Source organism: Dromiciops gliroides, chromosome 2 (genome assembly GCF_019393635.1).
Source record: "Dromiciops gliroides isolate mDroGli1 chromosome 2, mDroGli1.pri, whole genome shotgun sequence".
Taxonomy (NCBI): Eukaryota; Metazoa; Chordata; class Mammalia; order Microbiotheria; family Microbiotheriidae; genus Dromiciops; species Dromiciops gliroides.
In genome coordinates, this window is record NC_057862.1 from 268307906 (window position 1) to 268452084 (window position 144179).

The 144179-nt window shown below is 36.7% G+C and overlaps 3 protein-coding genes across 5 annotated transcripts in view; 2 read left to right on the forward strand and 1 right to left on the reverse strand.

Annotated features, from left to right (window-relative positions):
- Nucleotides 1-3239: 3239 nt before the first annotated feature.
- On the reverse strand, nucleotides 3240-41220 carry LOC122740772. Its single transcript, XM_043983455.1, is given in 9 exon segments — nucleotides 3240-8499; nucleotides 10883-10973; nucleotides 21168-21274; nucleotides 22823-22884; nucleotides 22887-22932; nucleotides 26636-26757; nucleotides 34020-34158; nucleotides 37121-37242; nucleotides 40979-41220. Coding segments are annotated over 9 exon segments (903 nt in total). The 5' UTR covers nucleotides 41076-41220; the 3' UTR covers nucleotides 3240-8382.
- Nucleotides 41221-41290: 70 nt separating this feature from the next.
- Nucleotides 41291-91925, forward strand: SRP54 (signal recognition particle 54). Of its 3 annotated transcripts, none has more exons than XM_043983452.1 (16): nucleotides 41291-41430; nucleotides 52659-52770; nucleotides 59374-59465; nucleotides 60703-60787; nucleotides 69629-69733; nucleotides 72093-72159; nucleotides 72241-72298; nucleotides 78300-78450; nucleotides 79715-79863; nucleotides 80983-81083; nucleotides 81413-81499; nucleotides 87284-87357; nucleotides 87588-87696; nucleotides 88671-88841; nucleotides 89812-89907; nucleotides 90583-91925. In XM_043983452.1, exons 2-16 carry the CDS (start codon nucleotides 52693-52695, stop codon nucleotides 90672-90674), a joined length of 1515 nt encoding a protein of 504 aa, XP_043839387.1. In that variant the 5' UTR covers nucleotides 41291-41430; nucleotides 52659-52692; the 3' UTR covers nucleotides 90675-91925. The 3 variants fall into 3 exon arrangements, with proteins under 3 accessions (XP_043839387.1, XP_043839386.1, XP_043839388.1); XM_043983451.1 differs by lacking the exon at nucleotides 41291-41430 and adding an exon at nucleotides 41563-41778; XM_043983453.1 differs by lacking the exon at nucleotides 41291-41430 and adding an exon at nucleotides 41785-41964.
- Nucleotides 91926-96415: 4490 nt separating this feature from the next.
- Nucleotides 96416-144179, forward strand: part of FAM177A1 (family with sequence similarity 177 member A1) — a 57996-nt gene continuing 10232 nt past the window's right edge. The window contains 5 exon segments of the mRNA XM_043980652.1: nucleotides 96416-96533; nucleotides 96536-96729; nucleotides 112080-112259; nucleotides 130792-130858; nucleotides 135321-135418. Of these exon segments, the coding sequence (XP_043836587.1) occupies nucleotides 96416-96533; nucleotides 96536-96729; nucleotides 112080-112259; nucleotides 130792-130858; nucleotides 135321-135418 (657 nt within the window).

Below are 144179 nucleotides of genomic sequence, written 5' to 3' on the forward strand. Positions count from 1 at the left end.
CGTTCTTATGAATGCCCTATTTAGTTTTCTGGCTGAGTGCTGATAAGGCAGCATGCTATTGCCCCAGGCACAGTATAGTTCTGCTTGGGAAAGAGGGGTTGTGTTATGGGACCAGGGTACCCCAGAAGTTTTCTTGCGAGATCAAGGAACCTTCTCCTTGAAATTAAACCAAAGGACAGATACACCTAGAGAGATATCCAACATTGGATCTGGACTGAGATAACTCCAGGACCACCACCCTTCATTCCAATCTCCTCCACCCCTCCATAAAGTAATCCTGTTAGGCATGGCTGTACCTGGGGAGAGAGAACCGCCCCTCACCAGACTGCTTCCAACCCACCACCCAGTAAGGGACATTTCACTCTCATTCGGATGGTCACACCATCTAGGCCCTATAAAAGGGCACTCCCCAGTCTGGTAGGGAAGGAAAGAGTTTTAAACTTTCCTTCCTGCCAGTATCTCTTGTGACAAATAAAACTTCTTTTATTTCTAACTAGGACCTGCGCCGGAGAGTGTAATTTTTTACAGTGGAATCCTAAGGACCCATGTGGTTTCCCCATAACAGGTGGTTAGAGTTGGGGCCTGCTTGCTTGTTATCAAAGAATGGGGGTACAGCAATGGCAGGCAGGGGCAGAAGTAGTGCTAGCCAACACAGTAGCAGCAACAAGGAAACTGATGTGTGGATCCCAGAACCAAACCTAATGCTTTGGGTTGTGTGACCTGCAAGAGCATGGGGGTTGGTGGCAGAGGAAAAGAGTGAGCATATTGACCATTAAGGGATTAACCTTCTTTGATATTCATTCATTCTTTTTTTAAAAATTTTTTTAAATGAATAGAATTTTATTTTCCAAATATATGTAAAAAACAAATTTTAGCATCAATTTTTAAAAAACTTTGTGTTCCAACTTTTCTTCCCCCCTCCATTCCCACCCCCACCACAAGAACTCAAGCAATTCATAATATGTTATGCATGACTACTCATGTATAACATTCATTCTATTTGTTGGTTTTTTTTTGGGGGGGGGGAAGGACAATGAGTGTTAAGTTGATGTAGGAGGCAAAAAAAGGGTTAATAGAAAAACACCAAGGACCCAAGCTCTAATTCAGATATTAGCTCTAAAGGGAGTCAGATCCCAGTTAATGGATAATTTATGTTAGGTTTTCATACCATAGTGATCAACATCCATAACGGACCAGAACGGGTCAGGTCAAAATACAATAAAGGAAAAAGACAACCTATAGAAATTCTAATGAAAAATGATTCTATTTTGAAACTAGCCATGGGAATCAGAAAAGAGACATGCACAGAAAAGGCCAAATTTTGTCCCCAGATTCACCTTATGACATGTAAACCCCAAACACACCTCCATTGAAAAAGCCTTGTGGGTTTGGCTTAGGACCCCAGGAACTCCAAATTAGGATAGGCCCTCCCTGAAACACCCAAGGTGGAGAATATTATAATGAGACTGATAATCAATTTATCCATACTATAAATATAACTGTCTTTCCTTATTTGAGAGATACCTTTCCACCATTCTGGTTCTCTCCCTGTGGTTACCCACAGTATTGCAATAAAACTTGGGAAATTGAGTTACTGAGTCTTGTAATTCTTCCTTCCCAAATTGACTAACAATCAATTTGACCCCAGATTCCATCCCACATCAAAATGACTTGTCCAGGGTCACACAGCTAATACGTGTCAAGTGTCTGAGGCTGGATTTGAACTCAGGTCCTCCTGAATCCAGGGCCCAGCGCTTATCCACTGCCCTACCTAGCTGCCCCCTTTGCTATTAATTCATTAGGCTGTTACCTTGTTAAACTTTTTGTTATCTTGGCTGGGAAGAAAAAACTGCAATTCCTTTATGTGAGGAAATAGGGGTTGGGCTCCTCTCAATCTGGACTTATTTAAAGGTCTGCCTCTCCTCCTCCCCCTGCAAACAAAACACATGATTCAGGGAAACCCTAGGCTGGTCACAATTAGATTTGCTCCTGAGCTGTGTCCATGTTGGGGAGGAGTTGAAGAGTTGTCCCTATATTGCCTCTCCCATTGGCTAAGGAATACTGAATTCTGATTAGCTAGTTTTTGGCATTGTAATCCTTGAGTAATTGGTCAAGAAGGGGAGGGGGCCAATTGAGTTAGGAGATAAAAAGGCCTGGAGCCTCCATTTTGTTGTTCACTCCGTGAGGGGTAACCCATTCTTGTGAGAATGACAATAAATGAGCCTTTGACACATAACCAACACTGAGTTCTAGAATTTATTGGAGTGATATTTCTCACAGTTTACCTCTTACACATAATGCTTATTTTGGTGAGTTTTGAGTGCAAGAAGATCAGAGAGAATGTCTGACATCTTGTTGGTCACATAACTTAATTATCAACCTCTGATCCACTCTAATTTTCAGGGAGTCTATTACTTGAGTAAGGTTTTGCACCTCTTGTAGTAAGCAGCTAATTCTCCTTCCAAGTTTTTCTTCCCACACTCTCATTTCTTTTCTAATTCTTTTTGCTAAGTCTCATTTCATTTACAATATAATTTTTGATTCTTGTTTAGTTTCTTTCAGGAATTCTAGTTGACCCTGTGGCCAATCTGTGCATTTCTTTGAGGCTTCGTTTATAGATGTTGTGGAGTTATTTTCTTCTTTTGAGTTTGTCCTGGGTGTTACTGGCTCTGTAATTGATGTGGGCAGAAATTTGGGGTCAAATTGATTGTAAGTTGTCCCAAAAGAATTACAAGACTCAGTGACTCAGTTTACCAAGTTTTATTGCAATACTGTGAGTGATCACGGGGAGAGAACCAGAAAAATGGAAAGATATCTCTCAAATAGTGAAAGAAAAGAGAGTTATATTTATAGTATAGATAAATTGATTTATCAGTCTTAATATAATAATCTCTACCTTAGGAAGGTACAGGGGAGGGTCTGTTCTCATAATATTCTCCACCTTTGGGAGTTACAGGGGAGGGCTTATCCTAATTTGGAGTTGCTAGGGTTCTAAGCCAACCCCTGAGGCGGGTACCTCTTTCAAGTGGAGGTGTTTTGGGGGTTTACATGTCATAAGGTGAATCTGGGGACAAATTTGGCCTTTTCTGTGCATGTCTCTTTCTGATTCCCATGGCTAGTTTCAAAACACCTTCATTTTTCTTTTATTTCTAGTCTGAATGTCTATAGGCTATTTCCTTTATTGTTATTTGACCTGACCCTTTATGAGTACTGATTTCTGTGGGTAAGAGAACCTAGCATTTTGACTGTAAGTTATCCATTAACTGGGATTTGAATCCCTTATAGAGCTAACATCTGAATTAAAGCTTGGGTCTTAGGTTTTTCAGTTAACCCTTTTTTACCTCCTACATCACAATCACTGTTTATTGTAGATATCTTTTTTGTTTACTCATTATTCCAGCCTTAATTTCTGAATTGGGATTTTGAGTTAAGGCACACTTCTGGAGAGGATGGTAGGGTCATGTTTACCCCTAATCTGTTTTATCTAGACTGTTTTCCCTGGATATCGAGTGCTGCATTTTTAAAGGATCTCAGAGGGAACTCAGGTCAGGAAATTGTTTAGGTGTGCTTTAAGTGGCATCATCTAGGACATAGTCTGATTGCTCCTTTCCTAGTTTGAGCTCTGCAGAGCCTTTGACCTTGGTTTGGAACTGAGCGACACAACCAAAGGCTTACCCTTGGTTGTAGCTGCAGTAGTTGTAGGCCACAACCCTAGTCTATAATCTGAAGTCATGATAATGTCCTTCCTTATAAGGGCTGTTCCACTCAATGGCTAAGGGGGTGGGGATGGGGAGAAGTCAGATTGTAAGAAAAGGGATGGGGAAAAGCCTTTATTAAACATCTATGTACCAGGCACTGTGTTAAACACTTTACAAATCTCATTTGATTCTCACAACCTTGGGAGGTAGGTGCTTTTATGATTTCCATTTTGCAGTTGAGGAAACTTAGAGGTAAAGTGATGATCATCGTTACAAAGATAGTGTCTGAGGCCATATTTGAACTTGGGTCTTTCTGATTCCAGATCTAGCACTACATTATCTAGCTGACTCTCAATTGGAAGCAGTGCTAATGGTCTAGTTGGGTGGGGTTCCACTATTCATGAGCTTGTAGGCTGTCCCTATTGTGTGATTGAGAAAACAGAGTTGACAAGATTTGGTAACTTTTTGGACACAGCGAAGAGAGTATTGAAGGGTGAGGAATTTATGACTTGGTTACAAACCTACATGACAGAAAGAATAGTGGTGCCTTCAACTGAAATAAAGAAATTAGGAAGAGGGATTAGTTTAAGGGAAAAGATAATTGATTGTTTTGGACAGATAAGACAGGAGTTTTTTATGTTGAGGATGATCATTTTCAGGGCTCTGTCCTGGGACCAAGAATTGGAAGTAATAGAGTCCCGTAGTTCCAGAAGAGATTAGCTACAATACAACAGGGCAAGTGGTTTAAGAGTTGAGTACAATGCAAAATTGAACTGATTAAAGAATTAAAAGTCAGAAGAAAGTGAAGCTAGTAAAGAGAGGTGGTGATAACCTGGGCAAAATAGGTAATGTATGGAGTTACTGGTGTTTGTTGTGAGAACAGAGAACAGGTTTAGGAAGAGTGAGGCACAGGGAGAGCTGGAAGGAGGTTATGAATTTCAGACTTACGGATTGTTAAGATAGAGCACTTTTGGGCAATGAGACCATCCCTGTGTATAGTTGAAGTAGAATCGAGAAGGTTGATGAACTAGGAAGTCCTTATCCTTCTAACATAAGAGCAAGGCTTTAAACAAATATGATCCAGGTACTGAACTACTTGAAAAAGGAGGAAGAGGTTTCTGGCTGAGATGGTTTCCTGACAGTCAGATTCCCAAACAACTGCTCCACCAAAAGCCTGAAATTCACAACAGACTGAATCATAATCAAGAAAGCCAATAAGAAATTAGAGAAAGTGACTTCTTGACCCACCCCTCCTCCCAGAAATGCATAAAGGACTACCCAGAAGCCCACAAGCAACAGGAAAAGAAACTTCCAGCAAAATGGGCACCAACAAATCTAGTGATAGCACAGGCAAACAAGTCATTAAAGCCAGAGTCATGTGTAACCTGTAAGGCTCTGTCTAAAAGCAAAAGAGCAGAGGGCTCCCATTAGAAAGCTCCAGAAGGGTCAGAAATCCTTAGAAAGGTGAGAAAAATGCTGGGGAACTACAAACACCACAGTGGTGTGAAAGCAGTCAGGGATAGCCCAGGCCAAGGGGTTCTGAGATCAGTCTATGAGATATTATAAAGGGTCCCTCCGAAACCCAAAGATTCAGGGGGAGTCTAGTTTTGAGAGATGGAGGTCAGCATAAGAACCCAGGATCAAACTAGGTGGCCTGTCCAAAAGCACAGCAGGGGGGCAAAGCCTCATCCTTGCAGAAAGCCCCAGTTCAGGAAATGAAATTCCACTTAGGTTTTAAGGTCTGGGCCCTAATTGGCCAGCTCCCCTCTTACCATCCCCCTCCCCCCCCCCTTATATAGACATTAACTCCCCCTATAGAATATAAATTCCTTGTCGGGAGAGACTATTTCTCACTTTTGTCTGTCTTTCAGTGTCTGGAACAGAGCAAGTGCTTAAAAAAATGTTTATAAATTCCCCTATCATTAGAGGAATTCTTAAATAGATGAGATCACAAGATCATTTGAGTATTTGAGAAAAAATGGTATTTGAGTTATTTCAAGTACTTCACTGATATTTAGAGCTTGAGCATTTTTTTCTTTTCTTTCTTTTTTTTTTTTTTTAAGTGAGGCAATTGGGGTTAAGTGACTTGCCCAGAGTCACACAGCTAGCAAGTGTTAAGTGTCTGAGGCCGGATTTGAACTCAGGTACTACTGACTCCAGGGCTGGTGCTCTATCCACTGTGTCACCTAGCTGCCCCTTTGAGCATTTTTTTCATGTTATTAGTGGCAGTGTAAAAGGAGAGTATAGAACATATGGGCAAAAAAAACCCTTGGAGACCTTAATATTAAAGAAGTGTTAAGTGTCTGAGGCCATATTTGAACTCAGGTACTCCTGACTCCAGGGCTGGTGCTCTATCCACTGCGCCACCTAGCTGCCCCAACAACTTATTTAAAAAAAAAACCAAACTAGGGAATGAAGGAGTGTACAGAACCACATGTTAATTGATTTTGAATGAGAATAATGGTAGGGAAATTAGAAGAAATGAATTTTGGAGGGAAGATGATGAATTCATAGCGGGAAATTTAGGCAGGCATAAACATGGGAATGGAACTCATTGGTGTTAATGGAGTTGTAGATCAGAATTAGTTTTCCTGAACAATGCCTTCTTTTAAAATCAAGAAAGTGAACTTTTAAATGATACCAATCTGAGACCTAATGTAAGTACATGTAAACATGGTTAGTAATACCATGTGCATACTGCTAGTGGCAGAGCCTATCTCCTTCAAATATTTTAAGCATTTATATGAAATTTTGATGACTATATGACTATCACTCATATTTTATATTTTAAGACTGACCCCATTATTCTCCTATTGTTAAAAACTTTTCTAAGATCTGTGATTTTATCATCACAGTATGGAGATTCTGAATGTCTATCTTACGTCAGTAACTTTACTCACAACAGCTACATTTAGACACCACCTATATCTGAGATTTCTAAAAATGTCACAAACACTGCTTCTATAGCTCCTAGCTACAGTACACTATAAGTAGCTGTAGAATAATGACTTGTCAGATAAGCTAGTAAAATAACTCTAGTGTGACCAAACTGTAGGTTGGCCTCTGTCTTTGCACTGCCCATAGTTGCTGTTCTACCTAGACTGGAGATCTGGAGTTCATCACACTACCATAGGAACTCTGGAGGCTGAATGCTTTAGTGGTGGTGGCCAAGTAAGCACTAGTGTTGTTAAGTAAAAGATTTCCCTAGAAATTAGAAGCTACATCAATAGCAGAGACCAGGACACATAATCTTCCTTCCTCTTAAATCAAAATGTTTCTTTCCACCACTTGAAGAAATCTGCACAGCTGCCTTAGCCTTGATTTCTTTTTTTCATTGCTTCCTGGTGAGGCTGACAGCTGATAGTCCTTCCTTCTGCTCTGTCAAAACGCCTATTTTTGGATATTAATGATGCCAATGTAGTATAGTGGAGAGTGTTAGATATATCAGAGGACTTGGGTTCAGATTCTGACTCTGCTATTTACTGCATGACTTTAGACAAAATTACTTAACCTTTCCAGGCCTCAGTTTCCTTATCTGTAAAAGGAGTGGGGTGGAAGTAAAAACCTACTATGGTTCTTTTGTCTTGTACTTTTAGTCACTAATGCTGGAATAGTAGTTTAGGGCCTAGCAAGAGGAAGTACTGCCAATTAGCATGGAATTCAATATTCTAAATGCTAGGTCTAATTTCAACTTTTTTTTTTCTCTGAGCTATTATTTTCAGAAGCTTGATTATTCTCTAATTTGAGAGTCAATCTTCAGAAGCCCAGTAAGTTCCAAAATATGGTTCATTCTCTAAACTTCTTTTCAAGTAATTTAAATGAAATACTTTATGAATGTGCAATCAAGTAGAAGGGGTTCCTAAAGTCGTGATGCTGACATAAACTAGCTCTGGGGCTCTGGGGCCCAGGCACGGATTACTGATTATAAACTGCTGAATACCTTTGCTGCATTTTTAAAGGATCTCAGAGGGAACCTACCTACCTTTGGTAGGTAGAGTTTCCTTATTAGGAGTCCAGGCTCCACCATATCCCTAAATGTTTTATAAATTAGTTAAACTTGTTTTTGTTTTTTTGAGCTTGATGACCATAGAACTCTTTCTTGATTTCATGTGTCATGGATCACACAATGATGTTATAGTAATACCAGGTTAAGAAACATCCAAACTAGGTGCTGAATAGTGAGAATAATTGATCCCCATCCAAATTATAATTATATAAAATATGGTCATTGGTTCTCCAATCCAAAACAAATATATAGTGTGAATGTGAAAAATCTGAAAGTGACAGTTTTGCTGGGTTCGTTATTGATAGCATTGTTTGGGACTTAGCTGTAAATGAGGTACACTGTTAAAGGTTTTTTAAATTAAAATTTAATAGGAACTATATAGGATCTCTCAAAATAATGCATTCATTTATGCAGTTAAAAACTTCAATAAGGGATAGTGGAGTTTAAATAAACTTAACCTGCACTAAGATTTTTAGGATACCCTGTTATGTCATTTCTAAGTGTTACAAAATTGTGGAATTTGAGTGTAGAATGGTCATTTTCTCAAATTTTAACTTTGTCTATAGAATTAGCTGCTAAAGAACTGCATATATTTTTATCAGGTTAAAGGAAGTCAAACTATAAATAAACATTTTAAGTATCACACATATTAAAAAATAAAATAATTCAATCTTAATTCTAAAGAATCTTATACAAATGAATTTGTTCAAGTGCTTCTCTATCAATGTCTTTTTCTGGATATAGATCATAGTTCAACTGTATTTCTTCAACCCACTGGTTCAGAGGTATAGCCACCTGAAAATAACAACAAAGACAAAGCTGTATAAACAAAAAATCGTGGGGAAAAAAATCTTTTTTCTAGGAATTTTAAGAACTTATAACAACAGAGAAATTGAGAACAATAGATCACATTATAAGTTAGAATCAGATTTTACACACATTAATATATCTTGAAGGAGTTTATATACTTACCTTGATTAAGGTGTTTGTTAGAAATAAGCTTAAATTAAAATAATTTTTTTGGAACCATCATGAGATCAGAACAAAGAAAAAATGAAACATTCAGAGTAAAAACCACAAAACACCCAGGTGCATTAAACCAAATTTGAATGCTTTAAATATATATATTAAATATACACAGGCGTCATCTACCCTATGAGAACTTTCCTGAGCTCCCAATTTGTTAGCACTTTCAGACCTGAAAATATTTTTTAATTACTTATTTATGTATATATTGTATATGCTTAATCGAATGTAAGCTCCTTGAGGACAGGAATTATTTTGGGGTTTTTTTTTTTGTCCTTGTGCTAATAATAGCCCAGTGCCTTGTACGTAGAAGGCACTAAAAACACTTTTTGAATGGAACTGTTTAAGTAGCAAAGAAATAGAATTGTGTATAGTTTACTTTCCTAAGTCATTTCTAACCGGAGGTGAGGGTAGAGCGTTTGGGGGGGGGGGGGTTTGACTCACAGGTTTATGGACTTCTGATGGAAGTCATTATTTTACTAAGTGATAGTACCACTAAATGGCTTTTTATTTTAACCTGATTTTTGATTTCATCTACATGGGGACCTCACATTAAGGAACTTTACCACTAAAGATCTTTATCTTCTCTGAAATTTATAGTCTTAAAGAGAGTTTTCTGAGGCACTGAGATGTGAAGTGATTTACCCAGGGGCATGAGCCAGCTCTGTCCAATACTCTGAGTTGTCAAACTCAAATAGAACAATCGTGGGCCACATTATGACTTAGAAAACCACAAATAAACATTATCTATATTGTATTATACTTTTATTTGTTTTGTTCAATATTTCCTAGTTACATTTTAATCTAATTCTAAGACACTCAGAAGTTTTGTTCCTTTACCATTAAATAATTTTGAAAAAACAATAATTATAAAGCATAGAGATTTTATATATTATAAAATGACATAAGGGTTTGTGTAATTTAAGATTCTAAATGTGGATTCTAATCTGTTCCCCGAGTTCTGGGGGAAACTGACTAAAATCACTGATAAAACGAGTTTAGGTTTTTAAGGGTTTATTGAAAAATAGAAAGAAAAAGATTGAGAACAGAATTCCAACAGCCTGGAATTCCTATCTTTCCAACAGCCTGGAATTCCTATCTTTCCTCAAATTTCCTGTGAAGTCCTCTGCTGCCACCACCACCATCAAGTCAGGAACCCAAAAGAGGGAGAGCTCTCTGCGCAGGCTCTCTTTCCTCCTTCCTGTCTCCTCAAGTTGATTGGCTGGTAGCCTTGATAGACAGCACCCATGAGCAAACGTTATTTCCTGATGCCAAGGAAAAGCCACACGGCCTTGCCCTCTGAGGCATTTTCCCCATGGCAGAGCTTTCCCACAGCAAGTCTCCAGTAGGTGGCATCATTCCAATCATTATAGGTTCAAGTAGTTAATCTGGCTTCAGTGGTTTTATTTCAACGTAAAACTTAGGTATTAAAAACTGACAGCAGGGGGCAGCTAGGTGGTGCAGTGGATAAAGCACTGGCCCTGGATTCAGGAGGACCTGAGTTCAAATTCGGCCTCAGACACTTGACACTTAACTAGCTGTGTGACCATGGGCAAGTCACTTAACCCCAATTGCATCAGCAAAAAAAAAAAAAAATTGGCAGTGCATATAAATGGTGAAGACGTTGCTAAAGCAAATGATGATGATAGTTCTCTGCGTAAAAGTGCAAGAGTGCCTTTCACCTGAGGATCTCAAAGGCCTTTATAAATATTAATTAAACAATGTATCTATTATGGGTCAAATTTATTGTTAAATATCATTCTTGTTTTATACATAGTGCAACTGAGGCAGAAAGAAGTTAAGTGGTTTATCTAAGATTTAAAAGTAGGATTCAGAGGTCTAGTCTGCTTTAATCCCAAGTAATCCTGAACCTTCTATGATACTATGGAAAATTATGATTTGTATACATTCTAAATTTTTTTATATCATTCACTACTGCCATCAGCTTCAAACTCTATCAATGAAAGCCTAAAAATCCAGGGGGAGAAATTTATGTTAAGGTTAGGATTCATACCAACCTCAAGGCAATGCTTCAACCACAAGGTTATATTGATCTGTCACCATGTTCAGACTGAATGTAAATAGAATTTTGAAACAATTATTATATAAAAAATGAGTATTTAGGGTTTAAAAAACCAAAATGTTGACAAACCTGTAGATTTGAGAGAGATTCTTTAAGACTCGGGACTGTTACCAATAAGGTTCCCTTTTTCCTCACATTATGGCTGATATATTCCCAGGCTCTGAAATATATTAAAAAATGTTTTTTCTATAAAAAGGTCATTAGATTAGTAATAATTTGAAAATGATATTATGACACAAAGTAAAAATACAGAAAATGTGGGGACCAAGACTTGAGCTACTTTATCAGTTCATGGTAGACTCTAAATTTATTCTTTCAAAAAGAAATACATAAATTTTTGCTTTATTATTGTATTATTTGCTTTAATATTCATGTTTTCTATTGAGATAGTCAATAAACATTTTTTAAAGCATCTTCTATGTGTTAGACATTGTGCTAAATGCAAAGGATACAAACAGAGGCAAAATATAGTCCTCATTCTCAGGAAGCTCATAGTCTAATGGAGACAACATGCAAAAAACCCCTATGCTATGTACAGGACAAATGGAAATAATCAACAGAGAGAGTGCACTAGAATTAACGAGGTTTGGGAAAACCTTCCTGTAGAAGGTGGAATTTTAAGTAAGACTTGAAGGAAACCTGAAAAAGCTAGGAAGCAGAGATAGGAAGAACATTTCTGGAATGGGAGAAAGCCACTGAAGATTTGAAAGGTTTGGAGGGGAAGAAAGTTATGAAGGACTCTGAAAGCCAAACTTGCTTTTTTGCCTTTTGTAGTTTAGCTTTTCATAAAGGCCATCTATAATGGGTACCTCTATTTCTCTCCTCTCAATCTCTCTCTTTTTTTTTGGTGGGGCAAAGAGGGTTAAGTGACTTGCCCAAGGTCACACAGCTAGCAAGTGTCAAGTGTCTGAAGCTGGATTTGAACTCAGGTCCTCTGGAATCCAGGGCCAGTGCTTTATCCACTGCACCACCTAGCTGCCCCCTCTCAATCTCTTCTTAAATTAACCCCTTACAATCAGGCTTCTGGTCTTATCATTCTACTAATTCTGTTCTCTCCAAAGTTGCTAATGATCTCTTAGTTGTCAAATCCAGTGGCCTTTTCTCAATCCTCATTCTCCTTGACCTCTATACCCTCTGATGCTATTCTTCATTCCCTCCTCAATACTCTCTTCTTTAAGTTTGCAGCACACCAACCACTCCTGGTTCTCTTCCCACCTACCTAACCATTCCTTCTCGTCTCTTTTGATGCATCCTCATCCAGATCACACCCTCTACCTATATTAGATATTCCTCAGGGTTCTGTACTGAGTTGTCTTTTCTTCTTCTACTACTTCAGTTGGTGATCTCATCAGCTCTGATGGATTTAATTGTCATCTCTCTGCTGATGATTCTCAAACTAGTTATTTTGCCCTAATTTCTCTGTGGACCTCTATTCTCACATCTCCAACTGCCCTTCAGACCTCTCAAACTGAATGCCCAGTAGACATTCTAAACTCAACATGCTTAAAACAGAACTCATTTTCACCCTAAACCCTCCCTCCCTCTTATTTTCCCTAGTACTGTAGGGGTAAACACCATCCTCCAAGTTCCTCAGGTTTGCTACCTAGGAGTCATTCTGGATTCTTCACTATCTCTCACCTCCACTGTAACTGTTAATTTCACCTTTGCAAAATTTCTTGAATATGACCTCTTCTCTCATTTGAAATTCCCACCAATCTAGTAGAGGCCTTCATCACCTTGCAACTACACTATTGCAATAGCATGGGGTGGGTCTGCCTGCCTCATGTCTCTTTCCACTCCAATCTATCTTCCAGTCAGCTGCCAAAGTGATTTTCCTAAAGCACTGGTCTGACCATATCACCCTTCTATTCAATAAACTATAGTGGCTTCCTATAGCCTCCAGGAACAAATACAAAATGTTCTGCTTGGCATTCAAAGCCCTTCATAATCCAGCCTCCTCCTACCTTTCCATTCTTTTTACCCCTTACTCTGAACATGTATTTTTCAATCTGGTGACAGTGGCTCTCTGGCTGTTCCATAAACAAGACACTTCATCTCTCAGCTTTGGGCATTTTCTCTGTATCCAGAATGTTCTTCCTCCTCCACTAACTAATGACATTCCTGGTTTCCTTTAAGTGTCAACTAAAATCCCACCTTCTACAGGAAGTCTTCCCCAACCACTTTTATTTTGTTTGTTTTTTGGTTGTTGTTTTTTTTTTTTTTTTTGTGGGGCAACGAGGGTTAAGTGACTTGCCCAGGGTCACACAGCTAGTAAGTGTCAAGTGTCTGAGGCTGGATTTGATTTCAGGTCCTCCTGAATCCAAGGCCAGTGCTTTATCCACTGCGCCACCTAGCTGCACCCCGCCCCCCAACCACTTTTAATTCCAGTGCCTTCCCTTTATTAATTATCTCTTCTTTATCCCACATATATCTTGCTTTATTTGTTTTTTATGTTGTCTCCCCCCCCCCTTAGATTATGAGTTCTTTGAGGGCAGGGATAGCCTTTTGCTTCTTTGTATCCTACCCCCCCTGCCAATAGTTCTCAGTGGGAGGGGAGAGGTAGTAGTTGGAGGTATGGGGAAGAGACAGATTTTTTGCTGTTTGAAAAAATATATATAAATACAAAAAACCCAAATGAGAACAATAAAGGAAAAGATGAGAAAAGAAATGAAAGCTATGGAAGAGATTTTGGAATACCATATTCCAAAAGGCCAAAGATCTAGGTTTACAAACGAGAATATCAAACCAAAAAACTGATCAGAATTCTACAGAGGAACAAATGGCTCTTAAATGAAATAGAGGACTTCCAAGCATTCCTGATGAAAAAATGAAAGCTGAATAGAGGTGTCTAGGTGGATAGAGCACTGGGCCTGGAGTCAGGAAGACCTGAGTTCAAATCTAACCTCAACCATTTACTAGCTTTGTGACTCTGGGCAAGTCACTTAACCTCTGCCTCAGTTTCCTTATCTGTAAAGTAGGGATAATAATAGCATCTACCTCCCAAGGTTATGAGTTTAAATGATATAATAATTGTAAAGTGCTTGGTACAGTACCTGGTACACTGAGAAAAAGAACTATTAAATAACCAATTTTTTCCCTTCCTATTTCCTCATTCTCTACATTAAAACAATGGAAGACCACAATTTACCCTTCCAGGCAAATCTAACCAATAAATAAACAAAAAAAAGAAATGAAGGACAAGAAAGCAATTTACATTCACTAAAGGGCTTTTGAAACAAAGAATAAAAATTAATTAGAAACTAAATAATTTAATATCAAAGAATGGGTAGCTCAAAGAAGAAATCATAGAAACAATAATTTCTTTAAAGATAATGATAATTAGGTAACACACCAAAAATTGCACAATGTGGTTAAAGCAGTATTTAGGGGAAATTTTCTATCTTAAACTTTTTTTATTAATAAAAGAGAAAAAGCAGACCAATCAATTTGGCATGCAACTAAAAGAATTAGAAAACCAAGAAAGCAGTCTGGCAGAAATGAGGTATAGCTCAATTTAGACATAAAAGATATCATAAATTACAGAAGCATGGAAGAAATTAACAGTTAGATTCATGGCTTGTGGGAGAATTCTTGACAAAACAAGTGATAGGTTATTAGGGGGTAAAATGGACAGTTTTTATTATATAAAATTAAAAAGGTTTTGCACAAACAAAATTAATGCAAATAAAATTAGAAAAGCAATAGTTAAATTGGAAAAAAATCTTTGCTTTTCTCTGATCAGCAAGTTTTTCTGATAATGATCTAATTTCTAAGATCACAAAGGGGAAGTGAGTCAAATTTATAAGAATAAGCTATTTCTCAATTGATAAATGTTCAAAGGGTCTGAATATGCCATTTTCATAGGAAGAAATCTAAGCTATATTTTATCTAAGAAGTCATTCATTAGCCACATGAAAAAAATGATCCAAATCACTGATAATTAGAGAAATTAAAAGTAAAATAACTCTGAAGTACCATCTCACATTCATGGGACTGGAAAAGTTAATAAGAAAAGGAAAATGATGAATGCTGGAGGTGCTGTGGGAAAACAGGTCACGTAAAACAAATTTCTGCATTAGCCTATCAAAAAAAAAGGGGGGGGGGTGGTGGCTAGGTGGCGCAGTGGATAAAGCACTGGCCCTGGATTCAGGAGTACCTGAGTTCAAACCCGGCCTCAGACACTTGACACTTATTAGCTGTGTGACCCTGGGCAAGTCACTTAACCCCCGTTGCCCCTCAAAAAAAAAAAAAAAAGGAAAAGAGAGAAGAAAAATATGTTTCAATTTGTACTCTGAGTCCATCAATTCTCTATTTGAAGGTGGATAGCATGTTTCATCATGACTCCTTTGGAACTGTGGTTGGATATTGATCAGTTACTGTCTTTCAAATATGATCACCATTACAATTTGTTGTGATTGTATAAATTATTCTACTGGTTCTACCCAGGTCATATCACACTGCTAGCACTTAAAAATTAGAGGTCCCTAGCCTGAGCTTGAAAGCATCATAAGGACATAAAAGACATAAGGTTAGGCCAGATATGTCCCTCTTCCTAACCCCCAGAGGTAAGCAGAGCCCCACTCTGACCAAAAATATTCAGATATGGCTAATGTGGGAATTTCTTTTGCTAGATTATGTATTTGTGTTAAGAGATTTGGTAATTTAAAAAAATTGCTTAATGAGGGTGGGCAGCAGTGGGAGGTATAGATTAATTAAAAAATTTGTTACTTGAAAGAAACATTTAAAAAATATTGAGAGAGGCACAGAAATCACACCTGTCTATTCCTTACATATCCAAGTCTGACCTTTCATTTGGTCCAGATGCCTTAAATTTATCAAGTGTAACTACTCTTCTACTATTTCCTTAGTTATTTGTTTTATGATAACCAGTATAAAGGTCATTCTCATTGGCAGAGAAAATAGAAACTAAATAAGGCTTGTGAAGCATTACCTTCCCTCTACTGCCAGGCATCATCATTTTCTCTACCACAAGAAAAGGTTCTATCTCTTCTTTGAGCTCCCTTTTCCTCATAAATATAGTTTCAAAAAACTCATTAATTCAACAAGCATTCATTATGATATTTCTCTGACACCTAGTTCACAGTGTTAGGTGGTATGTGATAAGATTTAAGTCGGTCAGTTGGGCCATCTTCAATGTATGGCAGAAGTTCCTATATTGTTTGTTTAGCATTTGGATACTATTATAAACATCAACAGGATTGCATTTTACTCTGTGTAAATTGCAAGATCTGTGTCCCATCCCTGCCTGATTTCTAGTAACGGGTTGCTAAGGATGAGCAAAGAACAAATATGCAATTACTTGACCATTTAAATTCACATTATTAAATTGAGAGTAGAAAAAGGTTGAATTTCTCCTAGTGTCTAAATACCTTCATAATTGCAATACAGATTCTTAGAGAGATGCAGTAACAAGATCTTTCAGGGTAGCTTCCAGAATGGCAGCTGTAATGGATGTCTAGTGGAAAGAAAACTAGAGAATTTGATTCTGGTTCAAACTTTGACATCATGGATGTTTCTCTGGGTCAAGGGACTCAATTTCCTCTAATGGAAAATAAGGGGGTTAGATAAAAAAGAAAACTTACTGTGGTAAACCAAACTGTTGGCTACTGATTGGGGAATGTCTGAAGAAATTATGAATGTTATGGCATATTATTGTATTATAAGACATAATGAATAGGAAACACTCAGAAATAGGACAAAATGTATGAACTGATGCAAAGTGAAGAAGACAGAGATAAGGGAACAATGAACATAATAATGCAAATGAAAATGATAAGACAGTTGAAGTGCAATGACTAATACTGGTTCCAGAAGACTGATGATGGACTGTTAACCCACATTTGGGGTACTTTAGAACATAAGCTTTATCTAAACTATATTTGGAGATTTTCCTGGAGGAACTATGGGTAGGGGCAATGAATCAAGACAGAAAGTTCTATTTATAGGATGGTCAAGAGCAAGCCTGATCCAGTGTCTCCAGAATGTGTGGTAGGAACTCTGTTTCATCCAAGGAGATACATCATGGTCATTGGGGAGGGGAAGGAAGGTGTAAGCAAAAGATGACTAATGTTCTATGTATGGTCAGAGGCTGTCACTGTGTTGATTGTTTTTTCTTGCCTGTTTTCCTTTATTACAAGGGAGGGTTCTTTTGGAGTATAGTGTATCAGGAAATGATTAAGAAATGAAAAATAAAACTTAAAACAAACCAAAACAATGGATTTGGATCTCTTCTAGTGTTGTAAGTATAAATAACCTCCACTTGGTAAATGCCAGTTAAATGAAAGAATGGTTAAAAAAGAACCCAATGAGTGCCATGTTTCAAAATCAAGGAAAGGCAAAGTATACATAAGGAGGCAATAAATCATTGTCAAATACTTCTTTCTTGCAACTATGTATAAACAAGATATATACAAGATAAATTGTGGTAATCTCAAAGGGAAGGCACTAAAATAAAGAACTGGAAGAGACTTCTTTCATATGTAAGACTTTCCCTGAGATTTGAAGAAGACCTATAAAGGTAGGAGAGGGAGAGACTGTAGGTATAGGAAACAGCCAATAAAAATGCACAGTCTGGAGATGGAAAGTCTTGTTCAAGATGTAGCAAGGATGCCCATGTCACCGGATCACAGAGTGCATGGAGGGGATGGGGATAGTTTTTTTTTTGGGGGGGGGGCCCAATGAGGGTTAAGTGACTTGCCCAGGGTCATGCAGCTAGTGTCAAGTGTCTGGGGTCAGATTTGAATTTAGGTCCTTCTGAATCTGGGGTCAGTGCTTTATCCACTGTGCCACCTAGCCACCCCCGAGGGATGTTAGGATAAAAGAAGATTGAAAGGGTAGGAAGGGACAAAGATATGAAGGGGTATGAAGGCCAAACAGGATCGTATATTCAATCTTAGACATAAATAATAGTGAGCCATTGGAGTGTACTGAGTAGTAGGGTAATAGGGCCAGACTTGTACTTTAAGAAGACCATTTGGCAGTAGGATGGAGCAGGGTGGAGAGCAATGAGGCAAGGAGTCTAACCATCAGACTACTGCAATAGTCCAGGTGTAAGGTGATGAGTGCCTGTACCAGGGTGGTTACAGTATCAGAAAAGGGAATGTGTGCAAGAGACAGAAAGATAAAATCGGCAGTTCTTGGGAAGGGGGGTGGTGAGTGAGAAGCTGAGGATAACACTTGGGTTGCAAACCTGGGTGACTAGGAGGATGGTGTTACTCTCAATAGTAATAGGGAAATTAGGAAGAAGGGAGGGAAAAGAAGGCCCAGGAAGAGCTTTGGCATATGCCCATAGTTAATGGGAGCAAACTGGATGAAGATCCAATAAAGGAGACAGATGGATAGATTAGATAAGTAGGATGAGAATCAAGAGTGTGGTCACAAAAACTTATAGAGAGGAGAGAATAACCAAGAGAAGAGGGTGATTAACAATGCCATAGGATGCAGAGATGTCAACAAGGCTAAGAATTTAGGAAAGGTATTAGATTTGGTAATTAAAAGATTATTGGTACTTTGGAGAACACCTGTCAGTTGAATTATGAAGTCAGAAGCCAGACTGCTGAAGATTTAGAAACAAGTGAGGAGAGGAATCCAAGGCAGCACATGTAGATGGTTTTCTCAAGAAGTTTAGTTAAGAAAGGGAAGAGAATGAAGAAAAGCAGGGATGGTAGGAGCAAGTTAGGGTTTTTTAAAGGCTAGGGGGAGAAATGTGGATGTTTTTATAAACAGAAGGGAAGGAATAAGTTGAAAGAAAGTGAAAATTAGAGAGTGGGGATAATAAAAGTGCAATCTGTTGGAGGAGGGGGAATAGAATGTAAACAGCAGTGCATATAAAAGAGTTTGTTTTGCCAAGGAGAAGGCCATCTCTTCATTTGAGACAGGAATGAAGGAGGAAATAGTGGTAGAAGTCTGAGTGAAGTAAGATGAAAAGGGGGAAAGAACACTCTGGCATATGGTCTTAATTTTTCATTAAAGTATGAGGTGTGAGGACTTTAGCAGAGAGAAGTCATGGGAGCCTTGAGAAGGGATGAAGTTTTAGAATAGCTACTGTGATGAGTGGGGAAATAAATTAATTAGGAGAGTATAAAAAGATTGCTTGGCTCCAGTGAGGGCCCAGATGGCCTGTATTGTTATGTCATGTACCCTTTTTCACTTTCTACAATCACAAGAATGACACAGAAATTAAAAAAATAATCCTCATTCCTGACACTGCTATATTCCCTATAAATTTCACCAACATTGATTTAAGATTTAAAGTGAGTCTCTTCTAAGAACTGATTCCTTTCAAATTCCAGTATAACACAAACCCTGTAATTTCTTATTCTTAAGGAATAATGTAATAATTTGCCTACCTATCACTTAGTTTAAAAAGACAAAGCCTTAATCATACTTCATACTTTATAAATCATTCTTGAAAACTCAATGACTAAAACAACTTTTCTGACTGTACTATTTTAACATGTGATTAAACCACTGTTTTCCTGGCTCTGTGTGACCTTTGAGTGCTTTTCTATATTCTTTTATTAAAATGTTAAAATATTTTTTCCAGTGGGGGGTAATAACAGCCTTAATTTAGCTCTATGCGATGTACATATGTAGAAATGGAGGTCAATTTGTGTGGGAAGAATCTAACAACTCAAAATTCCAGTTAGTGCAATAAATAGGGTAAGTACACAGTATCTTAAGAATAAAATTAGGGGACAAGTCACTAAAGAGCTCCTTCCGTTTATTTCTTGAAGTATTTAGAAACTGTAGAACAAAGTTAAAGGTATCAGTATAACTACATCTGACTGCCTTAAGAAAAAAAAACATCTATTTTTCAGTTGTTGGGCTAGCAAAAATCAAAATGTATGTGTAGATTGTCTTTCTGAGACAAAACAGTATTATGTCCATTTTTTGCTCATGAACTACAAATCTATTATGTACAACTTGCCATTCCTTTTAAATATGTAATAAAATTATCATGTAACTTTTCTCCCTTTTTTTCTTCCTTCCACCCAAGAAAAAGCTATCATTGGACATAAGTATGTATATATGTAAAATCATTCTATACATACTCTTTATTTATTAGTTCTTTCTCTGGGTGCAGATAGTGTCTTCCTTCACAGATCTTTTGTAGTCAATTTGGGTATTTATAATAGTCAAAATGGCTTATTCACTCAAAGTTGTTTTCTTGGTTCTGCTTGTTTCACTCTTCATTATTTCATGCAAGTCCATCCATGTTTTTCTAAGATCACTGAGCTCATCATTTTTTATAGCATAGTAGTATTTCATCATGATCACATTCCACAACTTGTTCAGCCATTCCCTAATTGATGGGCATTCCTGCAAGTTCTGGCTTTTTGCCACCACAAAGAGAGCTATTATAATATTTTGGAACATGTAGGTTCTTTTCCCTAGTCATCTCTGGAAACAGACCTAGTAATGGTATTTCTGGGTCAAAGGGTCTAAGTAGTTTAATAGTTATTAAACACAATTGGACATAATTCCAGATTGCTCACTAAAATGGCTGTATTAGTTTACAGTTCCACCAAGGGTGAATTAGTGTCCCAGTTTTTTCACATCCCCTCCAACATTTGATGCTTTCCCCTTCAATCATTTTAGCCAAGTTGATAGGTGTAAAATGATATCTCAAGGTTGTTTTTGTTTTGTTTTTTTTATGGAGCAATGAGGGTTAAGTGACTTGCCCAGGGTCACACAGCTAGTAAGTGTCAAGTGTCTGAGGCCGGATTTGAACTTAGGTCCTCCTGAATCCAGTGTCAGTGCTTTATCCACTGTGCCACCTAGGTGCTCCTAAAGGTTGTTTTAATTTGCATTTTCCTAATCAATGATTTAAAGCATTTTTTCATATGACTACAAATTGTTTTGATTTCTTCATCAGAAAACTGCTTGTTCATATCCTTTGACCATTTATCAATTAGGGAACAACTCATATTCTTATAGTTTTGATAAAGTTCTTTATCTACATGTACAAATTATACATACATATACATACACATACACACATATCAGAGAAAACAGACATGGAAAAATAAGAGTGAGATCTCAATGGGAATTATTCTGTTCTTAGAAATCAAAATATATACTCAGATCACTAAATCACGTTATCTCTTTCAAATACTACATCTGATTTAGTGTATTTTAGATGCAACGTATTAAAAGTTGTACATAGGTAAAGTGTTTTCATATAACACATTATTCTATTAACGTAGATATATTCAAAATGCAAGTTATCTTTAAAGACAGTAATAGTCTATGAGAAAAGTAAAATGTAGACATTTTATAAACTGAGAACTAATTATATTGTGAGAACTGATTTTTTAAATATATAGCATACCTGACTTGTTCTGATTTGTCAAGAAAATATTCAAAGACATTGTTCATTATAACAACATCAGCATTTTGAAGAAGTGAGGCCTGAGTACATATATTTGCATGATGCACCTGTAGATGACAATGAATTCATGTAAGAGACAAAAAGTTAGCCAGTAAACTACATCCCACCCAAGACTGACTTTCTCCCCTCAAATCATCCCTTTACCAAACTTTCTTACTACTGTCAAGGGCAAATCCATCCTTTTAATCACTTAGATTTGAAACTACAAAATCATAACTGAGTTCTCACTTTTACTTGTCAAGCCTTAAGTGTGTGGACTAACTCAATAATCTAACTGATCTCCTTACTTCCAGTCTATTCTTTTCTTTTTTAGTGAGGCAATTAGGGTTAAGTGACTTGCCCAGGGTCACACAGCTAGTAAGTGTTTAAGTGTCTGAGGTCGGATTTGAACTCAGGTCCTCCTGACTCCAGGGCCAGTGCTCTATCCACTGCACCACCTAGCTGCCCCCAGTCTATTCTTTTCTAATCCATCCTCCAGAACTAGCTGTCAAGACACTCCTAAAGTTTTTGTGATTGTAATACTTCCCTGCTCAATATACTCCAGTGGCTCACTATTATTTCTTTCTTGTTGTATATTATTTATACATGTGTAAGTACATATATTCATACATATGTATATTGATAAATAAAACCACTAAATACACAAATTCCTCTGTTTGGCATTTAAAACTCCTTCACAAATTTATTTCAACCTATTTTTCCACTTCTATTATATATTACATAGTACAGTAGATAGAGCCATGGGGCCTGGAGTCAAAGACTGAGTTCAAATCCAGCTCAGGTGCTTATTACTATGTGACCACGGCTAAGTATTTAAATTTTGCCTGCCTCAGTTTCCTCAACTATAAAATGAGAATAATAGCACCTATTCTCCCAGGGTTAATGTAAGGAACAAATGAATATGTGTAAAGAACAGCCCAGAGCCTAGCATGTAAGAAGTTACCTTATAAATCCTTGTTCCCTTCCCCTTCCCCGTAATTCCATGTCCTTCTTTGGTTCAGCAAAAGACCTTTCTTTCTGGTTCCATGTACTTTGGTTGTCAATCTCTTATTTCTCTTCCTCTGCATAGACTATATATAGTTTCCCATGCTGATAATGTACTCCTTGTTGCTGTCTCTTAGAATCCTTAGTCTCCTTCAAAGCTCCAAATAGGAGTAAACTCAGTTGATACTGTCCATTCCCACTAATTACCTTGTATTTCCATGTTTTATATACACTTAAGTTTAAATATCTTTATTAAAATTATGTGGATGGTGCCCCTTCTCCAGCAAATTACCTTGTATTTTCATATTTTATATACCCTTAATTTAAATATTCTTATTCGAATTTATGTGTACACGCTGTCTCTTCCTACAGAATGTACTTTGAGGACAGAGACTCTGTCACAGAAATTAATAAATGCCTATTGACTAAAATAACAATGAGTGGGAGCAGCTAGTGGCACAGTGGATAAAGCACCAGCCCTGGATTCAGGAGGACCTGAGTTCAAATCCGGCCTCAGACACTTGACACCTGCTAGCTGTGTGACCCTGGCAAGGCACTTTACCCCCATTGCCCTCCCCCCAAATTAAAAACCCCCAAAATACAATGAGTACCTTTATCCTATCACTAAACTTGTATTTGGCAATGATCATTTCTTGCAGCTGGCAAAATCTTGATTCATTTCCACTCCATGTAGCTGTAATGCTGAACTATAAAGATAACCCTAAAATAAAAGGAAATGGGATAATTATGACAGCTAAATTAACTTTTGCCAGCTTCAGAAGAAGGAAGACATTATCTTTAAAGAAAAAGGAAAAAGTACCTAAAATAAGGGAAAACCACCAAGAATAAAGTGATGAATAAAGCCCAGAAAACTTTGATTATACAGACAGTTCACCCTAAATGCAAATAAAAGCAAATTTATACTTTACTTGGAATGTATTATGATTTTTAGGAGACTTTTCTTTGCAAAGATTTACAATCCTATTTATATTTTTGTTACACAACTATTAAGAAGAGTTACCATGGCACAGTGGTTAGGGAGCTGGATCCAGAACCAGAAAAATAGCTGGTTCAAGTACTGCTTCTGACCTATACTATGTGATCCTTGGGAAATCACTTAAATTTTTGGTACCTTAGATAATGCTAAGACTGCAAGTTATAGAGAAGGTATTGACTTTCATTTGTAAATTGAATGGTCTCACCTAGGAGGTTCTTTTAACAATAATATCACAGGTTTCAGTCCTTATCCCAAATCAACTGTTATATTAGTTTGCAGTTAATCAAAAATGAAGAAACCTATTATAGGGGAAGATGGCCAGTAGTGTAGTGAGTGATGAGAATTAAGCCTAAGACTTGGCAATTTATTGGACATCAGTCACAAAGTGACTGTTAGACACGGAGTTAACAGCTCAAATAGTGTTGTGCAGCTCAAGTGTTGCCTAGCAGCTCTCAGCTCAAGAATCCAAGCAGGCAGCAGAGTGTGGTTGAAGGCTTCTTTATTCATCTTAGCAAAGATGAGCACTCTTCTGAATGTGCTGGAGAGTGAACTGAAGTGAGGTTCCACACCGTTATTTATACCCACACAAAGGTCCCACCTGAACAATCACATTACAGCTTCTATTTACTACAGCATTACAGAAACTACCAATCACAGCACATATTACCAACCCTCCATATATGGTAACTGTAAGACCAATCAGATGTGCATCAGTTGACCAATCAAGACTGCCCCATTAACGACCAATCAGATTGTGACACTAGGCCTTAACCTTATTCTGTGCACAAATGTCCATTTCTCACTAGAACTGTGCTATGTTAACGTACATAACTGTTTCAAGAACAAAACTTAAGTCGGGGTTTGAATATCGGAGTCACATGGAAATCACCTCGGGCGCCACAAGGTGAATTCCCAGCCTAAGCTCAGTTCCACAAAGCAGAGGCCCCATTCCAAGCCCTGGTCAGGCCCAAGTCCCAGGGGACTTAGCTTCGCAGAGCTTTATATGCCAGGTGGTCTCCTACTGGAAGTTTGGGCAACAAAGTAGTGGGGTTTGAAACTAAATTCACTATCTTTAGGGTTCTGAGAAGAATCCAAATATGGTCTTTTCTCTCACTACCTAAATAAGGATAATTAATAATTATAAGTTTTAATTTATCCATTAAATATAACTAAAATGACCTTTTTCTTTGCAAGAAAACTCCAGTTCGTCTACAAAGTCATGAAAAGTCAGACACAATTGAACAAAATGACCTAGAAATCTACGTGAGGCAAAAGGAAATTGATTGCCATTAATTAATTTCTATAATAATAAATGAGAAGTCCTGGGATAGTAGAGAGAGGGTTAGAATTGGGAGTTGGGAAAAACTAGATTCAAATTTTGCACCTGACATTTACTAGCTATGATCCCAGGAAGGCATCTTAGCATCTCTGTTTCAGGTAACTCCCTAGGTCTTATTTACTTAATCAGGAATTTCCAGCCTGCAGTAAGGTAACCCCAGGAGTTACAAGAAGCTTTGTCAAGAAGACAAAGGGAATAAAATTATCTATATTACCCTACTGAAATATTCCAAAAAATGGTAGTGTTAGTGAAAAAGTTTTGTGGGTTGGAAAAAAGACTAGTGAGAAGGTGGGGACAAGGTGGGAAAAGGAAGGCACATTTGAAAAACTTGAGACAGTTCAAGAAGTAATTGCTACTTATCTAAACCAAATAATAGCTAGCATTTATATAATGCTTTACAAATATTATTTCAGTTTATCCTCATAACTCTGGGAGGCAGATACCATTATTAATGTCTTTTTACAGATATTATTATTATTTATTTTTGCAGGGCAATGAGGGTTAAGTGACTTGCCCAGGGTCACACAGCTAGTAAGTGTCAAGTGTCTGAGGCTGGGTTTGAACTCAGGTCCTCCTGAATCCAGGGCCAGCGCTTTCTCCACTGCGCCACCTAGCTGGCCCCTTTACAGATATTTATCATCCCACAAACACCTCCTACCCAAAAAACAAAAAATCCACAATCTCTAACCATTAGTTTGGAGAGGCTATTCTTTTCTCTTAAAATTGCATGTTAATAGGTAGAAGCTTTAATATAAAAAATAAATCCAGTATCAAAAAGTCAACTTTTATGACATAGCAGATATTGATTCTTCTAAAGACACTTTAATAAACTGATACATCTGAGTCTACTGCTTCTGTTCATATACTTAAACAAGTATGCTAATGAGAATAAGAATGCTCATTTCAATTATGTGGTAAAACTTTTTAAAATTTACTACAAGTAATGAATTTTAAAAATGATGTTAAGGGGTACCTAGGTGGCACAGTGGACAAAGCACTGGCCCTGGATTCAGGAGGACCTTGTTAAGGGCTAAAATTCTAGCTAAACTGTCTAAAATGAGTGGTCGCCAATAAATTATAAGCTTTAGCAAGAGTTAGACTTTTAAGCATTTATTAAGGAGAATAAGAATTTGGTAAAGAGAGAGAAAGGCCTAGATTCCTATCTATTAAAGGGAGAGCACATTTCTAGCTCCCTTCTCCGCCAGAGTCCTCAGGAAAGAGCATGAGACCGAGCGCCATCTCTCCTTCCTCCTCCACTAGCCCGCGTCACTTCCTGACGCCAAAGAAAAGACTTCTGGTCTTGCCCTCAAAGACCTTCGCTTCATGGGTGGAACTCTTCTACAGTAAGTCTCCAGCAGGTGGCGTCATTCCAAACGTTACAACCTGAGTTCAAATCCAGCCTCAGACACTTGACACTTCCTAGCTGTGTGACCCTGGGCAAGTCACTTAACCCCAATTGCCTCCCCCGCCCCCAAAAGAAAACCCCAAACCAAACCAAAATTAAAATGATGTTAAGGAATATTTAGGATGCCAAGTGTAACCAGAGGGCTTTATTTACAACTAAATCTTTCAGGTCAACACTTTTTAATCAGTGTTCAGATGCAAATTAGCAAAAGGTATGAAAAAAAAGAAGACAGCATGGAAGTCAATAATCAACAAAAAGAGTACCTACATGGTATAATTTATTTAATGTTTTTGTGTCATCAATACTTTTATAATTTGTAGGAATATATGATACTTTCTATCTGTGTCACCTTGGGCAAGTTATTTAACTTTACTTGGCCTCAGTTTCCTCCTTTTTAGACTATAACATTTCCAAAGTGCTTTCTATCTCAAGATCTATGATTCTATGAGAGATCACAAAAACTGGTCTTAAGAAGACATAACTCAATATTCCCATGTAAGATTTTAGTGCCCACATATTTGTGACACCTTCTATATGTCCCAACCTCACTGGTTCAATTTAGTGTACTCCTAGTCTAAGAAATTAAATTTATCTATTCCCTTGGATGGCAGCAGGCAAAAATCACGTTAGCATTAAAAAAAAATTCACATTAAAAATATTCAAGTTCCTGTACTAGACCTTACCACAAAAAGCACTGGGCCAAGCCTGGAACCAACATCAACCAAGACCTTTCCAGACAGATCCGGGAGTACATGCTGATAAATGAACTTTAATTCCAAAGAGGAAAAGGAATGAGAAATAAATCCTGAAGAATCAGAACAGAATAAAAACAAAGGTTTTCCATTACTACAAGGTATTTACTCAGATTCAAAAAGGTATTGCATTGCTAATTCTTTTACTTATATTTATAAAGGATACTTCTTAATCTATTAAGTATCTACAAGTGAGGATTAATAAGAAGAAAAACTCAGGTTAACTTCCCATATTACTTTCAATCCTGAACCTCTTTTCTGGAGAAGGAATATTAATATTTTTTGTTTTGTTTTGTTTTGGTTTTTTAGTGAGGCAATTGGGGTTAAGTGACTTGCCCAGGGTCACACAGCTAGTAAGGGTCAAGTGTCTGAGGCCGTATTTGAACTCAGGTCCTCCTGAATCCAGGACTGGTGCTTTATCCACTGCACCACCTAGCTGCCCCAGGAATATTAATATTAATAGCTGACATTTCTATAGCACTATGACTTATAAAGTGCATTAATTAGCTCACTTAGTCCTCACCACAATCCTGTGAGGGATTATTCTTCCCATTTTACAGATGAAGAAACTAAGGCTTAGAAATGTAGGAGGTAGGAATTCAGGTTTCTCCTGACCTCAAATCCAGTACTTTTCCCAAAAGTCAAGTGGCACAGTGGCTAGAGCACAGGGCCCAGAGTTAGAAAGACCTGAGTTCAAATCTAGTCTCAGACACTTACTAGCAGTGTGACCTGAAGGAAGTGTAAAAAGAATAAATAATAATAATAAATAATAGCATTTACCTAATAGGACTGTTGTGAGGATCAAATGAGGTAAGTTAAGTGCTTAGCAAAGTGCCTAGCCCATAATAAGCACATTATTATTATACCTTCTCTCAAGAGAAAATGCTAAGTGAGTACTTCTGAGCTCTTCCTAATCTTATCCAAATACATATATTTTCTTTTCTTTCTTTCTTTCTTTTTTTGGCGGGGCAATGAGGGTTGTGTCAAGTGTCTGAGGCCACATTTGAACTCAAGTCCTCCTGAATCCAAGGCTGGTACTTTATCCACTGAAGCCACTTAACTGCCCCTACATATATTTTCTGAATGACAATCCATTTCTATCTTCAGTGACTCCAAATACTGAAATCCTAACATGACAACAAAATGTCCATGTGTTTTGGTTTACCATTCTGAAGTGCTCTAATTCCTATTCAAGTCTTAGGAGAAAAAAGTATTTTTGGATTTTTCAAAATAGTTCAATGGAATTAGAATTCAGGAAGTAGAAGTTGAAACTGGGTTCCAAATCTTGGCCTTGTTTCCTCTCCTCTTACCCTTAAATTCCCTGGGCCTCAGTTTCCCTTCCTGTAAAATAAGGGGACTGAACTAGATGACCAGTTTTCTTCCAGATCTAGATTTATGGTTTCATGATCCCCAAATGTAAGAGGGTACTAAGAATATTCAATTTAGTTGAAATCAACAGAATTTTGCAAACGAGGAAAATATCAATTCATTTTCTGATCCTAGTTCCAAGAATTTTAATATAATCCTGTTCGCATTTAGCGCTTCAAAGTAAAGAATAGCTTAACATAACACACTTAACATCACTTCCCCCATATAATAAATATGTGACACTAAAAAGTAATTAAAGGTTTTCCCTTCTTTAAGAAAACTCAATATAAAAATATGAAATTAAGGCAATGGTAATGATACATATTACAAAAAGATGATTAAATCTATAAAAGAATTTATAACGTAGTAATTACCTACCATATAATACTTGTTTACAGACATTTGACAGAAAATAATAGTACTAATAGCTAATCTTGGGAACTACCAATTATTCAACAAGCATTTATTAAGTTTCAATATACATTAGGCACTTAGGATAGAAATAAAAAAGAATTAAACAATCTCTGCTCAAAATTAGGGGGCAGCTAGGTGGTATAGTGGATAGAACATGGGGCTTGGAATCATGAAGACTCATCTTCCTGATTTCAAATCCAGCCTCAGATACTTATTGCTGTGTGACCCTGGGCAAGGCACATAAATCAGATTGTCTCAGATAACAAAAACAACAAAAATCATGTAATTGTCTTTTCTGTATCTATTGATATTACATGATTTTTGTTGTTTTTGTTATTGATGTAGTCAACTATGCTCATATTTTGTGTAATAATTAATAATAATATACTCACAAAGTATGAGCATAGTTGACTATAATTGGACCAAGTCTACATTCCTGGTATAAATTCAGCCTGGTAGTTTCCTTGCTAATGTTCAAAATTCTTGTATCAATATGCATCGGAGATATCGATCTATAGTATTCTATTTTAACTCTCCTTGGTTGAGGAATCAAGACTGTATTTGTGTCATAAAAGGAATTTGATGAGTCATCCTTTACATATTTTTAAAAATTTGATAGAATTTGATTGTAAATCCATCTTGTTTTGGAGTTTTCCCACTTTGGGAGTTCATTTATAGCCTTTTTTTTTTTTTTGACAGTTATTCAAGTTTTGCATTTCCTGTCTGGGCAACTTATATTTTTATGAATATTGATCTATTTAATTTAGATCATCAAATTTATTGGCATATAATTAAGCGAAATAGCTCCTAATAATTGCTTTTATTGCATTGGATGTGAATTAACCTTTCGCTTAATTTTTAAAAAATCAAATTAGCTGATGACTTTTCTGCTTTATTAAAGAAAAAAGTTCTATTTTATTTATGAGAGTGAATGACCTTTAATTTTCAGTCTTGTTATTCTCTTTGATTTTCAGTACTTCTATTTTAGAATTTAGTTGGGGTTTTTTGATGTTGGCTTTCTGTTTTTTTCACCTGCATGTACAATTTGCCGGTCTTTTCCTTTTATTGAAGAAAATATTTATAGATAAAAATTATTTCCCTAAATACTACTTTTGCCACATCTCACAAATTTTGGTACATTGTCTCAGTGCTGTCATTATCTTTAATAAAATTAAATGTTATTTGTTCTTGTACCCACCCATTCTTTAGCATTAAGCTATTTAATTTCTAATTAATTTTTAATCTTTGCTCCAAAGGCCTCTTATTGAAAGTAATTTTATTGCATTAAGGTTCAAGAAAGATGCATTTATTATTTCTGTAATTTTATGAGGTTTTACAGCAATTCAATTTTTGAGAACATGACTTGCACAGATAAAAAAAAATAGGTATACTCCTTTTTATTCCCATTCAGAACTATCCACAGGGCTATCTTTAACTTTTCTAAAATTCTATTCAGGTCCAAACCAATTTTTTTTTTTGGGGGGGGGAAGGGAGATTTATCTAGGTCTTCGAGGAGTAAATTGAAGTTCTCCAAGTCTTAGAATTTTACTGTCCATTTCTCTTTGTAACTCATTTAAATTTTCTTTTAAAAATTAGTTGCTCTCACTTGGTTCATATATTTACTTTTGATGACAATATATTATCTACAGCCATTTCAGCAAAACACAGCTTCTCTATCTCTTATAATTAGTGTTATTTTTATTTTGGCTTCACCCAAGATCACGACTGCTACCGTAGCCTTTTTTTTACTTAAGCATGAAGTATAACTAATTCTGCTTTCCCTCTTATTTCCCCTTTCTTTTAAATTGTGTGTACCTTTCTGTTTCAGGTGTTTGTTATAAACATATTGTTGAGCTGTGGTATATGATTACAATGGAATATTATTGTGCTATAAGAAATGACAAGTAGAATGATTTCAGAAAGTCCTGGAAAGACTTATATGAACTGATGTATAGTGAACTGAGCAGAACCAGGAGAACGTTGTACACAGTGACAGTAATATTATTCGATGAACTGTGACTGACTTAACTATTCTCAGCCATTCAATGATCCAAGACAATCCCAAAGGACTAATGATGAAGCATACTATCCACATACAAAGAACAAACTAATATTGAGTGAACACAGACTACTTTTCACTTTATTTCTTTCATTTCTTTCTTTTATTTGAGTTTTATTGTACAAAAAGACTAATATGATAACATTTTACATACTTGCACATGTATAACCTCTATTTGTTTACCACCGCAGGGAGAAGGATGGAGGGATAGAATTTAGAACTCAAAAACTTTAAACAAAAAATGTTTATTAAAATACAGATAAGAAAAAGCAGAATAAACATATTGTTGGATTCTAGTTTCTGATCCAATCTGCTATCCTCTTCTGTTTTTTGGGTGAGTCCATCCCATTTACAGTCACACTTGTGATTATGTACATCTCTCCATCCTATTCTCTTATATTTTTCCTTTTTTCCCTCCCTCCTCTTTAAGAGTTCATTCTGCTTCTGACTAATGCCATCCTTAATCTATCCTCTTACTTTCCCCCTTTCCCTTTTCCTGTCCTATTTTCCTATTGGTTAAAATGTTTTTTCTTTATCCTTGTGTGTATGTATGTGTTTCTTCCCTCTCTTCACTAGTTCAGTTGAGAGTGAAGGTTCCATCACCTCTTCCTTGATGTATATACTTCTTATGCGACACACTGACATGAGGTAATTTTTGGCATTCTTCCTCTTCTTTTCTCCCTCTGCCAGGGTGTTCATCTTCCTTAGCCTTTTTTCTTTTGAGATCATCAAAACATAACAGAATCACTCCCAGGCCCACTGTCCCTCCCTCTATGACCAATAGTCATAACAATAGAGTTCTGAGCAAATGTAAAATAGGTACAAGAGTAGGTAACACTTACATAGCACTTATTATGTGCCAGGTAAGCACTTTATAATTATTCTCTCACTCAATCCTCACAACGATCTTGGGGGTGGATGCTATTATCATTCCCATTTAACAGATGAGGAAGAGGCAACTGGGGGTTAATTGACTTACCCATGGTCACATACCTATTAAGTACCTGAGGCTGATTACAACTCAGGTTTTCATAACTTCTGGTCCGGATTTAAAGTTCGGTCTTAAGAACTTCAGGTCTGGTGCTTTATTTACTGTGCCCCCAGCTATATCATCACCCCCATGATGATGTTAACAGTTTAATCTTGTTTAGTCCCTTACAATTAATTGCTTGCTTAATCTAATCTTTTATGCTTCTCAACTTCTGTGTTTGTCAAATTTTCTACTCAGTTCTAGTTTTTTTCATCAGGAATGCTTAGAAGTCCTCTATTTTGTAAAAGGCCCATTTCTTCCCCTATAGAATTATACAGTGGCACTCATTTCATAGTTCTTCAGCAATAAGTAAACTAAGAACTAAGAGATGAGTAGGAGAGGAACTAGAGACCTGCCAAGATTTTCTGGATTATAGAGAAAGCAAGGGAGGAGTTCCAGGGGAAAAAAAAATCTACTTCTATTTCATTGACTACACTAAGCCTTTGACTGTGTGGATCACAAGAAAAGTCCTCAAAGAGATGGCAGTACTTATCATCTTATTTGTCTTCTGAAGAACCTATATGTGGGTCAAGAAGCAACAGTTAGAACCAAACATGGAACAACTGATTGGTTTAAGATTGGAAAAGGAGTATGACAAAGCTGTATATTGCCATCTACTTATTTAACTTGTATGCAGAGTACATTATGTGAAATGCCAGGCTGGATGAATCAAAAGCTGGAATTATGTGAAATGTCAGAAGAAATACAATCTCAGATATGCAAATGATACTACTCTGATGGTAAAAGAAACTTCTTGATGAGGGTGAAAGAGGACAATATAAAAGCTGACTTGAAGTTTAACATAAAAAATATTAAGATCTTGGCAACTGGTCCCATCACTTCCTGGCAGTCAGAGGGAGAAGAAATGGAAGCACTGTCAGATTTTATATTCTTGGGCTCAAATATCACTGCAGAAAGCTACCAGAGCCATGGAATTAAAAGATGCTTGCTCCTTGAAAGGAAAGTCATGGCAAATTTGAACACCATATTTATTTTGTTTTTGTTTTTTTTTTTTGTTGAGGCAATTGGGGTTAAGTAACTTGCACAGGGTCACACAGCTAGTAAGTGTAAAGTGTCTAAGGCCGGATTTGAACTCAGGTCCTCCTGAATCCAGGGCCAGTGCTCTATCCACTCTGCCACCTAGCTGCCCCTGAACACCATATTTAAAAAACAGAGACATCACCTTGATGACAAAGGTCTATGTAGTCAAGTTTTTCCAGTAGCAATGTATGGCTGTGAGAGTTGGACTATAAGGAAACCTGAGAGTCAAAGAATCAACACTTTTGAACTGTGATGTCAGAAAAGACTTTTGAGAGTTCCTTGGACAGTAAAAAAATCAAACCAGTCAATATTTAAAGAAATTGATTCAGGTTATTCACTGGAAGGTCAAATACTGAAATTGAAATACTTTGGCCACATAATAAGATTGGACTCTGGAAAAAACCCTGAGGTTGGAAAAGGCTGAAGGCAAAAGGAGAAGGGGAAGGGAGAGGATGAGATGGATAGTGTTATGAAAACGGATACCAACTTGGAAAAACTTCAAGAGATAGTGAAGGACAGAAGGGCCTGATGTTCATGAAGTCATGAAGAGTTGGAAACTATGTAAACCATCTAACAACAACAAAAAGAATTCTATTCAGTTTTACCAGTTAGCTTATTCTTGGTTGTAAGCCTAGATCTTTTACTTCTAGAGTACTGTAGTTCATACTCTTCAATTTTAGAGTGGTGGGGGTTAAATTTTGTGTGATCTTGACTTTGGCTTCTTGGCACTTGAATTCTATTTTTCTGGATTCTTGTAGTATTTTCTCCTTTACCTAGTAGCTCCACATTTTGGTTACAATATTCCAGAAAGTTTTGAGCTTTTTTTCAGGAGGTGACTGGTTGACTGGTGGGTTCTTTCAATTTCTAATTTGACCTCTGGTTCTAAGTTATCTGAGTAGGCCTTTTTGTTCATGGCTTTCAGGTTCCTGAATGATTCTTAAATTATTTCTACTCAATCAATCAATATGGTATTTCATATTTTCTTTTAAAATGTTTTATTTTTTGATGCCTCATGCAGTCACTGACTTCCACTTGGCCAATTCTAATTTTCAAGGTTTTTTTTTCCTGTAAGGTTTTGTACCACTTCTTTTTCAAAGCTATTAATTCTTTTTTCATCTTTCTTCCTCAGCTCTTTCTCCTTTCCCCATTTTTTTCTTTTACTGTTTATACATCAAGGAAGAGGTAATGAAGGAGAACAGGTTGCTCTCGCTGTATCCCTCCCCACTCCCCTTGGTTTTAAATTCAATTTAAGCAATGTTTGAAGTCTTTATATTGTGGAGCTAAATTATTATTATTTTTTAAAATGAACATAAAATGCAACAGGTGTATACACATACACACAGAGTATAAGAAAAATGAACATACATTATAGTGATAGTTTGTATACTTCAGTGTCTACCTACCTAAAGGTGCAGTCTGGTGTGACCCACACACCATGCAGTAGTTTCTACTCATTTTTCCTTTCTCACACAAGGAATCAATAAAGTCATCATCATAAAGGAATGCATCAATGTGAATTATAGGCTCTGGTTGCTGCTTTATCTGAGGAATGGTTAGAAAAACAAAGTACAAAGAAATATATTTTAATTGCAAAATAAGGCAATTTAATTCTTTAAAGATTAGTTCTATTTATTCATGTTTATAGCTATTTTCTTTAACCATTTTATTTACCAAAGGTAGTGAAATATATTACCAAGCACTTTTTTAAAGTTTGATGTGTAACAAAAATTTTACAAATTTTATTTCTATATTAATAATAGTTAAAAGTATATGGGCAGCTAAGTGGCACAGTGGATAAAGTGCTGGACTTAGAGTAAGGAAGACCTAAGTTCAAATCCAGCCTCATACACTTAATAGCTGTGTGACCCTGGACAGATCACTTAACTCTTATTTGCCTTATTTTCTTCATCTGTAAAATGGGGATCATAATAGCACCTATCTCTCAGGGTTGTTGCAAGCATTAAATGGGATATTAATTGCAAAGGGCTTAGTACAATGCCTGGAACATACTAGGTGACTGATTAATAAATCTTTCTTTCCTTAAAAGTAAAATTCTCCTATTATCAAAACAGTTTATCTACCATCAGCTGTTCTTTATCAATACTGAGTAACTGATACAACAAAAAGTTACTTTCCTCATCTCATATAATGACATATATTATGATTAAAGGCTAGTAAAATTAATGATATAAATTTAATATAAACATTAGTGCTATCAAATGCTTTCATTCTGTATTAAGAAGTAACCTGGGGGCAGCTAGGTGGAGCAGTGGATAAAGCACTGGCCCTGGATTCAGGAGGACCTGAGTTCAAATCTGGCCTCAGATACTTGACACTTTCTAGCTGTGTGACCTTTGGCAAGTCACTTCACCCTCCCCCCAACAAAGTAATCTACTAATTTGATTCTGTCAAAGGCCTGATATGAATGAATATATAGTTAAGTGTACAAAATGATTACTGCCCTCCCTCTCAATTGTTTCCTAATTATCCTGTTTGTGTATATTTGTTTCTTTGTTGCCTCCCCCATTAGATTGTGAGCTCCTTGTGGAAAAGAGTTGCCTTCTGCTTCTTTTTGTATTCCTTAGTGCTTAGGACAGTGCCTGTCACATAGTAGACCCTTAATGTTAAGTGACTGACTGGTAAGAGTTTTGTCCTTTACCACCTGACATTTTAAGAGATGGCAGAGAGCTAATTAAAAAGTACCAAGCTACAGGTCTCATTGCTATTATATCTTCAGATCTGACAAATATCCCAGGTCCACAGCATCCAGTGTTTTTGAAGATAAGCTGCAATCTGGGACAAGAGACATTACCTCTACCTGCTATGTGCTCCTTTCAATACAACTTCCTCATTTCCTTCCAGCTCCCTGGCTGGATTGCTCCCTGCCAATCACTGGAGCATATATAAGAGAAAATCTGAAGAGAGATGCTGTAACCCTGAATTCCAACTTGTGGTTTACTTGGCAGTGACTACCTGCCATTTACCTGAAAGCCTAGAATCTTGAGGATGGAAGTCTGAATTTATGGCTTCTACCAATGCATTTCAAGCCACAAACTGATTGATTAAATGGTTCATTTAATTTGGCAATTGTTGTACAAAAGGAAATGTGGGAAAACTTGTTAACCAAGTTAAGATAGACAGGAAAAGAATGCAAAGAATTCTAATGCTATCCCCCCACCCCCAAACAAAATTATATCCTTGGAGGGCAAGGAATAAGGAATATATACCTTGTTAATGTTATTAATAGAGTTTAAATCTTGGCTCTGACAGTTATTCGCTACATGAGCATAGGCAAGTCACTTGAACTCTCTAAGTCTTAGATTTTTATCATCGATAAAACTGGAATAATTCTTGCACCATCACTGTTAGGAGGAAAATGTTTTGTCAACTATATATATATTCGAATAACTGAAGGATCTGTGATTTTATCACATCTTACAACTTAAGTTGTAAGTAGCTAACAGTGTCAACTGTTGAAGAGAGGTCAAGGAGGATAAGGACTGAGAAGTCATTAGAGCTGATAATTAAGAGAACACTGGTAATCTTGGTGAGACCAGTTTTAGTTGAATGATAAGGTTGAAAGCCAGGTTGTGGTGGATTTAGTAAGAGTGTGAAATGGTGCCATCAGGTGAGGAAGGCTTTTTCAAGTTCAGCAGAGAAAGGAAAAAGAGATATAGAATGATAGCTGGCAGGGATGGTAGCATCTAGTGAGGATTTTAAAGGCTGGAGGAGACTTAGATGAGTTTATGTGCAGCAGTGAAGAAACATAGAGAAAGGAAAAGAATGAAGATTAGTAGCCAAAGGGATGGTTGTAGGGGATGGAAGAAGACAGAATATGGGATCATTGGTACCTGTTGAAAGGCTAGTCTTAGAGATGAAAAAAGGCTCTTCTTCAGCCTTGAGCAAAAGAAGAAATAGTGATGAATGATGTTAAGAAGTTGTGAGAAGAAATGAGGGAAAGTCAGAAATTTACTGCAGACAACTAAATGTGCAATAAGAGTATGGGAGAAAAAGAGAAATGGATCTAATCAGGAGTGTCACTGACATGAGGAGCTAAAGTAGCTTTAAAAGGCAGCAGAAGAGAAGGCTGATTGTATGGAACTAGATCAAAGAAAGAATGTGGTCTCAAGTATTAGAGGCACTATGGATGGAAGATAAATTATGTCGACAATAAAGACAATGCTCAATCAGTTATCTGTTTGATACCAAAAAAATGAGAAGCAGGATAGTACAGTAGAAAGATCACTAAATTCACAGCTAGAAGAAGTGGGCTTAAACACTTGGGCAAGTGACAAACTTTTTTGGGTCTTATCTTCCTATTCTGTTAAATGAAAGGATTAAGACCAGATCATGTCCAAGGTCCCTTCCAGTTTTAAGTCTATAGTTTTATGTTATGAAAATAGGAACCACACACTTTCAAGCCTTCAGCTACCATTTAATCAATCCCACCATTTAAAATTTATCAAGAACCCTTAAGTAGCAATTGAAGTAAACAAAAATTTACTTTTTGAATGGCTACTTGCTCTGAAGGAAGCATGGTTTCTATAGGTAAGCAGTTCCGAAGATCTTCTGCAATGTTTTTCAATATAATGTCATTATTATCGTGAATGAATTCATCAAAATCTCCTAAAAAAGAAGTAGAAATATCACTTTTAATTTGCAGGCATAACTGGTTTAATGGTTATAGTTCTTTATCTTTCATCTGCAAATAATACCATCTTATAGACTTTTTTACTTCAGTGTTTCCAACTTGCAGTATTAAAAGGAAAGATTATGTCAAAATCCCAAATTACTTTTGTACTTAAAAAACATAAAACTTACACATAATTCTATTGTCCCCATCATACTTGAACTATTAAATTATCAAAGTACCATAGGCATTTTGGCATTCTGGATGTGATATTTCCATTATTTTCTTTCTGGAAAGAATGAGACTCAAATTAGACAGAGAGGGAATGAAACACATGGACAGGTGATTTGATTTAGACATTAGATCTTAGAGTACAACCACAAGACAGAAATGCTAAATGGTTGAGAACTCCCTATCAATTCAGATGACTAGATTCTTTCTGTGTCTAACAGAGAGGAATTACTTGGCACATACAAATAAAAGTCTAAATGATTTAATGAAGATATTTGAGAAAAGACAAATAAGAATTCAAGTCTCTTCAGGCTGTTACAATGGCTTCCAGAATTCCAAATATAGTAGTACCAAAAGAATTCTGCACCATTCAGAAACAATGGTGAGGACTGAACAACACAATTCCATTTTATTGCCTACTCTATTAGCTGCAAAGAGAGGTGTCCAGAACATTTATTTCAGTGGTTATTGGTTAGTCTGCACAAGATCCATAGCTCAGTCTACATACTTCCAGTGTCCACTTATATTAATTTACTATTTGGCATAAGAAACTATCTCTAGGCCAATGAGATGGGCGCCTCACCCTCTTTGTTTTAGATAGCCAAATAGAGATAAATGCACACATACCTATGTAAACAAGTTTTTCTATCACCAATTAATAGAATCTGAATTCTAGCTAAAACAGGTAAGCACCCAAACAGGAATAAGCATCAACAAATCTACTAGCCTAAGAACATTATTTTTCTCTTCAATAGAGCATTCAAGCTTTAAGGTAGGCAACAGATTCATCAAATTATCTACTCTAATCATTAAAGATTTGAAAAGACTAAATAATAAGGTAAATAGATGAAACAAATTATATAAGGTGGCACTCTTGAGTTATGAGCCTGGAGTTGGGAAGAGTTAAGTTCAAATCCCACTTAAGACATTTAGTAACTTTGTGATACTGGGCAGGTCACTTAATCTCTCTCAGCCTGTTTCTTCATATGTAATATAGGGATAATAACATCTATACCTCATAGGGTTGTTGTGAGCATCAATGTAAGGTTTTTGTAAACCTTAAACTCTGTATAAATGTTAACTATTATTATTTGCTATAATAAACTTTATAACAATTATGGTGCTATACAGCATAATTTAATCAGGTGTTATATATTTTTAAGTAGTTCAAACTGGCATAAAATACAAAAATATTCTACTGTTCAGAGATCCAAATTAAGTCAGTAAAAATAATAGCTGTCACTTATAGAGTACTTTTTAAGTTTGGAAAGTGATTTACATAGCATTACTTGACTTGAGCATCATGATAATCCTTTGAGGTAGGTACTACAAGTCTAACTACTCCCTTCTCAGAGATGAGGAAACTAAGGCTCAGAGGTTAAGTGACCTGCCCAAGACAGTATTCAAACATAGGCTGTTCTGACTTCCATTCTAGCACTCACTGCAATGCCAACAGACCATTACATGATATTAACATCCTAATGCAGTACTACTTCAAGGAAAATAATTAAATAATTTTAAAAGAAGTTGGGGATAAACGGAACCCATGCTACCTACAGAAGGAAAACAAAGGGATTTTGAAAGATTTTCATGAAACCTGTTCCTACCCCATGTCCTTATAATCATCACATTCCTAATATATACTTCCTCTGGGTTTTTACTCACACACACACACTTTGAGATCATTCAGTTCAAAGGGACCTTAAAGGCCATTGAGTCAAGCCCTCATTTTACAGATAAAGAAACTGAAGCACAGGAAGGCTAAATTAAGGATTTGCTGAGGGTCATATAACCACTATACCTTACTGGAGTTATAATGCAATCCTGGAAAGCACGACCACTGCTGAGAGAAGACTTTTAAAGTGGCCACTTACACCCCTTCTTCCCGCCCCCAATTCTTTCTCCTTGTCTCCATTTCCAGCCTTAAGGGATAACCATTAAAAATGCCCTGAGTATGGAAATGGAGTACCTTGTTTGAAGAGCAGGAAGTTAAAGGGGCAATGGGACTAAGGAGGTTGGGGTTTCTTGAGACTATGGTGAAGGTCAGGTGAGCAGTCAGGTAGAAAATCATGGAACCATGGCTTCCCTTTCTTGACAATTTCTAACCATTGATTTAATGATCTGTTCCAGAACTGGGAGGTAGAACTTGAAGAAATACACACAGTAAAGTGAGCACAATCAGGTGAATAATTTATGTGTAAGGTGGGGTATTGACTGCATACTGCAATTTTTATAGTAACAAATGTGGAGAGGGGACAACTACGGAAGACTTGAGAAGTTTGAAAAGGTTTAAAAAGGAGATAACATCTCTCTTTTTGAACTCTACTTTGAATATGAACAGTTTTTTGTGTTTAAGTTCAGAGTAAAAAAAATACAATAATAATATAAAAAAGTAAGTAGCGGTACTCTCAAATGAGAATTTTTTGAAGATGAAGGGGACACGGACAAATCTATGGACACTAAGAAATGAGCCAATAGACTGGGAGAGATTGAAAATAAGTGAAAGAGTGGGGATGACAGAAAGGGTAATCTGTTGGAGAAGATGGGATGGAATGGGATGGGATCACTTGAACAAGTAGAGCAGTTAGTCTTAATAAGGAGGCCACTTCAATCTTCCCAGATTGACCCTATTCCTGGTGAGTTTCCGAATCTAGGATTACTTTTTAAAAGGAGCCCCAGCCATGCAATTCACTAAACTCTCAGCTGAACTCTTCATATCCCTCCACACCCCCTTCCCAGCCTAGTTTGTGACCCCAGGCAAGTCATTTAACCTCAGGTTCTTCATATGCAAAGAATACTTTATTATGTAGGTTTTTCGAAAGGATAAATTGAAATAACATACGCAAAGCGGTTTCAACCATTTTTCCCAGTCCTATCTCAGAGAATTCTTTCAGTCTCACACGTATTAAAAATTTATCAAAGAAAAAAAATTATCTACTTGCATACTGTCCTCCCTATCTTTTACATTAGATTACTGACCATTCCCTTTGTGGACCTGCCGGAATGAATCTTTGGCTCTCCCTCTTTCCTGCAAGTCATGGTCCAACTCTGAGCCTCATTTTATACGAATCATTCCTTAAGTTGTTTCTCCTACTTCACCTTGCATCCCCCTCTCTAGCCTTCTCCTAACTTTTTCATGCTCTTCACTCTGCTCAACTCACTCTCCATATTGCTCCGGGTAACCCCGCCTCCCCAGCACAGTACCTCCTCTCCTCTCATTACGGGCTCCTTTTCTTTATAATACGCTTAAGGTACCGCATTAAGGGTTTGCAGAACTGAATTTGTACAGACAAAAGAAAGTGGGGGCACGAGGGGCTCAAACCAGGTTAAGTGGGAAAAGCTATAAACTGAATTCTGGGTATTTTTGCAGAGCTGGGGCCTCCGGCTCAGAGCCCATCCCGCAGCTCCCAGGAGGAGGTGCGCCACCGGGCCCTCCCGGGGCTCGCTTTATCTGGGGATCCTCAATGGGCCCCGGCCCCACTCCCTCGTGTGTCCTCTTACGCGTGGTTCGCATCCAGTCTAGAAGCGCAGGAAGGTCGCCAGGAGACACAGCTCCGAGAAGCTCCAACACCGAGCGCTGAGCAGAGCCCAAATCCATCTCCACACCCCACCGAGCCGCTCGCCTGCAAGGGGGAGGGACCAGCAGGGACGCCGGCGAGAGCAAGCGTGGCCAAGAGACGCGGCGGGAAGAGGCGGGGCCTGAGCGCGCGTTGCCCCCTCCTCCCCGCCGGAACCCCGCCCCGCGGCTTGAAAACTAGGCTTCCCGGAGGCCCAGCAATTGCAGGCAGCGCCAGTGCAAACGTGTGAGCTCCAAGGTGCCTTTTTCTCTTTCTTTCAGGCGCCTTTGGCGCCTTTTGGGATCCGGTGAACTCCTTGCCGGCCTCCCATTTACCCAGAAAAAGACCGCCATCATCTTTAGAATCTGGGAAACAGTCCAAATTTCTCCACGGAAGGTAAACATCTCAGCTCTTCCGTGACTTTTGCCCCGAAGAGGGGGGAAGGAAGGGAGAGGCGGCGTTGCCCCGGTAGCGGAAGTAAACCCTCTGCCGGAAGGGGGTGGTGGTTACGGGGAGTGATGACGTTTCTTCGTTAGCCGGAAGGTTCCGTGGTAGTTATTGGGGTTCCAGCTGGTCCAGCTTGTGTGGGTTCTAGTCGGAGAGGCGGAGGGTCTCGTTCCCATATTTGCTGTCAGAAAGTCGGGCGCTCATTGTCCCATTTCTGCCCGTTCCTCTCTCCGAGTGTCTCTTCCCTGGCGGAGCGGGGCGACTTCGGAGGCTGTGGCGTTTAATCTGCCTGTCCAGGTCAGTGTCCGTTCTCCTCGTTCCTCTGTCCACCTAAAGGAGGCCTGGGGAAACGAAGGGTGCCAGGTATCCACTAACCTGGGCTTGAATAGAGACGCTATGGAGGCTGGAAGTATGGAAGCTGAAACTCAACATCCATCAGTCATTCAACCAGCAAGCATTTATTAAGCATCCACTACGTATCAGGTATTGTGCTAGGCATTGGGAGTAGAAAGATATAAACTGAAACAGTTCCTTCCCAGAGGGTGAGGGGAGGAGTGTAAACAAGGTACTTTGAAAACCAAATATGTATGTATATGTGTGTATTTTTATATATACGTATGTATATATTATAGTAATGTTTAATATAGAGTGACATAGAGCTCGTCCAAGGAATGGGACTGACGTGGATATATAAGAGGAAAGGGAGATTGTTAAGAGAGTTTTGGTTTAGGCAGCTAATGATTTGGAATCACAGGGATTCTCCCTGTAGCCATAGAGCTATAAGTTGTCATGTTCTTCACAGAAACAATGATGATGACTGGCCCTAGGCATCGGACCTACTTAATTTTCATATTCTCATCTAGCTATGCACCTTGACTATCTTACATTCTGCTTGCTAATATGCTATATATAATTTTCCTTCTAGCTCCCCGGAAAACAAAAAACAAAACAAAAAAAACCAACCTCCCTTGCCTGGTCGTCTCTTCCCTTCCCATGTTCCCCTGTTAAAATATAAACTCCTTGAAACCAGAGCTTGTCCTTTTATAAAAAGTTTTTGTATTCCCAGTGCCTGGCACATAGTAAATGTTTAATAAATTCTTTCATTCATTCACAATCACTCAAAGGAGATTAAGAATTACTGAGACATTCAGTAAGCATTTTTTGAGGACCTACCAGGGCTAAGCACTGAAGGTACAAGTATTAAAAAAAGATCCTAAGTTGTTTACATTCAATAGGTAGAAATGACCTATACTTCTGGGAGATTGGGAAACACTACTGTGGGAAAGGCCTCTTGTAGGAACCTTGAAGGAAGATGAGGAGGGCATAGGTAACAACCTATGCAATGTTATGGATACAGGAGATGGAATATGGCAAGCAGCTAATAAGGTATGGACTATAATAAGGATTGGACTATAGGGAGAGTTTGTGTGAAATCAGTTGAGAAGGGAAAGAACTCACATTTTTAAAAAATTTGTTTTAAAAAAAAACCCCATGCACTTTTTAGTATAACCTTCCTCTTTTCAGAGAGCCAGATGGCTCTTATGTGGCCTTTATAACAATGGATTTCTAAAAAAAGATTTCCAACCTCTTCAAAGCTTGGTCATTATCATTTCACATCATTCAGCTTTGATTGATTTGTTGTTGTAGTCATGGTGTGTAGTATTATCCTGGTTCTGGCTGCTTCATTTGCATCAGTTCTTATATCTTCCCATGCTTCTCTGTTTTATACTCACCATTTCTTACAGCATGGTAGTATTCCATTACATTGATGTACCACAGCTTGTTTAGCCATTCCCCATTTGAAGGTCTTCTACTTTATTTTTTTATTCTTTCATACAACAAAAAATACTGCTATACTTTGGTATATATGGATGGGACCTTTTTGTCATTGACTTCCTTAGGTATATACCTAGCAGTGGGATATGGGTCAAAAATGGCACTATAGTCACTTTCTTCACATAATCCCATATTGCTTTCCAGAATAGTATTCACAACTTTACCAAAAGTGTATCACTGTGTCTGTCTTTCTACAATCTCTCCAACACCAACTTCCCACCTTTTGTCATCCTTGGCAGTTTGGATATGAGGTGAAACCTCAAAGTTATTTTGATTTGCATTTGTCTTAGAAGTGATTTTGAGCAATTGTTTATTTATATTTGTACAGTTAGCCATTGGGAAATAATTTTTATTGATGTTAGTTTCCTAAATGTCCAGAATAGCTGATCTTTACCAAAGATGATTGATGGAAGGATTATTATTTCCCCAATCAACAACTTAACTTCTTAGCCTGGTTATATTAAATGTACCTCATCCTTCTCTACTCCAAGCTATCTACTACACAGCTACCAAAGTGATTATCCTCAAGCACAGAAATGACCCTGGCACTCCCACATTTAGTAAACTCCAGTGGATCTCTATGCCCTTAGGATAAAGTAGAAATCCTTTTTTTTAAATCCTTTTGAAGGCCTTTCACAGTCTTTCCAGAGTCATTGAATATTACTCTTCCTTTCACATTCTGCTATCCAACCAAACTGATCTCTCTGTTCCTCATGCCCTTCTACACAAAATCCTTGAACAGATATGCCATCAAGCAAAATACATCCCAACATTGGGCATGTCCAAAAATATGTTTCATTTTCTTATCCTGACCTCCCTGTCAGATGTCTTAAGAATAGTTGTTGGCCATTGCATTGATTATAGTCCTTAAGACTTCCAAAGTTTGTCTTTACAGTGTTGCTGTTATTGTATAAATTGTGCTCCAGGTTCTGCTTACTTCATTGTGCATCAGTTCATACAATTCTTCCCAGGTTTCTCTGGGTTTCTCTGAAATGATCTCTTTCTGGAGAGAGCACTAGCAGTTGAAGTGAGATCAGGAAAGGCTACACGACCTATTTAGCTTGAAGGAGAAATGGGCTTCTGTGAAGTGGTGAAGGGAATATGTATTCCAGGCATGAGTATGAAAAGAAATAAATGGGAGATGATGTATCTTGTTTGAGGAACAGAGGGAAAGCCAATTTGGCTGGATTATATAGTATACAGTAAGGTTGGAGCAGTGATAGGTTCAGAAGGGATTTAAAAAACTAAACAGAAATTTCTGCTTTATCCTAGAGGCATTGGTCAGTGAAATTGTTTAAATAGAGGACTGACATGGTCAGATTTGTATGTTAGGAAATCACTTTGGCAGCTGTGTGGAGCATGGCCTGGAATAGGGAGAGATTTGAGGCAGACACCAAATTTGGAGTCTCTTGCAGTAATGTAGACCAGAAGAGATGAGGGAGGACTTGCACTTGCATTTGTAGTATATAATAAGTAACAAAAAGTAACAATAACAACACTAAGAAGTTGTTGTTAATAATGATGATGATGATAAAAATTTGATTTATCACAGCATCACTTCGACAGGTAGGTATTCATATATTAGTAGCAACTGAAACCATGACATCAATTGTAATCAGAATAAGACACTGACTGATGCAAAGACAAACCACCAGGACAATTTAGCTCTTTTAGAATATAGAATGACCTGTTTATGACATGATTTCTAAGACAGCTAATTGTGGTGTCACAAACAGTGTTGTGACAAGGTAACTAGGGAAGAAATCTATCTCTCCCATTTACTTGCAAGCAGAGTAGTTACATAAACAATAATAGTTTAGTAATGGAGATGGTCAAGTAACAATGTTTCACTCATTTCCTATGAAGTAGCCACTCTTTCAAGTTGCTGCCATGAATGTATTATAACTTCATGGTAAGTAGAGGCTTATAAACTCAGATCTAAAAAAAATAGTCTATGACTTAGTCTCCTTTTTCTTCATTATTAGAAATTCCTTTAGTTTTCTTCATGTTGTTCACAGCACTTAAATTACATTTACAAGAAAGTAAGACAGTGTGGTATAGATTTGAAGTTATAGGGCCAGTATTTAACTACCAGTTGTGTGACCTTTGGGCAAGTCAGTTAACCTTTCCAGGCCTCAATAGCTTCATCTTTGAAATGATAGGGTTGGATTACTTGACCAATAAGCTCCCTTCCCAAGTCTCACTCTATGATTCTCTTATTTGGAAATAACTCAGTTATGTATGCTTGCATTGTCTTTATATCCCCAGCTCCTAGCACAGTGTCTGGTATATAGAAAGTATTTTACAAAATGCTTATTGCATCTTTTTAAATGCCTTTCTTGTCTAGATTATTTTATTCACTCTCTCCTAGAGGTGCTTTTTACTTTCTTTCCTCTATATTTTTTCTCATTCTTTTTTACTCTACTGGAATACTTTTTTCCATTTCATCTTTGGGGGGGGGGAGTGGGGCAATGAGGGTTAAGTGACTTGCCCAAGGTCACACAGCTAGTAAGTGTCAAGTGTCTGAGGTCACATTTGAACTCAAGTCCTCCTGAATCCAGGACTGGTGCTTTATCCACTGCACCACCTAGCTGCCCCCTCCATTTCATCTTAAGCAGCCAAATTTCTAGCTAGGTATTCAGAAAGATTTCCCCCCCAAAATCCCATTTAAAATTTACTAAACAAGTCTAAGAACATAAATTACTTGGTAGACAAAACATCAGTATTTGATAAGAATTACTGGGAAAACTAGAAATTAGGTTTAGAACACAATAATATACTATGACAATAAGCTCAAATGTTAACAATAATAGACCATAACAAGCTCACAATGGATGTAATCTGAATATTAAAGGCTAAAGTATAAAAGAAAAATGAGAAGAATATAATCAAAATAACGAGTTAATTTTTTTATAATGGTAGATAGAAGAATTCTTAACCAAACAAATGATAGAGGCAGACAGAAGAATAATTTTGATTACATGAAATTTTGCACAATAAAATTAACACAACTTAGGATAAGAACTAAAGAAGTCAATTGGGAGAAAAGTCTTTGCATCAAAAATATCTGATAAGTATCTGATGGAGGTTGATTGCATCTGTGATTTCATTGTTATGGGAAACTGTAGGATGAAGAATCTCCTTATACCAATATAGTAGGTCAGTACCTTCTCTGCAATTTAGATCCACAGTTCTTAGGAAATTAATATTAGAAGCTGTTCCCCAATGGATAAATGGTCAAAGGATATGAACAAATAATTTTCACCCCAGAAAATTGTCAAAGATGACAAAAGATAGGGGGATAGTATTGGAGAGATTGTGGGGGAAGGGATAACACTAATAATTTGGTGAAGCCATGAATTGATACAACTGTTCCAGAGAGCAATTTGGAATTATGTAAAGAAAATGACTACAAGATGTCAATGGCCAAAAAAGGTCCCATCTCTATACAGTACCTAAAAGTGTTTATAGTAACGTTTTTGTAGTAGCAAAGAACTAGAAACAAAATTGAAGTTCATTAGTTGAGAAATGTCTCAACAAATTGTGGTTACATGTATGTAATGAAATATTGTTTTAAGAAATGATGATTATGCATAATAGCATAGGAAGACATGAGCTGATACAAAGTAAGATAAGCAGAAGCAGGAAGAATACACACCAAATACAACATCATAAATGGAAATATCAATCAAAACTGAATGCTATGAAACAATGAAAGTCAGGCTTGTCCCCAAAAAGGAGATAAGCGAAAATTACCTTCCCACATTGCAGAGACTATAGATATGGTTCATTACATGTAATGTCAGACTTTTTTGATATGCCCTGATTAGTTTTGTCCATAAGGACTGGCTCTCTGGAAAGGTAAAGAGATACAATAGGAAATATAGGTGAAATAATATCAAAAGATGTCAAGAATTTATTTTTTAAAAACTCATCTCGGGGCAGCTAGATGGCGCAGTTGGATAGAGCACTGGCCCTGGAGTCAGGAGTACCAGAGTTCAAATCTGGCCTCAGATACTTAACACTTACTAGTTGTGTGACCCTGGGGAAGTCACTTAACCCCAATTGCCTCACTAAAAACAACAATAACAACAACAACAACAGCAAAAAAACCCCAAAAGCTTGTTTCATAATGGCCTTGTCCACCGTTCACTGACTGCTAATTTTCCTTTTAAAATGAGGACAGTATGAAATCACTTTTTATCTCATTAGAGGAGCAATAAGGTTCCTCTCTCCCCACCAAAGGGTAATTTAGAATCAGAATGTTAGAGCTCAAAGAGACCTTTAGAAAGCATCAGATTAGTAGGTATAGATAGTATATCTAGCTGGCAGATAGAACAAGTAAGGGAATAGGTCAATAGTAATCTGTTAAATTTTTGTTGGTTCAAAGTATTTATAGTTAGTCTATAAGGCTGTGCAGTGGAAACTGTAGGAGAACTGGGACTTGAACTCAGGTTTTCTAATACCCCAGCCAGGACTTTTGCTACAACACCAGGCCTATGTCCTTTGTCTTTGTGGTTGAAACCACAGAATTGTTTTCTCTGACTTTTCTCTAAGGTAGGAGGCTACAGAATACTGTCAGAAGCCTTATCCTTTGGTTTCTCACTTCCATATACTGTACTTGAATGATGAAATAACAACATGGTCCCTGTTTAGAATATCTTGTCATTAGTCTTTTCAAAGTGTTTCATGTTTATTTTGTCCTTGTAAAAACTTTATGAGGGACAAACAAGTAGGCTATAGGAAGGGATCTAGCTTCTGATTTTTTGACTGCTTTGTAGCTAACTTGCTCTATGAACACGGACAATCCACTCCCCTTCTGTGGGTTTTCAGCTTCCCCATCTGTATAATGTAGGTTTGGACCTCATTTTTATAGGTGTTTTAAGATCCTTTTCCCAACTCTGACAGTTTACCTTCATATATAATATTTATAATATATAATCATATTATATAAATATATAAAATATAAATTTATTGTTCATGTGTGAATAAATAGAATATATATTATACAAACATATTACATAAATATATATTCATATGTAATAATATTCATTTAATAACTTAAACCCAGAAAATTTGACTTTTCCAAAATCTTAGTTAACTAGTGACATACCTGGGACTAGGGAGAGCAAGCATCCTCTTCTTAAAATCACTGGCAAAAAAACCCAGAAAGGCCCTAGGCAAGGGAAGCTAACAAGTAAGATTCAAGAGGTGATAGGGGTGTCATGCTAGGCCCATGAGATAACTGCTTCTACTTGGGCAAGTGTGTGTGTTTTGAAGAAGAATTTCTGAGGAACAAGAAAAAGAGTTGACCATTTAAATGACTATTAGATAAGTTATCATTAAGTTAGAAAGACCAGAATTTTAAAATAGCTTGAATGCCCAAGGTGTATCAATTTTAGGAGTACTTTTTTTTGCGTGTCCATATAGCAGAGAAAATAGAGTAGGATGAAAATTTTAATTTCAAAGTAAAATTATACATGTAATTATAAATATTATATAAATTTATGTTATGGTACTAATTTTATATGTTATAATATAGTAATGTGTTGAATGTGTTTATATACATACAAAGCAATAACTATAAGTATACACACACACACACACACACACGCATGCATACATGCATACATATACAGTGTCATTTGATGCACTTAGTTTTTCTGGTGCAGTAGACGCCATGCTCAGTGAGTTGGCAGTGATTTGAGGAGGCCTAAGGAATTGCAGATGAAAATGCTAAAAGTTTAAAATTGATGCAAGACATACCATTCAGATAAACTTAACAGCAGTAGATATTAAATGTAGTCTGATTATTATTTTTTTTTTTGTGGGGCAGTGAGCCACTTAAGACTTGCCCAGGGTCACACAGCTAGTTGTCAAAGTGTCTGAGATTTGAACTCAGGTCCTCCTGAATGCAGGGCTGGTGCTTTATCTACTGTGCCACCTAGCTGCCCCCAGGATGACTATTTTTTTGATCAATGGGTCAATAAACATCTATTAAGCGCATTTATTAAGTACCTGGTACTGTGCTAAGTGCTGAGATACAAATATGAGGAAAAAAGGACAGTTTCTGCTGGAATTTGAAAAGGGTGGATAGGGAAAGGGAAGTGAAGTTGGTGGGTGAATGTGGTGTAGGGGGCTCGATGGCTTCCAGATTAGAGCAGCCCGAAGCCAAATGAAGAAATGGCTAACATGGGGGCAGAGGTGAGGGTTGGGAGCAGTTCACTTGTTTTAGTCAGGTCTAATTCATATTGGGAAGTTATGGGGCTCCTTAAATGGAGTGTGGGGGAGGAGCTCTTCAATCCATTTTCCATTCAGAGAGATCCCAAGGTAGAGAGTACTGCTGAGGTATGAGTACCAGGGTTGTTGATTTGATCTTAAAGGATGATGAAATGTTTCTCTGGGCATGATGAAGTCCAAAGTAGTGCAGCCAGATGGGAAAAAAAGAAATTCTCACTACCCAAAAGATTAACAAATTATTCATGGAAAGAGTGTTCCAGAGACATCTGTAACCTTCTCCTTTTCTTACCTTCCTAGCTGGAAACTATAACCTGACTGCCATCTTTCTTCTCTACATATATTATAAAAGGCCTGTAACATGTATAACCTATTTCACATTGCTTGCCTTCTCAATGAAAGGGATGGGGAGGGAGGGAAAGAATTTGGAACTCATTTCAAAAATGAAATGTTAGGGCAGCTAGGTGGTGCAGTGGATGGAGCACCGGTCCTGGATTCAGGAGTACCTGAGTTCAAATCCGGCCTCAGACACTTAACACTTAGTAGCTGTGTGACCCTGGGCAAGTCACTTAACCCTCATTGCCCTGCCAAAAAAGAAAAAACAAACAAAAAAGAATGTTAAAAATTGTTTTTTCAAGTAATTGGGGGAAAATAAAATAAGTAAATTTTAAAAATTATAAAAGGCCTATAATGTGAAGTTTTCAGTATTTATTTGTTCCTAGTGGCTAGAAGTATTCCACTGGATTCATTCTAAATAGACTCTGGATTGCTCTTCCCTCTCTCTCTTCTCAACCTCCTAGAACCATGAAACTCTGACAGTTGCCAAAATGGCAAAAGGGAGAGCAAGGATGGTTTTGATTTGAATTGAAAGAAGCTGGAGAAAAATTGATAGTACTTGGCTTCTCATCTACTTAGTATATGGTTCAGGCAAAATGAACAAACTTTTGTTTCAGTCACTTTGAAAAGTACTCAGATTTGATCTTTATAAAAGTGGATAAGTAACTGTAGATGTCTCAGGATGTTGTTTTGAAGTGTGAAGGGAAATACAAGCCTACATTTAATTTCTACAATTATATGGACCACAGGTGTGTGTTTTCTGAAGCCAATAAGATAATGCTTCAATCAGTCATTAATGAGGTGAATTGTAGATCCTATTGTCAAGATAATGGAATGTGATAGATGAGATTTGGCAGATACTCTGGAGCCCACCTGAGTGGATTACTGGATGATTTGACTGGATTACTAATTGACTAGATAGATTCTAAGCACATCTGGCTGATACTTGAGAGTACTTAAGAAAGCATGGTTTTCAGAATCTAAAAAACTTTGAACTTCTGGCCCAGTCAACCAACCAGCTTGAAGAACCTCCCATTTCTGGGAGGGGACAGGAAGGAGGAAGGAGAGTCTGCTCAGAGAGCTCTGTCTCTTTTGGTTCCTGACTTCACCATGGTGGAGGAGAGAGAGAGATTCCAGAAGACTTCATAGGGAAATTGAGGAAAGATAGGCTGTAGGAATTCTGTTCTCAATCTTTCTCTTTCTATCTTTCAGTAAACCCTTAAAAACCTAAACTCGTTTTATCAGTGCTTTTTGTCAGTTTCCCCCAAAACTGGGGGAACAGATTAGAACCCACATTTAGAATTTTAAATTACACACTATGAACATTAATAATTGTCTGTTGCAAATTGTAACTTATCATGTTTTTTTCTATCTCAAAAAAAAAAAGATTGAATATAACAGATCCAGAGTGTATTTGAATAAAATTTGACTATAAATGAAAGTAAAATGTAAATTCTACTCTTTGGGGAAAAAAATAAATAAAAGGCTTTTCTTGGTATATAAGTTCAATGTCAGAACAGCAACCTCAAAACTTCTTTGTCAATCATGCTAAGTAAATAAAGAATTGTCAGTATGGTGAGTGAAATAACAGAAAGAATATGAGCTAACAAGTGTTGACTATAGAATTGTCAGGAACAATAAATGCTATAGGTAATTTTTTTTTTAATAACTGTGTACTGTGATGTTTAATCTAAATGTGTTGCCTTAAATTAGAAGCTTTAGCACCAGTCTTTGGGCATTAAGCATTTATTAAAGCATACTAGGTATTAGAAAAAAGAGAACACATGGAGTTTAAAAAAAGACCTATCTAGCCTAGAGTTCCAGCCTGGTCTGGTTTTTCCTCAAGTCCTCCGCCATGAGCCTGCTTCAACCACGAACTGCTCTCAAACTGAGTGTGGAAGCTTTTTATAGGTCCGGAGCAGAGGCGGTCCTTACACATTGCTTCAAGCTGATTGGTAGGCATCATCCAAATCCATTGGTTCACTGGACTTGAAGGTGGCCTCATGTTGAGTTCAAAGTTCTTAGCTTCTGAAAAACAATACCTTCTTAAGGGACAGCTAGGTGTGGTTACAATCTAATTAACTTGAAGTAGGCTAATCAGCAAAGTCAATCAGTTTAGATTAATCTCCTGGTGGGTCTTTGAGTATCTGCCAAATCCCATTATTTTCTCAAAGTACTTTTGCTAGGTTTGTGTGTCTTGTTATTGTTGTTGTTTTTTACAGTAACTTTTCTGACAGTGGCAAGTAAAATCAAGAATAAATACTTTTTCGGTATGATAGGATAAAATATATCTTATGTTCTAGAACCTATTTCTTTTTTGCAAGGTGTAACAAAGAGATTCTTGATTAGGCACTAATAATTTCTTTATTGCTTTATTTTTTTCCTCCTTGAAGTGATCTCTTCAAAATTATAAAACCATAGATTTAGAGCTAGAAAGGATTTTAACTACCATCAAGTCCAAATAGATGAAGAAATTTAAGGTCCAGAAAAGGTTAAGTAACTTGCCCGGGGGGAGGGGCCTCTCAGAGCTAATAATGTCTGAGGTGGGATTGTAGACTGAGGACTTCCTGATTCCAAGTCCAGCACTGGATGCACTGTACCAAGCTGCCTTTCTAGAATCATATCTATTGCAATAACAAAAACAGCCTTACCAAATCCAGTTTTTATAATTATTGGAAAATGGCTATAAAATCCAAATTGAAATTGTATTATAATACTTCCTGTTTCAAAATTTTCTTTTTAATGTTTGTTTGTTTATTTGTTTTTAGATATCACCTTTTAAGGTTGTATTAAACTGCCAAGATGGTGTTAGCAGATCTTGGAAGAAAAATAACTTCGGCACTACGATCATTGAGCAATGCCACCATTATCAATGAAGAGGTATGTATTTATTATGACACAAAATCTCCATGGTGGTGTCAAACTCAAATAGAAATAGAGGCCACTAAACCATAATAAGAATCCCTGTGGACCACATATTGACTTAGAAAACTATATATTAACACTATCTATGTTTTATTGCATTTTTCTTTAGTTTGTTAAATTATTTCCCAGTGACTTTTAAAAATCTGGTTTCAGAGGCATTTGGGAATGTTGTGGTCCACATTCAGCCTGTAGGCCCTGTGTTTGACCCCTCTGGTCTAGGCCACCACTTAGACTCTTACTTGTTCTTCTTTTTGTTTTGTTTTTTTGTTTTGTTTTTTGCAGGGCAATGGGGGTTAAGTGACTTGCCCAGGGTCACACAGCTAGTAAGTGTCAAGTGTCTGAGGCCGGATTTGAACTCAGGTACTCCTGAATCCAGGGCCGGTGCTTTACCACTGCGCCATCTAGTTGCCCCCCTTACTTGTTCTTCTGAAGCTGAAGTGGGAGCAGTAACAACTGGCACCACATCTGTTTGCATTTATTTTTATGCAATTTACTTGTTAGGCAAAATCCAAAAGCCAAGCATAATATGTAAAATTATTTTGTCAGCTTGTTTTTGACCTCACTTTCCTAGAATTAATTACTTTAAAACATTGGCACAAAAAAGTAGGTAATATTCCCTTTTTACCTAAACTTAGATCTAGTGTTCTCTCCCTTTCTGATCTGACTACTAGGCCCTCCTAAATTTAACGCTTCATTTCCTCCTTCACTAACACTTTAAGCTTAACATGCTCTTTTGAACTTTCTTTAATCTCAGTCCTTTGTCAGCTCTCTTTTCCTAACTGTTAATGATGATGGCATTGCATTTCATTTCCTATACAAGTTTATTTATTCTCTTGGAATTTTTAGAAGCTCATATTACCCAGGATCTGTGAATGTCCTTATTTTTAGTTTCACTATTTTCATTGTAACATATTCTCTCCCAGCTTTTGGAATATTAGAATATCTATAACCAATATATAGAGAAGGGAAGAATAATTAGCATTTTCACAAATGATTCTTTATATATATACTTCATACAAACAAGTAAATTGTTTTGCTAACATTGTACCTTGGCTATATTCTATAATTGGCTATTGGCAAATGAAATTCATTAAATTTTTCAAGTATGTGTTAATTTTGTAAGTGTTCCATTTTATAACATGTTATTACTGCTCAAGGCATATATAATTATTTTAAGTTATTTCCCTTTTAGAGTTAAGTGTAAATAAAAGAATAATAAGCTTCCTAATTTTTCCTTGCTGTGGATATTGGCAGATAACATATGACACTAGTAGTGCTTGGCTTGTTTGACCCTATAAAACTTTCTATTTTCTTTGTGTGAATGACAAAAAAAATTACAAGAGGAATACTTGATAGGAAACAATATAATTATTGATTGGTAAGCTTCTCTGTTTTTCCTTCTGTGGTATATACATTGTCCATTGATTGATAAGTAGCAAAGTCTGGGCACTGAAGTTATGCTACCTAAGGTATACTGGAAAGCATTTTTAGTATTACCTTTAAAAATACATATTTTTTTATATCAGAAAGTTCTATTTTTTTGTGATGTTTTTTTGTATGTATAGCATAATGGTAGAGCCTCGAATGGATAGTAACATACAAGAAATACAACTTTCAAACCTTCTGTAGTGTACACAGATTCTTTTTTTTTTTTTTGTGGGGCAATGGGGGTTAAGTGACTTGCCCAGGGTCACACAGCTAGTAAGTGTCAAGTGTCTGAGGCCGGATTTGAACTCAGGTACTCGTGAATTCAGGGCCGGTGCTTTATCCACTGCGCCACCCAGCCGCCCCCTACACAGATTCTTAATAGTCCAAAGAAGGAACTCCTGGAATAAAAGGACAGCTGTTTCTACAAAGCCTTTTCTTTGTGAATATGAGCGGAGCTTCATAGGCCTTCAGGGAGTATGCTTAGTTAAAAATAGGGAATGTACATTTATTGTTGTTCTAGAATTAAAAAAAAAACCTACAACTGGGGCACCTAGATGGCGCAGTGGATAGAGCACCAGCCCTGGAGTCAGGAGTACCTGAGTTCAAATCCGGCCTCAGACACTTAACACTTACTAGCTGTGTGACCCTGGGCAAGTCCCTTAATCCCAATTGCCTCACTAAAAAACAAAAAAAACCCAAACCCTCATTGGCCTTAAAAATATAAGGTTTTCCTTATCCTAATTTTGCCTGTCCTGTTTCTTCATTCTTTTTTTGTTTTGGGGGTTTTGTTTTTGTTTTTGTTTTTTGGTGAGGCAGTTGGGGTTAAGTGACTTGCCCAGGGTCACACAGCTAGTAAGTGTTAAATGTCTGAGGCTAGATTTGAACTCAGATCCTCCTGACTCCAGGGCTGGTGCTCTATCCACTGTACTACCTAGCTGCCCCTGCATGTTTCTTCATTCTTAATCAGTCAAGCATATTAGTCATGAGAAATTGAGCTAATTTTAGGTTAGCTAACTTCCTGCATAAGGTGCTTATTTTATTTTTAGTGGTAATTTTTCTTATCTGTAAAATGGAGATAGAACTAATGGTAAAAGCTAGTAATGCCTTATGTTATATGCATTGTTTTTGTAATGATTACAAAAGGGCTTGAAATAATCTAAGTTAATACTGCATGTTGTTAATTTGTATAAATAGTACATTGTTTAATTTATAGTTTTTCTGAATTACTTGTAGGTCATTAATATGTTTATGAAAAGATTTCTTAAATGGTTGCGCTAAGAAATTCAATATTAACATTTTCTTCTAAAACCAAGTAATTTAGTCTGAAAAATTGTTTCTTCATTTATCTTCTGTTTTTAGAAGTCCAAATCTTACCATTTTTTGTGGGAATATTCAAGTTTATGCCTGTTGAGTATATTAAGATACTACAAAAAAAAGTTGATCATTTCTCCTCCTTCCCCTGAAAATTTGACTAACCATTTATGTTACAAAGAAGCAGTTGTGCAGCTGACTCCCATATGGCACCCCATGTTTCTTATATAAATCTTATATAACATGATTTCTAATATAATTCTCTAGCAGGGGCTGTTCTGTGATATTAAAATTTTCAATTGTAAAATATGATGTATAATTATAAATCTTGAAGAATTGAAACTTGTTTGCCCTTTAAGCTATTACGTTGAAATTGAGTTATGAAATGACAGTACTTAATTCATTGTAAAATAAAAATAGATTGCTATTATCAGGAAAGTAACTTTTTTTCATGGAGGATAAGGAATATTGTTTTCCTTTTATGACACCAACGTTGACTTGTATTTGACTCAAGATTGGCTATTGTTCTGTGTTGACTTTATTTCTATTGTTGTCATTGCAAATCAATGACAAAAATATTCAAACTGAGGAATCAAAGTAGCAGAATAAAGGTAAATCCACAAAAATCATTAGCTTTTTTTTTTTTTTTTTTTTGGTTTGGTTTGGTTTGGGTTTTTTTGCAGGGCAATGGTGGTTAAGTGATTTGCCCAGGGTCACACAGCTAGTAAGTGTCAAATGTCTGAAGCTGGATTTGAACTCAGGTACTCCTGAATCCAGGGCTGGTGCTTTATCCACTGCACCACCTAGCTGCCCCCAATCATTAGCTTTTATGTTGTTAACAAAACTGAGGAGGAAAAAATGGAAAGAGAAATTCCATTAAAAAAACCCCACCAAAATATAGAAGCACTTTTTTTGATTGAAAAGAATTGGAAAGAAAGTAGATGCCCATCAAATGGGGAAGGGCTGTTGTTTAAATTATGACTCATACGTGAATGTATTGAAAGTTACTGTGCTGCAAGAAATGATGAATATGATGAATACAAAGAAGCATGGAAACAACTATATGAATTGATGCAGAATAAATTAAAGCAGAGTGAAAAAAAATATAGACAATGACATTGTGGTTTGGTCATTTTTCAGTTGTGGCCCCATTTTTATTTTGTTTTTTTTTTTTGGCAAAGATACTGAAGTGGTTTACCATTTCCTTCTCTAGTTCACTTTACAGATGAGGAAACTGAAGCAAACATGATGAAGTGTCTTGTCCAAGTTCACCCAACTAAGTGTCTGAGGCCAGATCTGAACTTGGAAAGTTGAGTCTTCCTGACTCCAGGCCTGGCACTCTATCTGCTGTGCCATCTAGCTGCCCCAGACAATGACTACAATAGAAATGGAAAACAACCACACATTACACAAATCAAAAGTGAATATAGCAAAATTATATGGATCAAACATGACTCAAAAGAAGAGTAAGGAGAGGATATCTCAAACCATCCCTTTGTGTAGATGGGAGGCCCACAGGTGTAGCACATTGCATATGTTTATAAACTTTTTCATATTGATTAATTATGCTAATTTTTCCTTCCTTCCCCTCCCCTTCCCTAAAATCCTATTTGTTATATTGGATGGCTCCCTGAAAAGGGAGAAGAAGGATACTAAGGAAAACTATGATGATGTTTTTAAAAAGTATATACCTGGGAATTAGTCTATTAAGTTACATATGAGAATTATAATAAATACAATGGCAGCAAATTCTTTACAGATTATAAAAATGCACAGATTTAATTGTCCATAGCTGGGCAATACCAATATAGTAAAAAGTGATGATGCTATTTGAATTATTTACTGCTGTATCAGTTGAATAACTAAATAGAATTTAAAAGTAATAAAATTCATTTGTACTAACAGGTTAAGGATGTCAATTGATAATGGAAAAAAATAGAAAGAGGCAGAGCTTGGTGCTATTAGATCCCAATTCCTAATACTAAATAGTATTTATAAAACTGCTACTTAGATTAAGAATAATAAAGCAATTCAGTGGAATGAACTAGATATGTAAACCCTGGAAACAATGGCACATAGTAGTCTATTATTTCATAAACCCAAGAAGATAACGAAGGAAGGGATTCATTATTTGACAAGAACTGCTATGAAAACTGGAAAGCAGTGGAAAATAGATTTAGAAGGTATCTAGGTGGTACAGTGGTACAGTGGAGTCCAGCGGACCTGAGTTTAAATCTGGCCTCAAACACTTACTTGCTGTATGACTCCTGGCAAGTCACTTAACCCCAGTTCCCTCCGAAGGAAGGAAGGAAGGAAGGAAGGAAGGAAGGAAGGAAGGAAGGAAGGAAGGAAAAAAATAGATGTATTTAACCCCAATAAATTCTAAATGGATAAACAATCTATTTTTTAAAAAATCATCATAAAAAAATTAAAGGAACTTACAAGGATATGGACTCCCTCTTACAAGGATATGGACATCATTATGGACAGGACAAAAATTTGTATCCAAAGTTAGGATAAAAAAGATCATAAAAGACAAAACAGCCTTTGCACATATAACATCAGTGGAGCTAAAATTGGAAGAAAATATAGAGATTGGGAGGGGGAATCCTTTTTACTAATGACATCCAAAATTAGTAGATAATTGAAACAAAACTCCCAAACAGAGAAGAGTTTAAAAGTTGTGAGCAGTTTTCTAAAGAAGAAATACCAGGGGCAGCTAGGTGGCACAGTGGATAAAGCATTGGCCCTGGATTCAGGAGGACCTGAGTTCAAATCTGACCTCAGACACTTGACGCTTAGTAGCTGTGTGACCCTGGCCAAGTCACTTAACCCTCATTGCCCTGCAAAAAAGAAGAAATACAAACCTAATTAATAATCAAATATTTAAAATCTTCAGAATTACTAATAGAGGAGTGTAATTTTCAATCACCTTTAAATATTATCTAATAATCATGAAGCTAGGAAAGATGTTATGCGATGAGAAAACTCATGTTTGAAGGGGGCTGTGAAAAGACAGACATAATTAGTGGTGGATGCATCTTTGAATTAGCACAGAGATTGTATAAAACAATTTGGAATTGTGCAAAAAATTTACTAGATTGTTACTACCCTTTGGTCCAGAGATCCTACTTTTGAGACTATACCCCAAAGAGGTCATTGATGGCAAGAATAGACTCATACATACAAAAATATGAATAGCAGTGGTGTTTGTGACTAAAAAGTTATTATTTTTTTAAAGCATGTGCCTAGTGATTGGGGGAATGGAAACAATTTATGGTTGAGGAAGGAGAATAGCTTAACAAATTATGGTTTATAACTATAATAGAATCTTTGCACTCTGTAAAGCATGAAAATTATGAAGAATTTGAAGACATTTGTAAAGATTTATATAAAGTGATGCAAAATAAATCAAACCGCTTAAATAACAGTATACACAGTGACTATAACAATGTAAACAAAGTTCACATTGAGAATCAACAAAATACTTTTTAGTTGTAACAATCAGTGTAGCATTGGTTAAAGGATATATTCTTTCTTTCAACAACTGATAAACTGAGAAATATTTATTTTGGGGATGAAGGTGGGTGGGAGCATTGTTTGGGTGTTTGGTAAGTGTCATGCTAAAATGTATCAATAAATTTAAAGTAATCCTAAGGGACATTGAGTCTGTTGTCTTCCTTTTTTTTTTTTAACAAAATGGGATATTGCCTTACCTTTACAAACTAATACTTTAGAGTGATTTTTCTGACCCTTCTTTTTATGGTCATAATTGAAATGAAAATCTGGTGGTTTCTAATAGCAAGTTTTATTTTTTAGGTTTTAAATGCTATGCTAAAAGAAGTCTGCACAGCCTTATTGGAAGCTGATGTTAACATTAAGTTGGTGAAGCAGCTCCGAGAAAATGTCAAGTAAGTTAAATAGTCAGTAAAAAGTCAGGTAAAACAAGATTCTTATTTGTGCTGTAGAGTGGAATTACTTAAAACTACAGAAATTAATTATTTGCAAAAGAGATTTAGGGGGAACATGTATTCTATTCAAAATCTGGGTGCCATAGTATTTTCCTATATCAAATAAGGATAATAATACCCATGCTACCTACCTTACAGGGTTATTGTGCGGCTTAGATTACTAATGCATATATGTGCTATATAAATTTTAATTTTTTTATCATTTAAAGAACAAGCTATAGATTATCATTCTACAGGCATAAATGGCAGGTCCCTTTTTAATGGATTTTTCTTCTTACTATTCAGCTTTTGAGAGTTTTCTTAAAAATTTGGAGGGATGTTATCTTTTTCAGTAGATTTAACAGATCAAACTAAGCATCTTCTATAGTGAAGAGTGTGAGTCTAGCATCCCATAACCTTCCTTCTCTTCCTCCCCCACCCCCATCCCGTTTTATGTTGAAGAACAAAGTAAAGTAAGCCATCTGGTTATATAATTATATAATTATTATAATATTCCCCTATAAAGTAGATCTGGCTGTGGCCGAGCAGATAGAACATGGAATCTTTGTTCCTTAATCAAAATTTCTCTGTTCATCTTCATATTCAGGCCATTACTGTTTGGATTGTGTGACTTGATTAGCTGGCATAAATACACAGTACTTTTATCTCATCTAAAACATTTAATCCTGTTCTCTGAATAGAAAAATTTAAAGGCACAAGGCTCCAGAGTTATTTTACATATTAGAAGAGTGATTATAATATAGCCAGAACAGATATTTTAACTTTCTTGGTTTAGAAAGTTTGAAAAATAGTGGCAGACCATTTTTTCTGATATCCTTTAATGAAACTTTTTGATGTCTATTCAGATAAAGAATTATAGCTCTTATAGCAGGAAGGGATTTCAAGAAATCATAGTCCAGCACCCCTTCTGGCAGATAAAATAGAATTATTACCATTAATAGTTAAAGCAACTAAGTAATAGGTACATTTTCTGTAATGGTACTTGTCCCTTGTAAATTACCCAATTTTCAAATTGAAGTGCATACATACAAAAGATTCAATTTTTCTGAACATTTTAAAAGTATACTTTCAAATACACTGGCATTCTTTGGGGGGAATACATTTTGGGGAAGGTGGGAATGGCTTAACTGCTATTTTTTCTTTTATTAAAAAAACCTCAAATACCACTCTTGTATAGGTCTGCTATTGATCTCGAAGAAATGGCATCTGGTCTAAACAAAAGGAAAATGATTCAGCATGCTGTATTTAAGGAACTTGTGAAGGTAAAACTATACTGAATATATACTGTAATTCTCTGCATAGATTAAGTGGCTAAATCTGGACTAGTGTTACAAACAGGAACAATACTTACATAGTATAGAACTTTGATTTAGGATATTTCATCAAAGCTTTAAAAGGATCACCTTTAAAAGGACCATTTTAGCCATCTAATTCTGATATAGGTCATTGTAAATCTACATATTCCTTCACATTATAGAACAGAAATAGTCTTGAGAATTTGTATTCAGACTGATGTGAACTACAGTTGAATTGTAGAATTTTCTATTTTTATTACCTTTTGTATACTTAGAGTAACTAGGAGATAATTAATAAATGCACCTCAATACATATTTTGCTTTTGTATCTAAGTTAATATTTGTAAAGTATTTAGAAATAGTTTTTTTTAAAGTAGGGAAATATCCTTTTTGCATTTTTGCTACAATTGTTTAATTTAGCAAAGGCCTTTTTTCATTGATTCCTGAAACTTCATCCCAGCATCTCTCTAGGTTATGACATTCTGACAGTGAAATTTGAATTAGTGAAATTGTATCATACAAGCTATCCCAGATTTGTAAACAAATCCATACTTATAAATTGATGGTACTGCTCCATGGGAACCATTATCAAAGAACATGAAGTTTTAAAATAATCATTGAGTTTAAAATTGGAGGATGAACAGAAAATCAAGAGTTGTTTGGAGAGAGCCAATTCCTTCTCCCTAGGTTCCTTGTATGAAAACATTTTTCTTTGCATTGCCTGAAATTTATCACTTCATTAAACTGATAAAAGTCCACCAAATAGAGATTTATAAATGCCATGGAGGGCTATATGTGTATGTATTTGTATATGTATATATGTATGTAAATAAGGATTGGTTAAATTACAATTGTAAGCATTTATTAATTGTTTAACTGTGTATCAGAGATTGTGCTAAGTGCTGAGGTTACAAAGAAAGGCAAAAACATCTGTCTTCAAGAGACTAACATTCTATAGGGGAGATAACATGTCAACAACTATGTACATATAAGATATTTATGGGGTAAATTTTAGGTAATTTCAAAGGGAGGGGACTAGCTTTGAGAGAGACTGGGAAAGGTTCTTGCAGAAGATGAAATTTTAGTTGAGACTTGAAGGAAGCCAGGAGATGGCAATGAGGAGGAAGAGCATTACAGGAATTGAAGTTAGTCATTGAAAAAACACAGGTTCAATAGATTGAATGATGTGTGGGTGGAATAACAAAGGAGCCAGTATAGCCAGAACCTAGTAAAGTGTAAAATTAAAGACTGGAAAGGTAAGAAGGAGCCAGATTGTGAAGAGAAAATGGGATTTTATCCTTAAAGTAATAAGAGCCACTGGAGTTTAGATTGCTTTCCTTCTACCATCCATCTGAAATCAGCTATACAAAGTAATGGGAGTTTTTTGGGGAGATAGTTAACATTGGCGTACTTACTGTTCATAGTAGTGGCATCTTGGAGATAAGAGTACAGCAGACTTAGAAGTTCTATAATGGGATCTGTGTAAGTTAATCATCCTGGGAAAGTAAATGATGTGGAAGAGAACTGCTTAAAGGTTCTGGTTAAAGGATATCAAAGACAAACTACCTATCTCTAAATATTGCCTAGGGTTGGGCCTCATCCAAAAGAGGTAGAAATGGGGCAGCTAGGTGGCACAGTGGATAGAGCACTGGCCCTGGAGTCAGGAGTACCTGAGTTCAAATCCGGCCTCAGACACTTAACACTTAGTAGCCGTGTGGCCCTGGGCAAGTCACTTAACCCCAATTGCCTCACTAAAAAAAACCCAAAAAAACAAAACAAAACAAAAGAGGTAGAAATGCTTCTTCTTTTCCCTTTTTCTCCCACTGCTTGGCTCCCTAATTCCAGGTTCTAGAACTCAGGCCACTACCATAGTTCACAGGCATCATGAGTTAAATGACATTTTGTGAGTCATAATAGAACTTAGTCACCATCCATAAAACTGTTTCTTTGAGAAAATACATTTTAAATTAATTTATTTATTTAGAGTTTCCCCTGAGTTACATGTATAAACAGATTTTTACAACGATCTTTAAAACTTTGTGTTCCAAATTCTCTTCCTTCCTCTCTCTTCATCCCCCCCCCCTTAAGAACTCAAGCAATTCAGTATAAGTTATACATGTGCAGTCATGCAAAACATTTCCACATTAGGTTGTGAAAGAAAACAGATTAAAAAACTTTAGAAAGAGGAACCAACAAAAAAAATGATACTTCAGTCTGTATTCAGATACCATCAGTTCTTTCTCTGTAAATGGATTGCATTTTTTTGTAAGTCCTTCTGATAGCATCCAGCTCATCATTTCTTCAGCACAATAGTGTTCCATCCTAATCTCATCCCACAATTTGTTCAGCCATTCTCCAATTGATGGGCGTCACCCCAATTTTAAATTCAATTTTTTAAAAAAATCTCTTTTAGGATACCAAACTAGTAGTGATATTGCTAGGTTGAAGAGTATGCATGGTTTCATTTATTTATTCATTTATTTATCTATCTATCTATTTATTTATTTATTCATTCATTTATTTATTTTTAATTAATAAAGTATTTTTTTCCCGTTACATGTAAAGATAGTTCTCAACTTTTGTTTATACAAGCTTTCCAGTTTCAGATTTTTCTCTGTTAAGGGCTAAAATTCTAGCTAAACTGTCTAAAATATCTAATGAGTGGTCGCCAATAATAATAAGCTTTAGCAAGAGTTAGACTTTTAAGCATTTATTAAGGAGAATAAGAATTTGATAAAGAGAGAAAGAAAGGTCTAGATTCCTATTTATTAAAGGGAGAGCGCATTTCTAGCTCCCTTCTCCACCAGTGTCCCCAGGAAAAGAGAGCCAGTTAGAGTGCCAGGTTCCTCCCTTCTTCCTCCCACAAGCAGACATCACTTCCTGACGCCAAAGAAAAGACTCCTGGTCTTGCCCTCAAAGACCTTTGCTTCATGAGTGGAACTCTTGTACAGTAAGTCTCCAGCAGGTGATGTCATTCCAATCGTTACATCTCCCTCCCTCCCCTCCCCTCCCTCTCTCCTCCCCTAGACAGCAGGTAATCTGATATAGGTTTTATATATATATATATATATATATATATATGTATATATATATATATGTATATATATATACACACATATATACATATATACATATATATATATATACACACACACACACATATATTGATATAGGTGTTTATATGTATATGTATATATGTATATATATATATATATACATACATAGTAACATTAATCATATTTCTGCATTAGTCATGTTATAAGAGAAAAATAAGAGCAATGATGAAAAACCTCAAAATAGAAAAAACAACAGCACCAAAACCAAAAGAAATAGTATGTTCATTCAGCATCTTTACTCCACAGTTCTTTTTTTTTTTTCTTGGATTTGGAGATCCTCTTCTATCATGAGTTCCCTGGAACTCTTCTGTACCATTGCATTAGTCCATCATGGTAGATCAACACTCAATGTTGATGATCCTGTGTACAATGTTCTTCTGGTTCTGCTCATCTCACTCATCATCAGCCCACGCAAGACCCTCCAGGTTTCTCTGTACTCCTCCTGCTCATCATTTCTTACAGCACAATAGTATTCCATCATATTCATATACCACAACTTGTCCAGCCATTTCCCCAGTTGATGGGCATCCCCTCAATTTCCAATTCCTTGCCACCACATAAGAGCAGCTATAAATATTTTTGTACATGTGGGTCCCTTTCCCCTTTCCATGTATGCATGGTTTTATAGCCCCTTGGCCATAGCTACAGAATGTTTGAATCAGTTTACAACTTTACCAAGAGTGTGTTAATGTCTCAGAGAAAATACATTTTAAATTCCAAACAGCTAACTTAAAAACACATTTTTGGAATATAACTTATTTTGTAGGTTGTTGAACAGTATTTTCTCATTAACTTTCATAAAGAGATGAGAAATGGTGCAGTGGATAGAAAACCAGCCTTGGAGTGAGGAAGAACTGAGTTCAAGTCATGCTTCTCATACACACTATGTATGTGACTGTGTATAAAGTCACTTTACATTGTAGTTCCCTAGACAGCTCACTAAGCCATAAGTTAAAAATCAGTTTTGCTGATCAGTATCCTTGACACTAGGCATTCTCCACACTGATTAAATCACATTGGGGGGGGGCGGGGAGGGAGGGGTGTGTGTGGAGGTGGAATAACACTTTGATGAAATTGAAGATTGGCTTTTATTGGACCTATACTCTTATCTGCTTTTGTGGGATTTTAATAAATGTGGGTTGAATTGAGTTGTTCAATTCATCCACCATTTCTTAAGCACTTACAATGTGCTAAGCATTAGAGATGCAAAGATAAAGTAAAATAGCCCTTGTCCTTAAAGAATTAAGGGTCTTCTAGGGGCAGGTAACATAGATGTAGTTAAGAAACCAGTTTTATTTTTAAAAATACATAATTTTTCGGGGCAGCTAGGTGGCGCAAGTGGATAGAGCACCAGTCCTGGAGTCAGGAGGACCTGAGTTCAAATCCAGCGTCAGACACTTAATGCTGTGTGACTCTAGGCAAGTCACTTAACCCCAGTTGCCTCACCAAAAACAAACAAACAAACAAAAATACATAATTTTTCAATGTAGGGGGAACAGTAATAAGTGAGAGAAACAGAGTTTAGGTTTTTACCACTTTGAAACAAATTAGTAGAAAATTAAGTCACTAGCTGGAACTTGATGAGGACGGCATGCCACAATGATAGAATTTTGGATCAGAATGGATTATAGAGTCTCTGTAACCATAGAGCTTTTAATGTGATTGACTGAAGGGAAGAGCTAATATCATTTAGAACAGAAAAATCGGCTTGGATGGGTTCACTCTATTCCTTAGCTAACCTCTTCTTTTTCCCCCCTGTCTTTGTCAAACAGGTAGCCCCTCTTCTTGCTAAGGCCAACTCCTCTTCATTTACATTTGATCCTATCCCCTTCCATTTTCTCCAAAAGATTGTATTTTCACTCATCCTTATCCTCTAATGAGTTTTTAATCTTTCCCTATTAACTTATTTCTTGCCCACTGCCTTCAAACATGCCCAAGTCTCTACTACCCTTAAAAAATTCTTCATTTGACTCCACCATCCCCTCAAGTTATCATTCTATGTTGTAAGTCCTGGGGCAGCTAGGTGGCGTGTGGATAAAGCACCAGTCCTGGATTCAGGAGGACCTGAGTTTAAATCCAGCCTCAGATACTTGACACTTACTAGCTGTGTGACCCTGGGCAAGTCACTTAACCCCAATTGCCCCGCTAAAAAAAAAAAAGAAAGAAAAGAAAAAAAAGTAAGTCCCTGAAATTTTTCTAAACTCCACTTCTCTTTTTACTCACTCGTAAACCTTTTGCAATATAGCTTTTGACCTCATCACTCGAATGAAATCACTCACTACAAGATTACCAGTAATTACTAAACTACTGGTACCAAATTACAATTAATTACCCAATCTGAAGGTCTTTTCTCAGGCCTCATGTTTCTTGACTTCTCTGCAGTATTCTGTCTTGACCCTTCTTCTCTTATTTTCTGTTTTGTTGTTTTTTTTTTTGTGGTGGCCTCATCAGTTCCTGTAGATTTAAACATTTTTATGTAGATAACTTCAAAATTATATATCTAACCCTATTCTTTCTAAATTTCCAGTCCCACATTGCCAGCTATCTCTTGGACATTTCAGATTTGGACATGTTTCAGGCATATGTCAAACCCAGCATATCTAAAAGAAAGTTAATTTCCCCCCGCCACACCACCCACCCTCTATAAAATTTCCCTATTTCTGTCAAGGACACCACCATTCTTCTATCTTCCATTTTTAAAAAATATAATAAAAGTATTTTATTATTTTTCTAGTTCCATGTAGAGATAGTTTTCAACATCTGTTTTTATAAGATTTCTAGTTTCAATTTTTTCTCCCTCCCTCTCCTCCCTCCCCCCCTTCCCAAGATAGCAAGCAATCTGATATAGGTTATATATGTACAATTACATTAAACATATTTCTGCATTAGTCATGCTGTGAAAGAGGAATTAGAGCAAAAGGGAAAAACCTCAAAAAACAAAACCATAATAGAAATAGTATGGTTCAGTCTGCATCTAGATTCCATAGTTCTTTTGTTTCTGGATTTGGAGAGCATTTTCCATGATGAGTCCTTTGGAACTATGGTGGACCATTGTATTGCTGAAAAGAGTCAAATCTATCACAGTTGATCAACACACAGTGTTGTTGATACTGTGTACAATGTTCTCCTGGTTCTGCTCATCTTATTCAGCATCAGTTCATGTAAGTCCTTCCAGGTTTCTCTGAACTCCTGCTCATCGTTTCTTACAGCACGATTGTATTCCATTACTTTCATATACCACAACTTGTTCAACCATTCCCCAATTGATGGGCATCTCCTCAATTTCCAATTCCTTGCTACCACAACAAGAGCAGCTATAAATATTTTTGTACATGTGGGTCCTTTGCCCTTTTTTTGGATTTCTTTGGGAAAAAGACCTATAGTGGTATTGCTGGGCCAAAGGGTACGCACAGCTTTATAGCCTTTTGGGCATAGTTCCAAATTGCTCTCCAGAATGGTTGGATCATTTCACAGCTCCACCAACAATGCATTAGTGTTCCAATTTTTCCACAGCTTCTCCAACATTTATTATTTTCCTTTTTTTTCATATTAGCCAACCTGCTTCTATCCATTTGGAATCTCAACAACATACTAGACTTGTCACTTTCCTTTACCCTACATATCCAGTCAAATCCTGCCATATCTCTTCCTTCCCTCCCTCCTTCCTTCCTTCCTTCCTGCCTGTCTGCCTGCCTGCCTTCCCTCCCTCCCTCTTTCATTATTCCTTTCTTCCTTCCTTCTTTTGGGGCAGTGAGGGTTAAGTGATTTGCCCAGGGTTACACAGCTAGTAAATATCAAGTGTCTGAGGCTGAATTTGAACTCAAGTCTTCCTGAATCCAGGGCTTGTGCTTTATCCACTATGCCACCTAGCTGTCCCCGCTTTTTCTTTCTTTCCAACATAAATTTGCATTTGGAATTTTGGGGTAACAATTCAATATTTATTTATATAGATAGTTCAAATATTTTTCAATGAAACTTTTTTACAAAGCAAAGAATTGATGGTGGTCCAGTGGTACTTTACATTTTAGAAGTATTGCTACATATCAAGAAGCAAATGGATAACCTAATACAAATGAACTTCCTGAATTTGCAGACAGATTGAAATTTTGGCATTTTTTTTCCCCACTTAATAGTATTTTATTTTTTCCAATTATATGTAAAGATAGTTTTCAACATTAAAATGAATGTTGAAATTAAAATGTATTAAATTAAAATTAAAATGAATTTTGAATTTCACATTTTCTCCCTCCCCATCCCAACATAGCAAGTAATCTCATATGGATTTTACATGTACAATCATGCCACACCTATTTTCAAAACATGTTTTGCAAATGATTGCTTTTCTCTCCTCACATAGCTACTACCTCAGTTCAGGCCCTCATCAGTTGTTACCTATTTTGTTAAAGGAGCAGCTAGGTGGTACAGTAGATAGAGCACTGGCCCTTGGAGTCAAGAGGACCTGAGTTCAAATCTTACCTCATACTCTTACTACCTTTGTGACCCTAGGCAAGTCACTTGACCCCAATTGCCTTAAATATCTGGGGCCATCTCCAGTTGTCCTGATATATATCTTGCCCCTGGACCCAGATGGCTGTGGAGGAGAGAGTGAGGTGGTGGCCTTGCACAGCCTTCCCTCACTTAAATCCAATTTAGTTCAAGTCATGACATCACCTCCCAATGTTATGGTCCTCTTTGATAATGAAGAAAAATAAGAACAACAATCTATATTATTACAGTTGCCTTTTAATTGGTCTTCCTGCCTTAATTCTCTTAGCATTTGTGTTTATTTTACAAACTTTTGCTAAAGTAATTTTCCTTAAGTACAGATGTGGCCATGTGGTTCTCCTATTTATTTGATTCCAGTGGTTCCCTGTTGTCTCTAGGATCATGTAATTAACTTCTCTTAGCTTTTATAGTCCTATAGAACATGGTCCTAGCCCCTTTTTGGCCTAATTGAAAATTACTCTTCGTCTCACACTCTTCCATCCAACCAAACTAGCCTTCTATTTCCCATCTCTGTGACTTTTCACTGGCTGTCGCTCATGCCTGGAATGAACTCCCTTCTTACCTCTGTTTCACAGAATCCCTTCTTTTTAAGTTGCAGTTCAAGCATCATCTTTTGCATTGTCTTTTCTGAGCCTCTCAACTACCAGTATCCTTCCAGACTACTTTAACTACTTTGTATGTATTTATACTTATTAGTTTTATAATTACCTTTTATGTAATATCACACACGCACACATATGCACACACATCTTCCCTGTTAGAATATAAGCTCTTTGCAAGTAGGAATTATTTTGTTCTTTGTATTTGAATTGCCACCACCTAAAGCAATGTCTGGCTTATAGTAAGTACTTAATATTTATTGATTGGTTGAATATCAAAGATATTTTTATTTGGATAAATTACACCATAAAACTTTTGAAAACATGCTATGTGAATATGAAATAGTTTGAACAACTTTTAGTCTTACAATCTTAAGTAGCAAAAGAGTGATAATCTACTTTATGTTATCACATCAAAAATAATTGTTGAGTCAGCTAATAAGTTCTTTTGAAGAGCGCAAAGCTGATTAAATCACATATAGATAAAATTATAGGAAGGGTGGGTATTTAAGCATAATTGTGACATATTTGCTGCTTTTGTAATCTTTTTAATTTTAGTGTGTATTAATCTTATTTTCTTTATGCAGCTTGTAGATCCTGGAGTTAAAGCCTGGACACCAACCAAAGGGAAACCGAATGTTATTATGTTTGTTGGTTTGCAGGGTAGTGGTAAAACCACAACGTGTTCTAAGGTAAATTATATCAAATACTTAAAAAATGCCATCTAGAGAGATGTTCTAAAAATTGTCTTTTATAAAAGCCAGTCCCTATTTTCACTTATTAAATTCTATTTCTACAAATTGATCTATTTGACTTGTATGTCTTCCTGTTTCCTTAGCCTGTGCAATATAGGAAATAAGAATTTCATCATTTCTTAGTTGGTTTGCTTTATTTACAAGAGTGCTTTTCTAGATTGATACATTTGATTGTTTTCTGAAGAGTTCTGTTTCGGTTTTAAATAACATTTGAAAGTTGGCATGGAGAGTAATAAGATAAATTACCACTGGTTAGTCATAGGTACAATGGCTAGTTTTGATGCTGTTATTCCTACTTTGAAGTCTTAATTTGGTGTGGAGCTGTTCCTGGTTTCTTAAAGGCCTTGTCAATTGACAAGGTTTAGCAGATACTACCAAGCGAGAAAAATTTAATGTTAACTTTCTGTGTCAGTTATCCAATGAGCAGGCCAACTAAATTGGGAGAAACTTGCCATCAAAAGGTGTCCAGAAAAGAAGAAATTCAATAAAGACCATCTATTCAGGTGTTGGAAAGTTTTTGGTCTATAGTAGTGAGTGGTATATTTCTCCACTCCCATAAAATCACAAATCCTTAAAGTAATAAAGTACATTATGTAAAAAACAATACTTCGAAATCACTTAAGTCCAGCTTCCTTAAAGCACCTATCAGATCAGTCTTAGACATTATAAAAAATTATTTTTTTAAAAGAAATTAGGTGTCTTCTATGCACTTATTTATTTTTGGCTGACTTTTTTCTTAATTCTCTTGACCTCCAGCAGTAATGTTTGTCTGGATTTTTTATTTTCATAAGGCACCCACTAACTTTTCTCAATGGATAAAACCCCCTGTTTTTGTTTAGATATCTTACTTTCAAAATGAGAGCTCCTGCCTATAACTAGCCTCACTTTTTGCCTTTAAAGGGGCAATTGTGATATAGAAGGGGAATAAAAGCACTGGATTTGGAATTAGAAGACATGATGGGTTTGAGTGTTTGCTTTATTTCTCAATAACAGTAATCATAGTCCAAATCGGTTGATTTCCTTGATTCTTTGTTTACATAAATATAAAATGGGAAAATAATATTCATATCTCACTCATAGAATGGTTGAAGAAGATATTTATAAAATTGAAACACATGTAAATGTGGATTTCATAATCCTCAAACTCAACTAGATGGTGCAGTGGGGACCGAGTGCTAGAGCTAGAGTCAAGGATCTGAATTCAAATGTGGCTTCAGACACTTTTTAGCTTTGTGACTCTGGGCAAGTCTTTTAATGTCTTCCTGCCTCAGTTTCCTATCTGAAATGGGGATAATAACAGCATATACCTACCCGGATTGTTGTGAGGTTAAAATAAGATAATATGTATAAAGTGCATTGCAGACCTTAAAATACTACACAATTGCTAGTTTTTCTTATTAATTCTATAGTCTGTATTATTATAATACCAACCTTATTGTAATAACTACATTATTATACTTACACTGATTATGAAAAAACAAATGCGATACTATATGTAAAATTATTTGTAGGCAATAAAATACTAGATATATGCCAACTCTATTAACATAAAAGGATGATTTTATCTTTTAAATGTTGTTTTCAATGGGTGTAAACATTTCTCTTTATACCTAAGGACCTTTCGTATTCTTCCCGATACTCTAGGTATTCTCAATCTGCTTATGTATATACTATTTTCTAGCTCTATATACAATGTAGCAACTCTTAGCCTTATGCCTGAAAGTATACCTTGGGGAAAAAAAAGTATACTTTGACTATTGTACGTTAAAAACAAGACCATGATATCTGAATGTCTTTGGTATATAGCTGTTACATCATTTTGTATCTTTTCAAAGACACTGATACTAGTAATAATAGTTACCATTTTAAAGTTTGCAAAACACTTTGTATATGTCAACTCATTTGATCCTCACAACAACCCAGAGAGCTAGGTGCTATCATTATCCCTATTTTACAGATGAGGAAACTGAGGCAGACAGAAGTTAAGTGATTTGCCCCCAGAGTCACATAGTTGTGAGTGTCTGAGGCAGAATTTGAACTTGAGTCTTCCTGACTCAAAGTCTTTTGCTTTCTCCACTGTTCCACCTAGCTGTGCCTCTAAGATAATAATACATAGTGAAACCTATTTAGGAGATGACTTGTATTCTTAAATCACCAATCAAAGGAAGGAAATGCAGTTTCCTTAAGTTTCACTTTAATAGTTTAATAATACAAAAATGTAATGTAAAAATTTGTTAAACATAAATTTTTAAACTAGGTGGCAGTAGTTACATGTTTTGACTCTTCCTTTTGACAGTTAGCCTATTATTACCAGAGAAAAGGTTGGAAGACTTGTTTGATATGTGCAGACACATTCAGAGCAGGTAATGTGTCACCATTTCAAATTAATTTTTATAAATAATATATACACATTTCAAAAGATTCATTAATTCTTTATCTCATAGGAGCTTTTGACCAGCTAAAACAGAATGCTACCAAAGCAAGAATTCCATTCTATGGAAGGTATGTTTCTGGTTTTTTTTGTTTGTTTACTTTTTTCCTATTTATTAAATCCTGTCCCTCTTCAACAACCTGAGTTATTGTGTGCACATTTTACTTGGGCATTTACTCATATTGCTCTTTCTTTCTTTCTTTTTTTTTTTTTAGTGAGGCAATTGGGGTTAAGTGACTTGCCCAGGGTCACACAGCTAGTAAGTGTTAAGTGTCTGAGGCCGGATTTGAACTCAGGTACTCCTGACTCCAGGGCCGGTGCTCTATCCACTGTGCTACCTAGCTGCCCCCATATTGCTCTTTCTTAAAATGTTTTCCTATGCTTCCTTTCTACCTTTTTTTAACTTCATTTAAATCTCAGGTATTAAGAAAGAGGCTGACTAATTATTACTCCTTTACTTTAGTTGTAGTGGTGTTTTTATTCTCCATCTTGTTCTCTTTTTGTGTAGTGAAATTCAGATAGAAATGATGCAGGGACAAGTTGTTATCTTGCTATTCTTTTATATTTAATGTTCTGTGAACTATTACATATGGATAATATACTGGGGTTTTTTGTACTTGAGTAAAAATATTAGACTGTGAGCTCATTCTTGTATCCTCAATCTTAGTGGCAGATAATTCATCAGGGATGATGTTCCTGTCATCCTGCTTGTACTATATTTTAATCCTCTGTTAGGTCTTGAAAGCTTCTAATTCCCTATGGTTTGGGGGTTTTGTGTATTTGGTATAATGACATTTATTAAAAATGGTATTTTTGCATTTCTATGGCTCACTTTTATGTTTAGGCAATTGTAGGCAACAGTTCTGTACAGTGATTAAATTTCAGTGTGGCTTATTAGTTGAGTTGTCATCTATAAGTTCATGAAAGATAGCAACCTTTTGATGTATAATTCTAACCACCAGATCATATCTTGCTAATAAATATTTGGTAGGTGCTTAATTTTTATATCTGCAGTGATATGCTGAACATTTTCTAACACTACCCTCCATGATCTATATTGATCACCTAGTCTGGCTCTTCTGGTGGCAATGAGTCCAGTCCTGAATTATTATTTTACACCCTTACATCTCCATAAATAAAGCTATGTATCTCAGCCATTCATGTGGTGATTAACATATTATTGCTTGTGTTCATCTAGGTGTCATGCTTCTCAATTCCATTCTTGAATCTTATTTGATAGGTTCCATCAAGAGGTAGCATTGTGATGCTATATACAATTTGTATTGTTTAATCCCAAAATGTTAATGTAGTTTAGTGCAAAGGGTGCTGGATTTATAAGTTAAAGAATTGCATTCAAATTCTGGTTCTGTGATTTACTATGGATTTGACCCTATATAAATACTTAATCTTAATGGGCTTCAATTTCATATGCTTTTTGAAGGAATGAATTCTGTGAATCATTTCATGTGGTTTTTTGAGTTGTATCCACATCTAAATTGTAAACTTAAGAAATCTTAATTTTCTCTTCTTTGAAATTTTGAACAACACTTAACATACTATAAGTTTTTCCTGAATGAGTAAACAAAAGAATTATATTAGAAACACTTTTTAGCAATTCCCTATTTAAGGGGTTAACCAATTAATTTTAGGCTTTCATATAGATGGCTTAGTTCATTCAGGAAGTAAGCCAGTGGAAGTGAAACTTTTAATTTTGTTTAATACAACAATTTTTTCATATGTGTGTGTAATTTGTCTTGATACAACACTTTACAGTAAACCCCCTTACAAAGAATATTTCACAAAACAGTTTATGAGTTGTCACTAAGGAAAGAAGGATGTAACCTTTAACTTTGACACTTTGTATTCTCTCTTAACTTCCACCTGGTAGAATTAGCCTTGTTTTCTTCAAAATTCAACCCACCAAATGAAGCTTCCTAATTTTCCCAGCTGCTAGTATCTTTTTTTTTTTTTTTTTTTTTGGCGAGGCAATGGGGGTTTTGTGACTTGTCCAGGGTCACACAGCTAGTAAATGTCAAGTGTCTAAGGCTGGATTTGAACTCAGGTACTCCTGAATCCAGGGCCGGTGCTTTATCTACTCTGCCACCTAGCTGCCCCCAGCTGCTAGTATCTTTGACCCGCAAGTTACCTTATGTTTATTTTCTTTGGGCTTTTTGTGGTTGTATATATATTTATGTGTATACACACACGCATTCAGATTCTTTTATAGCCCCCAACATGTGTGAGAAAGTAGAAATGCTACTAAGAAAAAAAATAAGGATTGTAAGAGCTGCAAGACCAGACCAAGTATTCAGCAATTGATTCTTAAGACGTTAGAAAGGCAGGTGCAAATGTGTGGTGGAGTATGGGGGAAATCACATCCTTTATTTTTACCAGAAAAGAAGATGGATAGGAAAATATACAGCTCTGACTCACATGTGTCTACTTTCCCATCTCTACAAAATCCTTCAGAATAATTACATGTATATCAAGGGCTTCCTTGATGAATGTGTGAGAACGGAACAGAAAGACTTTTGCAGAGAATATTGTATAGCAGGTCACCACTTCCATAGTCTCATAATTAATTGAAAGGTAAAGAGCGTACATGATCCCACTGTTTATTTTTTAACTGTAATATATATATATATATATATATATATATATATATATATATTAATATATATTTTAATTTGATAGAGTAAAATTTAGCCTTAAAGACTGCCTTCCAACACATGTGTCAGAATCATACAAGATTCCTTGAAAGATGTAATAACAATAAGAACTTTGTTCTGTGCCCCTCTACTTATTAATATCAAGGAAGCTACCAAACAGGGAGACATCAGTACTTGACACTGTTGCTTGACATCATAGATCATATCCAGGACAAAGTTTGAATAGTAAGAGGAATTGCCTAGATGGTGCATTCTTGCTCCTTTAGGTGAAGCAGTGCATAGAACACAGGGCCTAGAGTTAGGAAGATCTGAGTTCAGATCCAGCTTCAGACTCTACTAGCTGTGTGACTCCAGGAAAGTAACCTCTATTTTTCTTAGATTCCTTATCTGTAAAATGGGGATAATATTGCACCTACCTTGTAGAGTCATTGTGAGGATCAAATGAGATGATGATTGTAAAGCATTTAGCACAGTTCCAGACACACAGTAGGCAATATATAAATGTTAGCTGTAATTATGACATTATTCTGATAATGTCATAATTGAACTCAGGTCCTTCTGAATCCAGGGCTAGTGCTTTATCCACTGCACCACCTAGCTGCCCCTGAGTCTCTTTGATTTGTGGCAGGATAGGGATAGAATAGAATGAAAAAGTATGAACTCTTTTATTTTTTCATTAGAGGGATCACAGATCCAAAGTATTGGAGTGCCCCAAAAACCTTTTAGGGAAGCATATACTTATTTTCATACACATATACATATAAAAAAGTTAAAATTTATATAACACTGTAAGGTTTTTGAAGTGTTTTACATATATTAGCTCATTTGTTTATGTATATATGTACATATATATGTTTGCATATGAACAGTCAGTCACAGGTATCAAGCATTTATTAAATACTTTTGATGAAACAGGCTATCTACCTCTAGATACAGAGGCAATGGATTCATAGTGCGGATTGAGGACAGTGGAGCCAAGATGGCAGAGGAAAGGCAGTAACTTTCCAGATCTCTCCACACAGTCCCTCCAAATAGCTCCAAATAATGCCATAAGAGAATTCCTGGAGCAGCAGAACTCACAAGGACAGGGTGAGATCATTTTCCAGTTAAAGAAGACTTTGAAGATCAGCAGGAAAGGTCTGTTGTACCAGGGTGAGAGTGGAGCTCAGACCCGGCCCATGCTGACACAGATCCAACCCTAGGCCACACCATGTACATCCAGCCTCAGGACAGCTGCACCAGAGAAATAGACCTCCAGAGCCTCTGAATGGGGTACAGCAGTGGCTACTTCTGTAACTCAGCTCACAGTCCCAGTGAGTGGGTCGAGTGGTTGGCAGGGGGCAGATAGCAGGGGTCTCTGTTGGCCCTGAGGTGGGACTCTGTTGTGTTGCCCATGCTTGGAGCCAGGAAGCAGTCTTGAGTGCCAGTCTAGGTTGGGGAGGGGCGTAGGCATGCCCAAGCTTACAACCACAGTGAAACAGAAATCTGTTCCCAGGTTAAAGAGCAAGTAGATCTATGGTAACTTACAGACCAGAGCACAGGCCAGGGGAGTGCAGAATGTGCCTCTCCTTAAATCTTACCATGTGGGACCTCCTGAAGCTTGGGACAATGTGCCCTGGACGCAGTGCCTCACTTTAAGAAGGAGTTAAAAGTGGGGCAGCTTAGATAGCGCAGTAGTTAAAGCACCAACCCTGGATTCAGGAGTACCTGAGTTCAAATACGGCCTCAGACACTTCACACTTACTAGCTGTGTGACCCTGGGCAAGTCACTTAACCCCCATTGCCTGAAAAAAAAAAAGAAAAAAAAGAAAAGTGTTAATAAAAAAAAAGGAGTTAAAAGTCAAGAAATAGGCTGGCAAAATGAGCAGACAGAAAAAAATGCTGATCCTAGAAAGTTTCCTTGGTGACAAGGAAGATAAAAATACACCCTCAGAAGAAGATAAGAAAGTCAAAGCTCCTACATCCAAAGCTTCCAAGAAAAATATGAATTGGTCTCAGGCCATAGAGGTGCTCAAAAAGGAATTTGAAAATAAGGTAAAAGAGGTAGAGGAAAAAATGGAAAGAGAAATGACAGTGATGCAGGAAAGTCATGAAAAAAGTCAACAGTTTGAAAAGCCAAATGGAAAAGGAGATACAAAAGCTCTCTGAAGAAAATAATTGCTTAAGAATTAGGATTGAGCAAATGGAAGCTAATACTTTATGAGAAATCAAGACACAATATAGCAAATCCAAATGAATGAAAAAATAGAGGGCATTGTGAAATATCTCCTTGGAAAAACAGCTGATCTGGAAAATAGATCCAGGAGAGATAATTTGGAAATTACTTTACTACTTGAAAGCCATGACCAAAAAAAGAGCTTAGAATCATTGTCCAAGAAATTGTCAGGGAAAATTGCCCTAGTATTCTAGAAGCAGAAGGTAAAATAGGAATTGAAAGAATCCACTGATCACTTCCTGAAAGATCCCAAGGGGGCAGCTAGGTGGTGCAGTAGATAAGGCACTGGCCCTAGATTCAGGAGAACCTGAGTTCAAATCCGACCTCAGCCAGTTGACAATTACTAGGTGTGTGACCCTGGGCAAGTCGCTTAACTCTCATTGCTCTAAAACAAAAACAAAAACAAAAAAAAAAGAAAGAGATCCCCAAATGAAAACTTCCAGGAATGTTTTAGCCAAATTCCAGAGCTCCCAGGTCAAGTAGAAAATATTACAAGCAGCCAGAAAGAAACAGTTCAAGTACTGTGGAGCCACAGTCAGGATAACACAAGATCTAGCAGCTTCTACATTAAAGGATCAGAGAGCTTGGAATATGATATTCCAGAGGACAAAGGAACTGGAATTACAACCAAGAATCACCTACCTAGCAAAACTGAGAATAACCTTTCAGGGGAAAAAATGGGAATTCAATGAAAGAGAGGACTTTCAGGCATTCATGATGAAAAAACTCGAACTGAATAGAAAATTTAACTTTAAAATATAAGACCCTAGAGAAGCATAAAAAGGTAAACAGGAAAATCACATGGAAATCATAAGGGATATTAAAAGGTTAAACTGTTTTCATTCCTACATAGTTCAGATTGAGGGTTTTTTTTGTTGTTTTTTGGAGATGATGCTGGAATTTGTTTTGCTTGAATATGTGTATTTGTAATGAACTTTGTTTTTCTTTTTTAATGTGGGGCAGAAGAAATGTAAAAATCTTATCATTAGAAAACTAAATTAACTCATAGATTTCAAGAATCATATTACAAAATTTTTAAAAACTTGGATCGTGTTTCTTTCAAAGAGAATTCTGTAATTAGTAGATTTGTTTGGAATGAAGCTTATATGGTGTGATTTACAAGGTAAAGATTTCTAAGTATCATTTGAAAGTGTTTTTTGTTTTGGCTTGCTTGTTCCTGTTTAATAGCTATACAGAAATGGACCCTGTGATCATTGCCTCTGAAGGTGTGGAAAAATTCAAAAATGAAAACTTTGAAATTATTATTGTTGATACAAGTGGCCGTCATAAACAGGAAGATTCTTTGTTTGAAGAAATGCTCCAAGTAGCTAATGCTATAGTAAGTTCCTTTCTTTAAGTTTAATTTATTATTGTGGTATGGTGTGGTACTGATATAAATTTTTTTTTAATGCAGACACCTTTACTATTTGGTAAAGCCTTATTCTTTAATTTTATTCTGTCAAATACATAATTTTGAAATGCATAAAATTTTTGCAATCATTTCTTATCTTTGTACTTCATAGCATTTTTATTCCTATGTACATGTGAGAAAATCAGAGATGTAACCAAAATACTTTTGTATTAAGTCGTTGACTATTTGGGCTTGTAACCTGTGCATCATTTAAATACAGTTAGAGGAATTTACCTATCAGTAAGTTTTGAAAACGTTTCAAAACATATCTTTGCATTTAAATTATGACAAAGATGGGGATGAAGACAATTTCAGAGGACTTATGATGGAAAATGCTTTCCACATCCAGAAAAAATAACTGTGGAATCTGAATGCAGATTGAACCATACTGTTTCTACTATTTTGTTTGTTTTTCTTTTTTGAAGTTTTTCCCTTTTGTTCTGATTCTTTCACAACAGGACTAATGCAGTAATATGTTTAATGTGATTGTACATACATAACCTTTATTAGATTGCTTTCTTTTTCTTTTTCTTTTTTTTTTTTTCTGGTGAGGCAATTGGGGTTAAGTGACTTGCCCAGGGTCACACAGCTAGTAAGTGTCAAGTGTCTGAGGTTGGATTTGAACTCAGGTACTCCTGAATCCAGGGCCGGTGCTTTATCCACTGCGCCACCTAGCCGCCCCTTATTAGATTGCTTTCTGTCTTAGAGAGTGGGGAGGGAAGGGAGAGAGGGAGAAAAATTTGGAACTCAAAATCTTATAAAAAATGTTGAAAACTATCTTTACATGTAAATGGTAAATAATAAAAATACTTTTATGATTTAAAAAAGATGGGGATATACATAGTACATCTGCTTAAATCAATTTTATGGAATTATTTTCTATATATAGTACATTAGCATAAGTCAATACCCTTTTAGGCATTGATATTATGAGACTAGCATTGTCTCACTGCAGTTTCTATTTTGGTTTGGTGCTAATGGAAGCTGAGAATCATTATCTGCCCATAACATATTTTTATCTATTTGGAATAGATATGGGGAATATGTCTTAGATGATCACATATTGATCATACTGGTATCTTCATGATTTTGTTTGCTTTTTGTTTTGATTGTTTCACTTAAAGATAGATTATACATAAGTTGTTAAAAAAGATTAATAAAAATTTGCAATTTTTCTTTTCAAATGTTCTAGCAACCTGATAACATTGTTTATGTAATGGATGCCTCCATTGGTCAGGCTTGTGAAGCACAAGCTAAGGCTTTCAAAGATAAAGTAGATGTAGCCTCTGTAATTGTAACGAAACTTGATGGCCATGCAAAAGGTGGTGGTGCACTTAGTGCGTAAGTATTGGAAATAACTAGTGTTAGGATTATTTATAACTTTATCATGTTGACATTTTAAAATGTTTTCAAAATGACATAGGCCTCACTTTTCACACTATTATCCCATAAAATTAGGACTTAAATCAAGCAAGATTTCCTTCCTTCCTTCCTTCCTCCCTCCCTCGGTCCTTCCCTTCCTTCTTTCTTTCCTTCTGAAAAATTAGTATATATACCACTAAGGGGTAATTAAAATTAAATCATATTTAATTTGGGAAGCCATATTGGAGACATAAGCTTCATTTGAGATGTTTTCTTTATGACTTTACTGACTAGAATAATGATATTGTCATAATTTAGATGACACAAAACGATTCATTTGAATAATTATAATTACTTGTAATTGTCTGTTCAGCATTTTTCAAACATAGAATATTCATATTTTAGGGATATTATTCTTCATAAATTTCTTATACTTTTTTTTTACATCCAAGAAAAGACAGTATTCTATTAAATTTATTAGGTATTGAAATATGATCTTGCTAAATAAGTGAAATTTGGATTAAAACTTGGATGAGTCTTTATCATTGAGTGGCTTTTATAAGAATTCAGCATGTCACTATAATCCAGTATTTTAAGATACGATGACACAATGACTTTACATTTTATATAAGGAAACACAGCCAGTCTTCTGGTTGGAATATTGTGTTGAGGTGGCCTGTTCCAATATTCTGTAGTCTTCAAGGCAAGAACACGATTTTATATGTTAGGTGAAATTTATTTGCTGCCTTCCAGCTGTATTATCTTTTCTTTCAATAAAATTGCCAGAAATAGTAGGGCTGAAATTATATATGGTTTAGCTAGGCATGTATTTTTTTATAGACCATAATAACCTTCATTTGTTTTCTTGAAATCAAATAGTATATAATGTAGAAATATGTTTAGCATGATTGTACTGGAGAGGGAGGGAGAAAAATTTGGAACTCAAAATCTTACAAAATGAATGTTAAAAACTATCTTTACATGTAATTGGAAAAATCAAAATTCTATTAAGAAAAAGAAGAAATCAAATAGCATATTTTAGTAGAAAAAATATACTAGAGATTCTGAGGTTGTCTTATGTTTTTTATTTCTTTGCAGAGTTGCTGCCACAAAAAGTCCCATAATTTTCATTGGTACTGGCGAGCACATAGATGACTTTGAACCTTTTAAAACACAGCCTTTCATCAGTAAACTACTTGGTATGATCAGTGGTGGGGGGAAGCAAAATGGAAAAAGCACAGAACTGGAAGTCTGGCCTGGGTTCTAGTTCCAACTTTGCCATTAAATAGATAATGTGATCTTAGGCTAGTTATTGAATTTCTTTGGGTTTTTCCTCAGTAAAATGAGGAATAATAATGGCCACTTGAGCTACTTCTCAGGATTATTATAAAACGTGTGACATGAAAGCAATTTTAAAGTTTAAAAGCCTTACTTTTGTTAATGTAAAAGAATGCTTTCTGTGCTGTGGAAAATAAATAAGCCTGGTGTCTGTCTTACTGAATTTAAATGTTGCTTTTGGTTTTTCTAGGTATGGGTGATATTGAAGGACTAATAGATAAAGTCAATGAATTGAAGTTGGATGACAATGAAGCACTTATAGAAAAGTTGAAACATGGTATGCTGGTTTCAAAAATTAATTTGACATTGATCTAGCTTATTGAATGTTTTGCTGAGCCATATACTATTATGAAAAAGTGATATTAAATAACATTATTTTGGAGTAATTTGTATTCTTAAATGTATAAGCAATTTGGACTTATAAATTATTTTTCCTCCAGCTTAAAAAATATTTGCAATTTACTTTCCTTAAGTTAAAAATAGAAAATATAATTTTCCTTTGAATTTCTTAAAACAACTGTTTTTTTTAAAAAAAGTTTTAGTGTGATGCCTTTTGTTTTTATATGACAGCCATTCCCAGTTATTCTCTCCCTGTCCCCAATTAAGTAAAACAGGTCAGCAATAGAATTAAATTTGGCGGTATAGAAGACATTTCCACACCCCTAGTTTCCAGCTTCTATGATGAAAGTACAGTACACTAGTGCTTTTTCCTTCATCTTTCATTTGACTTCATTTTATTGGTTCTTTACATTATTGTAGTAATTGCATACATTTTTTCTGATCCTCCTTATTTCATGCAAGTCTTCCCATGTTTCCATGAATTACTCATATTCTTGGTTTCTTATATGTAAATCATTAATATTCTGTACATGCCTGGCCATTCCCCAATGTGGGCACTTGCTTTGTTTCTAATTCTTTGCCTACTACAAAAAGTGCTCCAGTGAAGATTTTGACTTATGATAGGACCTTTCTATTTCCTATTGAATTTTTTTGTGATATGGTCCTAGGAATGGAATCTTTGGATCACAGGATATGAACAGTTGTGCCATTTTTCTCATATAATTTAAAATTGTTTTCCAGGATGGTTGGACCATTACACATGTCCACCAACAGTATATTAGTGTCTTAATCTTTCCTATCCCCTCTAAAACTATTCCCATCTTTTGATGTCTTTACCAATTTAAGGAGTATGTGATGTGACATGAAAGTTGTTTTAATCTCAATTTTTCTGATTAGTGATTTATAATAATCTTTCATATGATTGCTACTGGTTTGTAGTTCTTCTTTTGAAAACTTTCCCCAATAATTTTCAAATTATCTTTCCTGGACCTATTTTCCAGGTCAGCAGTTTTTCCTGGAAGATATTTCACATTGCCCTCTATTTTTTTATTCATTTGGATTTGCTTTATTGTGTCTTGGTTTCTCATAAAGTCACTGGCTTCCATTTGTTCAGTCCTAATTCTTAGGCAATTATTTTCATCAGAGAACTTTTGTAACTCTTTTCCATTTGGCCAATTTGACTTTTCAAGCTGTTGACTTTTTTCTCATGTCTTTCCTGCATCACCCTCATTTCTCTTTCCATTTTTTCCTCTACCTCTCTAACTTTATCTTCAAAGTCCTTTTTGAGCACCTCTATGGCCTGAGACCAATTTGTATTTTTCTTGGAAACTTTAGATACAGGGGCCCTGATGTTGACATCTTCCTCTGAGGAAGACCCCTTCGTCTTCCTTGTTACTGAAGAAACTTTCTATGGTCCTCACCTTTCTCTGTCTGCTCATCTTTCCTTTCTTTTACTTGACTTTTAGCTCCTTAAAGTGGGGCACTGTTTCCAGGCAGCAGTATCCCAAGCTTCAGAAGTCCCAGGGGGTATGAATTAAGGAGGATCAGGTTCTTCCCTTGCCTGGCCTGTTCCCTGGTCCTTAGATGACCCCAGACCAACTTGCTAATCAACCAGCTTTGTATGTTGTGGTTGTTAGCTCCAATGAGCCTGTGTCCCTCCCCCACCTGGGCCACTGCTACTCAAGCCTACCACCTGATTCTCAGCAGGGGTGTAAAATCCAAGTTCTGCCTTAGCACCAGCATAGATCCCTGTAGTCTCCCTCCTGACCAGGGCTCAGCCCACTCACCAGACTGTGAGCTTAGTTCCAGACAACACTGGTGCTTCAGCTGATTCAGAGGCTCTGGGGGTCTGCTTCTCTGGTGAGGCCTTCCTGGGACTGGATCTGTGTCAGGGTGACTGTGGGGTTGGGCTCGACTTCTTTATTAGCACAGCAGCTCCCTCCTTCTGACCTCCCAAGCCGTTCTTTGTTAGATGATGATTTCATCACATTCTTCTCCCATCTTTTGATCAGTTGTTTATTAGAGAATGACCTTGGTATTATATATTTCTGTCATTTTCCAATATATCTTACCTACCAGACTTTTAGGAGATATTTGATATAAAAATTTTTCTCCAATTGGCAATTTCCCTTATAATAGATGCATTAATTTTGTTTGTGCAAAAGGTTTTCTATTTCATTTAATGGAATTGTCTATTTTATTTTTTTCAAAACATTTATTTATTTGTTGGTTTGTTTATTTTTATGGGACAGTGAGAGTTAAGTGACTTGCCCAGGGTCACACAGCTAGTAAGTGTCAAGTGTCTGAGGCTGCATTTGAACTCAGGTTTTCTTGAATCCAAGGCCAGTGCTTTATCCACTGCACCACCTAGCTGCCCTACCCAGTATTTATTAAGACAGTTTCCAGTTAATAATAAATTCTAAAGCTTATAATAACTTCTGCTATTGTCTAATCTAATATTTAGAGAATTTGAGCTTAAATAAGTTATAGGATACACAGTAATTTATAAAAATGATAGCATTCAGCATATAGTTATTTAGTGCCTACAGTCTGCAGTGTGCAATGTCATTAAGGAAAGTGGAAAAATAAATAAGATATGGAGTTACCCATGAAGCATTTATAATCTTCTAGGTGTTACATGACAAATATGAAAGTTAATTTTTATTATTTAATCTTACTCTGATTTATATTAAAAGCAAAAAAAAAGATATTTAGAGACAAGAGAAAGATCATCAGTAAAGGTTTTTTAGAGATGGAAGGTAGAGTATTTGGGAAAGGCCTTAAAGGATGTATAGGCAGAGATGTGTAATGATTAAAATTCCTACAGCAAAGAATGGAATGAGCAAAGGCATGGTATGGCGAGATAATGAAATATTTTCAGGGTACTGATATGCTATTTTGACTTGAGTATATGATATATGAGCCATGGTGCTTGAGATCATGCTGGAAATATGGACAAGAACTGAGTATGCCTTTGATCAAGGAGTCTAAACTTTATTCTGTACACTTCCATACATTTCTATATCCTTCTACGACTCAGCCCCACCTCATTTTGAAAAATAGCAAGTTAAGACAATGTTCTCAGCAGGTTTCTTATGTCTGTTCTTGCTGCTTCAAAAAAAAAAAATAGTAGTCATTAACAGTAAGTTCCAAGGACAAGCAAAAGATTAAGTTTATTCCTGTTATCTAGAGTGGTTAGAATTTGTGCTTTTCTTCTACCTTTTTTTCTTCCAATAAATGTCCTTCACCATCCCCATTCCTTATTCAGTTCAACAAACATTTATTAAATCACCTATTATAATCAAGCTATTATCCTAGGCACTTAAGAGATAAAGATAAAAAAGATCAATTCATGAATCCTTAGCCTTTAGAAACTTAGGATCTAGCAGGTGAAGTATGTAATATGTGGAAATAAATGTAGTTCAAAATATTATATGATAAGGACAAAAGGGTGATATAAGTATTCTTAGAAATTTCAGCTAGGGATATTTGATAAGGCTATATGAAAGAGGCAGCATTTGAACCTTGACTGAAAAGGATTTCAACAGGTAGAGATGAGGAAGGAATGATTCCAAGTATTGAGTCAGCCAGTGTAAATCCATAGAAGTAGGAAATGCTTAATTCTTATAGTTACAATGCTGTAGAAAACATGAAGAGAATAGTATGAAATAAGGCTGGTCCTTAAATAATCCTATTTCTCTCTCCTTACCCCACACCATCTCTTTAGTCTCTGGCTCAGTTCTGACTCCCTTTTCTTCTGCCTTTTGACATGCACAGTTTTTGCGTTTGGGGGGTACCGAATAGGAAAGACCCTTAACTTGATCCTGATGTCCTGACTCTAGCTATTAAAGTCTATAGCAGCTGTTTCTATCTCTTCAACTAATTAACTCTCCTCAGTTTAGCCTTTATCTTCGCCACTGCCAAATTTAAAAGTCTCCTAGGGGGCAGCTAGGTAGTGCAGTGGATAAGGTACTGGCCCTGGATACAGGAGGACCTGAGTTCAAATCCAGCCTTGGACACTTGGCACTTACTGGCTGTGTGACCCTGGGCAAGTCACTTGGCCCTCATTGCCCTGCCAAAAAATAATAAATAGATAAATAAATGAATGAATGAATGAATGAATGAATGAATGAATAAAAAGGATAGGGGAATTCCTGATCAGTAATGGCCTGACTGATAAAAATTAAAAAAAAAAAAGTCTCCTAAATAGTCACTGAATACCCTAGTTGGATTCTCCTTGATTTTTCTACTGCATTTTGTATTGTTTAAAGATACTTTGCTTGGTGACCCTACCCTTTAGGAGCTTCCATTCTAGTCTGCTAAGGTGATCCCATTTATACAGATAAGTCATTTGTTGAAGGAACTATACTTTAGAGGATTAAGGTGGTTAGGAAAGGTTTCTTGGCTAAGAAAGGATTTGTGATAGATATTGTTACTATTTGGTGTAATACAAATGCCAGGTTTAGGGAAGAGCTAGAAGGCTCATTTGACATTATGATAGAGTATGTAAGGTATATCTATGCCTAGTCATATTAGGATATGAAGAATTTTTTGCTTATCTTTTTTTCATGGTTAGGAAGTGATAAATGAAGTCGGCTTACAAGTCCTTTTGGGGGGGGGCAGGGCAACGGGGTTTTGTTTGTTTGTTTGTTTGGAGGGGCAATGACGGTTAAGTGACTTGCCCAGAGTCACACAGCTAGTAAGTGTCAAGTGTCTGAGGCCGGATTTGAACTCAGGTACTCCTGAATCCAGGGCCATTGCTTTATCCACTGCGCCACCTAGCCACTCCATCTTACAAGCCCTTTTATCTCTGATTACAGAAAGAAAAACTTTTAGCTCCTGTTAAAAATATTTCAGGCTATAAAGGACAAGTGAGAGAATTTTTTTTTTGTCAAGGGTTGGGGTAGGGAAGAGAAGTAGGCAATTAGTTTCTTTGCCCCTTCTATTATTCTAAGTATTTCCAGCCTGGCCCTGAGGTGCCTGCTGAGCTGGGCCAGTAGAAAAAGCAGGATATATAGGCTGGCCCTCCTCCTAGTTTCTTGACCTTTTTCATTCCTCTGCTTCAAGATTCTCATATACCAAGGTGTCAAGGCCCATTCCTACTCTTCTACTAATACTTCTGACCTTTATCTTCCCTTGATCATCATAGTGTTATCTTCTCCTGTGGCCTGCAGGCAGACTCACGTGGAGTTTTATTTGACATATACCTTTTTTTTTTTTTTTCAGGGCAATGAGGGTTAAATGACTTGCCCAGGGTCACACAGCTAGTAAGTGTCAAGTGTCTGAGGCCTGATTTGAACTCGGGTCTTCCTGAATCCAGGGCTGGTGCTTTATCCACTGTACCACCTAGCTGCCCCAACATACACCCTTTTGATTCAGGAGGACCTGAGTTCAAATCTGGCCTCAGACACTTGATACTTAATAGCTGTGTGACCCTGGGCAAGTCACTTAACCATCATTGCCCCTCCAAACAAACAAAAAAAAGACACATAGCCTTATACTTATTTCATCTCCTCTGAGCTCATATTATGTAGAGAACCTTTTCTTATTTGTTATATCTCCTATGGCATCAGCATAATGCCTTGTACATAGCAGATGCTTAATATTAATCAGATGGATAAATCATTATGACATTGAGTTCTTAAGAAGAATCCATTTTTATGGTTTAGATTTTTATCAAATATTTCTTTATTATATCTGACTTGTTTTTATTTTATTTCAGGTCAGTTTACATTGAGAGATATGTATGAACAGTTCCAAAACATCATGAAAATGGGCCCATTCAGTCAAATACTGGTTAGTTACCTTAAGTCTTATTACCTTTGTTTATTTGAGAGATCCACAGAAATGTTTTAAACATTGTGCCTCCTTGCTGTTGACATTTTATTTTAAAATCAAAATAAAAGCTAATGTCCCAAGCTAGACAAATATGGTAATATAAATATAAATATACCTTTATGTATATTTAACTGTTATATTTTACTTTATGTCATATGAGATTAAAGCAATTGGTGTTTTAATTTTAGGGTATGATCCCTGGTTTTGGAACAGATTTTATGAGCAAAGGCAATGAACAAGAGTCAATGGCAAGGCTAAAAAAACTAATGACAATTATGGACAGTATGAATGATCAAGGTAAGATGGTAAATTATAGATAGTACATATTTTCACTTAGAAAATGTATAGGTCTGACCACATCACACCTTTGATTCAATAGACTAGTTGTTGCTTCTTAACTCCCAGATTAGTATAAAATGTCTTCGTTGGCATTTAAAACACTTTACAGCTAGTCACCTTCCTACCTTTCCAGTCTGCTTCCACATAGTCTTATGATTCAGTCATACTGGCCTACTTGCTATCTCATGTACACTACACTCCATCTCCTGTCTCTGTGCCTTTGCACTGGCTGTCCTCCACATCTAGAATGCTCTCCCTCCTCACCTCCACCTCTTAGAATTCTAGACTTCCTTCAACACTCAAATGCCACCCTCTGCCATATTTTGTGCCTGGTCTCCAACTACTAGAGCCTTCCCCTCTAAGATAACCTTCCATTTACTCTTTATATATCTTGTAAGTACCTATTTATTTACAGGTGGCCTCCCCCATTAGGATGTAAGGTCTTTGAGGGCAAGAACTGGTTTTGCCTTCCTTTGTGTCCTGGTGCTTAGTATGATACCTCGTGTATAGTATGTGCTTAATAAAATTTTTGTTTATTGAATAACTAAGAAAAGATGTGGTTTAAAATTTTCCTTAAGTTCTTTTCTAAGAATTACATATTAATCAGAACAGGGGTAGAGTTGAGGGGCGGTTCTGGTTTCTCCGAATGACATATATTCATAGCATCATGATAAATGTTTAAGGAAAGAGAACATTTTAATAGTAATGACTTGATTAGTGGCACTCTAATCATTTATAATATATAGATAAGACCTACCTCTTTCCTTTTGGCTATGTAGACAAAAGAAATAAATAAGTAAATTTTGGGTAAAGCAATTTTAACACTTTCAGAAATAAACTATGTGAAAGAATATAACTTTTTTGTTCCTTTTCAATGACATGTTTATGATAAATAGTGAAAGATAGTAGAATTATATTACTCTTTTCTGCAGAACTTGACAGTACAGATGGTGCAAAGGTTTTCAGTAAGCAACCAGGAAGGATCCAAAGAGTAGCAAGAGGATCAGGTGTCTCAACAAGAGATGTTCAGGAGCTTTTGACACAATATACTAAGTTTGCCCAGATGGTGAAAAAAATGGGTGGTATCAAAGGACTTTTCAAAGGTAAGAAAAATAACAATCATTGGATTTTGTTTATTTGTTTGTTTTTTAGTGAGGCAATTGGGGTTAAGTGACTTGCCCAGTGTCATACAGCTAGTAAGTGTTAAGTGTCTGAGGTCGGATTTGAACTCAGGTACTCCTGACTTCAGGGCTGGTGCTTTATCCACTGCGCCACCTAGCTGCCCCTGGATTTTTAATCATTAGTTTGAAGGGGGTACTTTAGAAGAGAGAAAGAAAGTTAAAAGTTAAAATTCAGGAGAGAATGAGCCTTCAACAAGGGAAATTTGAAACCCAAGAGTACATATTGTGATTTGTGAGGACAGACTGATTTCTAGTTCAAGTTAGTGGGAAGCAGTTATGAAGTTAATTTTTCTTTGAAAAGAATCATGGGGCAGCTAGGTGGCACAGCGGATAAAGCACTGGCCCTGGATCCAGGAAGACTTGAGTGACCCTGGGCAAGTCACTTAACCCTCATTGCCCTGAAAAAAAAAACAGCAAATGAAAAGAATCATGATGAGAAGAGTAGTTTTATTCATGAAAACAAAATCATTTTATATATTTTGTCAGAAATCTATGAGTTTTTGCATATCTCACCTATGTGCAAAGTTCTTTCCATGATTATCTTGCTTGCTTTATTCTCTTACCATAGTCCCCTTTTTTCTTAGTTTCTGTTTTTTCCTCTCCTAAGTTTTTGTAAATTGAGGCTTGACTTCCTGACATTTCTAGCTCTTACAGGTATTCACTTCTGTTAGTATTACTTTTTATCAGAATGATACTGATTCAGTTTATAGCAGGGCTACTACTGTGAATCTCTGTCCCTCTAAGAATTAATAACTTAGTAAAAAATGGGATACCAACTTAAATAATTAAGCAAAAAGTTATTAGAACCACAATATAGATGAAGCCTAAATATATCTAACCTGAAAAGAAATATAACATACTAGCAGACAGTTAATATTTGTGCTTTTTTAAGGAGGTGACATGTCAAAGAATGTAAGCCAGTCCCAGATGGCAAAATTGAACCAACAAATGGCCAAAATGATGGATCCAAGAGTTCTTCATCACATGGGTAATTTTTAAGTCTGTTTCCAACTACCTACATTAAGTTAATAGTGTTGACATTGTTGACACATTTTGACTTTACATTGTTAAACTAATAGAACTTCATTAATCAGAAAAGTGGCATCTGATATAGAGAGATCATGAGAAGTAAAAAGAATATTAAGGCGTCAGAAGATTTCATTTCCTACCAAGATTCTGCTACTACCCAGCTCTGTAAATGGGCAGGTTGATTAACCTCTCATGACCTCAGCTTCCTAATCTGAAAAATTGGAAGATAACCAAAATACATGAATTCAGCTTAGTACTTAACACTATATGCAAAATTCTTTGCTAAATACTAGATTTACTAAATTACTAAAAGTAATTCTAGAAACATATGTGGGATTAATGCATTGTTGCTAGAACTGTTAGTTGTAACCATTCCGGAAAACAAATTAGAATTGTGTGAAAAAAATTATGACACTGTTCAAATCTTCTGGCTTAGCAATTCCTGTTACTGCTTATACACATAAAAGAAGTCACAAACCAAAGCAGATACCACATATTCCAAAGTATTCATAGTTGCAAACATTCTTTGTAGTAGCACTTCTTTTCATATCCCCTCTGTATCTTACTTAAAAGTACTGGCTCTAGTTTCTGTTTCTGCTTGTCTTTTCTGATGTCTCTCTCCTTTTATTTTTAGGAGGTATGGCAGGACTGCAGTCAATGATGAGGCAGTTTCAACAAGGAGCTGCTGGAAATATGAAAGGCATGATGGGATTCAATAATATGTAAAGAAGATTCCTTAAGATAAACTGACTCAGTTGGTGATACTCTTTGCTGAGATTTCAGATTTTTTCCTCCCTCCCCTTTTTGTAAGGCAAAAGAGGTATATTCTCCCTTCCCTTTTCTCTTCTTTCCCCTACTTTTTTTTTGAGGGGGTTGAAGAATATTTGGGACTTTGATCTCTTCAGACTTCTTTTCAGGCTTCTGAGTTTCTGGGATTTTCTGGAAATCACATATTTTTGCTTAAGAGAACAGCTGTCATTAATTTGTGTCTCAAAATTTCACTTGCTAGGTGAAACAAATCATGATGTAAAATTTAGTATTTAGTTTTTAGTTATTTGTCTCAAAAGGTAACCATTATATTTGTAAACAGTCTAAGTCGATTGTTACATGATGTCGCAAGAAAAATCCTGTAAATAAACTTTAAAGTGGTTGTAATCAAAGGGGTTTGTTAACTTTCTTTGTAGTTTGAAATCTTAATTTTCAGAAGTGGCATGTGGAAAGGCAAAATGTAGAACTAAATACCATGCCTCAAGAATGCAGCTGTTTGTGGAAAAGATGCTTAGTACCTTAACCATGAATTTCTAAAGTTGCATGTAACACAGTAGAATAAGAAATTTTGCCAGAGAAAATCACAACTTTATCCAGTAAATTTCTTCACAACATAAATGTGAGGTATTGGTTGTAATGAAACTATAAAGCAGTATATATAATTGTCAGCTGGTGTTAACGTTTAAAGGCCAGCTCTGATGTCGAAGTATTAAAAAAAAAAAAGGCTAGATGACTACTTATTAGGTTAGATAGAAGATAGCAACAGTGAAACACTAAGATTTCTTCCAGCTTTTAAGCCTTAACCGTAATTTCTTTTAAAAAATACAATAACTGCTTAAAGAAAAAAAAAAAAACTGTTGATGGTAAATAGCTAAAACACATGCTTTATAGTGTGAAAATATTTATAAAATATTAAGTTGAAATTATGCATATGTGCTCAAAATATTGATCAGAACTCAGTAAAGTTGACTGGTTCTTTGGTTACCATAGTGGAATTGCTGCCTGGTCAGTTCAGATTGTTTCAGTTGTGAAGACTAGTAAGACTACCAGAAAACTTCTTTACCTATAAATTATTTTTTAAAAATTATTATGAGCTTAAACAAACATTTCTATTTACAAAGAGCAGAAAGAAGATTGTATATGAAACCATGAATCTCTTAAATACAGCTTAATTTTTTTGTAGGTATATATTAAAATGTCCCAAAAGTATACTGCCTGTCTGTGTCCTTTTCTAAACTTTCTCCTGTTTTCTTTTGTATATTGTAAAAAATAATTCATTCTTAAAATCCCATAAAAAATTTAAAATCCTTTTATTTTTTATCACTGTAACTGCTCCCTACTTGTTCATTATTGATAACATGGAGATCTTGAACATATTTTTATTAGTGAGCTACAAACTAGGGCAAGCTAATCCTCAAGATTCAATTTGTTATGGTAAGATCATGGAAATATATTTTAGCTAATTCATCTATGCAGTGTCACTAAAGATTAGATTCTTACAAAAGCTAGTCTACCCTATATAATATATTTAAAAGAGAAATCATGTACTGAGGTTAACAACAAATAAGTTGAAATAAAATGAAGAAAGGAACTAGTTCAAAGAAATATTTAAGGTATATTGTCCATTCTTTGTATGCATTTTTGTGAAGTTTTTTTGTCCTTAAAATAGATTTGCAATTGCAATACACTGACTAAGGAGAACTGCCCTGTTTTCTTTTTCTCCAATCTAAGTTGTGGACATCATGAAGATTTTTTCATTTTTTTTTTTTTTAAATTTCAAGGGAGACAAAACTGGATTTGCAGAGGAAAGAATAATAATTGTAGTGGGAAGAGCCATGGCACCCCAAGAATGAGATGAAACTTTGAATCCTGGCCATGTCACTCTGTGATAATGTACAAATCATTTCACTCATTTTCCTCAATTTTTGTAAAATGGCTGGGTTGAACTAGATCAAGGGTTCCTAGCCTGAGTTACCCATACCACCAAATGAAAATTATCAAAGGGAGAGAGGTAGGGGAAAGAGACTAGACTTATGATTTCCTTGGCAGAGGTGACTCCTGGATGAGGAAACTCACCCACATTGGTATATTCTTTGCAAATCATAGGCTTAGAGAGTTTGTCACATGCCCAGGGTCACATAACAGTATGTGTCAGAGATGAGATTTGAACCCAGGTTCAAATGGGTCAGAGATGGGTTTTGAACCCAGGTTTTCTAGGTTTTGATGGCAAACTCTCTATTCACTACTTCTTGCTCTCTAAATAACTATATTATCCTATTGAAATACTCCAAATGTAGTATTGTTAGTGAAGAAAAATTTGTAGATTGAAGAGAGTATGGTAAAAAGGTGAGGTTTACTGTGCCTCTGGAAAACTTCAAAGAGACAGTTGGAGGAATAAGTATAATTCTTACTGAAATAAATCAGTTTTTGGATTTGAACCTCTTTATATATTGAGCTAGAAGAAATAAACAACAAACCAGTAAGAGATTAAGTGATCCCCAAAATAACCCCAAATTCTAAATTAATTTCCATTCTTGGACAAGCATATCTAATTCTTATGAAATGTGCTTATAAGGCTTTATTTCCATCGATAATTTATCTCTCTGAAGTAGGATTCTCAGCCCTGTACTCAAAAAGATTTAAAGCAAGAAAGAAACTAGAGGTTAAATGTGATGTGTCTGTATGTCGCTAGAGAAAATAAAATTTTTGATTGACAGGAAATAGACTCAAGCATCCCACTAATTAGACTGTTCTCATAAATGCTACTAAAATATGTATTAAATAAAATTTTCTTTATAAAAATTAATCTCTTTATTATATGCATTGTATATATATCTCTTTCTTATATGCATTGTAAACTCTAGGATATGTTTCCTTTCATAATGAATAAGGGTTCAGAAAAGTTTACTGAAAGCCAAGGGGTCTTTATAAGACCAAAAAAGGTTGAGAAATTATTTCAGAGTTTCAGAGTTATTTCAGAAGTCTCATCAAGCTTTGATGTTCCTTTGAAAGTTTGGCTTTTGTTTTTGTTGTTTTTTTGTCAGAACAATTCTCTACAAATGTCATTTGACAGTAGAAAATGCTATAAAACTTAAGTACTTTGTAAATGTTTAGGTAAATTTTCCTTTCACTGTAGTATAGTGATACCTTAGCTATCAGATTCAAAAGTTTCTTAAGTGGACCAAAAGTCAAGATTTAACACAATACTGATATTTCTAATTTGGGGCTTAATATCTGAGAGAAAAAAATTGCTTAAATCTGATACCATACAGGAATTCTGGCAGTAGTATGTTGCCAGTAATAAAATCTTATCATATGTGATGTTGACCAATTGATACCATGCTTTGCTAGAGAAATAGAACTTATGCAAGAGTATTTTTCTCATAGAAATAGTTACTTAAGCATTAATTTTCCTAGCCTGTTCTATATACTGGTTTTGGTTTTAGCTAAGAAAAGCTATAAAAAAATATTAAAATTCAAAGTAACAGGAATGTATTTGAACTAGAAAAAAACCTTATACCTAAGGAGACTAGCAAGATGCTTAAATTAAAATTTTACTATCTTTAACCAATATTGAGACTCCAAATGTCTCATTAACTGAGGACATTTGTTTATGTTTTTTTATATAATCTAAAGGCATATATAGTTTGTATATAAAGACGTCTATAGTTAGTAAGTTTTCTTGAATGTCTTTTCTGGTGGTTATAGTGCCACCATCTACCTAAATTGAAGTAATTTAGTCTTCTAGCCTTTCACCTTGTTGAAAAGTGTAGCCAAAAATCATAGCTATTAAATGATTTAAACATTATGCCATTAAATTTATTTGTCACATAATTGCAATTTTCTTCTAGACCTTTAAAAGATTCTCTTCCTTTTTTTGAAAATCAGGATATTTTTGGAAACTGAGGATTAAATGAAATAGTAAGAGAGGCAATATAGGGAAGTAAAGGATTGACACTGGGGTCAAGAAAATGAGGTCTAAGTCATGCCTCTGAAACATAAAACTTGCATGAGCATAGGTTGGTTATTTAATATTCCGAATACTAATACATTTGCTCCCCTAAGAACATTGAGGATGTTCAAAACCTTTTAAAAAATGTATATGATCAAAATTGTCTCTAATGCCATCCTATTGTTTAATCGTGAACTATTTCCTTAAGTGGTAATAGCTTTCTAAAACCAAGAGTCAACATTATGTACAATGGAAAAAAGATAGTCTTTTCCAATTGGATGGTCTAAAATTCACAGACCCCAAGTTAAGAATTCCTGATTTGGATGAAAAAAAGATCCAGTACTCTATGCCTATCTACAGATCCAAAAAGTAATTTCTTCCTTACTCCTCCAGTTTCTCTAAAATTCAAAAGTCACTTGTTATAATAACATTAAGTAGCACTGGAATAAATGGGCCTTAATTTAGGTGATATCGAAATTTTTCAAAATTGGCACAGCCTATTCATGAGCAGCTAATATTTCTCCAATTATTTAGGTCTGTATTTCTGTACAGTATGTTTTATATTTTTATAATGTGTATCTTGGTAGACTCCCATATGTTTTATTCAGTAATTATTTTGAATGGTATTTCTCTTCCTCTTGGGTTTGTTGATAAAATATAAAAATCCTAATAATTTATTTTATATCTTGCAATTTACCCAAAGTTGTAATTAACTTTTAGTTGATTCTTGGAATCTTTAAACCATTTTCTCACCTTCAAAAAAAAATTTTTACTTGCTCTTTGCTCTATTTCTTTTTCTTATTTCTAGCAATACATTAAATAATAATGGTAATATCACATCCAATTGGAAAAGACTCTATCCTTTTTCCATTGTGCATAATGTTGACTCTTGGTTTTAGAAAGCCATTACCACTTAAGGAAAGGCCCATTTATTCCAGTGCTACTTAATGTTATCATAACAAGTGACTTTTAAATTTTGTCCAAAGTTTTTTCAGTATCTATTATCATGAGATTTTTCTTTGTTATTCATATAGTTTATCGTGTTTACATTTTTCCTTATATTAACGAAATATACATTCTTGTTATAAGTTCAACCTGGTTATATATTTTTATATTTTGTAGCCTCTATACTGATATTTTAATATTTTAGTCTTGAAACCTATGGATATTTATAGTTTTATCTGCTTTGTCCCACCAAATTCCCTTTAAATTTGATATTTAGATATTCCTATTTTCCAACCATTTTCATCTAATTTCTCTTATGGCTTTTAAAAATTAATAATCCAATGTTCATAAACACGCTATACGTGTAAATATGATTTCTATTAAGAAAATTGTACAAAGGGTAAAGAGAATTAAATAGCCACCTTTTGCATTACAGAAAAGGGCCTCTTGGGCACTGTTGTAGGTTTAATGGAGTATTTCCTATTAGTCTATGAGTTGTTAAATTGGGGAGCTAATGGTAAACGGTCTGGTTAAAAAAATAGTAAAAAGTAATGCCATGCAGTTAAATGTAACTTGTTTTAAGAAAAAACAAGTCCCAGGGAGACTAGATTTATGGCAAAGGTTAATACTGGGTTTGCTCCACCAAATAGACCTACGAAAGTTCTGGGCAGAATGTCTACACCATTCATATCTGAAATACACCAATGCACTTTCTAGAGTACAAAGAAGTATAAGAAGACGCCTGCAAGAGGGGAGGCAGGACACACCCACCACGCACGCTGAAAGAGGCGGGCCTTAAGCGATGCCGGGGAGGACGACTTCCGCCCTTACTCCCTCACGTTTGCGCCCACACCCATGACCACGCCCTCGACAGCCGGATGGGCTTCTGCTCTGGGCCACTGAGGCTGCTCGGCGCAGTAGTTCCCCGGCACAGACGGCTCCTGGAGCCAGAGGATGGATACGGATTTATCGGCAATTACGGTCTATTTCTCCAACGCCAGAAACTCCGCCGCCGCCGCCGCCGTGTGCCACGCCATGAACAAGGATTTCTCGAGGGGAGAAGCCGCCTTGGGAGCGGCGGTCGCCGCGGCACGACTCGGAGAACCGGTGGGACAGGTAAGCGGGGCGAGCCCTGGCCCCGTTGCTCCTCTCGAAGCTCGGCTCTGGTTGAAAGGGGAGGCCTCTGCCGGCTGATCTGTGCCCCCGGACTCCCCAGGGCTGAGCTGCTTGGACTGTGGTCGGCTAAGGAGAGGGGGTTGGTCCCCGTGTCCGGGAGGCCTTGCACCTACCCCAGCCACTGGGGAAATCACGTCTAGTGGAATAGTTGTCATTAAAAATCTCGAATTGCCCCTCCTTCCCCTCCTTGTCCATTTTCTGTGAGAACCATTCCTATTCATTTCCTGAAAGCCAGATGGAAGATGGCCTCAGAGCCTTGGTGCCTGCTCTTAGTGGGGTTTTGTTGTTGTTTTCCCCACAAAACTACAAATTCCTTTTAATTTGTAGTTAATTATGAGTCATAACCAAAAGACATATGACCACAATGACAGCCATGTCATTGTGGAGAGAGCGCAGTAGTCGAAATCAGGGGGACCTGGCTTCTGAGTTAAAATATTTAGAATATCCTCTGGTAGCTTAAGAGTTAAAAAAAAATGAGAGGGGCAGCTAGGTGGCGCAGTGGATAAGAGCACTGGCCCTGGATTCAGGAGGATATGAGTTCGGATCCGGCCTCAGACACTTCACGCTAGCTATGTGACCCTAGGCAAGTCACTTAACCCCAATTGCCTCACCAAAAAAAAAAATAGATATTCTTTACTAACTTAAGAGTTATTATATTTAGACATTCTTTACTAACAAGAGTAAGTAAGATAGATATTGAAAGGAGCTAAGGCAAATGCTAACTTGTCTACAAGCTTGACCAGAGATTCAACTATTTGAATTCCAGTTGTGGTTAAGGTATAGCCAGCCACCAGTCAGCTTAAAGTTCAGATACCTAAGATAGTAACTTCTGAGCTATAAGGAATCAGAGTGGGAGAGAAGTTGGAGAACCAAGCTTAACCAATATGGTGGAAAGTCTTGATAGCTGAGATACAACTCAGAAAGATAGTCTACATCCAAGATTGCAAAAGACGAAATCCAGTAGATAGCTTCTAACCCTATGAGCCTGTTACTTAGTAACAGGGCTATTTTAAGTAGGATATATAGAATGGCAAGTGATTGCACTAGTCAATGGTTTCTTTCTAACTATTCCATACTTATTATACTTGCACCCCATATTTTTATAAAGGAAAGGATAATTTTAAAAACTGAAATTATCATAAATTTCTTTAATTTGTAACATTTTAAAATGTCCATGTTATATTTTGCTTTTTAGGATAGTTGTTGTTGGTTTGTATAAATTTATTATTTATTCAGTTATTCAGAATCAGAAAATTTTAGGATTTGGAGAATCACATCAGTGGCCATTTAGTCCAATTCTTACTTCAGAAAGAAATCCTCATACAACCCGGCTTAAAAAAGGTCACTCAAACCTTTGCTTCAAACCCTACAACGAAGGTCTTTCCTAATTCACCACTCTCTAAGGCTCTCCAGTCAAAATTTGGACCACTATAATTGTTTAGAAATTTTTTTGTCATATCAGAGTTTTTCTAGCCTGCATTGTTTATTTTGGTGCTAACACCTTGAATCACTAAGCTAAAAAAAAAAGATACCCTTCCTTGATAAATCTCAGTGTAGTCCTTGTTGTTATATACTTAAATTATATTTTCTATATTGGCACAATTGTCGCTTTTTGTCAAGACTTGCTATAAGATTCATTTCAGTTTTTAAATGAATTTGTCTTGTGCTCTTCTTTCTCTGGTTTGTCTCCCCTAATTCACTTTGTTTGCTACTTACCTCCACAGTTTTTTCAGTAATTGACTTCTTTTATAGCTTAAAAAAAAGAGGCATTCGTTGTTTAAAAACTCATAGGCAATATGTGAATTATGACTCCTAGAAATATAATTAGGCAAGGAATGAAAGAGCAGTTACAGCCCTTTATGTGACAAATATTCAGAAGTTGATTTTTTATTTTTTAAGTGGTAGACTTTACAAATGAATTCTATTACCCCAAAAAAATTTAAACTTATCAATATGTGAGAAAATGTCCATTGAAACATATCCTAAAAGTGACCCATCCAGTGTCAGTTTCAAGACCTCCATTTAGGGCAAATACACTAAATTCCATGGCAACCAATTCTTTTGGAAAACTTGTTAGGAGGTTTTTCCTTGATAGCAAGTCTAAGTTTTCCTCTTTTCAGTTTTCACCCATTGTTTGTGATTCTGCTTTCTGTAGATAAAAGTCTAATCTCTTATACAGGAGAGCCCTTCATATACTTGAAGACAGTTATCATATCCCCCTTAGAAGAATCTTCTCTTTTCCAGGCTAAACATTCCCAGTTCCTCCAGTTAATCCTCATATATAGCATAGATTGCCCTTCGCCATCTCTTGCCCCAATAGGGGCAGCTAGGTGGTGCAGTGGATAGAGTGCCAGGCCTGAAGTCAGGAAGATTCATCTTTCTGAGTTCAAATCTGGCCTTAGATATTAGCTGTATGACCCTGGGTAAGTCACTTAACCTTGTTGCCTCATCTGTAAAATGAACTGGAGAAGGAAATGACAAACCACTCCAGTATCTTTGTAAACAACAACAAAAAAAACAAATGGGGTCATGAAGAGTCAAAGACTCTCTGCCTTATCAATGTCCTCTCTAAACTGAAGTGCTTAGAACTGAACACAATATTCCAGTTGTGATTTAACCAGAGATCAATAATATAGCAGAATCTGTGCTTTTCTTAAAGTCACAGACAACTTGTTTACATTAATATTTTTGGTGGCCAGTTGACTTATTGAACTCCTGGAACTTTTTTTTTTTTTTTAGGAAAACCTGTCTAACCATGCCTCTTTCATCTTGTACTTTTGAGGTCAAATTTTTTTTTAACCCCATAAGACTTAGATTTATTTGAATTTCATTTCATTAGTTTCAGCCCAATGCTTTATTAGTCTGTTAAGAACTTTTTGGATGCAGACTGTAATCTAATGTGTTGTTTGTTCCTCCTCACTGTCATCTGCAAATCTGATGAACATGGCATCTATTATTCCTTTATCCAAGTCATTGATAAAAATATTGAACAGCACAGAGCCAAGCAGAGATCCCTGTGGCATTCCAGTAGAGACCTCCTGCCAGCCTGACATGAATCAACAAGCATTTATAAAGTATCTACTCAGGTGCTGGTGATAAAAGTACGGTGAATAAAACAATCCTTACTGGCAAGGAACTTACATTCTAAGGGGGAGACAAGTGTACATCTAAGTATATACAGAATAAATTTAAAGAGCATATATACAAATTAAGTAGTTAATGACTACTCTTTGAGTTCGAACTATTCATCTAGTTCAGAATTCTCATTTTACTGTCTCTACCCATATTTCTTCATCTTTTCCATAAGAATAGCATCAGCCATTTCCAAAAATTTAAGTTAACTATATTATTCATAGGATCATAGATACAAAGCTAGAAGGGACCTCAGAAGCTATCTAGCCCACCCCACTCCATTGTATAGTTAAGGAATTTGGGAAAAGTTAAATGACTTGCATACAGTCAGAAGCAGTAAGAATCAGAGGCTGGATTTGATCACTCAGGATTTGACCACAGAGTCCGGGCTTATTTTCTCTTACTGTGCCTGCATCTCTTATCTACCAGTTTGTTAACCTGGATACTGTATTAGTAATTTTTGCTCAGCTAAATTTCTTTATTAGGAGGGAGGGCTCAGTTATAAGGTGGGGGAATATTTCTAGAAATGACAATGATTTTTTTTTTTTTAGTGAGGCATTTGGGGTTAAGTGACTTGCCCAGGGTCACACAGCTAGTAAGTGTTAAGTGTCTGAGGTCGGATTTGAACTCAGGTACTCCTGACTCCAGGGCCAGTGCTCTATCCACTGTGCCACCTAGCTGCCCCAATGACAATGATTTTTAAAACAAAAGACATAAAATATATTTCAAAATATAGGCAGCTTCTTCTGAAGTCACTCTTATTCCAGACAAAGGAGTATGGTCTCATAACCCAGTTTCACTAAAAATGGTGTTGAGCCCAAGATACTGATAGCTTTTAAAGTGAACTCTGAATGCCAGTCTGGTTAAGGGAGTCAGAAACAAGATAGGAAATAAAATTAGATCTGAGCCTCTAACCAGGCCAACATGCCCAGTTTGTGCCATTATGTATAATAGTTTCAGGAAAAACCTGTTGGACAGAAAGTCTTGAATAACAACTTTAATCTTATCTTTTTTTTTTTTTTTTAGTGAGGCAATTGGGGTTAAGTGACTTGCCTAGGGTCACACAGCTAGTAAGTATTAAGTGTCTGAGGCCGGATTTGAACTCAGGTACTCCTGACTCCAGGGCTGGTGCTCTATCCACTGCGCCATCTAGCTGCCCCTTTAATCTTATCTTGTGGTATTTTAAATTTCAATATTAAAAATTAGAGCTTCAGGGAATAAAAAAAGTAGATTACAGCATATTTAAATCTAAAGCAAAATGTTCATTGAAATTGGATCTTGTCATTTTCTGGAGTTAGAGTTTTATCTTAGAATCTTGGCCTTCTTTTGATTGAGATTTGACTTTCTTGGTCAGAATATATTATTCACACCTGAAATTTCTTTTTCCAGAAGTCTGTATTAAGCCAAATGTTGTTTAAGTCCATAAAAATGAAAATTATATGGTAACACTTCTCTTTTAGTTCAGAAAAATCAAATGTATTTTAAAATGTATTGTCCTTTATGTGCAATTAACACATTTGCTGTTCTTACTAATTGTGTGATAGATTTATTTTCATTCTTGTGAGTAGGGATTTTTTTCATTCCCATTTTTATCCCCAATATTTAGTGCAGTGTTTGGTACCTAGTAGTTGTTTAATAAATACTTCTTGATAGACTGGGTTTTTTTTTTTCATGCAACTAAATATGTCATTCAGGGTTGTTTAAGACGACAAAAGATGGGGGCAGCTAGGTGGCGCAGTGATAGAGCACTGGCCCTGGATTCAGGAGGACCTGAGTTCAAATCTGGCCTCAGACACTTGACACTTACTAGCTGTGTGACCCTGGGCAAGTCACTTAACCCCAATTACCTCACCAAAAAAAACAACCAATGACAAAAGATATGAAACCTAAACATTAGACTTTCTCATTGATAGAAACTATTTTTATATGTATGTATGTATAATTATTATAAATATTGAGAGATGTAATATATGTTTATAGAAACCAGCTTACAGTGGTATACCAGATACCAGGCCTTAGAAAAAGTGGTTTCACACAAATGCATCTTCTTAGAAAAGTTTTTTTCAGATCAAATAAAAATAATTTCAATTTAGTTTGATTCACCAAGAATTTTTTAAGGGCCTGCTTTATGCCAAGCATTCATGCAAGACACTAGTGAAACAAAGAAGAAACCAAAGGAGCTTGCATTCTACCTAGAGAAACAACATGAGGAACAGTTCTAAAAATGTACACCATGGAACAACGATAAATAAAATCAAAGAGAAGTGGCTATACCAGTTATACTCTTATATACTGGATGCTCTTGCATCCAGTCTAGGACTTCACAAGAAGTCTCTTGCCAGAAGTCTCTTGAGTGGAGGTGGGTCAGAGAAGTGGAAACCACAGTGACCAGGTAAGCTATACTGGAGCCACAGCAGGAGACAGGGCCAGTATAGTAAGTAGGCATCCAGAACTGGAGTCACAGTAGGAAGATGAGCCAGGACATTGCCCAGGAAGTGTATCACTCAGGTAACCTTTTCTGGAGCCACAGCAGAAGCCAGAGATTTATGCCCAGGGTGGTGCCTAGATTTAGCTACACCATCTAGAATATCACAAACAGTGGCAGCCAAACAACAGAAAGGAAAGAACCAAGCAGGACCCAACCACCCCTTTCAAGAGTGATAGAGGGGAGGGAACAGAGTCTAACTCAACTATAAAGTCCCAATACAGCAACTGAGGAATCTGAGTAAATAGAAGAAAATGTCAAACATAATAAAGAAGTATTATGGACCAATTGAGGGCCAAGAGGAAAATATATAAGAAGAGAATTATACCACAAGGTCAGGTGGAATTCAGATGAGGTGGAGAATGGCTTAATTATTAGGACTACAAGAGTATTAGTAAGAAATAAGAAAAAATTGGGAGGAGAATAAAATAGCGTTGAAGAAAGGTCAGAAAACATTATCCTAGTAGTAGACTCACTAAAAAATAGAATTTAAGAAACAACCCAGTGATTACCATGAAACAACAAGAAATGGTAGGACAAAGTCAAAAGCCTAACCCAGGTAAATAGGACAAATCAGTTTTTACATTTATCATCTTTTTCATTGGTTTATTTGTATTTCATTGGTTTTATTCTATATGCTACATATTCATATATAAGATTATGTTGTTGCAGCCTCACAATTCTATCTAAATAATCCTTCCCCTCCCATGATATGAAGATAAAATATATCCTCAAAGGAAGGATGGTAAAGATGTAAAAGCTCTAATTCTTAATTGAATAGTAAATTTTACTTTAAGAAAGGCAACAAGAATAGATAATTTCTATTTAAGTATTAGAATATATGTACTTGGCTTCCATGTGTTTTCCAGTGGACAAGTATATACTTAAGGGCCTGATAGCTGCAATTGTATTTGTAGCCTTAGAACTTATGCTGTTGTGCCAGTGAAAACCATGACAAAAGGCCAAGTAGAGGGAGCCAAGATGGCGGAGAGGAATCAGCAAGCTGCCTGAGCTCTCCTTCTGTTCCCTCAAAAAGAACATTAAATCAAGCCTCTGGACAGATTCTGAAACTACAGAACATGCAAAGAGACAGAGAGACACAGTCTTCCAACCAGAGATAATTTAGAAGACTTAAGGAAAAGGTAGGTCTTTCTCAGGCAGAAGGAAGGTTTATGACCAAACAAGAGATTGAGAATACCATAAAATGCAAAATGGATGACTTTGATTACATTACATTAAAAAAATTTTGTACAAACAGAAGCAATGCATCCAAAATTAGAAGGGAGGCAGAAAGCTGGGAAACAATTTTTATGGCCAGTACTTCTGATAAAGGCCTCATTTCTAAAATATATAGGGAACTAAATCAAAGTTATAAGAATCCAAGTCATTCCCCAATTGAGAAATGGTCAAAGGATATGAACAGTCAGTTTTCTGATGAAGAAACCAAAGCTATCTATTCCCATATGAAAAAATGCTCTAAATCTCTAATGATTAGAGAGATGCAAATTAAAACAACTCTGAGGTACCACCTGATACCTATCAGATTGGCTAAAATTACAGAAAAGGAAAATAATAAATGTTGGAGAAGCTGTGGAAAAATTGGAACACTAAAAATTGGAAGCTGTGAACTGATCCAACCATTCAGGAGAGCAATTTGGAATTATGCCCAAAGGGCTATAAAGCTGTGTGTACCCTTTGACCCAGCAATACCACTTTTGGGACTTCTTCCCAAAGAGATCATAAAAAAGGGAAAAGGACCCACATGTACAAAAATATTTATAGCTGCTCTTTTTGTGGTGGCAAGGAATTGGAAATTGAGGGGCTGCGCATCAATTGGGGAAGGGCTGAACAAGTTGTGGTATATGAATGCAGTAGAATACTGTTGTGCTGTAAGAAACGATGAGCAAGAGGAGTTCAGAGAAACCTGGAAGGACTTGCATGAACTGATGATGAGTGAGATGAGCAGAACCAGAAGAACATTGTACACAGTATCATCAACATTCTGTGTTGGTCTACTGTGATGGACTATATTCTTCTCACCAATGCAGTGGTACAGAAGAGTTCCAGGGAACTTATGATAAAAGAGGATCTCCAAATCCAGGGGAAAAAAACCAACAACTATGGTACTATTTCTTTTGTTTATGGTGCTGTTGTTTTTCTATTTTGAGGTTTTTCGTTATTGCTCTGATTTTTCTCTTATAACATGACTAATGCAGAAATATGTTTAATGTTATTATGTGTGTGTGTGTGTGTATGTGTATATATATATATAACCTATATCAGATTACCTGCCATATAGGGGAGGGGGGGAGAAAAATCTGAAATTGGAAAGCTTGCAAAAACAAAAGTTGAGAACTATCTTTATATGTAACAGGAAAAAAAATAAAATACTTTTATTATTTAAAAAAAAAGGCCAAGTAGAGATGATGATCCTAAATGATGTATTTTAAATTGTTATCCTGGAGATGAAACTAATTCAGTTTCTCCAGATCCATTTGAATATCCACAGGTGAATTTCATGCAAATGCCTGAATATATTTCCTTTGAAAATGTTGGGGTTTTTTTCAGCAGCAAACATTTATTTTATTTTCCAGTTACATGTAAGGGTAGTTTTCAATATTCATTTTCATAAAATTTAGCGTTCCAAATTTTTTCCCTCCCTCCCTCCCTTTCCTCCCCCCTCCACAAGATTGCAACCAGGTTATATATGTACAATCCATAAGTGTTCTTTTTATCAGTTCTTTCTATAGGGGTGCATAGTAAGCTTCCTCATTAGTTCCTTGGGCTTGTCTTAGATCATTGCACTGCTGAGAGTAGTTGTCATTCACAATTGCTCACTGAACAATACTGCTGTCACTATGTACAATGTCTTCCCAGCTCTGCTCACTTCACTATACATTGATGTTCATTAGTCTTTCCAGGTTTTTGGGGGATCATCCTGTTTGTCATTTCCTGTAGCACAAGACCATTCCACTACAATCATATAGCACGGCTTTTTCCATCATTCCTCAGTTGATGGACATTCCCTTGATTCTCAATTCTTAGCTTCCACTAAGAGTCGCTATAAATATTTTTTGTACAATTTCCCCCCACCCTTTTCTTTTTCATGATTACTGTTGTTAACTGTTTCCCTTCCATCCTATTCCCTTCCCCATGATATTTATTCTATTATCCATCTTCTTTCATCCTGTCACTCTTCAAAAGGGATTTGCTTCTGTCTGTCCCCTTTCCCACTCTGCCCTTTCTTCTTTTGCCCCTCTCTCTTTATCCCCTTCCCCTCCTATTTTCTTGCAGGGTTAGAGAGATTACTCCACCCAATTGAGTATGTACATTATTCCCTCCTTGAGCCAATTCTAATGAGGTTGAGGTCTTTGAGCTAATTCTGTTGAGTGTTAGGCTCATTTACTGCCAAGATTAAACAGATTACTCCACCCAGTTGGGTGTGTCTGTTAGTCCCTCCTTGAGGCAGCTCTGATGAGTTTAAGGTCTTTGAGCCTTTTCTGATGAATTTAAAATTCATTTACTGCCCTGCTCCTCTCCCATCAATCTTCCCCCACTCCATAAGCCTTTTCCTGTTTCTTTCATGTATGATTTCACCTCTGCTCTTCTCCCCCCCCCTTGCCCCCCAGTGAATTCCCTTCACCCCTCAATTTAACCCTAAAGATGTCATCACCTAGCTAAGTGACACAGTGGACAAATCATCACCCCTGGACCCAGGGGGATCCCAGCCAAAACCCGACCTCAGACACAAAACAGTCGCCCACTGTAGGACCCCAGGTATGTCCCCCAGCTTCAATTTTTTATGGTTCTCTAGGGTCTTGTATTTGAAAGTCAAATTTGCCATTCAGTTCAGGTCTTTTCATCACAAATATCTGAAAGTCTTTTTCATTAAAGTCCCATTTTTTCCACTGAAAGATTATGCTGAGTTTTGCTGGGTAGGTGATTCTTGGTTGTAATCCCATTTCCTTTGCCCTTTGGAATATCATATTCCATGCCTTCCAGTCCTTTAATGTAGAAGCTGCTAGATCTTGTGCTATCCTGACTGGGGCTCCACAGTACTTGAACTCTTTCTTTTTGGCAGCTTGCAATATTTTCTCCTTGACCTGAGAGCTCTGGAATTTGGCTATAATATTCCTAGGAGTTTTCCTTTGGGGATCTCTTTCTGGAGGTGATTGGTGGATTCTTTCAATTTCAATTTCTATTTTAGCTGCTTCTTCTAGAATTTCAGGGCAATTTTCCCTGAGAATATCTTGGAAGATGGTGTCTAAGCTCTTTCCTTGATCATGGTTTTCAAGTAGACCAATAATTTTCAAATGATCTCTCCTGGACCTATTTTCCAGGTTAGCAGTTTTTCCCAGAAAATATTTCACATTGCCCTCTATTTTTTTTTATTCATTTGGATTTGCTTTATTGTGTCTTGGTTTCTCATAAAGTCACTGGCTTCCATTTATTCAATCCTCATTCTTAGGCAGTTATTTTCATCAGAGAGCTTTTGTACCTCCTTTTCCATTTGGCCAGTTTGACTTTTCAAGCTGTTGAGTTTTTTCTCATGTCTTTCCTGCATCTCCCTCATTTCTCTTTCCATTTTTTCCTCTACCTCTCTAACTTTATCTTCAAAGTCCTTTTTGAGCACCTCTATGGCCTGAGACCAATTCCTATTTTTCTTGGAAGCTTTAGATATAGCAGCCCTGATGTTGACATCTTCCTCTGAGGGTGCCCCTTAGTCTTCCTTGTTACTGAAGAAACTTTCTATGGTCCTCAGCTTTCTCTGTCTGCTCATCTTGCCTTTCTTTTACTAGACTTTTAGCTCCTTAAAGTGGGACACTGTTTCCAGGCTGCAGTATCTCAAGCTTCAGAAGTCCCAGGGAGTATGAATTAAGGAGGATCAGGTTCTTCACTTGCCTGGCCTGTTCCCTGGTCATTAGATGACCCCAGACCAACTTGCTTACTCCTAGTTCTCAGCAGGGGTGTAAAATCCAAGTTCTGCCTTAGCATCAGCATAGACCTCTGTAGTCTCCCCCCTGTCCAGGGCTTAGTCCACTCACCAGACTGTGAGCTTAGTTCCAGACAACACTGGCACTTCAGCTGATTCAGAGGCTCTGGGGGGTCTCCTTCTCTGGTGAGGCCTTCCTGGGACTGTATCTGTGTCAGGGTGACTGTGGGGTTGGGCTCAACTTCTGTGTGAGCACAGCAGCTCCCTCCTTCTGACCTCCCAAGCTGTTCTTGGTTAGAAGATGATTTCAGCACCTACTTCTGTGAGTTTTGCTGCTCCGGGCATTTTCCTGTGGTGTTATTTGGATGTTTTTTGGAGTAATCTTGTTATGCGTTTGGGAGCTCACTGCCTTTCCTCTGCCATCTTGGCTCTGCCCGGGAAGGTCGAAAATGTTTTAGTAATTGTCTATAAATCTTCAAGTTGGGTTACGTCTTTTATGTAGAGACAGGAGGACTTATTTTAAGGTGTTTTTTTTTTTCTTTTTTTTTTTTTAAGTGAGGCAATTGGGGTTAAGTGACTTGCCCAGGGTCACACAGCTAGTAAGTGTTAAGTGTCTGAGGCCAGATTTGAACTCGGGTACTCCTGACTCCAGGGCCGGTGCTCTATCCACTTCACCATCTAGCTGCCCCCAGGAGGACTTTAGAGATTATTCCATTTATTTTTTTTGTTTGTTTGTTTTTCCGGGCCAATGAGGGTTAAGTGACTTGCCCGGGGTCACACAGCTAGTGTCAAGTGTCTGAGGCCGGATTTGAACTCTGGTCCTCCTGAATTCAGGGCCAGTGTTTTATCCACTGCACCACCTAGCTGCCCCATAGAGATTATTTCCTCAGGGATCCATTAAGAGATCTTTAGTACCAGATTTCAAAATATATTAGAAAATCATCAAAACAGTCTGGTACTGACTACAAAAAAGTAGTGGATCAGTGGAATACATATTACACAGTAGTAAATGACCATAAGATCCAAACTTTGGGGGCAAGAACTCACCCTTTGACAAAACTGGTAAGCAGTTTAATAGAAACTACACATAGCCAAACATCTTTCACTGTATATACCAAGATACAGTAAAACTGGGTACGTGATTTAGATGTAAAGGGTGATATCATAAGCAAATTAGGAAAGCATAGAAAAATTTACCTGTCAGATCTAAGTTTATGGTCAAACAAGATAGGATCATGGGAAATAAGATAATTGCAGTTAAATGAATTAAAAAGATTATGCACAAATAAAATCAATGCAGACAAAATTAGGAGAAAGCTGGAAACTAGGGGCAGGGAGGTAGGAATTACAGCAAGCTCCTCTGATAAAGACCTCATTTCTCAAACATAAAGGGAACTGAGTCAAATTTTTAAAAGCAAGAGCCATTCCCAAACTGATAAGCTGTCAAAGAATATGAACAGGGAGCTTTCAGAAGAGGACATCAGTTATATCAGTAGTCCTTGCATATGTATAACCTTTATATCAAATTGCTTGTTTTCTTAAAAGGGGTGGGGGGGGCGGCAGGGCAAAGAAAAATAATCTAGAACTCAGAAAATTTTAAGAATGTTAAAAATTGTTTTTAAATGTAATTGAGGAAAAATAAAATATTAAATAGAAAATGTGCTCATATAAAAATGCTCTAATTCACTACATTATTGAAATGCAAATTAAAACAACTTTGAGAAGGGCCTGGCATACTATGGTCCATAGAACATAACATGGGACACAACTGAACAGCAGAATAAAAAAAAAAAAAAGATGACCAAGTATGAAAGACTTACCTAATGTAATCAATACAGTTATCCAAAGCTGTAGCAAAGGAATTATGATGAAAAATGCTATCCACCTCCAGAGAGAAAACGGATGAACTATGAGTGAAAAGTGAAGCATACTTTTTTACTTTCCTTATTTTTCTTGCCTTTTTAAAATGATATATCCTATTTGGAGATCTGTTTCGCATGATTTCACATGTATGATTGCTATATTGCTTGCTTTCTCTGGTGGGGGGGTGTTGGAGGCATTTAAAGAATTTTTAACACAAAATGTAAAAGCGTGTTAAAACAAAAGACAAAATTATTTTAATCCATAGATAGTATTACCCATAATATCTGTGGAACTTGGGCTAGGTGGAAAGAAAAAAAAATGACATGTAAATATTGCAAGTCAGCACTTTCACATAAGTTGCATGTACACTAATTTGGTATTCTTATAGCTCTGATTTTTACAAGGTTAACTCCATAAGGTTTGCACCAGCTTTCACCCAAGAACTAGTTACTGGAAGGCCAGTGTTTTGTCATGCCCTCCTAAATTATAGTCTTTCAGCTAGCTAATTTGAGCAGCATTACCTAGGGAACCTCTACAAAAGGACAATGCATGACTACTAGAAGAAACATTTCTGCAATTCTGCCCTAGAAACAAGATGGAAAGGCCCATCCCAGTGTATGCAGATAAAGCTGGCCAATTTGTGAATAGTGATCTAGGACAGACCCCTTTTACACAGAATTTCCAATGGAAAATGTTTCTTAGCTAACAGCAAGAAAGCTGATGCCTAAATGGATGTTAATATTCATTCCCTGTTTCTGTTTGTCTTCCTGATTAGAGTTACAGTTTTCAACATTTGTTTTTATAAGATTTCCAATTTCAAATTTTTCTCTCTCCCTTTCCTCCCTCCCTCCCATCCCAAAAGAGCAGGTAATCTGATATGGGTTATATATGTATAACATTAAACATATTTCTGCATTAGTCATGCTATAAGAGAAGAATCAGAGCAAAAAGGAAAAACCTCAAAAAAGAAAAACAACAGCACCAAAAACAAAAGAAATAGTGTGGTTCAATCAGCATCCATATTCCACAGTTCTTTTTTCTTTTTTCTGGATTTGGAGAACCTTTTCCATCATGAGTCCTTTGGAACTTTCTTGTACTGTTGCATTGGTGAGAAGAATCTAGTCTATCACAGTTGATCTGTTAACACATAATGTTGATGATACTGTGTACAATGTTCTTCTGGTTCTGCTCATCTCACTCATCATCAGTTCATGCAAGTCCTTCCAGGTTTCTCTGAACTCCTCTTGCTCATCGTTTCTTACAGCACAACAGTATTCTACTGCATTCATATACCACAACTTGTTCAGCCCTTCCCCAATTGATGCGCAGCCCCTCAATTTCCAATTCCTTGCCACCACAAAAAGAGCAGCTATAAATATTTTTGTACATGTGGGTCCTTTTCCCTTTTTTATGATCTCTTTGGGAAGAAGTCCCAAAAGTGGTATTGCTGGGTCAAAGGGTACGCACAGCTTTATAGCCCTTTGGGCATAATTCCAAATTGCTCTCCAGAATGGTTGGATCAGTTCATAGCTCCACCAACAATGCATTAGTGTTCCAATTTTTCCACAGCTTCTCCAACATTTATTATTTTCCTTTTCTGTAATTTTAGCCAATCTGATAGGTATCAGGTGGTACCTCAGAGTTGTTTTAATTTGCATCTCTCTAATCAATAGTGATTTAGAGCATTTTTTCATATGGGAATAGATAGCTTTGATTTCTTCATCAGAAAAATGCCTGTTCATATCCTTTGACCATTTCTCAATTGGGGAATGATTTAGATTCTTATAACTTTGATTTAGTTCCCTATATATTTTAGAAATGAGGCCTTTATCAGAAGTACTGGCCATAAAAATTGTTTCCCAGCTTTCTGCCTCCCTTCTAATTTTGGATGCATTGCTTCTGTTTGTACAAAACCTTTTTAATTTAATGTAATCAAAATCATCCATTTTGCAATTCATAATATTCTCTATCTCTTGTTTGGTCATAAACTGTTTTCCTTTCCAAAGATTTGAAAGGTAGACTATTCCTTCCTCTCCTAATTTACCTATGGTATCACCTCTTATGCCTAAATCGTGTACCCATTTTGACCTTATTTTAGTATAAGGTGTAAGATATTGGCCTAATTTCTGCCATACTATCTTCCTGTTTTCCCAGCAGTTTTTGTCAAATACTGAGTTCCTATCCCAGAAGCTGGAGTCTTTGGGTTTATCAAACAGTACATTACTAAAGTCATTTACTACTGTGTCTCCTATTTCTAGCCTATTCCATTGATCCTCCACTCTGTTTCTCAGCCAGTGCCAAATAATTTTGATGACTGCCGCTTTATAGTAGAGCTTCAGATTTGGTACAACTAACCCACCTTCCTGTGCATTTTTTTTTCATTATTTTCCTTGATGTCCATTTTCTTTAATAATGTCCTAATCCTTTTGGAAAGTTGTGGTTGTTCAAGCTATATTTTATTCCTCCCAGGTTTACTGCAGTACCATTTGTTTGCTACTCGATCAGTGTTTAAAAGAATGTTCTGAATTTTATATGATTTGTTCACCATATTTTTGTTTCATAACCACTGTAAACCTCTTTGAACTAAGATTCTTATTTTGCTGTACAAATAATTGATTTGCTGTATCGTGAACCTGTACATTGGGTAGTCCAATTTTGGTGATATTTCTCAGTTATCAAAGGGAGACATTGTTGAAGAGGTAAATTGTGAGTTTAGAGTAAACATCTCCAAAAAATTACCTTTGAAATCAAAGATATAGCTAAAGAAAGAGGAGAGAGAGAGAGAGAGAGAGAGAGAGAGAGAGAGAGAGAGAGAGAGAGCGCAGGCACAAGAGAGTCTCCCATTTAAAATTACCTTTTTTCTATAATGTGTTACAGGTACAAGTGAGTTGTGATGGAAACTTTGAAAATGTAGAGCTGGGTGTCATAGGGAAAAAAAAGAAAATCCCAAGGCGGGTCATTCACTTTGTCAGTGGTGAAACCATGGAAGAATATAGCACTGATGAAGATGAAAGCGATGGTCAAGAGAAAAGAGATCTTTTACCTACTATTGATCCGGTAGGTTTGTTATTTATTCTTTTTTATTACCTTTCTTTTGCCCTGATAAATATCCTTCAGGGGTCTTTGAAAGAAAAACTAGTCCATTCTCATTTATTTTATAAATATTAATGACATTGTTAATATTCTTGGCTCTGTGTACTTGTAATTTTGAGAGGCAGTGTAGCACAGTAAATAGAGTGTCGTACTAGGAGTGCCTGCTTTGATACTTAGTTAGCAAAGTAACGTAACCTCTATGAGCCTTGGTTTCCTTCTCTGAAAAATGGGGATAATAATACCTCTCTAATTTAGTTCTTAAGGTTGTTGTGAGACTCAAATGAGAAAGTGAATATAAAACATTTTGCAAAGTCAGTTATTAATGTTATTTTACCTGTTTAAGAGGTTGTTTTATATGCTTCCTACTATATGGAGACTTTATGTGTAGCAATATTAATATCAAAGGTTCTTTTTCAACTATCTTACTGGAAAATCAAATAACTAGTGGTTTGATTAATATGAAACCCTCTGCTAACAACTATGCCAAGCTGTTTTTTGGTTTGAAATATTTTTGATGTGAGATAATAGGTATTATAGTCCTTTTGTCTCTCTGCCTGTTTGTGTGTAATAGTAATGATAGTGACCATGTAATAATAGTGTATGTAATAATAATGTTACTAAATAATTCACTTATATAGGGTGTACTATGTGGTAGGCATTGTGCTAAATAACTTGTTTTATTCTCACAACAATGCTGGGAGGTAGATGCTATTATTATCCCTGTTTTGCATTTGAGGAAATTGAGTCAAATAGTGTCTGAGACTTGTCTTTCTGACTCTAGGCCCACAGTTCTATCTACTATACAACCTCAAGCTATTACTACTTTATTATAAGTGTAAACCAGCCTGAATAAACAAGTCTCTATTCCACTTTTATGCCCTATGAGGAGGAATAATGAACTGAAGGAGTAATTAGCAGAGAGATCCTTTTACAGGATTATGATTAACTTCTTTCTTTTCATTAATTGCCGAATTTATCTCAATCACTTGGCCCCTTAGGATCATTTGGACCATAGATTGAGAGCTACAAGGGTCCATAAAGGCTATCTAGTCCAACTCATCCATTTTACAGATGAGAAAACTAGGTCCGAGAGAATCCATTTGACTAGAATCCACATGACTTGCCCAAGGTCACACAGCTGGTAAATGGCAAAATGGATTTGACTTCAAATCCAGCACACCTTCAACTCTTTCCAAACAATAAAATTGTATATGTTTTGTTGGACCAGCTCTCATCTGTGACATATTTTTACCTTTACTAGCAAGCATTCTTAGTACTTAAAATGTATTCATTTAAAAGCAGATCTGTCCTCCTACCCTTTGATTTGTTTTTTTGTTTGTTTGGGGTTTTTTTGTGAGGCAATTGGGGTTAAATGACTTGCCCATGGTCACACAGCTAGTAAATGTCAAGTGTCTGATTCTGGATTTGAACTCAGGTCCTCCTGAATCCAGGGCTGGTGCTCTATCCACTGGGCCACCTAGCTGCCCCCCCTACCCTTTGATTTGAAGAAAGCCTCTGTGATAAAACTACAGAGGGCAGAGTACTCAAAAGTAGAGATTTTTCGCTATTTTACAGATCCAGTGTAGTTTGTGTAGGGAAACATTAAAATAATGATCTCTAATATATCTTCCAATTCCAGAATCTATGTTGTAGACTTTACAGTGAACTAGTTTCTATAAAGTTTCTCTAGAAATTTTATTCACCTCTGATAATCAAGAACTATGAATATTTCAGCCTATTGAAAATCTTTGTAGTTTTTCATCCTGAGTTAGGAATACATGTTTTCTATTATAATTTTGAATGAATGAAAAAAACACTTAATTACTAGAGTGCTTTAGAAATAAATGGAAAATAAAATCAGCCCCTCCTCTCAAGAAACTCAGAATTATAATGAGGAGACAACACATATAGAAGATTTCAGCTTCAAATCAAGTGGAAAAGTTCCATGGTTTTTAGGGTGTAGTGGCAGAGAAACCAAAAATGCATATTACTGCATTTTAAATGTCATATTTTCATTGATAAAATCTTAGCAGTTTCTAATGTTGAACCACTTGACAGTGCCAAAGCCTTTGGGGGCAAGAACTTTCTCCTCTGGGTCTTCAGTAATTGTGATTGCAAAAGCACCAGCAGAAGCAATTGCCAAGAGGCATCTCCACTATGGGTGCTTCCCTAGATGTTGCCAAACAGGTCTGGTCTAGTGTGAGAGAGACTAATGTTCCTAAGACCCTTGGGTTCAGGATCTCTGTAATCTTTTTTTGGGGGGCGGGGTGGGGGGGGCATTGAGGGTTAAGTGACTTGCCCAAGGTCACACAGCTGGTAAGCGTCAGATGTCTGGGGCCAGATTTGAACTCAGGTCCTTCTGAATCCCGGGCTGGTGCTTTATCCACTGCATCACCTAGCGTTTCCCCCCCCCCCTCCCCCCCATGGAATCTTGAAGGAAGTGTGGTAGTGGTAGTTTGACTTACCTGCCCCATGTTCCCTCAGTGCCTTGCAGAGGTTGCCTAATTTTGAAATATATTTATAAATTTACCTAAGTTGTTTATATATAGTGCCAATAGGATTTAGGAACATGTGGGGATGAGAGAGGGGAGAGGCCTTAATGATGGGAAAATGATTTTGAAGTTAACAGCTGTAAAGAAATTCACTAGGTTAATCAAATCATGGTTGGCTTGCCAAAAACTGTGGGGACCAATTTTTAATTGGGGAGTGTTAGCTAAGTGGCTCACCACAATATTGGGGCAAGGAAGGAGACCAGCAGCCTCCCTCAAAACAGAACAGGATTTATTTTAACAAGAACGAACTTAAAAAACCCCCCACCATAAACAGGATCAGTAGGATCAAGGAAAAGGAAATAAAATGGGGAAAGGGAAATTATACAAACTGAGAATACACAGCAGAGCTCCTGTCGCCTTCCAGCTTCCAGCCAGAATGCCAGAAAGAAAAAAAAAACTTACTTCCTCCCTGCACACTCCACACAGCCCCCAGCCAATTGGCTGGCCGCTCTGACAATCACATGACTGCCCTCACTAGGCTTCCAATCATTATAATTTTGCCAGGCCTATGTAGGCGTCGGCAAGTGATGATGACGCAAGGTGGCAGTGCCATGGCAATGGCTACAACCAGTGGGTGGAGCACTGTGCGGTTTGTGGAGCCCCAGGCTGGTGTGCACCGAGGCATAAAAACCTCAAATAACAATTAATTCTTTACACAGAAATAAGGTAGTTAGGAGTAGGTTTGGTTTTAAAGGAAAAGTAAATTTATTTTGGACATGTTAGTTTTGAGATGGGATATCCTGGTAGAGGTAATCATTGGGCATTTGCAAGTGAGGTTTGAGAGAACTATTGAATGGAGATATAGATTTGAAAGTAATTTTTGTCAAGGTGATCATTTGAAGCTTTGGAAGTATGCGACTGTGAAGATAGAGATAAGAGCCAAGAACCAGCCTTAAGGGAATGCTTACATTTGAGAGACTGAAGTAAGAAGCTAGGTATAGAGACGAGAGAAGCAGCAGTAGGGCACAGACCGCAGGAAAGGGGAGGATGTGATTAGCAGTATCAAAGCCTTTAGAGATAGCCTTTAGTCAAGCAAGATTAGTAAAGGGAGCAACCATTGCATTTGGCAATCCTGAAGAGTGTCTGGCTGTTCTGTTTTTTAGTATGAAAGAAGCCAAATGCAGTACAATACAATAAATAATTAATTGTCTATTGTGTGTAATGTTAGGCACTGAAGGAGGTAAAAGTTTAGGTAAGACAATTTCTTCTCTCAAAGATCCTTACCGACTTGTAAGGGGTTAAAGAATGAATAAGGTGTTAAGTAAATTTATTTTGTATAGATCTTTTTTGTTTGTTTGTTTGTTTTTGGTGAGTCAATTGGGGTTAAGTGACTTGCCCAGAGTCACACAGCTAGTAAGTGTCAAGTGTCTGAGGCTGGATTTGAACTCAGGTCCTCCTGAATCCAGGGCCAGTGCTCTATCCACTGCACCACCTAGCTGCCCCTAGATCATTTTTTCTAGAAGTTTAACAATAAAAGGGGAGAAGAATTCTATGGAATTTTGAGAAAAGGTAGTTTAAAATTTTATGGATGTGAAGAGTGGAATTATGTAACCTCCAGTAGATTTTAAGTTAAGGGCAAAGACAGTTTCATTTTTGTCTTTTTATCTACAGTCCCTAGCATAGTGCTTTGCAAATAGTAGGTTCTTAATAAATATTTGTTGAATTTATTTAAATTTGTAGGTGTAGAGGAGGAAAGATTGAAGCAGAAGAGAGAAAGTATGATGCTTGGCTCAGGGTCTTGAAGGAGGTAGAAAAATGGGGTCAAGAGCAAAAAATATTTTGTAGGGATATACTAAGTGTTGGCTATACTGATTTAGCAAGTATAGGTACTGGAGAAAAAAAAAGAAATTGTGTAGGGAAGGATATAATATCTTAAGAATGTATGTTGATATAGGTAGAAATAAAATAGAGGGCAGGAAGAAAGCCAGAACAAGCTGGGAGAGAAAAGTTTCTTATTGGAAAGGAGTGCTTATGTTGGGTATTGTGTAATTTAAGATTCTAAATGTGGGTTCTAATCTGTTCCCCCAGTTTTGAGGGAAACTGACTAAAATCACTGATAAAATGAGTTTAGGTTTTTAAGGGTTTATTGAAAGATAGAAAGAGAAAGATTGAGAACAGAATTCCAACAGCCTGGCATTCCTATCTTTCCTCAATTTTCCTGTGAAGTCCTCTGCCGCCACCACCATCACCATGAAGTCAGGAACCAAAAAGACACAGAGCTCTCCGTGTAGGCCCTCCTTCCTCCTTCCTGTCCCCTCCCAGAAAATAGGAGACTCCTCAAGTTGATTGGCCGGTAGCCTTGATAGACAGCACCCATGAGCAAACATCACTTCCTGACACCAAGGAAAAGCCACATGGCCTTTCCCTCTGAGGCATTCTCCTCATGGTGGAGTTTTCCTATAGTAAGTCTCCAGTAGGTGGCATCATTCCAATCATTACAGTATGAATATCATTATTCCTATTTGTCATGTATATATTGTGATTGTCATACAGTTTTTAGGGATTAAGAGACTTTTTATTAGAATATAGAGTTTTTAGATCTTTTTATTTCTCAAAACTGAATTTGATAAAAAAAAGTTTTTTTGCCAAATTAAGGTGTACTTATAAAGTAATATATTTTTAAAAATCAAACAGTCAAGCATACTGGAACTTGTACATATAAGTATTGTCTTTCCAAGTAGTCATTTTTTGGAAACTAGTTTACAACATCCTGTCTTAATATAGGTTCAGTAAGATTAGGGATCCCAAAGTGTGCTACAGGAAACATGGAACACACGAGGAGGCAGAAAAAATAAAGCAAGCCAGCTGGCTTTATTGAGGGGACATATTCACAATAAGAGGGACAGACATGGAAAATGGAAACAGTCAGGTCTGTTGGGGAAGGGATGGCACCCAAACCAGTAAAGTCTGGTGGCTTTTTATTGGCTTCTCTGAGTTGAGCAGGACTTGGAATTGTGGGGAGAGACTGAGGAGTTTGGATCTGGGGACTGGAGCTGATTCTTGTTGGGGAGGGGAAGGCTCAAAAGGATAGAGAGGGTGCCTGGGGAACTGCCAGGTAATTAATACTTAGACTGGCTAGTGTCTTTTATTATTTTGAAAGGGTGACTCAGGAGATTTGGGTTTCCCTAAGGCTGCTTCTTTTAGTGGGTCAGGGATTACCTCAAAATCACATGTCATCTAAGTTGGCAACAAAGATAGTCAGTAAAAGCAGTTATAGAGAAAATTTTATCCTGGATAGTTCTCCTGAACTAAAATTCAATAAATGTGCAAGGGGCAGCTAGGTGGCGCAGTGGATAGAGCACCGGCCCTGGAGTCAGGAGTACCTGAGTTCAAATCTGGCCTCAGACACTTAGCACACACTTACTAGCTGTGTGACCCTGGGCAAGTCACTTAACCCCAATTGCCTCACTAAAAAAAAAAAATTAAAAAAAAATGTGCAAGGCATTGTGCTAGATCCTGGGAATACAAACATTAAAAAATAACATTTGTAGAATCCTAGAGTTGTAAACTTGCAAGGGGCCTCTTTGCATCTAATCCAACATATACCTGAAAGGAATCACCACTCTCAAATATCCAACACACAGTTCTGTGTTGGAAAATAAGTTATACTGGTAGCAAAAGTACTATGCGTAGAGTATGCTTTTAAAAAACGTAACTTGACTTTTGGTAAAGATAATGGAAAAGATTATAGACTCACCTCCCCTAATAAATTGTCTAGGAAAGTTTTTAAAGGGTACCAGATGAAACAGTGATCAGTATGTAAAACCAAGGTTCCTCTAGGACTTCATAAGAGAATGGTTAGAGGGAATATACTAAGGGGACCAGAAGCAAGATGGATATTGCTGGCTTGGGAGAGACCCAGAACAAGATAAAGTTAGCTCCTGAGAAGTCATTGTTCAGGAGAGAAAGATGACTCCACCTACAGCCCTTTCATGCATGTTTTGGAGCCTTCCAAGAGACCTGAAGTTAAGATCTCTAATACCTTAGAACTGCTCAAGAGATAGAGCCAGCTTTCATCAGCACAATACTGTGAGATATAAAATTGGATACAAGAGCATTAAACTCCCCTTTAACCTTTCCCTTATTTATCTCCCAGACCAGTAAGTGGAAGAAGCCTCTGATCTTTAGTTAGAGCTTTTATTGTTTGGAAATTACAAGGTGATGTTGATTAGAGAGATAGGAAAGTAGAAATACAAACAAATAATTTTAGATCTAAGCTTAGTCTATATTCCGTATAGCACTCACCAAAAACCCAAGGCCACCTCTGGGGCTAAGAGCCGAGTCAAGCGCGTGCTGTTACAGAGAACTGGGCAGAGTCGAACCTGAGTCAGTGTCTGTGTGTGCAGCGCAACCAGTGGACGAGGAGAGCGGAAAAAAGATTCACTTCCATTCCCTCCTTGCCTTTTAAGCTCGCACCCCAGAAGTGGAGTGCTTAGCAGACGGACTGGAAAACTTAGCAGATGCACGGCCTTTCGTCACGGTCTCCTCCCCGAAAGGGTGGTCCTTCAAAAACTGGCGTACTTTTTACCACAATACCTTCATAATTTGGAGGCAGAGTCGGGGAGGGAAGGGGGGAAGAACCCTCTATGAGGCCTGAAATATGTGGGGTTTCTATATTTAGTGGTCAGGCTCAGGTATTAAGGAGAAGTTGAGGCAGAGAAAGCTCCTCATAACTCTCCAGGAAGCCTGAAGCTTCTTTTCAAGGCCTCTGTAAGGGACAAACCCATTTCCTAGTTAGTGACTGTGAAGTGGAGGCAGAGAATGGGCTGAAACTAGCACTGTAATGGGCCACCAGGAATCAGAGGCAGAAACTAGGCATTTCAGCAGTGGTTGAGGCTTGGACCCAATCCCAGGTCTAAAAAACCAGCTTCCTGTTCTAAACTAGGGCTAAAGCATAAAGCCAAGAAGCAGCTACCCCATTTATAACTGTAGTGAATCTGTAGAAGAGGAAGCAGCATCCATATTACAGTAGGGGCAGGAACAGTCAGAGTAGAAGGTTCAGAGCTTGGCCCTGGTACAAAGTCCCAATCCAGGAATCGAGATTGGAGGGGTGAATAAATGGAAGAGAACTCTGAATAACTGTGAAGAAATATAGCAGGTTTGGAAAAGCCCAAGAGAACTCCATAAGTACAAGTAGAGCTTTAAAATAATTGACTTGACCACAAGGACTTTTATGAGTGTATGAAGAAATGAAGCCAGAGGAAAAAATGAAATTAGAGCTCTTGAGGAAAAAAAATTTGCAGGAGAACAAAGTGGCTTAGGGAAAGAAGGTAGAAAACATTGTTGAAGTAGTGAACTTCCCCTGAAAAGAGCGGAGCAAACAGAATTCAGTTAGGATCTCTAATCCGTTTCCTGGATTTTGCCTCAATTATGGCCCAACATGTGTGCTAGTCTTAGTCCTGCTTCTCTGTCCTTCTTGCAAGATCTCTCTCTGAGCACTATGCTGGATTCTGAGGGATTCAAAGACAAAAACCAAATAACCCCTGCCCCCAAAGAGCTTACTTTGTAACAGGAGAAAACCATAGACATATACAGGCTTATGCAAAACACATATGAAACACCTCCTTGAGGAGGAAGATACAAGACCAGGAAAGGCCTCTTCCTGAAGAAGGTGATGTTCAAGTTAAGACTCGAAGGAGACCAGGAAGACTTAAGAGGCAGAAGCCAGGAGGGAAAACATTCCAGACACAGGGAAAGAACATTACAAAGTGCCCAAAGGTGAATAATATGTAAATAATAAGTCTTGAAAGTTAAGATGGGGCCAGGTTGTAAAGAATTTTTGATTCCAGACACTATTTTATTTTTGATCTTAGAGGTGATAGGAGCCCCTGGAGTTTATTTAGCAGGGGAGTGATATGGTTAGTTATGCATAAATGAAGAACTGCCACACTCAGATTAGTTGCAGTGACCGGTTTTAGTTCTGAGTAACAGATGAAGAAACATTTCTCTGGTGAGTTGTGAGCTGCGGGAATAGAATGTTGCATACATTGTTAGTGTTGACATTTTTGTCTGTTGGTTTTTGTGTAATTGTTTTCCTTTTGTAAAGGCATAAATAAAATGTTTTGTTGTGTGTGTTTTTTTAAGGATTGATCATATTAGGTAAACTTAATTTGCTGGGTTTTTTTGTTTCGTTTTTGTTTTTTTACAAAGTAGAAAGTCAATATGGGTAGAGCTACAGATGACAGCTTATTTAGGTTTGGGCAAGGTATTTGACAGAGAAAGAAAAGGGCCCAGGACAGAGTTTGGGGGGACCCTCTATACTTAAGGGTAAAGAGGGAGGGTAATGAATTGTTGAAGGGAGACTATTTGAGAATGGTTATTTGAGAGATTTTTTTGATACATCCCAAATGAAGACCTTCTTGATTTTTTCAGCCCAACTGATAGGATGGTGAATTACTAGACCAGAAGAATGTGCCTCTGCTGTTCCTATTTCCTTTGCTTGTGTTGTTGATGAAAGGAATGGAAAAAACCAAAAACAAACCTCTCAAGAGATTCTACTTTATAGGATCATTATGAAGAAAATGCATTGCCAGCACTCAATTTGCTTTATAAACATGAACTGTAATTTTTATAAATAAAAAAAAATTTAACAGAAATTCTACAAACAACTTCATTTACCTTTACCTTTTTTCCATACTATATATGAAGTTTACAAGAACTGATACTTATAAAATCAACAAATTCTTTAAATGATTGTTATAAAATGTTAAATTACTTAGGGTTTACGTTGGAGAACATGCTTTAAGTAGTTTGCAGAATTCCAGTTTCCAGAATTCAGATACAAAGCTGCTTACTACCCACAAAAAGTTTATGTATATTATTTCTCAATTCATTAAGCCCCTAGTGGAATGGTAACAATTATGTTTCTTGTTTGTTTTTTTAAATTGCCTTCCTTAGAAAAATTACTTAGAAATATATGTGCTTGCTAAAAGATCCCAAATTCATCTCTTCACATTTTTTTCAGGACTCTCTGAAGTAGCAAATGACTCCATTTAATTTGAAACAGTATGGATGCACTGAATGTTTTTAGAAGTTTGCTGTTTTGGGGGCAGCTAGGTAGCGCAGTGAATAGAGCACCGGCCCTGGAGTCAGGAGTACCTGAGTTCAAATCCGGCCTCAGACACTTAACACTTACTAGCTGTGTGACCCTTGGGCAAGTCACTTAACCCCAATTGCCTCACTAAAAAAAAAAAGTTTGCTGTTTTGAATGTACACTTTAGGAATATGGTAAATTTTAAAACACTTCTATTCTTATTCTGAGTTGTTTTTATAATAATGCTCAGTTTTAAACATCACCTAGGATTCTTAAAGGTTTAACACCAGTTACTCAAATAATTTTGTTCAGTAAGTGGAATTTTACTTCTTTTTGTAATTTTTATTGGTATATTTGATTTATTTCTAAATATATGCCTTTTCCCTCCCCACCATTCCTTTTATTTATTTTGGTTTGGGTTTTGTTTTTGTTTTTTTTTTTTAGTGAGGCAATTGGGGTTAAGTGACTTGCCCAGGGTCACACAGCTAGTAAGTGTTAAGTGTCTGAGGCCAGATTTGAACTCAGGTATTCCTGACTCCAGAGCCGGTGCTCTATCCACTGTGCCACCTAGCTGCCCCGCCCCCCATTCCTTTTAACAAAGAATTTTTAAAAAGGGAAAAAATAGTACTTCAGCAAAACTAACCAACACATCTCAGTTTAGTTTGACAGTATATTCCATGTTCCACACCCATAATTTCCCATCTCTACAAAGGAAAAAAGTATATTCCTTATTTCTTTAGCGAGTGACATTTTGTCAGTAATTTCATAAATATTTATTACATGTATACTATGTGCCAAAGGGTGCTGAGGATACATTTTAACTACAATTAATCTACTGTGTGGTTTCTGTTTCAAAAGGCTTTAAAGATTTTTGTAAAAAGTTACCTATGCCTCCCACCTGCGAAGCTAGGTGACTCAGTGGATAGAATACTGGGCCTGGAGTCAGGAAGACTCATCTTCCTAAATTTAAATCCAGCCTCAGACACTTAATTTAGCTAGCTATGTGACCCTGAACAAGTCACTTAACCCTGTTTACCTCAGTTTCTTCAACTATAAAATGAACTGGAGAAGGAAATAGCAAATTGCTCCAGTATCTTTCCCAAGAAAACCCCAAGTGGAGTCACAAAGAGTCAGACATGACTGAAAACGACTGAACAAAAATGCCTTCCACCTATAATGATACTCCTCCATTTCTTGGCTAGTTAAATAAGCATATTCTGAGTGCCATTAGAAAGTCGCCTACTGAACACTTTATTACAAGTTTTGAACCTTTTAGTTTAAGAAGAATGGTGGGGTTTAAAACATTTTTTTTGTCTTAAAATTTCTTAGAACTTTTAGCCAATAAGAGGTATTTTTTTTTCCACAGACATACAACTCAGGAGATGATAGATGAGCCAAAAATATAAAATGCTTCTCAATTTTATGTGACCCCCACCAACCCCAACTTCTGCTATTGCTGTGATAATGGCAGAAAAGAAGGGAGCAAATGCCAAGAACCACATGAACCATCTTTTAGACTGGCTAAGTGGAATATGTCTTTACAGATTTTCTTGGAGAAGCAGATAAAGGAGTTGGAGGAATTGGTGGTATCACCAACTAAAAGCATCTTTTCATGGGATATTTAGTCTTTCTGTATTGCATTGCTATTGTAAGAGCAAAGCCTGACCCCTTGTCCTCATGCAAGTTAGGCTAGCTTTAATATAGGCTAAAAGGTATTGAGACCAACTTTGAGATTTGGTTGGATCATGAAACTATTGATATTACTTTCCTAGTTGCCTGATTACAAAACAGTGTCAAGGAACTGAGGCTCCTTCTCTGTTACTTACCTAGTTAATCATGAATGGCAACTCAGGCAAGAGAACCTTGATCAGGTGAATCAATTCAAGGTGTTCTTAATGCCTATCCTTGTTGAATATCCACCTACTATAACTATGTACATCTTTTATTAATTGTTTGAGTGACCTAAGAATGTCTCATTTTGTTTCAGTATTGCCCCTAACCTTTAGCGGACTGGCCTGACCCATGTACATGCCAGAACAATTGCTTATAAGTATTTCTCAAAAGACCACTGTGAAAATAATTTTAGCTTACATGCTATTCTTATTGCAGACGAAGAGGTAGAGCAATTCTTGAAGAGCTTGTTAAGCTCTTATCATTGCAATGTTCAGTCATGACTTCTGAAGACTGGTGAAGTATGCCTCCTGCCTCTTGGCAGAATTGTGGTTTTCTAGAGGTGTGGAATGAGGCATGTGCTTTCAGACATGATTAGTGTTTGTTTTGATTGACTGTAGCTATTTTACAAGGATGGGGTGGAGGCAGGAAGGGTAAGTGGGAAGCAACAGATTAAAAAAAAGAAGGTAAAGAGCATTATTATAAGACTACAGTTAAATCAGCGTATACTTTGATCCTTGAAGTCTTCAGTATAAAGTGGGCATAGGTGAAAACAGGGAAAAATATGTTGGAATACTGAACTATTACATATGGTTCAGTTGTTGTTTGTCCTTCATACTCTCTCTCTTTTTTTTTTTTTGGCGGGACAATGGGGGTTAAGTGACTTGCCCAGGGTCACACAGCTAGTAAGTGTCAAGTGTCTGAGGCTGGATTTGAACTCAGGTCCTCCTGAATCCAGGGCCGGTGCTTTATCCACTATGCCACCTAGCTGCCCCCTGTCCTTCATTCTCAAAGAGGACCATGACAGATATCATGACTTGTAATGAATTGGATTTATGTAAGGAAGGGCTGTGCAAAGTCACCAGCCTCACTGCCTCCTTCAGAGCCATCTGGTTCCAGTGGTAAGATACACATCAGGATGACTGGAGATGGCCCTGGAAATTTGAGGCAGTAGGGATTAAGTGACTTGTCCAGGATCAGACAGCTAGAATATGTCAAGTATCTGAGGCCAGATTTGAACTCACATTCTCCCCTCTCCAGGGCCAGTGCTCTATCCACTGCACCACCTATGAACTACCAAACTAATATGGTTCAGTAGTAAAGGATGAGAGAGAGAGAGAGAGAGAGAGAGAGAGAGAGAGAGAGAGAGAGAGAGAGAGAGACCGAGACCTAGGGCTTGCCTACTACATAGATACCTCAGATCTATATATCACAAAAATTTTCCAAGAAAAGAATTAGAAAAAAGTAGATATGGTGAACACTAACATCTAAAAATTGAAGTAAGTTGTATTTTAACACATGGGCCATGACTCTTATAGATGTGGAAATAATACCTGAATCATACCTGTCTGTATAATAAGACAACCAACTTTCTATAGAGAAGATAAACATTAATATAAAACTAGAGGAGAATACAAATAAAAAGATATCGAGTACATTTAAAATAATTCCAACCTGATGTACTCAATATTTAATATTTAACAGACACCAAATGAAATAGGCATTTTCACATACATAATGGAATAGAAAAGGGATTGTGCAAGAAATTGCAGTTCTCTTATGTAGAGCTTGCTTTTCTTTTTAAATATATAATAAATTCAACATATTGCTTTCAAAGCTGTGCTACTTGTCTGTGATTCTTTCTAGACTTCTCTTCTCTTCTGTGAATTTAAAAATGCTTCAGTGACCCTCTGTGTTTATTTTGTTTTGTTTTGGCGGCCCTAAAGTAGTCTCTTTTTTCCCCTCTGCCTACTCACTCCCACTCCCATTGGTAAAAAGAAAAAGAAAACAAAAAACCTTTGTAAGAAATACACATAATCAAGGAAAACAAATGTCCACACTAACTGTTGGATCACAAACTTTACCATCAGTCCTCTGGCATTTTTTGCTAGTCTATTGACCTGACATAATTAAACAAATTATTAACCCAAAATAGGAAGATGAATGCAGAAAAAACTTTTCACATCAATCATAACAAATCAGAAGTCTACCTAATATAAATTAATTTCCATAATGAGACCAAAAGAGCCTAAAAACCACCTTAGTCATTGAATAATGCTATTCCCAAGTAGAGATGGCAACCAAGGACAACACTGATTTGGAATATAAACTTTTTCCATGAAGCTGTATGAAGAAGAATGGTAGAGGGTGACAAGTATCATTGTCTCTCATAACAGAAAAAGGCACTGGTAGAGAAACAAGTTTAACACTAGAAGTAGTGTTAAACCAGGTGTGTTAACTGAGACAAAATATTATAATTTTACTTTGAAATTAAAAAATTTCTTCTGTTGCTTCTTTTTCTTTGCCTTATAGATGAGAAAAACAAAACAGTGCATCAATTGATATAGCTTGGTCCTTTGAATTACTTTAAAATTCCAGTCCTTTGGGAGTTAAGTAAAATTTTAAATAAGACACCTAATTAAGTCAAGTCATCCCATGGTTCTTTAAGGATGACATTGGAAGGGAGAACATCTTACAGACAATAAATGGAAAATATTTGTAAGGACTTTTATAACAAATTTGTTTTCACCATCAGATACGGGGAAACACTCTGCTCCCTCCATGTTCAGACCCTTAACATCACAATCCTTGATTGCCTTATTGAGAAAATAGGTTTGGTACTGAAGAAAACAGATGAGTAAATGCTGAAGTAGATCAAATATATATAATCTGTTCTGGCAGTGACACAGATGTGAGGGCATTGAGGCACTAGGAAGAGTGTTAAACCAGGTGTGTTAACTGAAACAAAATTATAATTTTACTTTGAAATAAAAATTTGAAAAATTCTCAAGCTTTATTAAGAGACATCTCAAGATATATTAAAGAGGTATCTACCAAAGGTGTAGGGGAAAAAATCTTGCACATTATTACAGGATGGCCAAAGAAAGGTGCTAGAGAAAACATCAGTAATTACATATCTGTACCTACTTTTGCATTTATATTAAATTTTTTTTTTAGTGAGGCAGTTGGGGTTAAGTGACTTGTCCAGGGTCACACAGTGACCTCAAGTGTCTGAGGCTGGATTTGAACTCAGGTCTTCCTGAATCCAGGGCTGGTACTCTATCCACTGAGCCACCTAGCTTCCCCTATATTAATTTTTTATGAGGATAATAAAGACAGATTTTCATTAGTAACATTCCATGGTAGACTAAGTCTTAACCATCACTAAATTGACAGATATAGGTAATGTAAACTCCCCTATTATCTGTAATTTGTTGATTATAAAAGAACAGTTAATTTAGTAGAATGAAGTGCTACCTTAAAATCACTTCCAACATCACTTCCAAGTGTTTCATCAAGGAAACACTGTTTCTTGAAGAAACAAAGGGGGGTTCATGGTTGCCATCTGTAAGGGGCTAAAATATCTAATGAGTGGTCGCCAATAAATTGTAAGCTTTAGCAAGAGTTTAGACTTTTAAGCATTTATTAAGGAGAATAAGAATTTGGTGAAGAGAGAGAAAAAAGCCTAGTTTCATCTATCAAAGGGAGAATGTATCTTTAGCTCCACTCTCAACCAGAGTTCTGACGAAAGAGAGCAAAAGCGCCAGCCTTGCCCCCTCTTCCTCCCACAAGCAAACATCACTTCCTAACACCAAAGAGCCGCATGTCTTGCCCTCAGATGTCTTCTCCTCATGGTGGAGCATCTTGCAGTAAGTCTCCAGCAGGTGGTGTCATTCCAATTGTTACACAAGCATATCAGTTATACAAGGTTACTTGCTCAACTCTCTATCAACAAAAATTGAGACATAAAACAAGAATAAATGTCTGCCATAGGTGTTTACCACTGTTACAGTGGGGATCAAGAGTAGAGTCCAAGTCAAAGAGGGATTTCCCATATCAAAAATCCTCTTGATGCTCTTGTTTATGGAAGACGTTGCATTGTCTGTATCAAAGCCTTCTAAATGAAATTCATAATGACTCAAAAGAATTTGGGCTAACTATCCTCACAGGAAAAAACAAATGGATGAAGAATGTCTAATGTCTAAATATATAGATCTCATTCATCAGCATATTTTTCTTAAAAAAACAGTGTACACGGACAATGAGGTGGGCCTAAAATTGAATAGAAGAGCAGACTGGTTCATCTGTAGGAAATTGCAAAGTTATTATGACTCCCAACTAACTGAAAATAAAAAGACCCATTTTTTCAACATCTTGTTTCTGATATGCATATATGTGTGTGTATACATACACATGTTCCCCCTACTGTTTCATTGTGGCTTCTCTGTCCTGGGTCTTTTTTCATCTCCCTATAGTCTCTAATCTTCTTGGAACCTATAGATTTAATTACTTCTCTGCATATGACTCCCAGATTTATATATCTACCTCTCATCCATCTTCTGAGTGCTAGTCCTGTATTACCAACTGTCTAGTAGGCATTTAGAACTGGGTATCCTGTAGACATCTTGAAGTCATCATATCTAAAACAGAACTCATCTTTTTCCCTGAACCTATCCCTTTTCCTAACTTCTCTATTTCTCTTAAATCTAATGCCATCTTTCTAGTCATCAAGGTTTAAAACTTTGATGTTGCAAACATTAGCAACTAGATGTCTTAGTGGATACCTAGGAAAAAACTCTCTATTTGATAAAAACTAGAAAGTAGTCTGGTAGAAACTTAGGCTTAAACCAACACCTTATGCCATATTCCATAATAAATTCTAAATGGATATGTGACTTAATATTAAAGATCATAATAGAAAATATTAGAAGAGAAACAAGTCATATACCTCTCTCACCTCTGGGTAAGAGATTTATTTTGTGTGTGTTTGTTGTGGGGGGGGGCAGGGTGAGGGTTAAGTGACTTGCCCAGGGTCACACAGCTAGTAAGGGTCAAGTGTCTGAGGTCGGATTTGAACTCAGGTCCTCCTGAATCCAGGGCCAGTGCTCTATCCATTGCGCCACCTAGCTGCCCAAGAGATATATTTTTAACCAAATGAGATAGAGGCAAAAGATAAAAAATAATTTTGATTACTTGAAACAAGAGCTTCTGCAAAGACAATATTAATGCACACAGGATAAGAAGAGAAGTGGTCAAATTGGGGGGAAAATCCTTGTATCAAATTTCTCTGAGTTTTTGTTATTCAAGATATATAAACAATAAAAATATATGACTAATAATTCCCCATTCAATAAAAGGTCAAAGGATGTGAACAAACAGTTCTCAAACGAAGAATTGCAGAGTATTCACAGTCACATAAAAGAATACTCTAGATCACTAATAATTAGAGAAATGCAAATAAAAACAATTCTAAGGTTTTACTTCACACCCTGTAAATTGGTCAAAATGCTAATAATGTTGGAGGGGTTGTGGAATGATAGGTACACTAATACATTGTTGGTGGAGCTATGAAATGGTACAACCATTTTGGAAAATAATTGGGAATTATGCAAATGAGATTACTAAAAATGTTCATACCCTTTGACCCAGAGACTCCATTACTGTATTGATATTCTAAAGAAGCCAGTGGTAAAAAGAAAGTTCCCTATATCCCCAAAATATTTGTAGTAGTACTTTTTTGTAATAACTAAGAATTGGAAACAAAGTAGATGCCCATCAACTAGGGAATGGCTAAACAAATTGTGGTACAGGAACATAATGGAATATTGCTGGGCTATAAGAAACAATGTGTATGATGAATGCAGAGAAGCATGGAACTGATGCATAAGTAGAGCCAAGAAAACATACACAATGTTGTAGTTACCAAAAAGTCAAAAATAAATGTAACAAAAGCAAATGTTACACAATGCATGTTTTCCAGACTTTTCCAATGTGTTGATCAGTTTATGCTGATTTTTTTCCTCTCTAAAACTACTTTTTGTTATGTGGGATGGCTCTCTGGGAAGCAGAGTGGGGAGGGTTATTTGATGATGTAAGAAACAGATTATCAACAAAGAGGAAGGATAGACTGAAAGACCATTTCGGGTAGCCCAACTTAAATTCCACCTTCACCTTTCCTGATATCCTCAGTTGGTAGTGATCAGGTACAGTACTTTGTTCTATAATTCTATAATTTTCTTATTGTGTAAATTATAGCTATTGGTGTTTGTGCCTTATCTCTCTACTAGACTGACATTCAGTCTATAAGTCCTTAAGGACAGGGACTGAGTCTTATCTAAAATTTGTATCTCTTCATGCTTAATAGTGGACACTTAAATGTAGACACTTAATAAAAGTTTGAACTGCTTGCTACATAGCCTGGTTCCTTACACAAACCATCTAATCCCTCTAGGCTTCAGTTTTTCTAATCTATATCATGAAAAGGTTCAACTCCCTGATATGCTTGGAATTGTCTCCTTCCTTATCTCTATCTCCTGCTTTCCTTGGCTTCCTTCAAGTCTTTAACTAATGTTCCATATTCTGCAAAAAGTTTTTCTTAGTCCTCTGTAATGTGTTCTTTCCCTCTGAGATTATCTCCAGTTTAACCTGTATGTGTCTTGTTTGTATATATTTGTTTGCATGCTATGTCCCCCATTAGACTGTGCGCTCCTTTTGAGAGCAGGAATTATTTTTGCCTTTGTATCACTAGCATTTATATCAATGCCTGGCACATAGTAGGTATTTAATAAATGATTGTTGATTTGACTTGACTCTCAAGGTCCCTTCCATTTCTAAAATTGTGCTTATCTGGATACTTAAAAACAATGAAATGAACAAAAGGTAGGTACAAATGAAAGAAGGAATGGTCTAGGAAATAATTGCAGCTATTCACTAAATAATTGAGTTGGATGTATATATATTTTAAAAAATCATCGGTGAATTTAATGGAAGGTTTGGGCTCCTTGACTTTAAGGCCCCTTTCCACTCTAACATTTTGGGACTCTGCTGTATAAATAATAGTTTATTTATTGAGTTCCTGTCAAGTGCTTATAATTGTAAAGTGATTTCTCTGGAACTCCAAAAAGGTTCTGTATTATGTCCATTTAACAAATACAATTAATTGGGATTTGAGGGCTGTATACACAGTAACAATGTTACATTGAATGTTGCTACAAATTATTTTGACTTCTTGCTGTTGCAGACAAAACTTCCCTGGGGCCCCTACTTATGGTTTTACATGCTTCGTGCTGCTACATCAACCCTTTCAGGTATTGCTTTAATATTTGAGTACTGTGAATAGCAGGTGACTTAGCAACATTGATTTAGTAAACTGCAGTACAGGTACAATGAACAAAGGAAGGGAATGGAATCAAAACAACTCCTCTCTAGCTCTTGCCTATTGTTTCCACAACTTTAAACTGCAATACTATACCTCCATCTTACCATCACTTCCTCACTTGCCAATGCTAAACTGGCTTGCTTTTTCTTAATCCTTATTCTTTTTGTCTTTTGAGATCCTTTTGCCACAATTCTCCTCCTGAATATTTTCTCTTCTCTTTCATGACACAGTTACCCCACTGGTTCTCTTCCTACCTTTCTGACTCTTTCTTCTCAGTCTGATTTGCTAAATCATGCATATTCTGTTCCTTATTTTCAAGTATTTAGAAGGAATCAGATTCTGCTCAGGGCCGTCTTGACTTGTCTTTCCAAACTCTGTATTTTGGTGATCTCATTTACTCTCATGGGTTCAGTTACTATCTATATGAAGATGACTCCCCAAATTATATATATAATATTGAATTCCAGCTGTTGACCACCTGTCCACTCCTCCCTGAAAATGACTGTTTCATTTTGTCTTTGAATCTCCAGTGGCTGGAACATAGTAGGCACTTAATAAATGCTTATTGATTGACATCTCAATCCAAAGGCATTTCAAAATCAATTTTTTCCCTACTCTCTAGACCTACCCTTCCAACAGACTTCTCATTTCCTCCTATTCACTGAGTTTCACATCCTTGGAGTCATTCTTCACACTTCCATATTTTTCTCCATCTAATTAGTTTTCACATCTTGTTATTTCTGTGCCTGCAATATTTCTTGCATCTATCTCCATCTCTCAACTCATGGCCACCAGTCTGGTGCAGACTCTTATCTTTGCTTGGATTCACTGGAATATTTTTTTTGCTGCCCCATGTTTTAACATATCACCTCTCTTATGACAAAGAAAAATAATTAAGCAAATACACCCAATATAATGACTATATTAAAAAATTTGTACAGTATTATGTCTTAGTAACTCCCCACCTCTATTCCATAATGGGGGACCAAGGAACCTATATCTCATTATCTGACTCCAAGATCTTCATTGATTTTTCAGTTATTCAAAGTTCAATTTCATTTACAGCTATTTTTGTTCATATTATTCTGGTAATTGTATATATTGTTTTCTTGGTGTTGCCTGTTTTACTTTGTGTCATTTAAAAAAATCTTCACATGTTTCTCTAAGTTCATATTAGTCATCATTTCTTACTACATAATGATATTCCTTTTCATTTATCTCATACCTTTCTAGTGATTTCCTACTGATTGCCACCCACTTTTTATACAATTCTTTACTACTATTAATATTTTGATATGTATTAGTGCTTTGTTTTTGTTTTTTATTTCCTTGGGACATTTCCCCAATAGAATTGCTGGTTATGCACAGTATAATCACTTTGCGTAATTTCAAACTATTGTCTAGAATGGTTAGACTTTTCACAGCTCTACCAATAGTGCCTTAATGTTCCTCATTTCCCATAGCCTCTCTGGTAGTGACTTTTGCCATTTTTTAGTCATCTTTGCCCAATTTGCTTGGTGTGAGATAAGACTTCTGAGTTGTTTTAGTTTATGTTTATCTATTAGTGATTTGTAACTTGTTTTCATGTGGGCATTTATAATTTGCAGTTATTTTGAAAACTGCTAATAACCTTTAACCACTTATCTATTGGGGAATATCAATTGATGTATTCTTGTCAGTTTTCTAGTTTGGACATCAGTTTCCTTGTTATGTTGATTGCACATATTTTTCTATCCTTTCATTTCCCTTCTGATTTCATATTTATATTATTTGTTCAAAAGCTATTTAATTTTATATAGCCAAAATTATGTATTTTAGCTTTTACAATCTTTTTTATCCCCAACTGGTTTAAGAATTCTATCCCTAGCCATATTATGAAAGTTATACAATCATTTTATTTTCTAATGTTTTTATGGTGACTTATTATGTTTAGGTCACAAGGATTTATATATATATATATAGTGTGATTGGTCTAAATTTCATTTCTGTCAACCTGTTTTCCAGTTTTCTTAAGAGTTCTTATAAAAAAGGCAGTCCTTTTATCAACTGAAATTCTTGTTTTACCAAAAACTAGGCTTCTGCTCTGTATTATGTTTTTTGCTTATCTAGCCTGATCCAATGATATCTCAGCTGGGGGTATTTTTGTAATTGGTCCAGTAGAATGCAAGTTTTTTGAGGGCAGAGGCTGTTTCACGTTTGTATTTGTATCTTCAGTACCTAGCACAGTGTTTGGCACATAGTAGACAGTTAATGTTTATTGACTGATTCGTTTCCCTGATTCTGATCTTTCCTTTCTCTAGTCCATCACTCATCCACACAATCGCCAACTGGTATTCCTAAAACCTGCTCCTCCCTAAGGATCTTCAGTGACTTTCATTTCCAACTTGAGTAAAATAAAAAATGCCCTGCTTGCCATTTAAAGTGCTTCACAGTCTGGCTCCATCCTTTTTTTTTTTTTTTAAAATGTTGCTCTCCTTCAAGCGGTCTACAAACTATCCTGGCCTCCTTACTCTTCCCACATAGAGCAGTCCATCTTTGATCTTGGAGTCTTTGAATAGATTGGTCCCCATGCCAGGAATGTACTTTTTTTCTCTTATAAGGATCTAAATATTCTAGAGGCTCCATCTGGCTATTAGTGTTTCCCACCTCTTAATTATTTCGTATTGCTTTCTGTATACTTTGTGTCCCCTCTCCCAATTCCCCATTGAACACAAAGTTCTTTGAGGGCAGGGATGGCTTTGTTTTGTCTTTCTATTCCCAGCGTCTTGCCTTACACATACTATGTATTTAATAAATGCTTGCTTTATTGTATTTTTAAACAATCAACTTATAGAATTGATAATGCACTATGATATCCATATGGCATTCCATTTATGAACCCTGCCAACTTTTTGTGGATTTTGACCCTATTGCTCTTGTTTTTCCATCTCTTCCTGGATTTGAATTGTATGCTCATTATACTTTCTTATCAGCTATTATATTTCATTGACATTACACTTAAATCAAGGTTAGAAAAGTGATAATTTTGAAATATCCTCTTTGATTTCTCTGTAGTAGTTGATAACTGATGACTACTCTTTCCTTTTGGATACTGCCTTTTCCCTTAAATTCCAAGATAACACATTCTTCCGGTTCTATTCCTATTCCCTCATCTTTTCCTTCTGCCCGCGCCCCCCCCCCCCCCCGATTCTTCAGCCTATTGCTGTTCCTTAAGGTGGGATTTCTCCAAGGTTATATTCTTGGCTCTTTCTATACTCTCACTATATTCTCTCCCTTAGTAATCTCTTTTATCCTTATTTCATGTAATAACACTTCCGTGCAAATGACTCTTAAATATCTTTTTTTTTTTTAATTTTTATTTTAATTTTTTTTTTTAGTGAGGCAATTGGGGTCAAGTGACTTGCCCAGGGTCACACAGCTAGTAAGTGTTAAGTGTCTGAGGCTGGATTTGAACTCAGGTACTCCTGAATCCAAGGCCAGTGCTCTATCCACTGCGCCACCTAGCTGCCCCCGACTCTTAAATATCTTAACAGTAACCTCTTTCCCAAGCTTCATGGAGGTTTACATTTCCAACTCTACACAACATAGCTCCCTGGATGTCCTATTAACATCGCAACTTCAGCATACCTCAAACCTACTTTTCCTTCTTACTTAAACAATGATGTCACCTGGTCTACAATATTCAAAATTCCTTTTATCTTTGATTCTTCTTCCACCTCTCATTTCTAGTACAGAATTCTAAGGATGTAATCTCCATCTAATCCCTCCTTTCTATTCATACTAACAGCAACCTGGTATAGGTCCTTATTACCACCCAACTAGACTTCAGCAATAGCCTCTTAACATAATTTCCTGCTTCCACTCTCCCCATTCTACCCATCCTGCATGCTGTAGCCAAAAAATTTTCCTTAAATATAAATTTTATCATGCCTGGACTGGGGTTTCCTAAATGAAGGTGCTAGGCTAAATGATGGAAGGTTTCTTTTAGCTTGAAGTCCTATGATTCATGCTGTTTCTCTTCTCAAACTTGTTTCCTATTGCACGAGGAACACTACAGCCAAAATGGACTGCTAGCTCTCACTGGAACAACATTTTCTCATGTTGGTGTCTTTGATTATTTTATTTCTCCTTCCTAGTATTCCTTCCCTCTCCCTCCACTTCCTGAATCCACCCTCTAAATAAAAACTCAAATGTCACCCCTTCCACTTACCTCGTATTAAGGTTACTCATACTAGAAAATAAATTCCATGTGGGTATAATTTACCTCCCTTCCCACCTAATTTACTACTCTGTGCACAGTAAATAATAAATGTTTGTTGAATTAAAAATTAAATGTTGTCATTTCAATCTTTTATTCAGAATTCTCTACTATCTTAACTTTGTGCCCTCAGTGTGTGACTTTCTTGGAGAGAAGATTGCATCACTTCTGGGTATCAGCACCCCAAAGTACCAATATGCCATTGATGAATATTACCGGATGAAGAAGGAGGTATGTCTCTCTTTGCTGCTTATATATATATTTTTTTACTCAAGGTTTGTTTGGACACAAATTAACTTACATGTATTTTACAAAAAGGCATTTCATGTACACTAGGAATTTCATCCTAGTTATTGACTTCTCTTTCAGACCCGAATTTACTATATTTTCATGCTTTAATTAGAATTTCACTCTAAATTATTCAGAATCTATCTGTGATCTATAGACATCACAGGAGCTTGGAGGATGTTTACATAAAGCTGCCAGGCTTACTAGGCAACATTTACCCTCTTGAAATATCCTCTGTTCTACAGTTTGTCCTTCTCTGATATATATGAAGGAAGCAGCTTGCCATAGAAGACGAGCATTGGCACTGAAGTCAAAGACATGGCTTTGAATTCTGCCTTTGATACTTACTAGTTATATAAACAGAGAAAAGTCACTTGACCTTGTCATGCACTATGCTTTTCTTGCTGTTCCTTATACAACACTATATATTTATACCTTTGCACTGGCTGTCCTCTCATGCCTGTAATGCACTTTTTCATCACTTCTGCTTTTTGTATCCCTTGTTTCTTTCAAACTTAGCTTAGATGTCATCTTATACATGAAGCTTTTTCTGATCTCCATTCCCAAGCTGCTAGTGTCCCCCCCAATTACTTTGTATTTATATTATATATAATTATATGTGTGTATATTTGCTTTTCTGGAGAAATGCAAGCTATTTTAGGGGAGAGACTGCTTTATTTTTGTGTTTGTATCATTAGCATCTATCATGGTTCCTGACACATGCTAAGTGCTTTGTTGATTGACCTCTCTGAAGTTCCTTTTCTTCATCAGTAAAATGGGGATAAGAATATCTGCGATATCTACCTCACAGGATTGTTGTGAGGCTTAAATAAGTTAATCTATGGAAAGTGCTCTGCAAACCTTAAAGTTGTATATGAATGCCAATTATTATTAGTTTACTTTAGATGTAAACTTTATGAAGGAATCAGAATATTTTTATTATTCAGTGAAAGTCTGAAACATGGTACAGCTAGCACAGAAGGATAAGTAGCCCTAACCCCTAACCCAAAAAAGTTAGCAGTTTTGCTAATGAAATACTTTAAGACAGAGAACACTTGATTGAGAGTCGGGGACGTAGCTCCACAGTGAATCCAGTCATGAGCAAGTTATTTAACTTTTTCTGACTCAGTTTCTCCATTCTTCAATACTTTGGATCTATGATATATTTTTATAGATATAGATATATAGAAATAGATATGTATATCTCATAGATATACATATGCCTTTCATGACTCATTTGGGGTTTTCTTGGCAAAGATACTGCCGTGGTTTGCCATTTCCTTCATTGGCTCATTTTACATGTGAGAAAACTGAGGCAAAGAGGGTTAAGTGACTTGCCTAGGGTCACGCAGCTGGTAAATGTCTTGAGGCCAGATCTGACCTCAGGTCTTCCTGATTCCTCTATACACTTCAACACCAGCTACCCTACCTTATAACTGCTCACATTTCTATTGCACTTTAGAGTTTAGAAATAATTTTGTTTAAAACAGCCTTATGAGATAGGTGATAAATGTAGCAGTACTCCCATTCTCCCAGTAAGGAAATGAAAATGTAAATATGTTAAATGACTTGTTTACAGTTATAACAAGTAAGTGTTGGTACTAGGATTGAAACCCATTTCTTTCTTAACTGCAAGTTCAGTAACTCTAAGTACTCTAATATGCTGTAAACAGGTTAAGCTCAAATAAATGTTACAGCAGATACTAATAGAACACTTTCACCCCAGTTGGAGTCTTTATTGTTGTACATAAACAACTTCCTCAGCAGCTGCCTAGAAGTATGATCACTTTGTATTTCATTCTTTTTCTCTTTTTTTGTCTTTTTTTTTTCTTCAGGGCAATGAGGGTTAAGTGATTTGCCCAGGGTCACACAGCTAGCTTACTAGCTTCTGTCAAATGTCTGAGGCTGGATTTGAACTCAGGTAGTCCTGAATCCAGGGCCAGTGCTTTACCCACTGCGCCACCTAGCTGCCCCCTGTATTTCATTCTTAAGAACTGGGGCAAAGAGGGCTCACCAACCCATATATGAATTGATTGTTAATTCAAATTGGGGGAGATTTTTGAAACCTTAAATATGTTGGGGGTGAGGGTTGGAGACAAAAAATAATATACTCAATGTTTTTGTTCAGGTCCTTATTATCTCTCATCTGTATTACTGCAATAACTAGTTTCCTTGCCTCTTGTCCTTCCTTGTAGTCACCATATTTTGCATATAGGTCACCAGGTTAATTTTCTTAAAGCACACTTCTGATTATGTCACTCTCCATTATCATTATAATTCTCAAATTCTTTAGCACTGCCCTCCATAAGTGTATTTCCATTTCTATTTCTAGCTTTAACCTTAATTCTTTAATCACATGCTGCTGTATTCAAAATGGACTAGTTTCCATTTCCTAAAAGTGCTTTGTTCTCTTTTCCCTTTGTGAGTGATATTCTTTTCTCACAAGATGTCTTCTTCTCTCTCATATCTTGCTTTTTCTAGAATACTAACTAATCTTTTCTATTTAATATAGTTTTCCACCCAACTAGCCCCTGCTATCATCTTCAGGGACTGCAGTATTCATGTTGATGACCTTACAAACAACTTCTTATCTTAACCAGTTTGAGAGTAGAACACACTTTTTTGGGAGGAGAGGGGAGTTTTGTATTCTTAGCACATAATTAGCTAAATTATCTTATGGTTCTCGAAAGATTATACTTCTTTTTCCTATTATATCCAGAAGCTAACATGGACACCTTTGACTCATTTTATTTTTTGTGAGGCAATTGGGGTTAAGTGATTTGGCTAGGGTCACACAGCTAGTAATTGTCAAGTGTCTGAGGCCAGATTTGAACTCAGGTCCTCATGAATCCAGGACTGGTGTTCTATCCACTGCGCCACCTAGCTGCCCCCCCCTTTGACTCATTATTGTCCAAAATTGTTCCACCTCTCAAATTTTGAATTCTTCAGCCATAATTACATCCTTGTTTTTATATTTCTTCTGCTTTGTCACTCACTGACAAGCTTATTCTTCACCCATACTGAGAACTTGAACTTCTCTGTTCACTGATTCATTTGTTACCAGAGAACCTGGATTTAAATCTCAGCTCTAGTGTCATCTGCTGTGGCAAGTAGGTTCTCTAAGTCTAAATTTCTTTCTGTATAAAATTGAGGCAGCTTGATGGCTCAGTGGATAGAGAGCGCTGGGCTTGGAGTCAGGAAGACTCATCTTCCTGAGTTCAAATCTGGCCCCAGACACTTATTAGCAAGTCACTTAACCCTGTTTGCCTTGGTTTCCTCATCTGTAAAATGAGCTGGAGAAGGACTAATCCAGTATCTTTGCCAAGAAAATCCCAAATGGGGTCATGGAGTCAAACATGACTAAAAATTACTTAACATCTGAAATATACAAAATTGAAAGAAGAGTACTTTTTCCCCTGTACCTTGCAGAAGTATTATACAGACAATGCTTCAGTTTTTGGCTTGCCATTTACTTTTTTTTTTTTTTTTTGGCGGGGCAATGGGGGTTACGTGACTTGCCCAGGGTCACACAGCTAGTACGTGCCAAGTGTCTGAGGCTGCATTTGAACTCAGGTCCTCCTGAATCCAGGGCCAGTGCTTTATCCACTGCGCCACCTAGCTGCCCTGCTATTTACTTTTCCAGCTCATTTTATAGATGAGGAAATTGAAGCAAACAATGCTAAATGACTTGCTCAAGGTCACACAGCTAATAAGCCTCTGATTCCAAATTTGAACTCAGGTCTTCCTGACTCCAGGCCTGGCACTTCATCCACTGGGCCACTATTACTGCTACTTTAAAAATCTCTGCCTTTCATGTGCCTATCCTCAGCCCTTGATAACTGCCCTGCCCCTCTCACTTTTTACCCTTCTCTGCATGGTTCCATATTGGTAAATGTTGCAGGAGAAATCTATGAAATAAATTTCATTTCATTCACAATAAATGTAATGTGGATTAATCTCAACTAGCCTCTTCCTCTTGCCTTTTAGTCAACTCTTATCGACATCCTATGTCATTACCTAAAATAATTCATCCAAATCTTTTCCTTTCCCTTTAGGCACCAGCAGTTCTTCCTTCTACACTATCTAAGGAACTATCTAAGAGTTCTCAGCTTCATACTTCATCATTAAACTCTTTAACATATCAGTTAGAATTTCAGAGTTGGAAGGAATTTCTGAGATCTATCTTGTCTAACATATTCCTGAAAATGAATACATATTTAAGCTCCAGTATTATATTACATAAAATTTTTTGGACATTTTGAATTGGAAATTTCTTATGCCTCTCAAATTCAACATATCCAAATTCCTCGTATTAACATATCCTCATGATTTTCCCCCCACAATGTATCCACAGTTTTATACTTTTCTATTTCTAGGGAAAGCACCTACACATAAATCTGATCATGTCACCTCCTCATTCAATAAACTTCAGTGGTTCTTTACTAGCTCTAGGATCAAATATAAATCCCTCTGTTTGACATTTAAAGTTTTTTTTTTTACAACTCTTCTACCTTTTTAGGCTTCTTAGACACATTGTTACTCTCAGCATACTCTGTGGTCCTGTCATGCTGGCCTACATGATGTTCATACGATGCTTTTGTATTTTACATTTCATGCCTTTTCCACTGGCTTTTACCCATGTTGGGAGCCAATCAATAAGCATTATTAAGCATCTACTCCATTGTAAAGAATTAATTGTTATTTGAGGTTTTTATGCCTCAGCGCACACTGGCCTGGGGCTCCGCAAACCGCATGGTTGTAGCCATTGCCATGGCGCTGGCACCTTGCGTCATCGCCGACGCCTACATGGGCCTGGCAAAATTATAATGATTGGAAGCCTAGTGAGGGCAGTCATGTGACTGTCAGAGCAGCCACACATTTACCAATATGGAACCATGCAGAAAAGGGTAAAAAGTGAGGGGCAGGGCAGTTATCACACAGCTGGGGCTGTGTGAGGTTTTTCTGTGATTGGGGGAGGAGAATTGGGCATTCTAGCTGGACGCTGGAAGGTGACAGGAGTTCTCCTGTGTATTCTCAGCTGATTCCTGGGCAGTGGTATTTTTTCAGGTTGTATAATTTCCCTTTCCCCATTTTATTTCCTTTCCCTTGATCCTACTTATCCTGTTTGTGTTTTTTGTTTGTTTGTTTGGCTTGTTTTTTTGTTTTGCAGGGCAACGGGGGTCACACAGCTGGTAAGTGTCAAGTGTCTGAGGCCGGATTTGAACTCAGGTCCTCCTGAATCCAGGGCCAGTGCTTTATCCACTGCGCCACCTAGCCGCCCCCAGTTCGTTCTTGTTAAAATAAATCCTGTTCTGTTTTGAGGGAGGCTGCCGGTCTCTTTCCTTGCCCCAATATTGTGGCGAGCCGCTTAGCTAACACTCCCCAATTAAAAATTGGTCCCCACACCATACTAGATACCAGGGATACAAAGAAAAAAAGATTTAACAGTCCTTTCTGCTGCAGTGGAGACAACATGTACATATGTAATATATAATATATCCAAAATAAATACAAGGTAATTAGAGAATACAGGTTGAGATCAGGAAAAGGCTTCTGTAGATAGTGGTCTTTTACCCAAGTCTTGCAGAAAAGAGAGGGGTTTTATGAGGTGGATGTGAAGAAGGAATGCATTCTAAGCATGTGGGCATGACCAGAGCAAAGGCAAATGTGTGTAAAGAAGAGAGAAAAGGCAAAAACAGTCTCTGCCCTCAAAAAAACTTACAATCCAATGACAAAGACAGCATGAAAACAACTGTCTACAAACAAGGTGTATAAAAGATAATTTAGAGGTAATCACAGAGCAGGCACTAGCAGTGAGGAAGACCAAGAAAGTCTTCCTTTTTTTTTTTTTTTTTTTTGTGAAAAGTCTTCCTGCTAAAGGTGGGATTTTAGCTGAGATTTCAAGAAAGCTGTAGGCAGAAATGAGGGACAATTCCAGATATCGGGGATAATCGGTAAAGATGCATAAAATTGGGAAATGGAGTGTCATGTGATGATGCCCTTGAGAGAAACAAGGAAGTCTGGGAGGTGAAAGAGTAGGTTTCAGTGGGAGAAAGGTATTGGAAATGAGAGGCAATACAAACTCTATGCATGGACAAGTTGAATTCAAGGTGTCTCTAGTTTATCTAGTCTGATACATTCAACAGACAACTGTGATGCAATAGAGAATTCAGGAGAAAGATTAGGGCTGGTTATATAATCTGAGAGTAATCTGCAGAGGTAATTAAGTCCATGGAATTTAGAGAGGTCCCCAGTGAAGTGTAAAGAAGGGCCCAAGACAGCTTTGGGGCAAGTCCACAATTATGGTGTATATGAATGATAAACCAAACAAACAAACAAGATCTCCTGAAAAAGAACTTTCCAACAGGTAGAACCAGGAGAGAGCAGCATCAATGAAATAGCAAGGAAAGGGTATTCAAGTGAACAAACATTTGTGTACCAGGATCCATGTTAAAAGCAAGGGATACAAAAGGGTTGCAGCCATAGCAAAGTACTGGAAGGTAGAAGGATTAAAAGTCATAATGAGGATGAAAACATAGGTTTAAGAGTAGTGAGGCAAAGGAGTTCTGTATAGGTGATTATGATCAAAGGAATTTTTTCATCATGAAAGTGGAACACTTTTGGGCAATGGTAGAGAATTCCCTTAGCATGAGGGGAAGATGGTAGTGGAAAGGGGGAGACTGAGCCAGCCACCAAACTCATTAAGAAAGGAGGAAAAATGTCCTAGGGAGCAGCATATAACAGCCACCAAGATTGGATTGGGTAGTAAATTTGGACAGTGAACTTTAAATGAGAGGAGGCTGCTAAGTAATGGTTGTCAAGGGAGTCTGAAAGTGGCAATGGGGAACAATGTTTATTCCAGTTCCCCTCCTAGAACCATTGAGGGAGTGCTATGAAAGGTGCTTTTGCTATTGGAAAAGGCCAGGAATGCAGTATCATGGTGGGTGGGTGGGAGCCAGGTTTTAGTTAGATGCAGAAGATGGAAGGAACATGAAAGGTAAAAAAAATGAAGGGAAATTTCTTTATTATAGATTGTTAGTTCCAGAGGCCCCTGTGGTAGGGGCAGTTCCGATATGGTGACAGTGCACTAGGGGTGAGGTGGATAGATATGAGAGCAAGAGCAGCAGGGCTTAAAGGGCAAGGGTTTGCTACTGAGCAGGGATTGGGAGAGTAGAAAGTAGGGAGGTTGCTATGGTTCAGGAATGACTCCAGACAAGTCCATGAGAGGATTTCTGATAATGAAGGCAAGGAGTAAAAAGTTGGTCTCTTGTATTTTATATTGTTTATATATGTATTTCTTTCTCAATATAGTGTAAGCACTTAAAGATAGGAACTATTTCACTTTACTCTCTGAATATAATGGCTGCTACTTGGCACACTAGGAAGTGTTGGATTTGGAGTCAGGAAGATTTAAATTCAAATCCTTTTTCAGATGCTTACTACACCTCTGTGACCCAGAGGACATCACTTAATCTGAATTTCCTTATCTGGTCTCCCCAAACCTGAATATTCACCATGAATGATTTTGATTGACCAGCAGAGACAAAAACATGAGGAAATGTGTCTTGAAGGAGAGAATAGCCTATTTGAGAAATGAGGATGATGGAGAAGAGGCTGCTAGGGAACATCACCACAGAGCCCAGCAAAAAGAAAATTTTCCCTATCATATTAAAATGTAAGTGAAAGCTTAATAAAATTCCTTTTAAAAAATTATAAAATGGAAATGGGACAACTAGGTTGCACAGTGGTTAGAGTGATAGGCCTGGAGCCAGCAAGACATCTCCCTGAGTTCAAATCTGTCCTCAGACACTTACTAGCTGTGTGACCCTGGGCAAGTCACTTAACCCTCTTTGCCTCAGTTTCCTCATCTGTAAAATGAATTGAAGAAGAAAATGGCAAACCACTCCTGTATCTGCCAAGAAACCTCCAAATAGGGTCATGAAGAGTTGGACACAACTGAAAAACGGCCAAACAACCACCAAAAAGGAGAAGATAATAGAACACAGGGTTATTGTGAGGATCAAATGAGATAAATTATTTATTTGCTCTGCAAATCTTAAATAAAAGTATTTTATTATTTTCCAGTTACATGTAGAAATAGTTTTCAAGATTTGTTTATATAAGATTTCCAATTTCAAATTTTTCTCCCTCTCTACCCTCCCTCCCCCCCTCCCCTAGACAGCAGGCAATCTGATATAGGTTTTATATATATATATAATAACATTAAACATATTTCTGCATTAGTCATGTTATATGAGAAGGATCAGAGCACAAAGGAAAAACCTGAAATCAGAAAACCAACAGCATCAAAAACAAAAGAAATAGTATGGTTCAATCTGTATCCATATTCCACAGCTCTTTTTTTTTCTTTCTGGATTTGGAGAGCATTTTCCATGATGAGTCCTTTGCAACTATCTTGTACCATTGTATTGCTGAGAAGAAAAAAGTTTATCACAGTTGATCAACACATAATGTTGATGATGCTGTGTACAATGTTCTCCTGGTTCTACTCATCTCACTCATCATCAGTTCATGCAAGTCCTTCCAGGTTTCTCTGCACTCCTCCTGCTCATTGTTTCTTACAGCACAATAATATCCCATTACATTAATATACCACAACTTGTTCAGCTATTCCCCAGTTGATGGGTAACCCCTCAATTTCCAATTCCTTGCCACTACAAAAAGAGCAGCTATAAATATTTTT

Excerpts from the sequence above, each read along its gene's own strand:
- SRP54 (XM_043983452.1), top strand. The coding sequence starts at position 52,693 with ATGGTGTTAGCAGATCTTGGAAGAAAAATAACTTCGGCACTACGATCA. Across the intron at positions 81,084-81,412 it reads TTTCATCAGTAAACTACTTG|GTATGGGTGATATTGAAGGA; the intron begins GTATGATCAGTG and ends TGGTTTTTCTAG. Across the intron at positions 89,908-90,582 it reads AAGAGTTCTTCATCACATGG|GAGGTATGGCAGGACTGCAG; the intron begins GTAATTTTTAAG and ends TTTTATTTTTAG.